This window comes from Tenrec ecaudatus, chromosome 2, assembly GCF_050624435.1.
Source record: "Tenrec ecaudatus isolate mTenEca1 chromosome 2, mTenEca1.hap1, whole genome shotgun sequence".
Classification (NCBI taxonomy): Eukaryota; Metazoa; Chordata; class Mammalia; order Afrosoricida; family Tenrecidae; genus Tenrec; species Tenrec ecaudatus.
The window spans coordinates 168,527,214-168,671,392 of NC_134531.1; the positions used below are offsets into that span (position 1 = coordinate 168,527,214).

At 40.2% G+C, this 144,179-nt stretch overlaps 1 protein-coding gene across 2 annotated transcripts; it reads right to left on the reverse strand.

The window, feature by feature from the left end:
• Positions 1–19,904: 19,904 nt before the first annotated feature.
• CLINT1 (clathrin interactor 1) lies at positions 19,905–98,378 on the reverse strand. Of its 2 annotated transcripts, none has more exons than XM_075541899.1 (12): positions 98,157–98,378; positions 51,563–51,667; positions 50,953–51,049; positions 49,147–49,255; positions 48,055–48,219; positions 44,527–44,704; positions 40,924–41,170; positions 38,607–38,673; positions 31,214–31,288; positions 25,521–25,807; positions 22,488–22,692; positions 19,905–21,615 (listed from the first exon to the last, which is right to left on the reverse strand). In XM_075541899.1, exons 1-12 carry the CDS (start codon positions 98,195–98,197, stop codon positions 21,269–21,271), a joined length of 1,923 nt encoding a protein of 640 aa, XP_075398014.1. In that variant the 5' UTR covers positions 98,198–98,378; the 3' UTR covers positions 19,905–21,268. The 2 variants fall into 2 exon arrangements, with proteins under 2 accessions (XP_075398014.1, XP_075398015.1); XM_075541900.1 differs by having other exon boundaries at positions 22,488–22,638; positions 98,157–98,377.
• Positions 98,379–144,179: the final 45,801 nt, after the last annotated feature.

Sequence of the window (144,179 nt, forward strand, 5' to 3'; positions counted from 1 at the left end):
CTACAGCATACAATATGAGGGAGTGTGGTAGTTATATAATCTGTTATCAATTTGAGGATTCAGAGTGAAGGGGTGGAGTCTAGCCTGTCAATCAGGTAGTAGCTTGATGGCCTCATTTGGAGGCACCATGGAGATAAATAGCTCGCTGGAGGCAGGACACATGCTCACTCCCTCAGACATCCCTGTGGAGAAGACACATGCAAAGAAGCTAATGGAGACAGACCTCTGGAGCCAGAGAAGCCACATGGAGACCCCTGCCAGTGCTGAGATGCTTACATCGCCACCAGATCCACAAGACTTCCCACCCACTGGCCTGTGATCTTCCTGCATCTGGCCTCATTGCATGTGCTTTGTGAGTTTAAAGAGGATTTTATGGATTAGTATTGGACATATGGGCCAATATTGGACTTATGGACTTTATCTCAACTGGGCTGGGATGTTTTCTCAATATTCAATTGCTCTTGTCCATAAAATTCTTTCTTATACACACACACATGAGTGTCCATGAATTTGTTTCACTAGTCTACCTGGACTGACACAGGGGGCTTCAAAAAGGTCATAGAAAAGACTTCTGCCCGCAGGCTATCTCATGCAATCTGAGAACACAGTCTACCTGCCTAGTATCCATGAAGCGGACATCACCCTCTCTATCTGTACATCTGAAAAACCACTTTGCCAGAGGTGGCCTCACCTCAGCTGAGGTCAATTTTTCAAGATGGAGGGAGAGGGAGAATACCATGAAATTGCTGCCATACAAGACTGCTAAGTCACCCCAAATTACTAGATATGCCTACCAAAGTGATAAGCAAACCTTACTGGAAATTTCAGTCCAGATGGTGGGGAAGGGAAGCATGCATGTCTCAGAGAAGGTAAGTACACTTCTATTGGTCATAAAATTTGGAGAAGCAACCTCCCATTAGGAAAAAAATGCTTAACAATACTTATAGAGAACCCAAGGGGCAAGGGAACAACAAGTGATCTAGAATCGAGGGCAAGAAGGGGGTAGGATGCCTGGTAGGATTTGATCAAGGGCAATGTAACCTAGAGGAATTACTGAAACCTAATGAAGGCCAAACATGATGTTGGGACTAGAGGAAAGTAAAAGGAAATACAGGAAAGAGCTAGGAGGCAAATCGCCATTTATAGAGGTCTAAATACAGGCATGTACACATGTAAATATATTTATATATAATGATAGGGAAATAGATCTATGCACATATATTTATATGTAAGGTATCAAGGTATCCGATGGACATTGGGCCTCGACCCAAGTACTCCCTCAATGCACAAACATCTTGTTCTAATAACCTGACATTCCATGATACTCAGCTGCCTGACAAAATCCCTGAAGACAAAATGGGTGTATTAGCAAATGTGGTGAATAAAGCTGATGGTGCCTGGCTAGCAAAAGATAGAGCATCTGGGGTCTTAAAGGCTTGAAGATAAACAAGTGGCCACCTAGCTGACGAGCCACAAAGTCCACATGGAAGAAGCTCACCAGCCTGTGTGATGATGAGGTCTCGATGGGATCAGGCAGGTATCAGGCATCAAAGACCCCAAACAAAAAATTATATCAACGTGAGTGAGGTGGAGTGTGGAGTGGAGACCCAAAGCCCATTTGTGGAAAATTGGACATGCCCTCACAGAAGGGTCACAAGGAAGAGGTGAGCCAGTCAGGGTGCAGTAGAGCAGTGAGGAAACACACAACTTTCCTCTAGTTCTTTAATGCTTCCTCCTCCCTGCCCCTACTATCATGACCCAAATTCTACTTTACGAATCCGGCTAGACCAGAGCATGTACATGGGTACAGATAAGAGCTGGAAACACAGGGAACCGAGGATAGATAAGCCCCCAGGACCATTAACAAGAGTAGCTATACCAGGAGGATAAAGGGAAGGTGGGGAGAGAAAGGGGGAACTGATCATACAGATCTACATAAAACTCCCTCCCAGGGGGTCAGACAACAGAAAAGTGGGTGAAGGGAGACATCAGTCAGTGTAAGACATGAAAAAATAATATTAATTTATAAATTATCAAGGGTTTATGAGGGAGGGAAGGTAGGGGAAAAAATGAGGAGCTGGTACCAAAGTCTCAAGTAAAAAGAATATGTTTTGAAAATGATGATGGCAACAAATGTACAAATGTGCTTGACATGAAGTATATATGGATTGTGATAAGAGCTGTATGAGCCCCCAATAAAATTATTTCAAAAAAAGAATCCAAGGGAGAGAAAATGCCTGCACTATGTTCCTTATTAGACATTTTGACCTAGTTCTATGTAGCCCTTGGTCCCGACCCAGGCCATTTGCTATAGAAAATTTCCATTGTTTTGGTTCTGTTTTTCCACAAGCTTTTTGAAACCCTATCATTCAATATAGTGCAGGCAGCAACCATATAATAGATATGAGTAGAAATATCAGACAAAGTCTGGGTGGTAACTCTGCTTTTGTGGTACATTTCCCAGTGGGGAATGTTTGGGCTTCCTTCACCCGAGAGATCCCATGACTGCTTTGGAATTGCTTTGGCGCTGGATACGTCAAACTATTGTGAAAAAAAAGAAAATAAAAACGATTATGACTATTGGAGCCCAATCCATTACCTATATCTTCACAAAATACAGTTGAATAATGTTGTTGTTGTTAGGTGCCGAGCCAGTTCCAACCCATACTGACCCTAGGTACATCCGAAGGAAACACTGCTCTGTCCTGTGCCAGCCTCACAGCTGCTCGGATTCCGGAGCCACGGGTGCAGCCCCTGGGTCAGTCCATCCACTAGGGTCTGCCTCTCTTTCCCTGCCCCTCCACTTTCCAACCGTGCTGTGACTTCTCCAGGGACCGGTCTCTCCTGACAGCATTCCAAAGTCTGTGAGACCGAGTCTCGCCCCCTGCCTCTAAGGAGGCTCTAGCCATACTTCTTCCAAGACAGATTCGCTTGTCCTTTCATCAGTCCACTGAGCCTACAGGGTGGGGAGAGGGGCTGGCCTGACTCACCCCCATGGGAGCAAACTAAGAAGGAAAACAGAGAGGGAGCGAAGGACTAGACCCCATGATGGCACAGCAAGCCCTGTGGACGATGCCCCTGCACGGCACTGCTAAGGCACAGAGAGGCCTGGACATGATGTCCCCTCACTAGAGCAGACAACCACAGAGGACAAGATGGGGGACAGATGGCGAGAGTGAGCCCACTCTGACTCTACCACAATGGGGTGAACCCAGAAGAGAGCATAACAGATCTGCAATGGGAATAAAGCCACAAAAGCCCCCGAGGAGCCCCCAAAATAGACATCAGGTTAGGAGGGGCTGTTCCTGGAGCTCCCCAGGACTGGTGGTGAGCTAGTCATAAAGGTCAACGGACAGACCTGGAGTTATGTATAGATTTTTTTCCCTCTTTTTTCTTTTTAAAATTTCTCTCCTTTGATCTTTTTGTTTTGTCTTCATTCTTGCTGTTTTGTCTGCCTATATAAGGTAGGCATGAGAAGCAAGCCCAAGGAGAAAACAATGGGACCCAGGGTTCTGGGGGGACTTGAGGGGAGGAGGAGGTGGGGAAAGGGAGTGGTGAGCAAACAACACCATAGACAGGGGAACAACTAGGGAATGAAAATCAATGGCTAGGGGCCCGTAGGGACCCTGGTGGTGTTGGAGCAACAGTAATCTAGTTGAGAGGAATTACTGAGAGGCAACTTTGTGCTTTTGAGTGTGATAGTGGGGCAGGAGGAAGGTAAAAGGAAACAGAGGGGAGATCTAGGAGGCAAAACCATTGCTAGAAGTAGAAACATAGCTGTGTACATATGTAATTATATTAATTCATAAAAATAGTTATTGGCCTATCTACATATATTTATATGGTGATATATTGGAAAGTGGACAGACTTTGGGCCTCTACTCAAGCCCTCCCGCAACGCAAGAACACTGTTCTATTAACCTGGCATTCTGTGATGCTCACCCTCCTGATATGATCACTGACGACAAAATGGGAACATAAGCAAATGCAGTGACGAAAACTGATGGTGCCCGGCTACTAGAAGATATAGTGTCTGGGCTCTGAAAGGCTTGAAGTTAAACAAGCCTTCTAGCTGGGAAGTAACAAAGCCCATATAGAAGAAGCACAGCATCCTGTGCGATCATGAGGTGTGGACAGGACCAGGTATCAGACGTCAGAAGACCCAAAACAAACAATCATATCAATGTGCACGAGGGGGTGTCAGAGTGGGATCCCAAAGCCCATCTGTAGAAAATTGGACATCACCTCACAGAAGAGTCACAAGCCAGTCAGAGTGTAGTATAGCATTGATGAAACATATAACATTCCTCTAGTTTTTTCAATGCTACCCCCTCCCCTGACTATCATGGCCCCAGTTCTACCTTAAAAATCCAGCTAGAACCAGTGTAGCATGTACACTGATACAGATGAAAGTTCTCAGCACACAGAATCCAGGACAGATAAACCCCTCAGGAACAATAATGGGAGTAGCAATACCATAAGAGTAAGGGGCAGGTGGGGGGATAAAGGGAGAACCGATCAAAATGATCGACATATAACACGACCCCCTGAGGGGGATGAATAACAGAAATGTGGGTGAAGGAAGACAGTGGACAGAATAATATATGAAAATAATAATATTTTATAGTTTATCAAGGGTTCATGAGGGTGAGAGGGTAGGAGAGGGAGGGGAGAAAGTGGAGCTGATACCAAGGGCTCAAGTAGAGAGTGTTTTGAAAATGATGATGGCAACATATGTACAAATGTGCTTGACACAATGGATGTATGGATTGCTATAAGGATTCTAAGAACCCCCAGTAAATTATATATATATGATTGCTAAACAGTTGACAGGCAGACAAACATGGTCTTGCTACATCAATGCCCCAAATGTTGTATTACGATATTATTCCGGCAAACCGCTGACGGATGTTCTGTTTCATTTTGGTTCTGTTTGTTCATATTAGGGTGTATCTCAGGTGTTATATGATTGGGGTCACCCTCTTGAAGTTTTGGTGTATGTTTTTCAGTTTGTGAAACCCCTGAAAACCTATGGGGACAGCAAATAGAAGAAGCAGTTCGATGTGTGTATGCGGGGGAGGCACAGGGTTGGGAGGGGCGGTGGATAAAAGGGAGGTGATGTCAAAGAGCCCAGGAAGAAAAAGCATGTTTGAAAACAGATTGTGGAAGCAATTGTACAATTCTGCTTGACATGATTGAACCATGAAATAATATATGCATTAAATCCCAATTAATAATAAATTAAAAAACAAAACATAGATTCAGGAATGGGTTTGGGGCTTGCACTAAATCCTACCTCCAAATTAGGAATTTGTTCTTACATCATGGTGGTGTTTGATACTTGCCCCCAGGAAGGGAACACAGAAGATATGGGTGCTATAGCAAAATGTGGTGAAGAAATTAGATGATGCCCGGCTATCAGATAAAGTAGCCGGTGGAGTCTTAAAGGCTTGCCTCCAAACAAGCAGCCATTGAAGTGAGATAGATGTCAACCAAGTTCACATGGAAGAAGCACGCCATCATCAGTCACTGAAGGACTATAATCTATATAATCCGATATCGAAGGAGGGTATCAGAGGCTAAATTGTGAGAATCTGAGGTGCAGAAGGCTATAGATGACAGTGGGAACCCAAGATTCATTCGTGGGAATTACATAAGAATTACTCCTCCGGTGAACTCCCTCTGTCCACAATTGAGGGATGGAGGAAAGTGGTCACTACGCAGAGGGTCTTGGAGAGATGAGTACAGAGGATCAAAGGCATAAATCTGACTTGAACAGTTAAAACCTTGTCAGTTGATCCCCGCTCTGAGGCATGCTGAACCTGATTTTGTCTTCAACATTTTCTGTATTTCTGTTTTGTTAGTTCATGTTAAGGTGTATCATGTTAAAGTGTCATTATGTCGTTGGAGATCACCCGCTTGAAGTTGTTACATGTTTTTTCTGTGACTTGATATATGAAACCCAGGATTGATGAACTTTCAGGAAAGCAACAGAGATCAAGGGTTGGGTGGTGGGTGGGGGTGGAGGGCATAGGGGTGGGGAGGGGGGTGTAGCAGGGAGATGATGTCAGGAAGAAAAGGAATGTTTGGAAATGGATTGTGGTAGCAGTTGTACAATTCTGCTGGATGTGATTGAACTATGGAATGATTTGATATATATGAATCCCAATGAATAAAAAAATTAAAAATCCCTTTCATGACTGGTATTGTTGTGTGTGCCATTGAGTTGGTTCCACCCCATAGCGACCCTAGACAGCACTGAAATAATTACTGCCTGGTCCTGCACCAGCTTCACAATTCTTTCTATGCTTGAGTGCATTGTAGCAGTCACTGTCAATCCATCTTGGTGAGGGCCTTCCTCTCTTTCACTGTCCCTCCACTTTACCAAGCATAATGTCCTTTCTCCAGGGTCTGGTCTCTCCTGACAACATGTCCAAAGTCTGTAAGACCAACTCCTTCCATCCTTCCCACTACAGAGCACTCTAGCCATACTTCGTCCAAGACAGAGTTGTTTATCTTTTTAGAAGTCCATGGTACTTTCAATATTCTTCTCCAGCACCACCATGTAAACACATCACCTCCTCTTTGGTCTTCCTTATTCAATGCCCAACTTTCACATGTATATGGCGCAACTGAAAATACCATAGGCTGGGTCCAGTGCATCTTAGTCCTCAAAGTGAACATCCTTGCTTTTCAATACTCTAAAGCAGTCTTGTGCAACTAATTTACCCAATGAACTGCATCTTTTGAGCTCCCAACTGCTGCTTCCATGAGCATTGATTGCGAATCCAGGCAAGACAAAATCCTTGACAGCTTCAATCTTTTCTCCATCTATCATGATGGTCCACTTGTGAGGATTTGGGTCTTCTTCACATTTAGTTGTCATCTGAACTGAAAGCTGCAATCATGGATCTTCATCAGGAAGTGCTTCCAATTCTCAATTTCAGCAAGCAAGGTTGTGTCATCTGCGTATCTCAGGTTGTTAGAAAGCCTTCCTCCAACTCTGATGCTGAATTCCTTTTCATATAATCCAGCTTCTCTGATAATTTCCTCAGCATACATATTGAATAAGTATGGTGAGAGAATACAACCGTGATAAACACCTTTCCTTGAACCACACAATATTCCCTGGTTGTTTGCACAATTGCGTCTTGATCCATGTACAGGTTCCACATGAGCACAATGCAATATTCCCATTCTTCTTAGGGCTATCCATAGTTTATTATGATCCTCACAGTTCAATGTGTTGGCATAGCCAATAAAATACAAGTAAACATTCTTGTATTCTCTTCTTTCAGCCAAGATCCATCTGATATCAGCATTGATATCCCGGTTTCACATTCTCTTCTCAATCTGACCTGAACCTTTGGCAGCTCCCTGCCAATGTACTACTGCAACTATTGTTCGATGATCTTCAGCAAAATTTCATTTGTGTGTGATATTAATGATATTGTTCGACAGTCTGGGCATTCTATTGGTTCAACTTCCTTTGGAGTAGGTACAAATATGGATCTCTCCAAGGCATTGGTCAAGTAGCTGTCTTCCACATTTCCTGGCATTAATGAGTGAGTGCTTTCAGTACTCATTAGCTTGTTGAAACATTTCAGTTGGTATTAAGTCAATTCTTGGAATCTTGTTTTTGGCTAATTCTTTCAGTGTAACTTGAACTTCTTGCTTCAGAACCATTGGTTCTTGCTCATATGCTCCTTCATGAAATGGTTCAATGTCGACTGGTTCATTTTGGCCCAGTTCTCTATGTATTCTTTTCTTTACATCTTTTTATGCTTCCTGAATCAATAAATATTTTGCCCATAGAATCTTTCAGTTCTTTCAGTTTAAGGCATGCTGAGCATATTCTTTCCTTTTGGTTTTTCTAAATCTAGATCTTCGTTCATGTCACTGTAATATTACGCTTGGCCTTCTCGAGCTGCCCTTTGAAATTTTCTATTCAGTTCTTTGATTGGGTTACTTCTACTGAGGTATGACGATGAGGAGCATGTTTCAGTCTCCTCTGCCATCCACTTCGATCCTTTCTTTCTTTCCTGTACTTTTAATGACCTCTTGCTTTCTTCAAGAATGATGTTCTTGATGTCCTCCCACAACTCATCAGGTGTACTGTCATTAGTGTTGTGTTAGGGTTCTCTAGAGAGATAAAACCAGATTGATGATAATTATATATATATAAAGATGGGTATATAACACAATAAATGAACAGTTAAATTATAAACAGATAGATATATAATACAAGAAATGAACAGTTAAGTTATAAACAGATTGATATATAATACAAGAAATGAACAGTTAAATTATAAAGCAGTAAAAATGGCTCAGTGCAACTCATTCCTGTGAGAAAGTTGTGAGACACTGGCAGTCCTTCAAGTCTTGAGGGTCGACAGGTAGTCCTCTGTAGAGAGAGAGAGAGCTAGGCTATCACAGCACAGGCAGTAAACAGCAAGGCAGGTCACCAACCGACAGCCAGGTCACCAACTGTCAGTCCTCAGCTCCGGAGATGTAAATTTCAATCATGTAGTCTTAAAGGGACCTCAACTTACAGCAACACAGTCCACAGGCTAGGTGTCCCACAGGTAGCGTGCTCTTTAAATTGAGGCACTGAACAAGCAAGGCAGCTGCACACTGGTCCGATGATTAAAGAGCGAGAGACAAGAAAGGCGAGGCTCACTGAGCCACTTATCTTTCCACCCTTCAGTTAATCCCACATGTGTTTATCAGCCAGGCTGGCACAATAAACTATCTCAAGTGTTCAATGCAGTAAATATGTGCTTGAGATGTTCTTGAAATTCAGGTGGGATAGACTCAAGGTCGTCTTTTGGCTGTCATGGACTTGTTTTAATTTTCTTCAGGCTTAGCCTGAACTTACATGTGAGCAAAGATGTTCCACAGTCGTCCCCTGGTCTGGTTTTAGCTGCTGATATTGAGCTTCTCCATCATGTCTTCACACATGTAGTCCATTTGATTTGTGTATTCCATGTGGAGACATCCATATGCCCTTTTGTGTTGTTGAGAAAAAGGTATTGGCTACGGACAAGTCATTCATCTTGCAAAATTCTGTCATGTGACCTCTGTTCTTATCACCAAGACCATATTTTTCTAACTGCTATTCCTTTCTCTGTTTCCAACTTTTGCATTCCAATCACCAAAAACTATCCATGTCTTGATTATATGTTTGATCAATTTCTGACTGAAGTCATTGGTAGCATTCTTCTATTTCTTCATTACTAGCCTTGGTGGTTGGTGCATAAATTTCAATAATAGTTGTACTGATTGCATGTCCTTGTCTGTCAAAATGGGGCATAACTCAAGGTAAGAAGAAAACGAGGCTTACTGATAATTAAAAGGTCGAATGTATCAAGTGTGAATCTAGTAAAATTGAAAGTAAAAATGAAATGGAACACATAAAGATTAATATCCTTGGTGTTATTGAGTTGGAGCACACTGGTATCAATCATTTTGAATATGAAAACATGGTTTATTATGCTAAGAATGACATGATCAATAGGAATGGTGTTGCATTCATGGCCAGAAAGGACATTTCAAGGTCTATCTTGAAATACAAGATAGGATTATATCTATTTGCCTTCAAGGAAATCCTTTCCTGACTAGATTATGATTTTCAGTATTTAGATAAGATTGCTTATCTGTTTATTAGAATAGCAATAAGATCTTCATCAACAAACTACAAAAAGTTTTATACAGGAAAAAAAAATTTTAATCATTTTAGTGGGGGCTCTTACAGCTCTGATAACATTCCATACATCAATTGTATCAAGCATATTTGTACATATGTTGCCATCAACATTTCCAAATCATTTTCTATTTGAGCCTTGACATAAGTTCCTCTTTTTTTTTTAAACGCATTTTATTGGGGGCTCGTACAACTCTTATCACAATCCATACATCCATCGTGTCAAGCACATTTGTACATTTGTTGTCATCATCCTTCTCAAAGCATTTGCTTTCTACTTGAGCACTTGGTATCAGTTCCTCATTTTCCCCTTCCTCTCCACCCATCCCGCCTTCACGAACCTTTGATAATTTATAAATTATTATTTTTTCATGTCTTACATTGACCGATGTCTCCCTCCATCCACTTTTCTGTTGTCCTTCCTCCAGGGAGGGGGTTATATGTAGATCTTTGTGATTGGTTCTCCCCCTTCCCTTCCTGGTATCGTTATTTTCATTGGTCCTGAGGGGTTTATCTGTCTTGAATTCCCTGTGTTTTCAGCTCTTATCTGTACCAGTGTACATCCTCTGGTCTAGCCGGATTTGTAAGGTGGAATGGGATCATGATAGTGGCGGGGAAGAAGCATTTAAGAACTAGAGGCATTGGCTGCACACCTCCATGATAGGATCGCAGAAGACAAATGGGTGCATAAGCAAATGTGGTGAAGAAAGCTGGTGGTGCCCGGCTATCAAAAGAGATAGTGTCTGGGGTCTTAAAGGCTTGAAGATAAACAAGCGGCCATCTAGCTCAGAAGCAAAAAAGCCCACATGGAAGAAGCACACCAGCCAGTGCGATCACGAGGTGCCCAAGGGACCAGGTATAAGGCATCATGCAAAAAAAAAAAAAAAAAGAATATGTGTGTGTGTGTGTGTATACCATATTGAATGAAGGGGGAAGTGCAGAGTGGAGACCCAAGGCCCAAGTGTCGGCCACTGGAGATCCCCTCATAGAGGGGTTTAGGAGAGGAGATGGGTCAGTCAGGGTGCGAGGTAGTACCGATGAAGAGCACAGCTTTCCCCCAGATCCTGGATGCTTCCTCCCCCCAACTACCATGATCCGAATTCTACCTTGCAGGGCTGGATAGGGCAGAGGTTGTACACTGGTACATATGGGAGCTGGAGGCACAGGGAATCCAGGGTGGATGATACCTTCAGGATCAAGGGTGTGAGGGGCGATGCTGGGAGAGTGTAGGGTGAGTGGTTGGAAAAGGGGAACTGATTACAGGGATCCACATGTGACCTCCTCCCTTGGAGAGGGACAGCAGAGAAGGGGGGGGAAGGGAGACTCCGGATAGAGCAAGATATGACAAAATAACGATGTATAAATTACAAAGGGCACATGAGGGACGGGGGAGCGGGGAGGGAGGGGAAAAAAAAAAGAGGACCTGATGCAAAGGGCTTAAGTGGAGAGCAAATGCTTTGAGAATGATTGGGGCGGGGAATGTATGGATGTGCTTTATACAATTGATGTATGTATATGTATGGACTGTGATAAGAGTTGTATGAGCCCCTAATAAAACGTTTAAAACAAAACAAAACAAAAAAAGGGTTTAGATGTTAAAATAAAATGCAAAGTCAAAAATATTCTAAAATAAAATAATGGACATTGTATTAGTGTTTATGTGTATGCCTGTATGAATGTGAGAATTTTAGATACAAACATAAAACTTTCAATAAAGAAAAACAGTAAGTTCTATAGAATTTGGACCTTTGCCATTGTAAATGTTAATTAAAGGTAAATATTCTTAATAAACTACGTATAACCTTGGGGGGGGAGAAAGAACTAGAGGAAAGTTGTATGTTTCATTGGGGCTACACTGCACCCTGACTGGCTCGTCTCCTGCAACGCTTCTGTAAGGGGGGATGTCCAATTGCCTACAAATGGGCTTTGGGTCTCCACTCCGCACACCCCTCATTCACAATGATATGATTTTTTGTTCTTTGACACCTCGTGATCATAAAGGGTGGCGTGCTTTTTCCATGTGGGCTTTGTTTCTTCTGAGCTAGATGACTGCTTGTTTCAGTTCAAGCCTTTAATACCCCAGGCACTATATTTTTTGATAGCCAGGCACGATCAGCTTTCTTCACATTTGCTTATTCACCCATTTGTCTTCAGCAATCATGTTGGGAAGGTGAGCATCATAGAATGCCAGTTTAATAGAACAGAGTGTTCTTGCATTGAGGGAGTACTTAAATGGAGGCCCAAAATATATACAAGAAAAATTGTAAGATACTACTGCAAGAGTACCATGGTAGTATAGTATTTATGAGTTGGCATGTAATCTGCAAGGTCAGCAGTTTAAAGCCACCAGCCTCTCTGAGACAAGGATTTCTGCTCCTACAGTTACAGTCTCAGAAACATAAAGGGGAAGTTCTATGTCCTATAGGGTTGCTAATGTCAATGTGACAGTTACATAATTTCATGTCAAGTTGAAGATATGGTGTCTCCTTGTGGGCATAGCCTTCCTCTTACTGCTGGCTGACCTTGATTGCTGCCAGAGCCCTACAATGTTACCACTGTCATTGGATCCAAATGACTTTGCACCCACCAACCTGATATTCATGCATTCTGCATCATTCCTTTTGACAGCGTGAGTTTGAAGAGGGACTTATGGACTAATATTGGACTTATAAACTTCAGTTGGACTGGAGTAGAATGCTTTCTTGATATACAATGAGGTAGTTCGTTTATTGTGCCAACCTGACTGATAAACACGTGGGGTTACTTGAAGGGCAGAGGGATAAATGGCTCGGTGAGCTTCGCCGTTCTAGTTCCAGGGTCTCTTGCTTACTGATGGTCAGACAAGGTGTATCTGCCTTCACCGGTTCCTGCTTCAGCTGGCAAGGGTCACTTTCTGCAAGACATTCCTGAGAAGCCACATGGATCTACCTCAGTGCAACCCCGGGTGCTGGAATAGCCATGTGGAGACCCCTGACAGCACTGAGATGCTTACACATTCACTGATTTGGCTTTCCTTCTGCAGCCAGCGTCATAGTGTGTTTTTTTTGAGATGGAGGACATTGTGGGTTTGTGTCAGACATATGGGTTCATAGGTTAATGTTGGACGTGTGGGCTTGGGCAGCACTGGGTTGGGATGTTTTCTTGATGTGCACTTAACCTTTATATAAAACTCTGTCTTATACATGAGTTTCTGTGGATTTGTTTCGCTAAAATACCCAGACTAACACATACAATTACTTCTTGACTTAAAACTCTATTTTACACATGTAGGGGAGTATTCACGGATTTGTTTCTCTAGTCATCCTAGCCTAATACAGTCGGCATCGACCAGATGGTAGTGAGTTGTTTTTGTTTTTTACTGCAAGAGAGCTACATAAATGGAAAAACATTCCTTTGCTATGGATTAAAAAACTTAATTGTGTAAAAATGTCAATACTACCAAAAACAATTGGTACATGTGGTATACTCTCAAGACAAAGTCCAACAACAGACTTTAATGAGTTGGAAAAAATAACCTCCAACTTTAAAGGGGAACTTGAATACCTAAAACATTATTAAAGAACAGAGTGGGAGACCTCACACTTCCTATCTCAAAACTTACCACGGTTGTCGTTGTTCAAGTACCTTCGAGTCAGTTAGGAAGATGTAAAAGAACCCGACACTGCCTGGGCCTGCACCATCCTCACAACTGTTAAGTTTGAGCCCAGTGGTAGAGTCACTGGCGGTCTTTCTCTTCTTTCTCACTCACCTATGTCCTTTTCTAGTTAGTGGCTTCTTCTGATGATACGTGCACAGCACATGAGATGACAGTCTTGCTACCCTCAGTTCTAAGGAGCATTCTGATCGAAACTCTTCCAAGACAGATTAGTTTGACTTCTTGGAAATTCATGGAGCCTTCAATATTCTTTGCCAACTCCATACAAATGCATCAATTCTTTACCAGTCTTCCTTATTCATTAACCAGTTCCCACATGCATAGGAATTGATTAAGAATACTGTGGCTTAGGCAAGTCACATCTTAATCCTCAGAACATGTTTATCCTTCAATGAAATATGTCGTTTGGTTTCTTGACAGCTGCACCATGAGCATGGATTGCAGATCCAAATAAAATGAAATCCTTGACAATTTCATTCTTTTCTATTGATATTTCTAATTGATTCAGTTATGAGTAGTTCCGTTTTCTTTATATTATTATAATCCATATTGAAGGCTGCAGTCTTTAATTTCTTCAAGTCCTAACGTGTGTCATCTGCCTGTTGCAGGTTGTTGAGCATTTCAATCCCGAAGCAGTTTTCTTCACATAGTCCGCTTCTCTGGTGATTTGCTCAGCACACAGACTGAATAAATATGGTGAGAGGACACAACCCTGTCCTCACCTTTCCTGATTTTAAACCCTTTGTTCTAGCAACTTCCTCTTGGTTAATGTACAGATTCCACATGAGCACAGGCAAACGTTCTGGAATTCCCATCGTTCTGAACATTAATTATCCAATTTGTTATGGCCTACACATGCAAATGCCATTGCGTAATCAATAAAACACAAAAGAATCTCTTTCTGGTATCCTCTGCTTTGAGTCAAGACCCATTTGAAATAAGCAAGATATCTTTCATTTTACTTGAATGTAATATTAACATCGTTAGATAATTTTCACTTTCTGCAGATATGGATCTTTTCCAGTTATTTGTCCAGTAGTTGTCTTCCAAATGTCTTGGCATAGATGAGCGAGTGCTTCCAGTGTTTCATGAGCTTGTTGAAACATTTTCATTGATGTTCTGTCAATTCCTGTAGCCTTGTTTGTTATCAGTCCAGCTTAAACTTCAATACCATTGATTTGTGATCATATGCCACACTACTGAAATGCTTGAATGCTCTCCAGTTCTTTATATAGTGACTGCATTTTGTTTGTTTCAATTTCTTTTAATGCCTCCTGCATGATTTAATATTTTCCTCTTAGGATATTTCAGTATTGCAAGGTAGAATTTTTTTCTTCAGTTGTCTCGACTTGAGAAATGTTGAGTCTGTTCTTTTGATTTGATTTTCTAATTTTGGATTCCTGCACATTTGATTAGAATGCATTGTGTTCCTGAGATGCCCTTTGAACTCTTCTGTTCAACTCTTTATTTCCCTGATTTTTATTTTAACAGCTTTATTGGGACATAATTCACATACCATACAATTGAATAGTTCAATCATATCAAGAAGAGTAGTACAATGTTTACTACAATCAATGTCTTTTAAACTCTTGTACTTCCTCACTTGTAGTTGCTTTAGCTACTTACTCTCCATTCCAGAGCAAGTTCCAGAGTCTTTCCTGACATCCATTTAGACCTTTTCTTTCTTGGTTTAATGACCTTTTACTTTTTTCATGCAAGGTGCTCTTGAAGTCATCCCACTCATCTGGTTTTTGGTCATTAAGTATTTAGTATGTCAAATATGCCCTTAAGATGGAAGATATTATGCTGAATGACATAAATCAACCTAAAAGGTTAATACTATATAGTCTTAATATTGTAAAAAAAAAAAAAAGAATATAAACCCAAATATCAAAGTTTTTGATGGTTACCAGGGAAGGGAAGCAGAGGGACAAAGAATCACTTTTTACATTGGATAGTGAGAAGAAAAACAATCAAATATGGGTGGGACCAGGGGAAATAAAGATACTGGGAACATGAGAAAAGGGGGCAATTTTGATAAATACTATGACTGTACACAAAGAACCTAGGTGGCCTAGTGGATTACACACTGGGCTGCTGCAATCACAAGGTCAGTATTTCAAAGTCACCAGCAGCTCCGAGAGAAGATGGGGCATTCTACTCCCTGGAACATTTATCTCAGAAAACCACAGACACAGTCACTACTCATTTGCAACAGCAATGAATCTGCCAATGTTGCCACTTACCCAGGTGTTTCCCTTCTCGTGCCCTGTGCACATGCTGTCAGGACATCCATCCCCGGAGAAGTATGTCATGGTCACCAAAGCGGAAGGGCAGTAAAGAGGAAGCTCCTCAAGGAGATGGGCTGGCCCAGTGGCTGCAAGGGTGGCTTCAAACACGCTTGTGAGGAGGGTGCAGGGCTGGGCAGTGTACCATTGTGCCAGGTATGGTGAGTCAGACCAGCTTGATGGCCCCATACATCAAGGTGTTTACCCAGGCAAACACCAATCCAAGCATGTGTACAGGAAGGCCTAAGAGGGTAAATGCATGGACATGTGTAGGTCTATCTGTGGGCATCTTACACACATTTGTGTGTGCTGCATATACACTTGTTTATCCATCTATGTAGTAAACTAATAAGAGACAGTTACAGAGGTTTCCTAGACATATCCAAGTAACTTACGGGATTGAGTTAGTGGGTCAAAAGGCTTGGGGCCATGATCTCAGGGGCCAATTTATCTATTGGTTCAATTCACAAAATAATATATATCTTAGTTTGGTGAGTAGTGTAGATGCACAGGGGTAGTTCTATCCTGACCTATACGGTTGATGAGTCAGCATTGACTTGGTGGCAGTGGAAGCGATGTCCAGGGGTATGATTGATAATGTTCTCTAACACAATATGACAATGTTGTTTCTAAGATGCACCAGAGACATATGTAAACTACAGATGCAGGAACGGATTTGGAGGCTTGCACTTAATTCTAGCCCCAATCTAAGAACAATGAGTTCTTATGACAGGGCCCTGCTTGCTGCTCAGCTTCATTGAGATTGAACAAAGAAAGAGATAATTGAAGATATGTCTGCTACAGCAGTGTGGTGGTGCCAGGCTATCAGAAAGAATAGCATTTGGGGTCTTAAAAGTTTGTTTACAAACAAGCAGCCATCTAAGTGAGGCATCAACTAAGTCCACATGAATAAGCACACCAGCTTGTGACCTAAGGATTGTAAAAAATGTAATCCAAATCTAAAGGAGGGAATGATATCAGAGTTTAGAGAACACCTGGTTTGCACAATATGATGGTGAAAGCTCAAATTCATTTGCAGCATCCACATATGGATTAAATTTTGGTGACTATGTTCTGATTATAGTTGAGGGATGTGAACAGACATTTATGAGACAGGGAGCATTGTGAAGCCAAGTATGACAGATGTAGTTAGGTTAAACTTTAGCACCGTTTGATCCATTTGTTTGTTCTCCCCTTTGATCCATGTTTGTTCCAGTTTTTAGTATTTTTGCTTAATTTTTGATTGAGATTTTTCCCTTATTATTTAAAAAATATTTTTCTGTATATGAAATCCAGGATAGTGAAATATAGAGACAGAAACTGGATTAATGGTTCCTTGAGGGTATGAAAGGGAACACTGGAGGAAAATGGGGAGCTAAGAACAACGGGTACGATGAAAAAAAAGGTCCTAAACCTGATTGTGGTGGTTAACTGCAAACCCTTCCTGATGTGACTGAACTACAAGGAGTTAAATGCCAACAAAACTGTTGAGAGAATAAAAGCTTGCAAAATGCAATTTAAGATACTATTGATCTCTACTAGTATGGAGCAAGAGAATGAAGGAAATCAAAGGCTCAAAAAGTGGGTCACAGTCTAGTAACAGCCCAGTTGAACCTGACACCAGAACTAGCTGTCTCCTGGCTTTCTGATCAGGGACACACAGGTCAAGGGTGGAATGGGAGAAAACTGTAAACGAAAATTAACTCCCTAAAAAATGCCAGACCTACTGTATCCAGAAAACAAAGGAATCCCCAAGACTACAGTCCTAAGTATCCTTTGAACTGGAAACTGAAGCTATCTATTTCTGCAGGTCCTCTTTCAGTCAAATACCAGGGAACATATATAAACCAACACTGTCCTCCGTGAGGAAGGTGCTCCCTTAAACAACTGACGTATGAGACCAAATGGTCAACCAAGCAGAGATGAGGTGACAGAAGAGGGAGGGCAACCAGATGAATGGAAACGCAGTCACCTCGGAAAACGAGAATGCCGCCACGGTAGTAAACATGGTAACTAAGGACCGGGAACAATTTGTGTACACTGTGAAAAGGGAAGCTAATTTTGTGTTAATAGCCACCTACACAATATAAAGCATTTTTAGAAATAAAAATTCTACCAAAAAAAGGTAACAAATCACACAGAAGAAAATTTACGCTCTCTATAAAAACCCCAAACCAACTGGCATCAAGTCAAATTCTGACTCGTGGCAACTTTATGGCTTCTAGAAGCTGAGAACTAGTGAGGGTGATTTGTGTGATAAATCCGGCATCAAAAGCTCACTTTCATAGTCCGTTCCATCACCACTGCACTAAGGTGCTAAGTACAAGTCAATACATTCACAAACCAGCTCATTTACAACTTCCTTGTTGCTAAAAAAAAAAAAAAAAAAAAAAAAAAGTGGTGTTAAATACAGGCAGATAGTAAAATCCTCGGAAACAAATTTAGAACCTTTTAGGCTGTCTGCTTTCAGGAATGAAACAGCAGTCAGTTGCTTTTGGGTTTACTGTGTAGATTATTATAAGACAAGTGTTTAAAGCAGACTGCAAACCTGAGGGGGCTTCAAAAACCCGTGGAGGCTTTCCAGTGCCGTGTAATTCCACTTTCCTGTAAACTTTTGAAGCCTTCTTAAGTTCTCAAAGTCAGCACACTTACAGAAATAAAAATGGGTGAGATATACTGAACAAATATGGTGTGTGGGGAGTTCTCAATTAAACCAACACTTTAAGACTGTTCACTTAAAGGAGGGGCAGGCGGATAAGGTCTCACGGCACCCTGAGGTCAGATAAATTGATCAGGCTCACCCAGATGAGTGGTAGAAATGGAATTCTATCTGCTCGCTTCCCAGCCCTTGCCCTTTGCACAGAGCGATGCTGGCTCCTTGGAAATTTGAGCCATAGGCTGGTTTATTTCAGAACTCTATTTAGCAGACAGCATGCTGTGTTGACTAGATGTACCATAATTTCCTTATTTCTGAGCTAGAAAACCACACCATAACCAATGTTCCTGGAAGAGAACCCTGAATCCAAAGATGTAAGTTTAACTTACCTGCCAGGGAAGGAGTGCTGTTTCGTAAATATCTAAGAAGACAGTAAGTACTAACTCATCCTTTAAAAAGGAAATCCAGGTCCTAACGGCTTGACTACCCTAAAAAACAGCAGTCTGGATAGCAAGCAGCCATGCGAACAGGAAGCCTCCTGCCTAAGTGCCAGTTAGTAACACTGAGTGTATGTAAGGTTGCAGATGCAGAACCATCCAGAGGGGAAAAGAATCTGTCCGCAAGCAGCACATGTGCGGTTGACTCTTCCTGTCCCCAAGATCAAATGTTTCGAGAATTCATAGAAGAAGAGACGCTCTGGTTGACAAGGGCAACGGGAAGAGGATGAGCTGAACATTACGGAGGAGGCATCTCTTGCCAAGGCCAAACGCTGACAGGGTATTTGTCCCTTTGAAACATCGCTTAGTAACCCTTTCCGAGAGAGATCATTCAGTTAGCTGAAAGCCAACTATGGCGATCCATGTGTTTTCCTTTTCTCAGGAGGGAAAAAAAGTACCAAGAGCAAACTATATGATGAACTTCGATAAAAAAATACACAACCCAAGCTGGGTCTCCCTTGAATCCGTAGAGACCACTGAGGGAGGCAGGATGTGGAAAATACTTTAAATATTATTTTTATTAAAAAATTTTAAAGCACAAATGTTCAGAAACAAAAAATAGCCACAGCCTCTAATCACAAGCACATACATTTGAACAGGTGCATCGATACTTGTCAATTTAAAGGAAAACACAAAAACCACCCCATTGAGAATTAGGAGTGTTCAGTAAGAGCGCAGATATTCCACGCTGCCAACAGAGAGCCCGGCTTGATTGCTCTGAAGTAACAACACTGGAAAGCTCCTATTCCTTGAAACTAATTTAAACACAGTGAATTGTTGAAAGATTAAAAACCACAGCCAGCTAATTACACCCTCTCATCTCTTATTCAGCAAATGAATCACTTTTCATTACCACTTAGCTGAAGTACATGAATTTCTGCCTAATTAGAAATGTTGTAGATGGAACATTAGCAAGAATGGAGCAGGTCAGGATATCTTTGCTGCTTCATTTTTAATTCCTAACAGTAGACTCTGATAGGAAAGAATAGAGAAGTCATTAAATTATTTTAAATTATTTATAAAAATTACTTTGCCCAAATCATAATTATTTTTTCCCCAAATGGTCTCAAATGTCCAAAAGAATGAAAGAAAAAGCAGTTCAACATTGATTTTAATGAACATTTTAATGTTATGAATAACAGAACATTATGAATACATGGAAACAAAGTTTTATCAATTTAATAAAAAAATTTCAACAGAAAGCAGGGAGGTAATAATCTGATACCTGTATTATTTATTTTAAAAAATAGTCCCAGCTTAAGGGTGAAACAACTGATTTTACATTCCAAACTAGAAACATGATTTTCATGTGAGCATAATGCAGAATTACATCAGGAAAAAAATTAATTCATTTCCTTTATTTTTCATTAACTCAATAAAATCTTTGACAGCTCTAGGTCTCCTTTAATAATACATCTTTAGCTCTTTCCACTGGCACCAGCGCTTGCTGCCGCCAGAGTACATACACTCAAAGCCCACACAAAACCAATTCTGTATAAAATCCCAAAATGAACACTGAGTTCTAACTTTTATATTTTACCTAAGTTTTGATTGGATTTCGAGCCTTTCGGTTTTTGTTTTCTAAGATATCCAAAAATAAAAATAAATATTTTTCTTTTTTGACTGTTGCTTGTTCGATGAGGGCGACAGGGATAAGCGCAGAGGGAAGCTTTGCCAAGTCAGTCACCGCAGATTGTGAATCATGACCACCAAACACAAACAGAAACTCCGGAAGGTTTTCTTAAAGGAAACCACACAGCAGTCCTGAAGAAAATATTCTTCCTAGTTCTGCAGAGGATACTTTTATGTGGGGAAAGTCCCAGAAGCGATCACCAATTGCTTAAACAAGTTTTGTCAACAATAAAAATTTGGATAGTAGAACAGCAGTGTTGCTGGAACATTAGCAAAAGTATATACATTCCAGTTACCTCTGATTTAGCCATAATCACATATGTATGCCTTTTTTGGACAAAAATATATATTTTTATAAAAAACCGATTATCCCACTTTAATGAATTTATATATGGACTCCCAAGTGGTAGTAAAAGGAACAGGCCCAATTATGACAAGGGGATCCAGGGACAGAAAGATCAAGTTCCTCAGGAAAAGAAAAGTACAAAATTAGAGATTCAAACACATTTATTCAGCCCTATTCCAGTCTTCCCACAAATTATGATCTTAAAACGGGCTCTTCAATTTATAGAGGCTTCTCATGGTCTCACTAGACCACTTGTGGCCTATTCTCATTGGGAAAAAAAGGATCCCGACTGCCTCATCTGAAGTGCCCTTGACTGTCCACCTGAAACACTAGATACTTCACTTTTATAAAACAGCTTTTTTTTGGTTCTTTATGTAGATTTGCTTTATTTAATTGATAAAAGAAAGGGAAGTTGATTAGCAGTTTTCATCTGAACATTGCCTATCTGCACAGCTAAAAATCCTTCATTCAATCTGCTTCTTTACCAGCTCTTATTTGCTAAAGTTGGTGAAATTTGCAAAGGCATCTTGCTTGGGCTGCACAGTTCCAGAAGTCATGGCTATATTGGGCATGCCCATCCCCATTGTGCCCGAGAGGCCCATCCCAGGAGAGGACACCCCTATGTTCATGTTCATGCCCATCACGCTCTGGTTCATCATTGGAGTATTTCCCAGAGGGGCCATTCCCATGGTGCCAGTCATCACATTGGGCATGCCCACAGGCATGCCACCCCCCATCAAAGGGTTAGTCTGGGGCCGTACAGGAAGCATGTTTGATGGAGAACTGAGGTTCACAGCTCCAAAACTTTGGGTCATCACATTCATAGGCTGTTGCATATCTATGAGAAGAAATGAAAACACGAGAACCTTACCACCTTGAATATTTAGTTTCACAGAGCATAAACATATCTTCCTCACCACTAACAGCTTCTTTCTATACCAATGAAGGGGCTTCGTAGTGATTTTATAAAATGTAAAATTAATTTGCACTGATTACTTTTGAGAAATAGCCAATGGCTGGTTGCTTTCTTTGGTTTCACAAAGAGAGATGAAGGCACATTAAGAAAAAGAAAATCAGAAACAAAGGTTTATATAAAGTTGTGAATCTATTTATAGTAACAAAAATCAAAATTAAACTTAACCAAAACAGAGGAATTATTGGGGGAGGGGGGGAAGGCTTCAAAACAAACATGGAAAAATTCCTCATATGCTGACCATTTCCCCCCTAAGTATCATCAATACAAAAAAAAACCACTCAAAATGTAAATGCTGAATGGGCCCAGCAAGAAACAAAGTGTAAGAGAGACAGAATGAGCCCAACTATTATAAACATTCTGATAAAAAGTGGGAAATTGCATGCATCAACAGTTTTTATTTCTGGCTTATGGAATTCAGGTGGTTTCTGTTTCGTCATCATATTTGCATATGTTTTTAAAAATTCTACAACAAACAAAGCTTCTATTTATTCACCACGTCCCCAAATTCACAATACAATGACTGTTTATCATGCAGAGAACAAAATACAAAATCATGTAACCTTCCATAAGACATGAAGCATTGTGTGAAGAGCATTGTCTCACAGGAATGCAATTAACAGCTCACTGGAATCTATGGCATTTTTGCTTCATGGTTTGCAAGAGTCCTGGCATCAGGGCAAACAACCACACATACAAACATACACTCCAAAGCACGCTGGCCTGCGGGCACTTACTCTGTTGTTGCATCATTGTGTTGAGTGACGGCTGCTGGGGTTTGGAAGGCTGCATACCAGGTAGCAAGTTGTCTAGGCTGATGTTTACACTGGGGTCAGACCAGGTAGAGGGCAGGGTTTTGCCAACTGACTTCTGGACCATATCTGTATTCTGATTATAGAGAGCATTAGGCTTCTGCAGCACTGTGCTAACATTTTGAAAAGGCTGGAAAATAGAAACATGCTCTAAAAAGTAAGCATCTGTTTATGAAATCAGTCTATAAAGATTATCATAAGGCAAATTAATCACAGTCATTTGAAATATAAATTCAACTTTGGAGAGAATTCTGGAAACCAAAAGGAACCACACGTTCTATGTTAGCTTCCTAGGTAGGTTCCTCTGAAGTGTAAGCCATGCTCAGGTGGAAAAAGCCCTGGCATGGCTGCCCTGCCATCCGCTCCCATCACGCAGGCCTAGAAGTCACCATTCCTGCAGTGTTACCCTTTGTTGGTGGCAAATGTTACTCTTTGTGCCACTTCACAGCTTTATAAAATGCGTAGTTCTTCATAACCTCACAATCTGGGTTATGACCCCAAATTACGCAAAGATACAAAGAACACCCAGGGCACCTATCAACCTCAGGTTAGTACAGTTTTAATGCAATGTACAAGTGGAAATTTATTCTTACAAAACGGAATTCAAGATTTCTCGTGCGCTAAAGGCAAAGCAGCAAACAGCATGTTCTGCCTTCCACGTCCCGATTGCCACTGCCGGGCTCTGCGCGAGCGTGTCTCCTGCCAGAGCAGGCACGAGCAGTGGGCCCTGCTACACACAGCCCAATGTGGTTGCAAAAAATGTTTTAGTAAAAAGAAGCAGGGGCGCCTGGGTATAACTGAAAAAGGAAGAAAAAAAAAAGAGCAAGAACTGAAAATCTACCAGGGCAAAGAACCTAAGCATTTAAGACTGCTTTTGCTTAAGTCACGTAAAGGAAACTCAGAATAACTCGGCTTGCTCATGTCACCAGTCTTAGTTTGATGGTGTCTTGTGTGGAAAGCAAGTCTTTTTTTCTCAATGTCGCCTCTAAACAGACTTTCCTGCTTCTTTCTTCATCCTAACCGCCCCCTCTCCAAACAGAAGAATCTACACAGTAAGATGAATAATTGGCATTATGCTGTCAGCAGCTTGAGTCTAAAAGAAGCACATTCTGTGTGTAACTTACATGAGGGGTACCCAAAAAATAACCCAGAAGAAAGCTCCACTGAGCAGAGCTTCACACAAATTGCTCTGAGTCAGTGCACCCAGTGGTATCACCTGGGAAAGTTCTCTCTGGTCACAGTGATTTTTTTTTTTTTTTGTAAAAGACGTTTCACTTGAACCTCATTTCTTGTGATGACAGATTTAAGAGAAGAGCATGTGACTGTGAAATTTTGTTTCCTGCTTGGGAAAAATGCCACACAAACTGTTGAGATGTTGAACACAGCTTACAAGGACAGTGCTATGGACAAATCTCAAGTGTGCGAGTGGTTTTCTCATTTCAAAATAGGTAAAATGTCAATAGATGACAAACTTTGTTCTAGATGTCCATCAACTTCCTGAATGGATGATACTATCAACTCATAGTGCATTTGAAGTTCTTTTGTTCCACCAGGTCAGTCTTTTAATCAAACTTCTTAGTTAGAGGGTCTGAAAATACTGCATAACAGTATGCAACCAAAAAGGCCTGATTTGTGGCAGATGGGGGAACTGGTTTTGCCACCACGACAATGCACCTGCTCACAGTCATCTCAGTGCACCAGTTTTTGGCAAAAAACAGCATGCCTCTCTTGCCCCACGCACCTTACTCACCTATATCACTCCATGTGACTTCTTTTTGTTTCCATAAATGAAGAGGGACATGAAAGGACAGCGATTTGAAGACGTAGAAGAGATGAAGAAAAACATGAGGGAGGTGCTGTCAGCCATCCAAACAAATGAGTTTGAAAAATGCTTCCAAGAATGGAATTGCAGAGTCGACAAATGTATTAAGTGCAATGGAGAGTACTTTGAATGTGATAAGATTGTTTTGTTTAAAAAAAAAAAAGTACATAGCTTTGAAAAATAAAATTCCGGTTTTTGTTGGGTACCCCATTATACATACTCCCATACTACATTTGCTTACATTCTAAGATACCATTGGGTAATTTAGTTTTAACTATAAAAAAAGTGAATTTAAAACCTGTTTCAGCTGATTTCCTTCATGAAATGACAGGTTTGGACACAAAGCTTATGTAACATTTACATAATGTAGAATGGGCCCATAAAAGAAAACAACATTCAGCATGGAGGAGAACATTTTTCTCCTTTAGCAGTGATTGTTTGAAACAAGCGAGACTTCTTTGAAGGCATGGCCAGCATTTGCTGACTGAATGTTTGCCATGGTGAACTAGTAGCTCCATTCTTTTTTCTATAAGCAACCCACCCCACCCCCCGACCCCAAACGACACACACAAGCTTCAAAATGGAGTGGAAATGTGTTGGAATTTCCCCACAAATGGAAAATGGAGTGGAAAGATTTGGAATTTCCCCATAACTACTAAAAGCCCCTCATGTACATGTGTATGTATGTGTACACAAGGGGGTTTCATGAGTTTGTAGGGAAATTCCATTATTCCATATATTTATTAAAGCCCTCTCGTGTGTGCCTATGTACACAAGGAGGCCTATGGAGATCATGGAAAAACAACATTAGAAGAATGGAAAACAAAACAAAAGACAGTAAAATTCTCTCATAAAAGATGTGTACTTATTTTACCATGTACCGCCAATCTGCCTTAATTCAATACATTTTTAGCATGTACCTCCTTTGTGCAAGGCACCATGCTTGCATTTGCCCTCAAGAAGCTAAACGAGTCCTCTATCTAGGGAAGAAGAGTAGGGTACACACCAAGCGGGAAAATGGCATCTAGAGAGAGCAATTGCTTATTTCCCTGTTTTGTGCCAATCTACTATTGCAGTACATAAAGAGTTTCTCAAAGATTATTAAGCACAATTTCTAAGGGATGTGGGCAGCTTACCTGTGATCTTGACATGGGCAAACCAAGTCCTACAGCATTAGTGCTCATCATTGAGAAATTCATACTTTGGGAGGATGTCATGGTTGCCTGCGAGGAGCCCATAAGATCAAACAGGTCGGAAGAATTAGAGGCCGTGGGGGCTGAGCCTAAAGCTGGTTGGGAGCCACTGAAGAGTTCTACAGCTGGCTGTGAGGCACTGCCAAAGAGCTCGCCACTGGAAGCAACGGGACCTGACTGGGCTTGGTTGAAGGCACTCCAGTCACCAAAGTCTCCATTCCCACTTGTTCCTGAGGAAGAAAGAACTACAAGAGTAAGAGACTTTCTGAATCGGACAGAACAAAGCTACGTAACAATCTATGAACCAAAACAAATTAAAGCTGATCTGTGTCCATTCAAATGAACATCTGCAGGTACCATCTTCATCTGGACATTATTATTTCTCATGAATAATCCATGATAGTGAAATAAGGTGGCGGGTGTGGGGGGGGCAGGGGGAAGAGAAAACAAAAACCTCCCACATATAAAGTAAAATCCATCTCTCGGGCAGGTCTGAAGTTGATACTTAAAAATTACAAGTAAAACTTTCACTTCAACCAAATCTACGTAAAAAACAGGAACGGGTTTCAAAAAATTCATAGAAACATTTCATTATCATCTTCATTCTATTTTTCCATGATCTTTTTGAAACCTCCTCACATGTTTCCAGATAAATAATTATGGTCTAGTCTAGGTCGTGAGAAGCATGAAAGAAACTATGAAATGGTGAAACTTTTGCTGGGAATTGTGGAATTCTCAGACAAGGAAAACAGTAAAATCAGGAAGCTTTCACTATTTGGAAAAGTGCAGAGAGAAAGCAGTATGATTTCTACACCTTCGCGTAATAAAAACCAAAATTTAAAAAAGCAAAAGAACTAGAGAAACATGGAGAGAAGATCAATGTCTGTAAGAACTTTTCACTCATTTTACCATGTTTCTATCGACAACAAGGATTTCTGGTGGTGCAGTCTGGTTAAGCACTAGAGTATCAACCATAAGGTTATTGGTTCATACCCACCAGCAGCTCTAGAGGAGAAAGAAGAGAATCTGTTCCCGTGAAGATTTACAGCCCCTGGGCCCCTGTACTGGGCCACTATGAGTCAGAAATGATGCTCGAAGTGGGTAGGTGGTTCGATGACAAGTGCTATAGCTAAGCCATAACCTTACTGTGTACTGCGCTGCCTGCCTAAGTGGAACTGTTCACTCCATTTATTTAAATAAAAAGCTATTATTTAGAGAGGGAATCTCATAGTTAAACATATATTATGTGTTTATGTATAGATATATATACTTATGTATAAACAGAAACAAAACTCCATTAATTATACTTCAAAGTATAATTAAAATACATTTATGATTAAATGCATGCAATAATTAAAAAATAGGTACCTTTTATTACCATGGCTAAATTATCATGGTTTTATTACATGGTTAAAAGCATGTTTTTTTAAAAAACTTATTAGGTATGTAATCCCAGGCAAATTATCTAATCTCTCACACTTTCCCTCTCTCTTTTTAAATCAGAGCCATGAAATATAATAATTTTATAGTAAGAGCAATTTATGTTCAAAGATCTAGAATTAGCATTAGAAAACCAAAAAGGAAGAACACATTCAGCATAAACTTAAAGAATTTATTAAAAAATTCAAGCCTGGAGTTGCAATACTGGAAGATTCTGTGGGCAAAATATCTAATGGTGCAGGAAGCATCGAGAAGATGGAAAGAATACACAGAGTCCCTGTCCCCAAAGAACTAGTCAACATTCAATGATTTCAAGAGGTAGCTGTGATCGACAACCAATGGTACTGAAGCTGCACTGGAAACATTAAACAAACAACGAGGCTCTAGAAATTGATGGAATAATAATGAAAATGTTTCAACAAGCTGATCAAGCACTGAAAGCGCTCACTCATCTGAAAGCACTCATTTCCTATATCAGGAAATTTGGATGACAGCACCTTGGGCAGCTCACTGGAAGAGATCCATATTTCTATCCATTCTAAAGAAAAGTGACCCAACAGAACACATAAATTATAGAGCAATATAATTAATATTACATGCAACTAAAACTGCAGCAGTACACCGATAGGGAGCTGACAGAGTTTCAGGCAAGATTCAGAAAGAGGACATGGTACAAGGGCTATCAATACTCATGTCAGATGGATCTTGGCTGACATTAGAGCACACCAGAAAGAAGATGTGTTTCAATGATTCTGCCAACACACTTAACTGTGTGGATCATAACAAACTATGGGCAGCCTTGTAAAAAGCAGGAATTCCAGAACGCTTCATTGTGCTCAAGTGGAACTTGCAATTGGATCAAGAGGCAGTTGTGGGAACAGAACAAGGGAATACTGCCTGGTTTTAAATCAGGAGAGATGTCTATCAGGGATGTATCCTCTCACTATGGTAGTCAATCTGTATCCTGGGCAAATGATCAGAGCTGGATTATATGAAGAGGAACGGGGCATCAGAACTGCAGGAAGGCTTATTAATAACCTGTAATAGACAGATGACACAACATTGCTTGCTGAAAGTGAGGACTTAAGGCACTTACTGATGAAGATCAAGGATTGTAGCCTTTAGTACAGATTACAACTCAATGTAAACAAGAGCAAAACCTCACAACTGAACCAATTAGTTAACATCATGATAAATGGAAAAAAGATTGAAGTTGTCAAGGATTTCATCTTTCTTGGATCCACAATCAATGCTCATGGAAGTAGCAGTCAAGAGATCAAAGGATGCATTGCATTGGGTCCATCTGCTGCACAAGTTCTCTTTAAAATGTTGAAAAGCAAGAAGGGTACTTTGAGGACTAAGGTCCACCTGACCCATGTAATGTATTTTCAATTGTCCCACGTGCATATGTAAGTTGGACACTGAATCAGGAAGACTGAAGAAGAATTAATGCGTTTGAATTTACGGTGTTAGCCAAGAATACCGCAAGAAGCAGGGTCTGCCAAAAGAAACCGTTTTGTCTTGGATTACGTACAGCCAGAATGCTCCCTAGAAGCAAGGATGACAAAACTTCTCATGCACTTTGGACCTGTCAGGAGAGATTAGCTCCTAGGGATGAACATCATGCTTGGTAAAGCAGAGGGGCAGCACAAAAGAGGAAGGTCTGGTCCTTGACAAGACAGATTGACACGGTAGCTGCAGCAATGGCTCAAACAGAAGAACAATGTGAGGATGACCGGACTGGGCAGTGTTTCATGATGTTGTACATGGGGTCACCATGAGTCAGAACCAACTCAACGGCACCTAACAAACAAAGGATGATTTAAAGTTTGGGACTCTGACCTTAGGAGTTAGCTGGGTGACCCAGCAGTTACAGTGCTCAGCTGCTAACGGAAAAGTTACTGGTTCAAATCATGGCTGTTCCACAGGAGAAAGAAAATGGCAGTTTCCTCCTGTAAAGTTTACACTTTGGAAACCGTATAGGGTCCCAGGATTCAGAATCCACCGATGGCAGTGGGTTTGGAGTTTGGTTATTGGTACTTGAAATTACTTGTGGAAGTACTGATGAAAACTAGGTATGACACATGGAAGTTTAAGTCAAGCTGCTTTAACTATTTGTAACAATGAATACAAAGGCAAGAGACAATTTCAAGTTTATGGCTAGATCATACATGAATCTAATTAAATAAAGGTTTAATATAGATACAACCAAATAGATATGAGTTAATGTAAGTAAAAAAGATAAAGTTGAAGGAACTACATTTGAACTGTTATCTGAAGGCGAATGCCATGTGTTTCCAAGTTAATTAACACCATCTCTTTGCACTCTGCTCACTTACTACTTGGAAATACATTCTGTCTAATAAAAAAGGTAACCATCCACTGCAATACTGTGTTTCATTATGCTAAATATCAAGAGTACAATATGTCCTTAAAAATGATATTACTCTATTACCATATTAAAATGTAAGCATGCTCAAAAGAAAAAAATAATTCATTTAGAAGTTCCAAGCTCTACCAACAATTTAATACCAGAACTGGGCTAATACTCACTCTACCTCAAGATTTTACAAAAACAAGTCCGTTATCTTTTTCACAAGAAGCTACATTAGGAGTGCTTCGATTGGTCCTATGTATTAAGCATTTTAAATTCAATTTAATATAAAGATAAACTTTATACCGATTCCCATTTGCTTGAGCTATATAAAACAACAACAGAAACTGGGGCAAAATGTATTGCCCCACCTGCAAACTGTAGCTGAGACGATTCATCATGGGAGACTAAGCTTCGAGTGGGGCATATGCTGCTCGGAAATGACTAATCACTTTGCAACAGTCTCAGCTCCTCGTGCAGTGGTGATCATGCTATACTGATCACATGCACACAGATGAAGAGACGTATCACTGAGGCAGCATTAACATATTGGAAGTACTTGCCTCGTTGGAAACTTTATATACATAAAAACTGTGAATTATACAGGGAGAAGGTAAAATTAGGGCAATGTTTACTTTCCACTTTGATTTGCCCACAGCAAGGTATTAGCCCTTAGCACAAGCGTAATCACACTTCCAAAATGAAGCAGTTAATTCCTCAGTGTTTCTGGTTCTGGGAAATACTTGAAATTTACACAAGTGGAATGTCAAAATCACCGCAGGTAGCCACGTATCATTCTTTCTGACTGCCTCCGTTTTGGGCTAACAGCAGGAGCTAGTGCTACCTGAAACAGACCCATAAAACTTATCTGGCGAAGATGTGTCTTTCTTCTCTGCTTCCTGTACACATTTCATAGTAAATCCTTTATAGTATTTGACAGATTACAAATAAAAACCCCACAACCTCTTAATCTAGAGCATAAAAATGAAAGACGTGCTTGAGCATATGTATATACATACATAAATTCTATAGATATTATTTTAACCATATAAAAAATCATGCCAAATAGCATTAATTCTAATTTTTAAAAGTTGGAGGCTCCGTCACTTCCTCAAAGATAAATAGCTACTAAAATACAAGGCAGAAATATAACAAAAATACTAACAGAAAAGGGAAAAAAACCACATCAATTGTTAATGTTTAAGCCTATGTTCTGCTTGTTGTTGCTAGGTGCCTCCGAGTCGGGGCCAAACCCAGAGTCCCTACGTTCAAGAGAACACAACACTGCCTGGTCCTGCGCCAGCCTCACAACGGTTCCTATGTCTGAGCCCGCTGATGCATTGTTCCTATCCTAACAGAGAATGGGGTTCAAATACTCATTAGTTTAGTTTTCACAGAAATGCTTACTACATCTAAATTACAAAGGAGCAAATTTTAGTAGAGTCTTCTACACAAGTGAATGTCCCTGAACTTTAGTCATGAAAATTATACAAATGAAACTATAGGATTCTTGCTACTTAATTACTTATCCTTAGTCATACTTGTTTCTCCTCACCCCACAAAAGAAGAGCCATTTATGATTAACTGTAATTGTCTATAGGTGTACCTGAGTAGTTTGGAGCCAGGTTAATACATTTGGCATATTTATGATGTCAGTACACTAAAATACTCCATGAATAAATTCTCTAAGGAATTACAAACAGTATAAGGAAAGAAAAGAAAAAGAAGGTGATTACAGAGAAGAGGACTTGTTTTATTTTGACGGTTTGGCTAGCCTTTTTACCTGCCCCCTAGATTTCTGGCCAATCAAACTGTACTATACCTTGGGAAGGCAAATTGCCTGATGCAGCAGCTGAGCCAAAGTCAGCAAATCCTCCGAATAAATCAACTGATCCTCCTGAAAATTAAGGATGAAGAAAACGTTAAGGTTTCAGAACTTCAGAATAACTTACAGCAACTGCAGGAAGCCATTTTAACAGCCTGCTTAACAAAGCCCCGGGAAGCGAGTGGTACGCTGCCCTGGGTTTTCTTGTTACCACGCGCCTCCCTTGCAGCAAGCACTCGCTGACAGTCCTTTCCCCGAGCTCCATTCCGCTAAGATCAATGAGCAGGAATACAGGGTGAACACATGCTTACTGCCAGTTATGCTGTCAATAACGTTGAGGTTCACACAGAATAAACTAAAAATTTCATTTCATATTGATTTTTAAAAAATTAGTGAGTTGTAAAATTAGGAAATAATACCAATATTTAGGAGGGACAAAATTAGAAAATCACCATCTTGTGCGAATCTTCAGTATATACAAAAACCTAGGCAAAACATTCTTGAGGAATGCAGCACTCACGTACTTTCAAGATATCACCTCGTAGGTAACTAATTACAAAAGAAGAAAGTTTTACAATAAAGAAATCTGATGGCAACTGCCTTAAACAAGTGATCAGTACTAATACTAGTATGAATCAGACAAAATAATGGTAGCCTTATGGAGCCTACTAATGTGAAAGACAGATCAGGGCAACCCCAACCATGTAGAAATTCCTGTCACAAGACTAGTATCATTGAGAGTGAGAGAGAGAGAGCGATCCTGCGCTAGAGGAAAGGCACTAAGTCAATGGCATTTGGATTTTCAGAACTGCGATGCTCAAAGGATACTATCAAGATAATGGAGAAGATTTTAATAAGACAATATTACTTGTTTTAATGCTAATTTCTCTCACGTATGATAGTTATGTGTGAAAACAGTCTTGTTCTAAGAAGTTAAATCCTGAAGAATTTTAGTGGCAAGATATCACATTGGTATTTCCTCTCAAAATGGTATAAAACAAGCAAAATACTTTTAAAATATTTTAATAAATATATACACACACATTTTCATATAATTATTTGTAAACATTATTATTCAGAAATATTTAATTAAAATATTTCCATAATTTGAACTACATTATTTCAAGTTTGAATATTTAGTTCCTATCTAATTCGGTTATCAACTAAATGGCTGAAGGACCTAAAAAGTTAAACAGTTGTTTTTATTTTTGTTAGTCCTTAAAGATTTCACCTCCTTAGAAGTCTAGAACAGCAGTTCAATTATGGTGCTTTTAGTGTTATGTGAACATTATATAGGTTACATCACAGCTGCTTAGCCTGAAGCGCTTAGAAACCAGCCAGGTGGGACTGAAACATCTGGGCTGCACTCAAACACCACCAGGGACAACTTCCAACATCTGGTGCCATTTCTGAATTGTCTTACCGCTGCAAGACATTCTGCCCCATCTGCTACACTCAACTGGGTTAATTAAACTGGAACCATATCCCCTTCTTAATAAATGGCCAACAGTCATATAAGGAACAAATCAGTTTGGGATACATGTGTACTTGGTATTCTTTTTAATGCACATTTGTTGTATTCGCCTGTCAGTAAATGTATCTATCCTTCCTTCTTCACATCATTCCAGATGCAGATGGTCACACACACTCACCAGTGAACTAAGCCCCACCAAGCCCGAGTCCAGCAGTCTATCAACACTACTGCTCCCACACAGACCTAAGTTTTACTTCCCCCAAAGGATAATCTCAGGGGTTTGGTTAGCTTTTCCTTAAAGGTTCATAAAGAGGAGATGGATTTCAAAACTATATAAAACAAGTACATATACAAGCAGGGAAATGAATGTTGCAAACAAATGCTACTTAATATTCAGTGTTTGTTTTCTGTCTTACCTAATCTGGGCTACAGAGAAGATTCATAGTGAGGGTAAAAGCATTAGAATTTTTAAGAGCTTAATTTCAAGCTGGGTGAATTATTTTCTTTTTGCCATATCCTGAATTTAATATTTCAGATAATTACCTACTTTGGCTATTCTACTCTACCACCTAAAGTGAGATTGCACCATGTTCACATAACTTTTTATTGCAAGTAATGTCTTCATTTCATTTAAGAAAAGTTTCTCTCTCCCAGGAGGATGGACTACCAATATCTGCTAAGTATGATGTTATTCATACCAATGCTTTAAATATGACAGACATTTTCTATACTTTAAGTATTTCTGCAGATAACTCCCATCTAATGGAATTTAAATAAAAGTCTACCAAAAATTGCTGTGTGTGAAAGAAATGCTAAATTTCACAACAAGAGCTATACTTCAAGATTCCCACATGAGAGATGCCATTATAAATGAACCATTTCCATCTGCCTTTTCGGGGCAGCAAGAAGGTTATTTACAATCACCAGCTGGTAATATGCATTTTTCAGAGCAATCCTGTGAATAGGAAAAATATAGTTACACTAGAAAATGCTTAAACTACAAAGTGCAATTTCTCATCGACAAAGAGAAATAAACGTTTGCATAAAAAATTCTAATATATACAAAACTAAAAGAGATGAAAATATTTGTAAAAACACTTGCAAATATATGACAGAGTTCACTGTAATAAAGAAAGGTTTCAAAAACGTACTTAAGAAAAGGGTGACTGCTTCTTGGGGAGGACAAGGGGAGACAGGCCATAAACAGACAAGTCAAAGGAAATACATACACCACTTTAAAATATAAAAAAGTTCAACCTCAATTAGTAATTCAAACAAATGCAGAACACTAGAAAATAGCACTTCTCCCCATCAAATTGGAAGATTTTGAAATAAGCTATTTTGTGACTTTATGATTGGGAACAATGGGGATCGAGCCTCACACACAAAACAAAACAGTAAAGGATAAATATGACTGAACTACCGAATGGCATGATGTCTGGATTATGTCCTATAATAATCATTATTTAATAAATAAAATAAGGGAGTAAATGAATTAAGAGTAATGAAGGAGTTTAAAAAGCAGAAATAGGAAATTAAGTCTTTTAATTCTAAATTCCTTGAAGAGGTCTCATATATCAACACAATTTAAGATTATAAAGCAATGAAAAGTGTAACTATCATAAGAAAATAGTTATGAGACCTCAGGTTTTATTGCAAGTAATGTCTTCATTTCTCTTTTTAACATCCTACCCCTCAAAAAAATCTAAATCTGTATCTAAAAGCTTAAAAGACTTGCCTTGCTTAAAAACAATTACATTGAGACTAAATGTATAGAAAACTTAGTTTTTTTAAAATGCCAAAACTACTAATAGATACCTTTACGCAGTGACACTATGGTGAATCATTTGTTGCTTTTTACCAATCTCTAAATGAACAAACATTACTTTTAAATAACTTATGAAGGGGAGAACATGGTCACAACTGTTTAGTGGTAGTAAACGTGCCTTTTAAACTAGAGAAAACCCTTTCCACCAGTTCTAATGTATGAGTTATATTTACAATGTAACAAGGTGGAGTCAAATTTATGTAACTAGCTCCTATTTTTGTTAGCTGTTACTAACAGGTTCAAATGTAAATGTAAGAAGATTTGGTTTACACAGATTTTAAATCATCTTGAAATTTTTCTTAACTAAACAACAACAAATATAATTGAAAACCGATTTTAAATCATGTAAAGTTTTTCAATTTGTACTGATGGTGTATTCTTTCTGAAACAAAATCGATTGCATAAGGAAGAGTTTGAGTAATGCTATTTAACCAGTACCCACATTTCTTAACTGTACGAAGGCAAAGCAGGCAACTTGGATTTCACTTTAAAGAGAGATGTTGATTTCAGAGAAGGAAATGAATAAATGAGTTTGTACTCTATCTCGAATTGGCTTTATTTTCTAATACCTTACACATTTATGCATTAGTTTGTTTAATTAAAATTACGATGTACACATAAAAGCCACCAAGACATTCATTGAGCACATACTTAAAGGAAAATCACCCTAGTGGAACACTGAACAAGACAGGCTCAAGTGAATCTTGACAGCCAGGTTTCATGTGTATTTTTAAACTTGGCAAGCATTCTACAATAATGTGACCACATATACTTTTGAAGACACTAACATGAAGGGATGCAGTAACTCATATCTCCACCCCACCACCCCCTAACCCCCCTCCCCCAATGGGAGCATTTTCTCAGAGGAGAAATCCATCTAGTGAGTGGTACAGATGCCATCTCTGCTTAGCTTTACAGTTCATGCCTATATTACTTGCATGATGGTACTATTATAAATATGGGCACATCTGGTAAATGGCACCCCAATGAACATTCTAAATAGCAATGCTAATATGGTAGCTTCTTACACTTTCTCATGTGTAGGTGCTAAAGATTTAATACCCAATTTTCTTTCACTGCTGAATTCAATTTAAAATATATTATTAAAATATTTAAATGGAGAATCAACAAGCTAAATCTGTGTGTTTATGGATGGAGGGAGGGCAGTCTGAACAAACTGGGAGATACCTATAAAACATAATTCTGGTGTCAAGCACGTTGTTTAAAAAAAGAAGAAGAAGAAATACACTTTCAAGGTTAAAAAAGAAGTCCAGATTTCATTCAGACTTTGTCTCAATCACTTGATTAATATTAACTCTACTTCTATTTAGTCAATCTAGTGTTTGCTGTGAAGAAGGAAAACCACTCAGAGATTTCTTTCCAAGTAAAGAAGGCATGCTGGTATTTAATAATTCTCTCTGTTCAAAGTAATCTTGATATTGCAGACGGAAAAAAAGTTACACTCATCTGACCTTCCTAGTTAATTCTTCTCTGATTGCTCCATTAGAACATTCCACAGATGCATGAAGGGGGCTCTTTAATATTTTATGCCACGTAATCCACAATAGTTGACATTCTATGACACTATACCTGTATTATATGCTTATATGCTTTACCAGTTAACATTATAGTTCAAATCTTAAACATACAAAAGGACAGCACATAAATTGTTCAATGACTAAGAAAGTTGTTTGTAACCTTAGACGTGTCAGTCCAACAAAGTAAATAGAGTAATTTAGGAATAAAAAATTATCGATAAAAGGAATAGTGAATCACAGAAAGAAAGCCAAACAAGATGACTTAAAAGGCTTATTTCCAGTCCAAGAACTTTATGATAGCAGGTTAAGGAGGAGAAAACAATGGGGGCTTTGTATTGATTATATATAGCTCTGAACTATCAATGTAAAAAAGCAATTTCCATCACAGACTTCTACTTAAATACTAATGTGAAGGTTTAAAAACAACGAAGCTTTAAAAATCATTATACAACTAAGACTAATACGTTTCCTTTGTACATAGTTATACCCCATCGTGCTGTCTACAATGCTCATGTGAAATAAAGCAGACACAGGTGGGGAAATATTCTTTAAATAGATTTGTATTTCTTAAAATATTTTGACTTGCAGCACAATAGTCTTCAATACTCTAGAATTATTGAATGAAACTCTAAAATAACATATTACCAAGAATTACTTAAGACAAATCTAGAACACCCTAGAAATCAAACTGAAAAAAGGATCAATTCCCAGCTGAGAAAATCTTAGTAAACTGCTTCTCTGCTGCAGCCCTCAGAAATAGGTCACGTACAAAGTTACACACTTCCACAGAGGGCACCTTTCCCTCAAAGTAGACTTCTTATTTGTCAAGAGGTGACTATGTGAGGCTCTTTGATTAATGACTAGTTCTCCAGTGTTACTCTCTCCTTCCCTCCCTGCCATCAAGTCAACTCTGACTCATTAGGACAGGATAGGGCTGCCCTGTGGGTTTCCAAGACTGGAGCCTGTAACTCTTTATGGGAGTGGAAAGCTACCTTTTTTTCTTCCACCAAGTCTTGCTAGTAGCATTAGTTCAATGTATATTGGTGATTAAAGGACTAAAAAGTTAAACAAGCTCTAGGTAGGTCTAATGCTGAAAACCAGAATTAAGATTTAGGGAAAGACAGTAAAATGGGCAGAGCAGTACATCTTGCTTATGAAAGAAATAACAAGCAAAACTCACTGCCACTGATGATTCCAATTCATAGCAACCCTACAGAACAGGGTAGAACTGCCTGTGTGGGTTTCTGAGACTGTTTAACTCTTTACGGGAGTAGAAAGCTTCATCTTTCTCCCATTAAAGAACATAAAAGACTTCGAGTACTTAGGCAGTATTAATTCACAATAGTAATGTTTCCTGTTTCTCAGGGTTTATTTACCAAAATAAAAAAATGGAAATCAGAATCTTCTAAAACCTTTGTTCATGGAAGATTCCAAAAGGTACACTATACTTTGCAATGCTATTTATTATGAATTTTCAGGAAGATTGTTATCAGATACAGCAAGTCATTAATGTAGGGTAGTGATTATTACTAGCCAATATTTAGTGACTAGCACAGAGCCCTGGTGATGTAGTGGTTACATGTTGGGTTGCTAACCATCAGGTCAGCAGTTCAAAATCACCATGCACTCCTTGGGAGAAAAATGAGGTTTTCTACTCCTGAAAGAGTTATAGTCTTAGAAACCCACAGGGCCAGTTGTACCCTGCCCAAAGGGGTCACCATGAGTCAGAATTGCTCAATGGCAGCGAGGGTTTTTTAAAGCACAAAGTCTTAAGAAGCCTAAAGGTCAAGAAAAGTGTAAAACAGGGTGCACTTCCTTTAAGAGAGATTTTGGGAAATGAATGTACATATCGGAAGGTAAACAATAAGAACATGATAATTCTAATGATGACAAAGAAAACTAGGAAGAGGGAGAGGCTACTGAATAATCAAATATTTAAACCGTTTTCTCTCTTACATTAGGCAATTAAATAATTCCCCCCCCCCACATAATGTCCAAGGTTTACCATTTTCATATTAAAGTTATACTCCGCTGTGGTAGTTTTTTAACTTCATGTCAACTTGAGAAAGTGCAGGGGTGGCAGTTAGCCTGTCAGTGAGGTCACAGCCTGATGGGGCCCGCTCATGGGTGTGCTCTTCTCCTAAGGAGGGCCTGGGAGCCACTCCGCTCTCTTAGCCGTCCCCTTTCTGCTGGCGGGTCACTCTGAGACCTGCCAGAGCCCTGTGATGAACTGCGCCACTGGATCCACACGACCTGCACCCACTGGCCTGTGATCTTCCTGCATTCTGCATCATTGCACGTGGCTGCATGAGTCTGAAGAGGGACTTAGGAACTATTATTGGACTTAGGGACTTGAGTTGGACTGGGCTGGGATGTTTTCTCCACGTACAATCACTTCTTGAAGTAAAGCTCTCTCTTACACACATATGAGTGTCACTGGATTTGTTTCTCTAATCAACCCAGCCTAGCACATCAGTGCAAGTAAATATCATTTTAAATAAATGTGGGAACCAGGTAACAAACAAGAAATAAGCCACGGTGGGAGCTTACCTGATGACTGGCTGGCGCCAAACAGATCAACAAGGTCACCAGATGACTTGCTGCTAGGCACTGAAGTCTGAAAACAAAATGTAACTGATAAGCTTAAAAGACAAGATTTTTTTCCTAAGAGTTTTCAATGGGAACAAACTGACATTCTAATCAGCTCACTCATCTCTATTCCTCAATCTAGATACAAGTAGCTGTTACCTAACTAAGACTAGATCTGGATCTAGTTTTCTGGAAACAGCAATAACCCTGAATCCTTATGGAGAGGTAATTCTATTTTCAGATATAAAAGTCCTTACTGCTCAGACCTTCCCCCCTTTCCTTAACTCATTTACTTTCTTACTACATTTCACTCTGGAAAACACACATTTCAGATCCCACTGAAATATTCGTGCTTTGCATCAGAATCATTTGTGAGGCATTAAGAAATGCATACACCTCAATACCATCCCAATGCACTGCATCCCAAGTGTCTTGGGTGAGGCCTTGGCCTGCACAGTCTTATAGCTCAACGGATAATCCCAATGTTGTATAAAGTTTGAAATTCACTAGATTAGAGGTCAAAGTCTTACCCAGCTCTAAAATTTGATGAACTTTGGCAACACTTAACTGTTTGCACACCACACAGGCCAGCTTAGTTCTAAACAGTCTACATACCTTGATTTCTAACTGCTTCACATTCAGTTCCCCAACAAAACTATGGCAATCACAGGGTTATACTCCTGTCTTCTTCAGAGCACTGAAAACGTGGCTGCACGGGCTCTTTCGGCGTAACACATACACACTAAATCTGAACTAAACTGCGCAACATTTCTCTAAGTTCCTAAGCATTTTAATTTGATCTTTGAAAAGGTTAAGGCATTACAACTGTGTTTTCATAATGACCTTGAGTTGACAACAGCTGGGTTCATTTTCAGGAACTCCAGCATTTTAGATATTTTAAAACTATAAAAAACAAAGCTTATACTGGCAGAGTATCATATACCCAAACAGTAGAGAAAAACTGATGTTTAAACTTCTTTAAGCTTTCAAATGCCAGTGTACAGCTAAAAGTAATTATACATTTGTCATCTTAAATGAATTATTACCACAGTTATCATGTATTTGGGTTTTAATTACTGTGACTATCTATTGATCCTAATGGGCATCAGTAAGGTAGCTATTCACTGGCGGGAACCGTAAGACCACCTGGAAAATGGAGAAACCTTCTTTAACTACAACTATAAACTAACCTCACTGCCGTAGAGTTGGTCCTCACTCATAGGACCTTATAGACAGAGTAGAACGGACCCATGAGTTTCTGAGACAGCAACTCTTTATGGGAGTAGAAAACCCAATCTTTCTCCTAGGGAAAGACTGGTGGTTTCAAACTATTGACCTTGTGCTTAGCAGCTCAATGTGGGTACTATGCCACCAGGGAAGTGGTAACAACTAAAGCATTATAATTTTGAGACTTTCATAAAAACTAATAGTAACACATGGGTGAAATGACATACCAGTCTAGAAGATACCCGGCCAAAGTTGGCAAAGCGCTTGTCCTTCTAACTGAGGAGGCCTAGCTACACTTGGAGAGACACCTGCAGTTTTCAAGACACATTAAGTGTATATATATATATATATATATATATATATATATATATATATATATATATATATAAAATCCTCCCCAGCTTTTAGCTACTTCTGATAAAAACATGACGTTGGATAACCACTAGTTGCATGTGTTGTGTGAAGTGACAAAAATGACAATCTAATTCTTCTGGTGGTAAATCACTCTCTTTGGCTCAAAAAACTCACTGTGCCCAGGAGTCCGTGGTAAATGAAAAACAACCTATGAAGGCACAGGAGGCAGTGCTTGTGATGACACTCAGAAGTGAGTGACCAGCAGGCGCATGCCGCCTACAGGCACCACTGCTCTGTACACTGAGGCCATTTCTTCTACATATTGACCTAGTGCCCCTCTCTCATTTCAAACACTTCCTAATGCTCGCATTTTCCTTAGTGAATCACGCTGTGCTCACTAACCAGTGGAAGTATGGAGATGGAGCAGATGCACTACATTTTGATTCATAGCCTTTCCCAAATGAACCAAGAGTGTCATTTCTACTTTTACAGAAAGTGCATAGGAAATCATTCAACAGCCAGACAGGTTTCTTCCCCCAAAGAGGTTTCTTATTATTAATGACTCTGAGTAATACATGCCAGATGATTTATAATTAATATGATTGCGCAGAACCACACGAGTCTACTAATGCGGGAGTTCTGAAAGTCGTTTACAAGAGTAAACCTGTGTGCAGTGTGCAATTCATGCCCTTCCCACCTTATTTGAAGGCTGAGGTGTGAGGGTTGAAGCACTCTGATCGGGACTTGTCTTGTCCCCTGTGTAATGTGCGGCTGCTCCAAGATCAATGGTTTTGGAAGGGTTTGCTGTGCGCTTGTGTCTGGTTGTGGTGGTCTCCGTGGCCTGTGTGATATGGATATGCTTTGTCGTCACCGTCTCCTCTTCATCTTTGAATTCACCTCTGGGAGATCTGCCTCTTCTCGCTTTCTTTTCCTCATCACTGTCGCTAAAAGATATTAAAAATGAAGGAAAATAATAAGACTTGGGATTATCTTAAAACGTGGTCTTCAGTGATTTGAGCTAAAGAATTTCAAACGCAGTAACTCCAAAATTCTATACTTTGACTATTTGACAGGGATCAACAGAATGTTAGCTTAGCTATCTGAATAATGATCTGTCTGTGGGCTGGGAGGCGAAGTGGGAACTGGAAGAATTCCCTAGGCAAGTCTAAAACAGCGACAAAAAGTATTTACATAAATGTGCGCAAATAAAGAATGTCTGAGATAACTCAAGCGCTTATTTATTGTAGATTTAAGGCTTAATTAAAAATAAAGTAGTTGGATTATCATCATTGGAGAATCAACTAATGAGATCACGGTAGTCCACATATCTGCATTTGATGACCACTTTTTAAAAAAGGGATTATGTGGGAATGGCTACAGCTCCATTTATATGACCCAATTCATTTGCAATCCCATGTACTAATGCACCTTAGAGAAAAAGGGAGGAAAAAAACCTGACTGTGTGGAAAAGTGTTTTTTTTCTAAACTAAAAATTAGAATGTTGGTTCTATTCTATTGTCCAGGGACAAAGTATTGTGGGGGTTTTTTGGTGTCGGTATAAGGGATAGAAAAGAGGAAAGGAGAGCGAGAGAGAGAGAAGAAAGAAAAAGAATAGTTGCAATATGTGCTATTACCTATATTACTTAATTTTAGAGTAGGTGGCTTAATTTATCAATATCTTAGAATAAAAATGCTTAAAATTCTCCATTAAACGATGACTATTACAGATACAATTTCACTTAGACTAATCTGAAGCAATTTCCTACTTATGTGTAAGCCAATTTGGAACTTGTAGAAATCAAAGATCAAGAATGCTTGCTTCTTGTAAAGAACAAAAGGGTTAAATGTATTTTACATACATTGAAGCCAGAAATTCTGGTGTTCACAAGACCTTGCACTTACTAATCTTTCATTAACGCATGACCTAAAGAGTCCTATGTTAAATCTTAGAAGTAAAATAGAAGTTTCTTAATTTTTTTGGTTTGTTTAATGAATTCTAGTGCTGTAGGTCAGCAGTGGAGAGTGGGTCTTGCTGCGGCCACAGCAGGAGGGCACCGTCCTTCTAGAGGTTCGAGGAGGATCCACTGCCTCCCCTCTTCCAGTGCAAGAGGCTGCCTGCACTCCCGGACTCATAGCCCACTCCTCCCATTTTCAAAGCCAACAGCGATGGACTGCGTCTTTCTCACAGTGCTACCTCTCTGGCACACTCTCTCTCTCTTTCTTCCACTTTTTTTCCTTCTTAGTTTTTTCTTGTCAATTGGGTGAGAGTTTACAGAATGGGTTCACAGTCAACAATTCACACATTTTGTTTCATCTCATCCACTGCAATCCCCTCAATGAGCCATCACTTATCCCACTTCTGCCTTGATTCCACCTCCCTGAAACCTTTCTGAATTGTGTCTCTAGGGGCCCTTTGGTTCTCAAAAGGCTGATTATTCTAAGGTGTGTGTATCCCTCAGTAGTGTTATTGTTCCTAAAAACCTCTCATATTTTTGATCATACACAATGGAATGGAAGCTTCATACCTCATCATAAGGCTGAAATCCTGGCACGATGCCAGGCAGGAAGACCATATTCACCTTTTGCCTGAAAGTCTCTATTCTCATGAACACCCCAAAATGTCAACTACGAAGTATTGTCCTTTAATCCATTCTTTTACACTCTAATACTCTAAGGCAAAAATTTAGGAAGTATAACAAACTAGCAGATCCCACCTTAACGACAATACGAAGAAGAAAATCAAAGAATAAATAGGAAGGAAAGAAAAAGACAGAGGGAGAGATAAAGTAAGGAACGAAATGTAAGAGGGGCAGTAAAAGATGACAGTAATAATACAGAAATGTCCACAATCTCTAACCAAGTATCACGAATAAATTCCGGCTTTTCAAAGACCACACTTTAGAAAGTCTTCAAACTCGCAGACATGATCTTGAACAAGAGAGAATTAAAACTATTTCAGAAGCTAAACGGTCTCAGAATCTGGGTCTTCACTTTGAAACCGCCATCACTTACTGGCTCCTTAGGCAAGTCCTTCTTGACTGAGCCTCGGGCTGCGCCTCTGAAGACTAGGGGCTACAGAGCCTCACTCGCCCTAACTGACTGGACAGGACGAGGCACAGAGGACGAAAATTTTATAAAACTTGTTCTGCACATACGTGCTACGCATTCTCCTTTAAACTGGAAAAAATGTTATACAAGAGGCCTTTAAAACGTTCCTGGATAAACAGAATTGAAAGATAGTGGAATTTTCCATGTACTTTTTGTTTGTTTGAGGGTTTTTATTAAAATGTCAGAGTGGGCTGTTTTGTTTTACTCTGTTTCCCCCCCACTTGTTAAGTTTATAAATAATGTCTCAAGCTTCTTCTGAAAGTGCTTACCCCACCCCCTTAGTTCTTTAAAGAGCCTTTATGTTGAAAGGGAGGTACTTATAGAGCAGAAAAAATTTATTGTCCAGAATCCTATTTCATCTCCATTACTGGACGGCTTCCATTGAAGCTATTTCTTTTGCTATTTTTCCTTCTTTTTTTAAGTTGTAATTGTTGCCATTAAAAAAAATCATTGTATTGGGGGCTCTTACAGCTCTTATTAACAATCCATACATCAATTGTGTCAAACACATTTTTACATATGTTGCCATCATCATTTCGTCAACATTTTCTTTCTACTTGAGCCCATTATCAACTCTTTTTTCCTTCTCTCCCCACCCCTCCAACCCACGTGAACCCTTGATAATTTATAATGTTTTAAAATTTTCATATTTTACACTATCTGCTGTCTCTTCACCCATGTTTCTGTTGTTCGTCCCCATGTATTTCTGGAAGCCCCCGAATACAAGCTATATTGTTAATAACAAAAGTGAACGCAAAGGAATCTAGAAATTGTAAAACTAAGTATGTAATGAAGTCCATTTGAGGATTTCCACCCTGGTACTCACTGACAAAGAATCATTGTGAACTGCTAAAGGAGGGTTTAAACTTCACCCCCTTTATACTTCAGTATCCCTCAACAAGACCTTAGATCCCAGGGTCATCTGATGCCCCAACATCAGATAAGCTGTAAAAGTAACTTATCTTTTAAGGAAATGTACCTTGTAAGTTTTACAAGTTGTAAAAAAAAAAAATCTCCAATAAAGTACCCTGAATAAAAAATGTATAGGAAACACGATCAACTTTAAAAATGAATGAAAATGCCCTGGAAAGTCTGTCACTATGGACTACAAATGCACTTACTGTGGCACCTTAATAACAGCTGCACAAGACTAGGCCCACATCAGGAGATGCAGGGAGCGAAGTGTTAATACCTGCATCTTTCTGGAGAGTCTTCTCGATCTTTCCTCCGGAACTTGCTGATGGTGTCATCAATTGTGCTTCCAATTTTATCACTCAGCTCACCCAATTTATCACTGAATGGAAAAGCACTCTTGTTTTTATCCCACTCCTCATCCCATTTTGATTTGGGCTCAGGATCGTACCTTTCACCTATATGAAACATTAAAAAGAAGCATCTCTAAAGACATTAAATTCACAAGATGGCTCAAGCCCTTATTTCTGAAGCTTTTCCTCATAATAAAATAGTTTTCAAAGGAAAACAGAAAGCTCCCACAGTGCTGAATCAACACAATTACAGCACGGCACAGCATGTAATGCCAGTCATTAAGTGGCAGGAATGCAGATTCAAAAGCTTTTGTTTATGAAAACTTACACAACCTTAATGCACAGCACAGCATATCAGGAATTTCTTAAATGGTGTTGAAAGTAGTAGAAAATACGAAAACCAACACAAGGTATGTAAGCAAAAGAGAAATGGAAATCTTTTTATTTTTGATGAAAGTCACTTAAATGCATTCTATTTTATTCCTGTCTCTTAATGGGTTTTCAGTTATTAGAAAAGTATTGGGTAGAAACAGTTCTTAAAAAACACAAACTCTGGGAGATGGACGGCAGAGAAGGTGGGGGAGGGAGACTCCGGATAGGGCAAGATATGACAAAATAACAATCTATAAATTATCAAGGGCTCATGAGGGAGGGGGGAAGCAGGGAGGGAGGGGAAAAAAGAGGACCTGATGCAAAGGGCTTAAATGGAGAGCAAATGCTGATGATTAGGGCAAAGAATATACGTGGGAAAAAAAAGAATGTACGTGTATGGATGTGCTTTATAAAATTGATGTATGTATATGTATGGATTGTGAGATAAGAATTGTATGAGCCCCCAATAAAATGTGAAAAAAAAAATACAAACTACAGGAAAATCCATTCTGAATGCTTCAGGTCCCCATATGCTCAAAGAGCTAATCATCATTCATTAGTATCACCACACTAGAAAACCATGGTGAATTTTCAGGCATGTGAAAACATTTTGTGAAAAAAAAAAAAAGGGAACATTTTGTAATTACTACAAAACCAAAGAATATTTGAATTAATAAAGAATTATGAAGTGTGTGCAAGCAGTTCAGAAGAGTAATGACCAGTCAGTCTCCTCTGGGTTAAATACACCCAGTTGCTAACTACAAGATTCTACCCAGAGATGGCTTGGGAGAAAGATCTGGTGATCTAGCTCTGGGGAAGAAAAAGAAAATCAGCCATCAAAAACTCTGTGGAGACCAGTTCTACTCTGACCTCTGGGTGGACACAAGCTAGAGTTAATTTGATGACATTTGTAATGAAGTTTTTAAACATTAAGTCAAACTAGTGTCTTTAAACACTGTGCTCAAACGTGAGAACCCTAAGGCAACTCCACAGGAATGGAGAAAATGAAATTGTGCATGTGAATAAATCTCACACAACAATGGCAAAATTTGTCTTAGTCCTTGCAATTATGAGCACTAAAGGAGATCCTATGCTTCCGTGTCCATTTCCAATTTAGAAGCCAGAATGGAAAAATACAGGATAATCATGAGATTTTCAAAAAGAAAGAACAGAAAGAAAATTAAGGGGCACTGATGGTGTAGTGGTTACAAGCTGAGCTTTGATCCACATGGTCAGCAGTTTGAAACCACCAGCAGCTCCGCTGGAGAAAAGCTGGGCTTTCTACTCCCATTACAGCGTCGGAAACTGCAAAACGTTGCTATGAGTCAGCCATGGCTTGACAATAGTGAGTTTGGTTGGGGGGAAAATGGAAGGAGCAATGATGAACAACAAAACAATCAAAACGAGAGTAACTAAGGTTTTGGTACCACATTCTGATGGCATGCATGCCCTTCAGAGATTTAATAAAACCAAAGGAAAAAAAGAAGAACCTAAACTCACTGCCAGTGAGTTGATTCTCATAGCGACCCTATAGGACAGAACAGAATTGCCCCTATGGGTTTCCGAGACTATAAATCTTTACAGGAGTGGAGAGCCTCATCCTTTCTCCCAAGCAGCAGCTGGTGGTTTCTGAGCTGCTGACCTTTTGGAGGGCAGCCCAACATGCACCCAGGTCTCTGCTAAATTACTGAATACAACTGCAAGACTGAAAATGTTTGCAATAGTTTAAGGATTTTAATTTAATTCAAAGTGACCAATAACCTGTTAAGACACAGCAAAAATTTTCTAGACAAAATCTGGCCCCAATCAATTGGCATTTCAACAATGTATGCATATCTCAACAATCCTGAAATGAACAAATTTATAGGCAAAATAAGGCAGAAACCAAACTGATGAGGATGGAAGATCCAGTGCTGAATGAAAACTAGGGATATCTGAGACTGGTAAGATGTGTTATTGAATTTTAACACTGAAATTAATGTTAAGATAATTTTTTTAAATCACGCAAATGGATAAGAGCGATTAGATAATTCTCTCAATAATTAAGTGCAATCCCTGCTCCGTCCTCCACCTTTTCAGAGTAGGAAGGCAGAGGAGAAAAGATATTTACATTAATTTATTAGTAAGCACGAGAAGCAAAACTAAAGATTTTTATGTAATTCCAAGTTATGGACAATCCATGTATAAACAAATATAGATGTGGGTGGGGAGTGGGAGAATCCAGCACCCAACTGCGCTGGCCTATGTAGATACACACAAAACAACCAAGCAGAACGCTAGTTCTCCTTATTTTGGGAGTGTTTTCAAGAACCATATGTCCTACATTAAGGAAACTACGTTGCTACATTAAATACAATCAATGCAACAAAGTACTACATTAAGAGTAGACATCTAGAGAGGAATGCTCTAGTCATTCTAACTTTAAGAACAGTCAACAAAGCGAGAGGCATAGAGGACAAACCGCCACCTGTCACCTTCAAGGAAAAGTTAACACTTATGCATTTCTTAAGAGAAGAGCGACTAAGTCTGGACCAATGTATAAGAAAGAAGTTTATCCACTCTTGACCAACTATTTGTTTTGAATTAGAAAGAGGAATTACTAGATGGAACTTCCTGTTTTCAGGTGCTCCTCTGAGCAGCATAGGGACTAGGAGTGTAAGAGGAGCCCTGGAGGTGTTCGAACCCCCAGCCCCCCTGGGAGAGAGCGAGCGTTTCTACTCCGGGAAAGCAGTCCACTCTCGGAAATCCACAGGGGCCCTTGTGCCGTCTGTCCTCTACGGTCACCAGTCGGAATTTTTAGGGGCTCCGAGAAGGGCATCTATCTGATTTACTCTGTGCAACAACTCAACGTTCGCAGTCATGTCATTAACAACAGCTAACATCATATCCATGACCCCGCAAAAGAAAAAAAAATACACACGAAAATGCCCCAAATCCTTCTACTAAGACATGAGAGTGAGTATTGTGCATAATTCTGTGTCAGGCTGAAAAATGACATTTGGGTCCTCAGTACTTTCAGGAAGTTATAATACACATCCAAGCCGCTCACAGATGCAGAGGTGCCAGTGTGCATTGATACTCACTGTATCTGAATCCTCCAACACTGTCTGAGGAAACCCCAACATACTTGTCTTTGTTCTTTTTTGCTTTTTTTCGCTCTTCACGAAGCCTGTCGTCATCCTGGGCAAATTCAACCAATTCTTTCACCTTTTGACGAATATTGATACCCTGATCCTTGCCATGCTCATCTGTGAGGATGGTAAAGGAAAAACAAAGCCATAAGAGTTAATTTAGTATGTATCAAATTCTTTTTAAAAAGACACTAAAATTCTACTAAAATTTGAAGCAGTCAGAGTAGTCTTCAATTGTTTGAAAAATAAAAAGAGGACTTCTCAACTGCAATTCGTCTTCAGCAATTTCTAAATCTTGAAATGCAGTTTGGGCTTGTACGACCATTAACAGGTCAAAGAAAAGGAACCAGCGGTAAAGGCAGAATGGGTAAGATTCATTTAAGATCCACTCAACAAGATAACAGATTTCGATCTTATGCAGTGGTGTCCCAGTCATAAATGTTATTTTCTATGTCTATTGTATTTAGTAACTTTAAAACTACACCCTAATTTAACATTTTAGTGATTGAAAAGCACCAGCATGCCTTGATTTCACCAATGTCAGTTTGGAAACACTAATTACCCAGATTTAGTGCTGCTTTCAACTGGGGCATGCTACAAAATGAAATGTGCTTTATTCTCTAGCCTCTTTCTCATTCAAAACACACTCTGGCCTTGCTGCTTTTGCACAGTAAATACTATTTGGTGGGAGGAGGGAAAACGAGCTTCAAACAGATGTGTGTGTGTTGGAGCTCTAACCTCTTCTTCCCACGTGATTAAAGCTATTCCTTTATGGACCCCACAGGGACCAGTCTCCAGTGCATATTTTAATATCAACCCGAACACTCGTGTTGCGCTGGTTCTGTTGTTATTAGCCAGTCTTTTCTGCAAGTTCTTGTCTTCACTAATTAATACTCTAGGGCCCCACGTCTTGGAGTCTGCACTCGTCACACAACCAGCAACAGTCACATTCCAATTAGAGCAGAGAAGCTTCTAAGCTGGTTCAGGTGACTGACAACTCCAACTACTGTTTTAATTTGCTTATAGGGTTTTTCTATTGCTCACCTACAAAGTGGTAATTTTCCAGAGATCGCAAATCATAAATGTGTTCTCTGGCACTTGTAACAACGCGCTCTGATCCATTCCTTATGAGGTAAGCTAGGAGCAGCAGTGACTGTAAAACACAAAGCACCAACTGATTTAACAGAAGAAATTCCGGTAGAACATTTTAAAGTGATTAAAGAAAATAATTCCGACATTAGCAAGTAAAATCCATTTCAATTGGAGTGTCAAAAGGGGGAGGCTTCTTAAATATATCCTGGAAATTATCAATTTGAAGTTGTTCTTATATCAAACATAAAAATAATAATTAATCATCCACCAGACATCTGGTATTAAAATAGTGAAATTTTTTAAAATTAAAAATTCAATAACTATAACACCTACAAACACATGAATATATGATATAAATGAATAGTAAGCTTATAGAAAAATGGCTTACTTTTCACTTTTCATCTGGGCATATAGAACCATGAATTATCATAATCATTGCGTTAAAAGATTTAAAGATCCAGTTGTTTGCAATAGTAATATTTTCCCCCAGTTAAAATTTAACTTTGAGGTAAATGATGCGGCTTTTGTTTCAAAAAGAAGCAACCAAAATGTACAAGGTAACAATTTTAGCATGTAAGAAAATGTGGTTAAAGCATGCAGTTAAAATGAGTGCTCGTGAGTATGAAGTTTCTTGTTGGGGTGCTGGAAGTGGTCTGGAATTGAGCGGCAGTGCCTGTGTACAACTGTCATACTGACGCCATTAAACTGTACAGTTTAAAATTTCCTACTGATAGAGTAAACAAAACTGGAACTTAATAGAGCTTGGAATAAAGCCCACTTAATGAAAATTTGAGTTATGTTGGTGAAATTGGAAGGTACAAAACCTCATCCTATCAGGTTTATTCCTTTAAAAAGTCATTTACTTAAGGTTGGTTTTTTTTTTTTAATTCTCATTTTTAAGAGCTAATTTAATGTAGTGATTTCCACTATTTGATCACACTCATTGTAGATACAAAGGAAACGTCAGTGACTGTGTTTAGGAAAAAAAAAAAAAGGCAAAACACAAAATCAAAGTATTACAGTACAGGTTTTTCAAACCTGATAGCCATAAACATTACTTTCAAAATTAAGTATGAATGTTTTAGGTTATTTTGGAAAACACAAAAACACTTCTTCTGAATCACAAGGAAATATGGTGGAGGTAGAAGGTCTGACAATCTTCCTTTAGAATTCAGCATATGATTAGCAGAGTTGATATCTAATAAGTTAAAATCTCTATTATATTTTATGTGATATTATTGTCAAAGAGTACATATTTTTTGGTTCAGAATACTGTCATCATACTAAGTTATGAATGTACCTAATTTTTATGTAGAGATGACAAACAAATTTTGATTGTGGTTTTCATCATAGTTGGTCATATGCTCAACATCTATTCTACTATAGATTAACTAATTTTCATTTGTATAGCTATGCAATGGGGGGTGAAGAGGGGCGGCAGCAGGTAGGATTCAAGTAGTCTGTGGAAAAATTCCAGTACTTTTAAATTTTATTTTCCCACAAATGTTTTTAAGCTCCCTCCTATGTACTTAGCAGAAAAATATTTAGACAAATTATTAGTACTATTTTTAAACCCATCACATGGAGAACTGTTTGATCACCACAAAACAGAATGAAAACAACAGATCTGTTTTTAAACTGCTCTAGAAGATGCTTTTCTAGGATTTAATAGCCTTTATGCTAACTTACATAAGCACACCTTACAAATTTATTTGTAAGCATTTATGTCAAATATTAAAAACAGACTCACGGTCATACCTTATACACTCTTCTCCAATTCTTTTTGTTGTCTTTTAACATTCGTGACCAAAGCATGTTCATAAGTTCTGGAAATTGTTCATACATAAATGTAGCCCTGGGGAAAAAAGCGTTAATTGTCCAAGCATTTGCAATATGTTAATTTTGACAGTAGATGGCAGGCTTGTTCTAAGTTACTGTGTTTGCAAAGAGCTTATTTTTAAAATTTTAGATGTAGAGCCCTGAAAATATTTTCCCTCTATTTTACACAATACTTATCCCATTTGTAAGCCCCAATAATTAATACCATGACTATTAGCTCTATTCACCAGCAGAGTGGTCCAGATGTTCATCAGGAAACATTTTTCATCGATTTACTTGTTCTTTTATAAGCATGTCAAAATTCTACATACTACGCTCAACACCAATATAAAACAAATATTTTATTTTACACTTTTGAGCTAAAATTTAAAGATAACAACCCTGCATAAAACTTTCTAAATTACTATCTGAATGGTACGGCAAAATTAGCAGTTGGTATTTAAATAGTTTATAACCAAGAGCAAATTTCCAGTTTTTATGTAAAGATACTTGGATTCTTTTTGCACTGCTGAGTCAAATTATCACTTACTTGGCAATCTCTCCCATGAGTTGCCCAGAAGGTCCCCAAGGATCATCATTCGTTGCTTCTCGAACCTTAGACTCAATCTCTGAATAATTCATAACCACATTGGTGCTGCAGAGAAAAAAAATGCACGCACATACGCACAAAGATTAGCATCAAAACTGAGAAACACATGAAAACTTAATAATGACACTACTGGGTATCCTAATGAGATACCTTTACAGGGTGGGAAAGAAAACATCTTTAGTGCATAGCAACCCTGAGGATACTATAGAACACATTATGGTTATCTTTAAAGAAGATTTTACTCTTCCATTAGTCTTCAAGAATATAGACGAGAGCTGGCACCGGTCAAATTAGAAGGAAAATGAACCAATAGAGTCCATTACGAAAAACAAAGTTGTCAGTTTGGCTTTACAGGCAAGCTTATAGAAATTCTGTAACCAGTAAAGTTACAGATTAGCTTTACATTATATCACATAATACAGCAGTGATAAATCAAAAGTATTTTTTTCAAGAATATTTAACTGTTATCCTTTAGTCTCCCCCAATTCTCCCTCCCCACAAGCCCTAGGAGTGTATTGATTGGGTTGCGCTCTGCAAGGTTAGTTCGGAACCACGGCTCCTCAGAAGAAAGACGGGGTTTTCTACTCCTGTGAACAGTGGCAGTCTCAGAAACTCACAGGAGCAGTTCCCCCCGTCCTATAGGGTCACTGTGCGTCAGTACACACACGAAGGCAGTGAATTGGGGCTTGGGTAAACTATAGTACAGGCTTTCCTCCCACATCATTAGTCACACTAACTGGTTTTACTGGTCACATAATGTTCCACCAAGACTGTATGATCCTGTATGGAAAACATCCCTTGAAAATCCAACAGTGGACAAGAACATGGACTCCAGGTGTCAGACACAACGGAGTCCACTTACTTTGTGAACGCTGCCAAAATTATCTTAATTTCTGGATCTGTTTCTTCAAATGCAAAATGGGAAATAAAAATACTTCAAAATGCTTTCAGCATCATTAAATAGTAATTCCTAGCACAGTGCCTGACATATTAAGTAAAGTGCTCATTAAGGATTAGCTGTTTGTTACATAATGTTACTACATAGAGCATACTATATATTATACAGGGGATACTAAATTGTTTAAAATCAGGAAAGGTACGTATCAGGGTTGTATCCTCTTACCATGCTTATTCAACCTGTATGCTGAGCAAATCATCAGAGAAGTGGGATTATATGAAGAAGAGTGGGGGCATCAGAACTGGAGGAAGGCTTACTAATAACCTGTATGTACAGAGGACATTAACCTTGCTTGCTCATCGTGAGCAGGAACTGAAGCACTTGCTGATGAAGATCAAGGATTACAGCCTTCAGTAAAGATTACAACTCAATGTACAGAAGACCCAAATCCTTACAAGTGGACCAACGGAGAAAAGATTGAAGTTGTCGAAAATTTTGTCTTGCTTGGATCCACAACCACTGTTCATGGAAGCAGCAGTCAAGACATCAAGGGACACAGTGCACTGGGTAAAAATCTGCTGTGTAAGACCTTTTAAAAGTGTTGAAAAGCTTTAAGGACTCAGGTAGATTCGCCTGACCCAAGCCACGTCAATATGCATGAAAAAATTGAACAGCGAATATGGAAAACCAAAGAAGAATCTATGCATTTAAATTATGGTGCTGGTGACAAACAATAAAAATATCATGGACTGCCAAAGGAACAAACAAATCTGTTGTGGAAGAAGTACATCCAGAATGCTCCTTAGAGGCAACGATGGTGAGACTTTGTCTCATGAACTTTGGACATGTTGTCAAGAGAGACCACCCCTTGGAGAAAGACATCGGCTTGGTAAAGGGGCAGCAAAAAAGAGGTAGGGTTCTTGACAAGATGGACTGACACAGAGGCTGCAACCATGGGCTCAAATATAAGAACGATTGCAAGGGCGGTTCAAGACCAGTTGAAGGTCCATTCTGCAGTACACAGACAGGTCACTATGATTTGGAAGCAACTCAGTAACACCTAACAACATATATTGTTGCTAGGTGTTGCAATCGATGTGATAATATGGGTTTTGGTTTCATTACTATCAAATGTAATAATTACCTATTAGAATGCTAAAGAGTAGTATCTTATAAAAATAATGAACTCTGGAAATATCTTAAACTTAAGACATAAAATAGAGAGTTTGGGCTATTAAGCAATCTCTCATGCTTACATGAATTTAAGAATTCAAAGTCACTTTGAGAATAGAGAAATGCAATGAAAATGCGAAACACTATGGCGGCGTTCATCAGACACCCACGGCTCTAACTGTTACTGAACCACTGTTTTAACAAATGTCTCAACATACTAATTTAAATGCTCTACTTATGTCTTAGAAATAAAAATTAGAATTTGATAGGTATTACTTACATATAATAAGTAATAGGAACCTTGTTTCTGTCATGTAGTACTTGATCATAAAATGTTTTTAATTACAAAGGCTTGCTTAAAATTCTTACTCAAATTTCTCAAATATAGGGAAATAAAAATTCCAAATGCATTACAAGTTTCAACTTCTTTTACCTTGAAGGAGGAGACAAATAAACCACACAGGTTCAAATTTTATAAGGACCACTATGCAGAGACGTGATGTGCTAAATTACTGAATAAATCTAGCTTCTAGGTTTATATTCAAGACATTGTTCAAGTAAAGAAAAAAGAAAAGAAACCATTTATTCATTTAAATCCTGGAGAAAGGTGCTTCCCCAAATACCAACGACTTAGATAAAATAAATGTAAATTATTCCCTGGGACTAACATAAACCCCAAATCTCTGCTGCCTCTTTGTAAGATAATCAATGAATGAATTTTCATGAGCATTCAGTAAAGGTTGCACTGACAATAATTTTGGATCTAAATATAGAAGGAAAAAAACAAAATCCACCCCCCCAAGTTTGTCAATAATGGAACCAAAATAGAATCAAAGCAGTCAATGAAAACTTATCAATTTAAGGTGTCACAAAACGATGGATTTCAGAATACTTTTGTTTATCCTAGTGTCTTAAATGCATGGCTTAGGCAGTTAAAAGTGTCAAAATGCAGCTGTGGGAATGAACAATAGCAATTAGGATTCTAATTCACCCAAGCATTTCATTACCAAGAATACACTTGAAATCTGGTTTTATTATTTAATTTGTTGGATAACATGATGAAAGGAGTTAATCTCCAGCCCTTGTATATGAAATATTTTTACTAGAGATTTCATAAATGCTGTCGTTTTTAGAACACTACTTTTCTTGTTCAAACTACAAAAGCCCATGGGTCAAATCAGAAAGGTTCTGTTTCCATAACCCTTCACAAGATTCCCAGTTGAAGGCCCGTGCTTGGGTGCTATGCATTTGGAGAAAGAGATGGCAGAGAGCCAATAACTCAAGGATCTCTTTTGGGTGTTGAAAAGCAATGAGAACCAGGAAGAGTGATAATTTGCCATTACTACAAAGAACACAGTTCTAAAATATATCCACAGAAGGATATAATGACTACAATAACAAAAACTAACAGCTCATGTCCATAAAGAGAGCCGGGTTCTTTTTAAAAGCCATTTTCCAATAAAATTGTTTCCATGAGTAAATGCAATAAATTCCCTTAAGATGAAATTTGATAGCAAAAGAATTCCAAAACTAAGTTTCATTTAATTCAGAAACAAAAGTAAACTACAAGGAAACAAACAAACATTAACACCGTAGAGTTTGGCATTATTCCAGGTCATTTAAAATTAGTTGTAGAAAGGTAAAAATGGCATTTGGATTCTTCCTTTCCCGTGCTTGTCTTGCCCTCATTTCATGCTCTATTATTCATAATCCTGGTGGCCTTAAAAAGGGGAAAACAAGAGAAGCAAAAGAAAAAAAAAGATAAGGATCAGGGAACAAAAACTTGGGCTCAGATGTGCAAAGGGTAGAGCTTCCTGGGACAGATATAACTGTTTTTAAGACAGTATATTTCAGACACTAGAGGGGGTTCTCTCAACAGTTTTTACAACACAAAAAATGCAGACAAAGGTCTTGGATTTGTTAGCAAACAAATTAGGTAGAATCCCCAATCCCATCAATGGCACAATCGGCTTTCGATGCGAAATGCCAAGCGAAATGCATCAGAGCTCAAACAAACCATCGGACTCCAACCCAGCATACGTGATGTTTGTAAGCAAAAGCAGTTTGCTTCTATGGCTCAGTGTGTTGCTAGTACGTGTTGTTTAAACCTTTTGCGGCTGTGTTGCAAGTGTTTTGCTATAATTTTCTTGGTTTGTACTGTTTTTAGATTAAAAAAACATGGGTCCCAAGAAGGAGTTTTTTGAAAAGAATCATCATGATAAGGTACTGGTTATCCGTGTTATCGATATCGTTGATGATAATTTAGTAAACCCTTTTCGAAAACAGCTAAGGAAAACCCCACAGCAGCCTACATCAGACAGATTTTTTTAAAAAGAGAAAGCCAGTCAAGTCCTAGTGAAAAAAGACAAAGGGAAATAAAAAAACCCTTGAAAAGCAGCTACCAGTTCATTTTATGGAAGGTGATTCTGGCCAAACACTGACTCTCCATGCCTCTTCTCCACATCCAGGGCCACAGATCCAAATACTCAAGGTGTGGGCCAGACTGTAGTTGCTAAAAACTTTCTTAATGCTGCATCTCTTATTTAAATGCTATTATTTAAGTCTGAATTTATTTCCTTTGAAATTTCTGTGTAATGTTTTGTATAAAAAGGCAAGATGAGGGTAGAAACTTGGTGGTCGAAAACAGATTAATCCATTTTCAATTATTTCTTATGGGAAAAATTGATTCACATCTAGAATGGATTAGCATCATGGTACGGGGTTCTACTGTATAGGAAAACAGCAATAGGTTCATACCACTTGGACTAAAGAATAGTCTAACACGTGGCTTTTAAACATTTATCGACTGTAAAAACAGAGGTTCTTGAATTGAAAAAGTCCTATATTCTCTTTGTAGTCAATTGTAAGGAAAAGGACGGGTCGATCATTATTAGGATCTTATGCTAAACACCGAAAGTCCTTGGATAATATGTGCTTTTTTATTTACAATCTGTTTCATGATATTATAACATGCAAAAGCACACTCACTGCCACTGAGTCAATTCCAATGCACAGTGATCCTATAGGACAGGGTAGAATGATCCGTCTGGGGTTTCTGCAAACTCTAAATCTACCAGACTAGATAGTCTCACCTTTCTCTTTCAGAACGGCCAGGGGGGCAAACCACTGACCTGTGGCTAGCAGTGCAGTGTGTAGCCCACTATGGCACCAGAGTTCTGCACAATACTTAAAAGGTAACCAAAACACTGGCAACACTGAAAATGCTTTCTGCACACTATTTTAAAACAGCCTGGCAAAGATATCAAAAGAAAACTCCGAACTTGCAAAACTCCTAATGATTGTTACTATTTCTGTCAATCGCCAATAATCTACTTTCAATCTCCCAGGTTTTTGCTTGCATTTAACTTCTTCACATACATACATACCCTCATAAAAAGCCCACAACCAAAGCCCTTGCTCAGAGTCCATTCCAACTCCTGGTCGCTCTCTAGGGCAGAGCGGAGCGACCCTGCTGGGCTTGTTTCTAGGTCTCCCATGGAGACTGAGGGGTTGCTCAGCTGACCTTTGGGGAACAGGCAAGTCCTGTAACCACTGTGCCACCAGGCCTTCTCAGAAGACAAGAATAATAACCGAAAAAGTAAAAGCAGCAAAAAGATATCTAAAAAATACTGCTACATTTTCAGAAGTTTTAAATTTCCTACTTCACCCTGATTACAATTTTGAAAATAACCTTAGCACACATACATATACACAACACGTACTGCTGTTCACTTGATTCCAGCTCACTGTAACACTGTAAGGCCGAGCAGAACGGCTCCTTTCCATTTCCAAAGCTGTGAATCATTATGGAGGAAGGAAGCCTCATTTTTCTCCAAGGACTGGCTGGTGGGTTTGAACCACTGGAACCGGTATGCCACCAGGGCTCCTTTAACAGCCGCAGAAAGTTCTTCTCACACGTGTTTTAGGTTCACTTTGTCTTTGCTTAAGACAAAACAGTATTTCTTGAAAGTGAGTGAGCAGAAGATGAAGCTTCGCTGCCCTGATAAATCTGGATAATGATTTTACATCATGCTGCTTAAATGTAAAGATAATTATAGTACTAGGTACAGTACTAGATAGTTTAGCAGTGCAATTTATATTAACAAAATGTAAGAGAATTAAGTCTAAGATAAAAATTAAATAAAAGAAATGAAGGAAGGAAATGACCAAAGAGTAAAAAAAAATAAATTCCTCATAATTTGAGGTTTCATCTTAAAGTAATTCTCACTTTCTGAAAATACAGACTCTATGAAAGAAAGAATTATTGTTTCTATTTGTACAATTACGGCTTCCAGATGAGTTTGTGCAGTTTCACACTTGCTCCTCACAAGTACAACCCTGTACTGCTCCCTCACTGATCTTTCATGTTGACCGCTAAGTGTTACCACCCTCTCATTCTGCACACGTACTTTCATGCGTCCGTGAGTTTAGCCAATGTTCGGTTAGTCAATGTCAGTTAATTATTTAATTTGTAATTACTAATGCCCACTGTGGAAAAGTTGGATCTGAATCATAGCGTGCCTCTAGGGCAAAGTACAACTGCTCCTTAGGGTTTTCCAAGTCCTACCCTACCCTCCTCTTCTTTAAAATTTATTTTTGTAGCGCAGTGCATGGTGAGTTAGGCTGTTAATTCCAAGGTGTGCAGTTCAAAACCACCAGTTACTCCATGCAAGAAAGATGTACAGTCTTAGAAACTCTGCTGTACTCTGCCCTGTAGGGTTGCTATGAGTCAAAGGTGAATGGGTGGCACTGAGTTTGGGTTATTTTGGATAGAATTTGATGAAAGTAAAAGCTAAACAATGGATGTATGGATTGTTATAAGATCTGTAAGAGCCCCCAATAAAATGATCTTTAAAAAACAAACAAAAAGGTAAAGTACAGTTTTTCTTTATTGTTTGCTTTTAATTAGCAATTGCTTTGTTATTGGTATGAGTTACATCTGTTTCTTTTTATTCTCTTAGAATATTATTTCTTTGCAGCTTTTCTTATAGATGGTCAATGCATCTAAATCTGGAATAACAATTCCAAGTACCATGATTGCCATGTATTTTCACCTTTTCCCCATGAGCTATGTTGAAACCAACAGATAAAAATTAAATGCGATGAAAAATATAAATGTGCTGTATCATAAGCTACATTTATAGGTAAATAAGTATTGTAGTAGACTATGTATATTAATATTTCTAACATCTTGCTTTATTAGGCTTAAATATAGCAAACGTGTGTGTGTGTGTTGTGTGTGTATGAGAGAGAGAGAGAGAGAGAGAGAGAGAGAGAGAGAGAAAATATATGCGGGAGCTCATGGAAAATGGAATTCAAAGATAATGGCATTTTCGGAGGCACTCTCAAAAATGCACGCACACACACACACACGCATGCATGTACACATACTGCTGCTAGTTGCTACTGAATTGATTCCAACTCCTGGAGACCCCGTGTGCAGAGCAGGAAACTCCACGGGGTTTACAAGGCAGGAGAGTGTCAGGTCTTCCTTCGGAGGCGCTGCCAGGCAGATCACAATTACTAACCTCTTGGCTGCCCCATCTTTAACTATCTGTAGCACACATATGTGAGGGAACTTGTGTGTGTGTTTGTGTATACACGAAAACATGTTTTCAATTGTACATGTAAAACCATAGCGAATAATTTGACTATTAATAATAGAATTAATATGCCTTTAAAAGTATAGTATTAGAAGAATGATTCTCAACTTATACTTGTTATTTTGGTCCTCAAGGCTACTGTATTTCTGTAAACCTTGAAAGCACTGCTATCCAGTAAATGAAACTCAGAAGGATCCTGTGTAGCATTTCTAAAGCGGAAATCTTAGCTGCTTCTTTCTCTCTTGGAGCTGAGAGGTTGGAACCTAACCTTAAAGTTAGCAGTCCAATGTTTACCCAAAGATGCCACCCGGGGCCTAACGTTTCTGTAAAGATACTTTTGTAAAACTATTATACTTGGTTGCACTGTTTTACTTGGGTCCATAATCAATGCTCATGAAAGCAGCAGTCATGAAATCAACCAAGTATTAGGCAAATCTGCTGCACAGGACCTCTTTAAAGTGACACAAAATGAAGCTGTCACCGAGGACTAAGGTGCACCTGACTGGCTGCAACAGCAAAGGCAGTAATTGTGAGGGAGCTGCAGTCCACCCTCACCCCCTGCAGTGTTTTGTTTGTACTACAAAGAATCGCTATGCGTTGATACCAACTAAATGGCACCTAGCAACAATCACTTGAGTGAATGTCTACCAGCTGTATGAAAAAACAAAAACTATTGATTTAAAAAATAAAACACAAAGCAGTGAAAAAAATTGTCTTAACACAAATGACCATGTAGTTTATTGAAGAGCTCAAGTTAATAGAGTGTAAGTGTTAACATATTTCATGATATGAGTATAGTGTATTATAAAATAGCCATCGTACAAAACCAAGCAATGATCAATATTGACCAGCACAAAGAGTCCTGGTGGCACTGTGGGATAAGCATTGGACTACCAACTGCAAGCTTGGTAGTTCTAGCCTACCCCAGCCACTCCACTGGAAAAAGATGAGGCTACCAACTCCCATAGATTTTCCGCTGCTGAAGTTCCCTATGGGGTTGCTAGGATTTGGAACTGACTTGGTGGCAGTGGGTTCGGCTTAAGACTCTTTAGTACTGCTACCACCACAAACAGAACCCTCTAAACAAGCAAAGAAGGAAAATATTCTCATTGTTAATTCTTTAGTATGTATGTCAAGGAAATAAACTTACAAAGGATCACATAAATTACAAATGACAACAGACCTTCAAACCATGCTCGGCTTTCCAATTCCAGAGCTCAATTTCTACTGTGCCCCAATATCCTACATCAGGCAATTAGTGCTATTCTGTGACCAAAATGAAAAGCTAGAAATATCACCAGCTAATATGGATGACATCAAATGCACTATTACAAACTGTGTGACTAAAATAACTACTAGGGAATTGATGCGAAAACAGGTATCAACAATAATACAAACAGCGTTTTCTTTCATTTTTATAAATATTAATTACTATTTACCCAACTGAAGGGAGGGGAAAGTTGTACCCAGTAAGCCCTTCCCCACATACTCCTAAAAGGAAGGTCAAGAAAATACCAGTGATGGGGGAATAGGGCACTAATACACCCACGAGGAAGCTATTGTTTGTGTCTCTACAGGAAAGGGACAGAGGGACCAGACCCCAACTCAGAGTGCCAGGGCTTGAGGGCAACATACTGGCATGGAGCAGTGCACTACCAAAGAGGATAATGGGGCCGGGCCCCATTATCAACAAGCTGAGCTATGTTGATCCCCCTCCCCAAAAGCACCTTATACAGAGGACATCATTGAAGATATATGGCCCAGGGAGAGCGGTGGGTCTGTTCAGAGCACATGGGTGTGATCTAAGAGGTGAGAGAGAGAGAGAGAGGACCTCTTCATGGCCCGCCAAGCCCGGTAATGACATCCCTGCTCAAAGTAGCCAGTGTACAGGGAGGGCCGTGGGGCTAAACCCACCCCGAGACATGAAGTCCCTCAAAATTGTTCTCACTCCCAACTTTGCACCAAATTGTTTTTTATTCTAAGGCTGGCCTTCATTACAGACAGTACTAGTGTATCTATACTCACAACTGAACTGTAGGATTTCAAATATCTAAAGAGTTTTCTTTTCCTATTACTGAGCACTGCTGCTTGGTTAGGCGCAATATTCTTGTAAACTCAATGTAGATTTTCAGACTGCACTTTTACCATTTACAAAGAGCACGGAAAGAAATTCTATAAAAATATTACATGTAAAATTATTATTCAGGGCTTGATTTAGGGATAAGGGGAAAAAGTAGATCAAAACGAACACTCTATAGGTGGTAAAGTAAATCTATAAGAGCAAATCCAATTTCCATGCATTCCTGAAAAATTACCTCAAGATTTTTGGGTGTCTTCTATATTATGACATTGAAATTATATAGGCTCCTGATAATCTCCCGCAATCGATGAATAATTAAAGACTCCCATGTAGTTATCTTCTTAAGACAGGTTAAGGCAATATTTAGATTCACCAAGGTTTTATTTCTCAGGTCTGAAATTTCCGTATAGAGTATTTTCATCATTTCTCATAAAACACTGATTCCATATACAAAACTATCACCAAGCCTGATGAGATTATCTTTAATTTACGTGACTTTTAAATTTTCTGTTAATGATCACTTTCTTAAGACTCTGCCACATGTACTGCTAGGACTGGAGGTTGGCTTGTTCAAGTCATTTTTCACAAAGAAATAGTCATCATAGCCCAGAGCTGGAGAATAACAAAGCTCAGCAGCAAGGTCAATGCCAGTGAGTGGCTTAGCCAAGTGCCTTTATCTCATATAAATAAGTTAAATTTGGATAATAAAATTTTATATTATTACTATTACAACTTTCTAAATTAATTTTAAAAATTAAACCTTTGACCAGAAAAATCTAAGACTCTAGCTGGATTTGTCAGGTAGAATTAGGCAGTGGGGAGGAGAGGAAGCATTAAAGAACTAGAGGAAAGTTTTATGTTTAGTTGGTGCTATATTGCACCCTGACTAGCTCGTCCCTTCCATGTGGGCCTTCTGTAAGGAGATGTCCACTGTCTACAGATGGGCTTTGGGTCTCCACTCCCCCTTCCCCTCATTCACATCAATATGATTTTTTGTTTGGGGTCTTTGATGTCTGATACCTGATCCCATTGACATCTCATGGTCACACAGGCTGGTGTGCTTCTTCCATGTGGACTTTGTTGCTTCTCAGCTAGATGGACGCTTGTTTATCTTCAAGCCTTTAAGACCCCAGACGCTATATCTTTTGATAGCTGGACACCATCAGCTTTCTTTACCACACTAGCTAATGTACTGGTAAGAGCTCGAAACACAGGGAATCCAGGACAGATAAACCCCTCAGGACCGATAATGAGAACAGCGATACCAGGAGGGTAAGGGTAAAGTTGGGGGTAGAAAGGGAGAATCAATCACAATGATTGACAATTAACACCCCCCTTCCCGGGAGACGGACAACAGGAAAGTAGGTGAAGGGAGACAGTGGTCAGTCTAAGACATGAAAAAAATAATACTTTATAAAATATCAAGGGATCATTGGGGGAAGGGGGAATGAGCTGATGTCAAGGACTCAAGTAGAAAATGATGATGGCAACATACCATATGTACAAATGTGCTTGACACAATGGATGGATGGATGGATTGTGATAAGAGCTGTAAGAGCCCCCAACAAAATGTTTTTTAAAAACAATAAAATCGAGAACCGATCTCGGAGATCTATGTGTAACCTCCTCTCTGGGAGATTGGCAAGGGGGAGGCGGGTGAGGGGAGACGCCGGGGAGTGTAAGATAAGATATAATAATTATTTATAAACTATCAAGGGACCAGGGGTGGGATCAGGGAGGGAGGGGGATGGGGGGGGGGAAAGGGAAACCGAGCTGATTCCAGGAACCCAAGTGGAAGGTGAATTATGAGAGTGACGAGTGCAACGAATGTATAAGGGTGCTTTGCTCATTTGATGTATGTACAGATTGTGATAAGAGCCTTATGAGCCCCAATAAAAAGATTAAAAAAAACAGCAAGAAAAAAAAATAAAATCATTAAAAAGAAATGGAAAAAAATAGAAGAATCTGCTGCACTTTACACAGGAAATAGTTAGATGGTATGAAATGATGAAAAAATGTTGAGAATTTCTATCAATAAGTAACATCCAAATCACACACTTTCTTCTTCTAATCTCTAAAAATACCTACCGTGGATTATCACTATTCCAAAAAAATAAAAAAATCTTTACCTAAACATTTGAAGCTCACAAACTAGCATTCTAAATGTCCCCAAACTTCAATTTGAGCATTAAAGAAATACCCAGTCCCCTACTTATCATCTATATTAACAAATATTAATCATTTTTCTTAAGGAACCCAGGTAGTATAGGGGTGATATGTTGGGCTGCTAACTACAAAGAGAGCAGTCTGAAATCACCAGCCACTCCTTGGGAGAAAGATGAGTTTCTACATCAAGAGTTACAGTTGGTGCTACCCTGTCCAACTGGGTCACTGTGAGGTCACAGTTTGATGGCAGTGAGTTTGGGGTTTGCTCATAGAAAAATCTAACATCCCATGAAAAGTTCCCGTGTTAATTGCTACCATTGGATGGAGGAAAACAAACAAGACTCACGTCTAAAATTCAGATTCCTAACAACTGATATGATATTCATCATCTAATTATAAAGTGGTCCTACAACAATTCAAAAAAGTAATAAATCTTTTCATAATATTTTTCCAGAAAAATCATTATTTTAGGGTTTGCACAGAATTCAGTTACAATAAATTACATCAAATAATCACTAAACCCTCCAAATTTAGTTCCAAGTGACAATATACTAGAGTAGTATGTATATATAAATTGACAACTGAAAAAAAATTAAACATTATTAGAAACAAATTAAAATATCTCATTTTACAAAAAACTCATTAAATGTTTACAGCCCAACATCAAAAGCCTTCTGGGAAACAGTAAAATCCACATGTAATTATTTTAATGATTCAGAAAATACAGGAATTGATCCAAAGCAACCAAGAAATACTTAAAACCAGGATGGTGGTGAAATTCTTGTCCCTCAAGGTCTGTTGTTTAATTCTGCTTTCCAAAATGCACTAACTTCTTGTTCGCCACGAACTGTGACTTAAATTGGCAACTTTTCAAGAAAATAGTTTTAGTAATTTATGTAACAGATGTACAAGGGGAAATACATGTATGAGATAAGCCAAGAAAAACATCCTGATGTCCACAACTAAATTATGGCTTGTGGGAGGAGGAAACTGTAAAATGATTCCTTACAACTCCAGTGGTTAGCAATCCCGAATAAAACGGCTCATTTGCTAGCAGCCCCATTCAGACACAACCAGAGTCTGACTGCAGGAGCTGCTCCAAACATAGGGCTGCGCTCCAGGAAAAGGTACACATTCATGTGGTCCACAGTGGGCTCCATCTAGTAGGCCTAGTTTGTATAAAAGCAATGTAATGTATGTGATGATTTATTAGAGATTATTAGGGCCTGACATTTTTGTCTGCTATATACATCAAGAGAGCTTCAAAATGTTCATGGGAAAATTCCATTTTCCATAAACTTTTTGAAGCCCCCTCCTCATATGATTGTTGGAGAAATCACTCACTCTTTGCCTCAATTTCCCCATGTGAAATGCAGTTCCTTTATGAGATGGCTTTAAAAAGCTGAATTGAAAGACAAATGGAATTCTTCAATAACCTTTCGAAGCCCCTGGTATAGTGGGGATATGGATATATATACATATATATATATCACTTAGCATAAACTATTAGCCTTCTGCTATTTTATTTTTACCAAACCATCCAATCAGTGTTGGCTCATAGCAACCCCTATGAGTTTCCAAGACTATAACTGTTTATGGGAGTAGAAAGCCTCGTCTTTCTCCCGTGCAGCTGCTGGTGGTTTCTAACAGCTGACTACGTAGATAGTAGCTCAACACATAGCCACTAAACCACAGGAAGACATTCTTTAATGGTCTCTTAATAAGTAGATAGGTACAGATCTTATTATACCTACATCTCATTCACTGTTGCAAGACTTTATAACTAGCAGACAATCTGACAATGCTGAACTCAAAGATTTCAAAGAGAGAATTGTATTCTACAGAAAGAACTACTCCTTAGAAAACATGCCCCAAAGAGGACCTGATGCAAGGGGCTTAAGTGGAGAGCAAATGCCTTGAGAATGATTGGGGCAGGGAATGTATGGATGTGCTTTATACAATTGATGTATGTATATGTATGGATTGTGGTAAGAGTTGTATGAGTCCCTAATAAAATGTAAAAAAAGAAAAGAGAAAAAAATGATTAGGGCAAAGACTGTACAGATGTGCTTTATACAACTGATGTATGTATATGTATGAACTGTGATAAGAATTGTATGAGCCCCAATAAATTGTTTAAAAAAAATAAAAGAAAAGAAAATATAAAAAAAGAAAACATGCCCCCAAAAATTTGAAGAAAAAAAAAGAAAGAAAACATGCCAAAGACCAGGAAATGAAAATCATTAGAAACTGGACACGTATCCATTACAACAGGACTCTCCACAGAAGAACTGTGATCTTATAAATGAAGTATTATTTTGGTGTTGATTCACTTTAATAATCTGTTGTATTCACAAATAACAAGATCGAATTTTCAAATTGCCATTTCTCCTTTAATCTGACATCAGCCAGAATAACAAATGAAAAAAATCTGTTGTAATAATGGAAAAAGCTGAAGACCAGAAATAAAAACATCAGCATAAAGGCAACTGATTTTTGATAAGGGCCAAAAAAATATCAAATGGGAAGATGTCCTCTTTAATAAATGGTGTTGGAAAAAATGGGTATCTACCCGCAGAAAAATGAAGCAAGACCCGTACCTCGCTCCATGCACAAGAATAAACTCAAGGTGGATCACAGACATTGAGGCAAAACCCCAAATAATTAGGGCCATCAATGAGGTAATTGGGACAAACCTGAGAACCCTGGCACAGGGAATACATAAGCTATCAGAAATAGGAAAGCTTACAAATACAGGAGTCACAAATTGACAAGTGGGATATACTGAAGATAAATCACCTGTGTACATCGAAAGAATTCACCAAAAGATTAAGAAGAGAGTCCAAAGACTGGGAAAACATCTTTAGCAATGACACATCAGACAAAGGCCTAATTAATAAAATCTACAATACTTTGCAAGCTTACAGTAACAGAAAAACTACCCACTGTGGGCAAAGGATTTGAACAGAAGTTTCACAGGGGCATAAATCCAAATGGCCAATAAACATATGCGAAAATGTTCCCGATCATTAGCCATAAGAGAAATGCAAATTATAACTACTATGAGATACCACCTAACACTCTCAAAGATGGCCCAATTCAAAATATCAGAAAGTATTAAGTGTTGAAGGGGTGGTGGGGAGATAGGAATTCTCATCCACTGCTGGTGGACCTGTAGGTATGTACAGCCATGAGGGAAATAGATTTGGTGATATTTAAAACAGATGGAGATTGAGCTACCATACAACCCAGCAATCTCCATACTGGGCATATAACTAGAAGAAGCAGGTAACAAACCATGGCCAGACATCTGTGACCCAATGTGCATTGAGGCATAGTTCACAATCACAAGGAGTTGGAAACAACATAAATTTCCAACAGACAATTGGATCAAAAAACTGTGGAACATACATACAATGGAGTACTTACTACGCATCCCTAAAAAGCAGTGATGAAAGCATGAAGCATATCGCCAAATGGGAAGAACTGGAGGAAATCATGCTAAGTGAAGTCAGTCAAGCACAAAAGGGCAAATACAACATGAGTCCACTGAGATAAGCTTAAAAAAAAAAACTGGGGCATAGGCAGAAAGCTTCTGTATACATACATCCCTAGAGTGAAGTCCAGCAACTATGGCAGGGGCCAAATCCAACCCAGGGATACATACATCAGCCAAATAAATAAGAGGGGAAAACAAAGAGAAAAAAAATACATGGGTAGAGGGGGAGCAGGGTACTAATTCACCTAAGGGGAGGGTAATGTTTATATCACCACAGGAGGAGAGAGAGAGACCAGGCTTCAATCTGATGCGCCAAGACGTGAATACAACATAGTGACATGTACCAGGGAACCAAGAGAGGTCTGCGGGGCCGACCCCAATACCGACTATGTGGACAACCACGCCCCCTCAGTAAAATGGACTTCAGTGGACAGCACTGAGGCTATACCTTGGGAGAGGGGTGTGTCAGATTAGAGCACACGGGAGAAACACAAAGGGATAGAGAGGGAGGAGAGGACATCCTAGCCCACCAAGGCCCAAAGGATGATGTTCCTGCTCAGAGCAGACAACACATGGGAAGGACCCTAAGGCTGGCCCCACCATGGGACACGGCATCCCTCACTGAACCATGACGCTGCAGGGGACAGCACTGGAGACACAGTGCAGGAATAGTGCATGGCCTGGCCCCATCACATTGGGGCAAGGCACTGAGGGCATGCAGCTGAGAGGCAGGGGGATAAGAGTGATGAAACCCCTGGGGAATACCAAAAATAGACTTGGGAGACAGAATGTGGCACCCCATCAGACTCGACTGGGAAACACTTGTAAAGGTCAACAAACAGACCCTGAACTATTTGTATAGGCTTTTCCATTTTTTGTCAGTGGCTTTCTTTGTTATTATTATTTTGTTCTTGCTTTCTGCTGTTGTTGTTTTGTTGTTTTTGACTTCCTTTGTTGTTTTATTTGGCTTTGCCTAGTTTTTGTACTTATTGTTATACTTTGTTCTAATACCTCAGTGGAGGCCGGCTGGGGCTTGACCGTGACCCCTGCCACTGTCTCTGTCGGAGCTGGGACCATTTGGAGCCTGTAGGGCGGCTTGGTCTCAACACAGCCACAGTTTGCTACCACCCGCCTCGGGGCAGGGACTAGACCCTTGCGTCTCCTCTCTGTCCCCCACTTGGTCTTGGAGGGGGCTGCGCAGGAGCCTTTTCTCAACACAGCCACAGCTTGCGGCTGCTGCCTTGGAGCTGGCGGGGCTCGGGACTCAGCTACACTGTTGCTTTGTTTCCATCTCTTCACCCCCTCCCCCAAGTTCCCCACAGGCTCATCCGGCTTGCTTTTAAACTTTTTTCTCTCCTCTTTGCCTCTTTCTTGGTCTCTCATACTCTACAGCTAACCTCCAGACCACTCCCCTTAGCCTAGGGCATTTATCCCTGTGCAACACCCAGATAGGTGAGCTCCACCCTGTGTAGCTAGCGAGGCTGGGAGAAGACCTGCTGACCCCCACCAGGGGATACTCTGCTCAACTTCTTACTGGGGAATTCCTGCCTCTGTACCTGGAGGCATAAGGCAGCTTGGCCAACACTCCAAACTGCTGCAGGAACCTCTGCCCAGCCTCCGCAACACCAAAGCAGGCAACTCCTTCTAGTTCAATCCCCTGAGAGGGAAGCCACAGGAGGATAAAATGGTAGGTTACTTCCATAGTGACATAAGCTATAGGCAGTTCAAAGAAGCACTCCTACAAGTCTCCCAGAGAGTGCCAGTGCTCTTCCACTCCCTGGAAAATGGCACCTGGCTCATCTAAAAGAACTTAATGCAAACAGCCATCAGCCCCAATGACCTCAATGAAAAAACAGGAGAAACAAAAGGCAATGGCAGAAGATATCTTGAACATAATGATATGCATAGAGGAAGCAGACATGCTGCCACAGAAAGAAATTTTCAGAATGCTACTTGGAGTCATAGAGGATATGAGGGAAAACAATACAGAAAATGGATGAAATGATACAAGAGGTAAAAGCCATAAATCAAAGAGAAATACAGGAGCTTAGGGAGGAGATAACAAAACCCAGTAGACTCACGGACCTTGAAAAACAACTGGAGGAATCAGAGAACTGCATCAATGACTTGGAGGACAGCCAAGCAGACTTTTAACAAATGCAAACAAAAATCTAATCAAATCATCAGAGAAGCTGATATTCCCAATTCGAGCAGCCAGTTGACAGAGAGGACCACATGGTCGGCCCCACTATGAGATATGATGCCCCTCACTGACCCATAGCCCTACAGGGGACAACACCAAAGACACAGTGAGGGAATTGCACCTGATAGAATCCCGCCACACAGAGGCAAAACATTAAGGGGGGTGCAACAGAACACAAGGGAATGGAGTGGTGAGGTCCCCAGGGAATGCTGAAGGTGGAGTTTGGGGCCAGGGTGTGGTGCCCCAACATACTGGACTGGAAAACACTCCTAAAGGCCAACAAAAATCCTTAAACTAGCTACAAGCTTTTCTTTCTTGTTGGGTTTTGTTTTTGTCATTGGTTTGTTGTTGTTTTGTTGTATATTGTTGCTTGGTTGTGCTGTCTTGTTTTTGTGTGTTATTATCTTCGCGGATCTGTCTAAATAAGATAGGCTGGATGAACAATTAGAGGAGAAAACAACAGGACTGATAGTTCCATGGGAACATGGGAGACAGGGAGATGGGGGAAAAGGTATTGGTGTTAATAAACTCAGAGACAAGGGAACAACAAGCAATCCAAATCGGTGGTGAGAAGGGTGTTGGAGGCCTGGTTGGACATGATCAAGGGTAATGTAACTAAGAGGAATTGCTGAAACCCTGGTGGGGATGAAGCATGACAGTGGGACAGGAGGAAAGTCAAAGGAAATAGAGGAAAGGGCTGGGAGGCAGAGGGCATTTATAGAGGTCTAAAGACATGTATGTATGCAAATATATTTATGCATGAGAATGGGGAAATAGATCTATGTTAATATATTTATAAAGTTAGTATTAAGGTAGCAAAGGGATATTGGACATCCACTGAAGTACTCCCTCAATGCAAGAATACTTTCATCTATTAAATTGGCATTCTATGATGCTCACCTTCCCAACACAACTGCTGAAGACAAAATGGGTGAACAAATAAATGTGGTAAAGAAGGCTGATGGTGGCCAGCTATCAAGAGATAGCATCTGGGGTCTTAAAGGCTTGAAGGTAAACAAGTGGCCATCTAGCTCAGAAGCAATAAAGCCCACATGGTAGAAGCACACCAGCCTGTGTGACCACGAGGTGCTGAAGGGATCAGTTATCAGGCATCAAAGAACAAAAAAATCATATCATTTTGTGCTCACCTCCCTGATACAACCGCTGAAGACAAATGGGTGCATAAGCAAATGTGACGAAGAAAGCAGATGGTGCCCGGCTATCCAAAGATATATCGTCTGGGGTCTTAAAGGCTTGAAAGTAAACAAGTGGCCACCTAGCTCAGAAGCAACAAAGTCCACATGGAAGAAGCACACCAGCCTGTGCAATCACAAGGTGTCAAGGGATTAAAAAATCAGGCATCATCAGAACAAAAAATCTTACCATAGTGAATGAGCGGGGGAGTGCGGAGTGGAGACCCAAAGCCATTAGTAGGCCACTGGACATCGCCTTACAGAAGGGTCTTGGGGAGGAGACTAGCCAGTCAGGGTGCGATGTAGCAACGATGAAAAATACAACTTTCCTCTAGTTCCTAAATGCTTACCCCGCCCCACCCACTGTCATGATCCGATTCCTACCTTGCAATTCTGACTAGACCAGAAGATGTACACTGGTATAGATGGGAACTGGAAACACAGGGAAGCCAGGGTGAATGATCCCCTCAGGACCAGTCGTGTGAGTGGTGATACTGTGAGGGCATAGGGAGGGTGGGTTGGAAAGGGGGCACCTATTTCAAGGATCTACATGTGACCTCCTCCCCTGGGGAGAGACAACAGAAAAGTGGGGGAAGGGAGACTTGGGACAGAGCAAGATATGACAAAATAATAATTTATAAATTATCAAGGGTTCATGAGGGAGGGCGGAGTGGGGAGGGAGGGGAAAAATGAGGGCCTTGTGCCAGGGGCTTGAGTGGAGAGCAAATGTTTAGAGAATGATGAGGGCAATGAATGTACAAATGTGCTTTATACAATTCATGTATGTATGGATTGTGATAGGAGCTGTAAGAGCCCCTAATAAAATGATTTTTAAGAAAATGAGGAGCTGATACCATGGGCTCAAGTAAAAAGCAAATGTTTTGAAAATGATGTCAACAAATGTACAAATGTGCTTGATACATGGATGTATATATATATTGTGATAAGAGTTGTATGAGCCCCCAATAAAATGATTGGGGGGGGGGGGAAGACATGAAAAAAATACTAATAATTTATAAATTATCAAGGGTTCATGGGGGAGGGAGGGAAAAAGAGGAGCTGATACCAAGGGCTCAAGTAGAAAGAGGATGCTTTGAAAACGATGGCAACAAGTGTACAAATGTGCTTGACACAATGGATGGATATATGGATTGTGATAAGAGCTGTATGGGCCCCCAATAAAATGATTTTTTTTTAAAAAGCTATAGATCTGGGTTGTAAAGGCTTGAAGATAAACAAACAGCCATTTAGCTGAGAAGCAAACAAAGCCCACATAGAAGCACACCAGCCTGTGTGATCAGGAGGTGTCAAGGGGATCAGGTATCAGGCATCTAAGACCCAAAGTAAAACCATACCCAAGGTGAATGGGGGGAGGGGCATGGAGTGAAGACCCAATGCCCATCTGTAGACAACTGGACACCCCTCACAGAGGGGTCACAGGGAATAGATGAGCCACTCAGGGTGCAGTATAGTACCGATGAAACACACATCTTTCCTCTAGTTCTTTGGTGATTCCTTCCCCCAACCCCCCACTATCATGACCTCAATTCTACCTTACAAAGCAAATTGAACCAGAGCATGTACACTGCTACAGAGCAGAGTCCGAAACACAGGGAATCCCTCAGGGCCAACAAGGGGAGTAGAGATACCAGGAGGATTAGGGAAGGGTGAGGGGCTAATGGGGGACTCAATCACAACGATCCATTAGAACCCCCTCCCAGGGGGATGAAAAACAGAAAAGTCGGTGAGGGGTGATGGAGGACGATGTAAGGTATGGAAAAAAAGGGAGGGAGGTGGGAAGAAAAGGGCAGCTGCTATCAGGGGCTCAAGTGGGAAGAGAATGCTTAGAAAATTATGATGGCGGTATATGTGCAAATGTGCTTGACACATTGGAGGAATGTATGGATTGCAATGAGATGTAAGAGGTCCCAATAAATATTTTTTCAAATCGGTTTTTTTTTCATTTGCGAAACTAATTCATTCATACCAACTACTGAAGTCATGTATCCCAAAGCCAACTATATCAAAAATAAAGATGCTTAGGCTACTATAAAAATAAGGGAACACATATTAGTACAGATAAGACCTCCTCGAAATCAAGACAGATAGACCCCTCTGGAACAGTTGTGGGAGTAGTGGTATCATGAGGGGAGAAAGGGGGGGGGAATGGGGAACCCATCACAAGGTTGGATATATAGCGCCCCCACACACACACCAAAGGGGCCGAATAATAGAAATGTGGGTGAAGGGAGAAGACAGACAGTGTTAAGATACGAAATAATAATAATAATATATAATTGATCAAGGATTCACAAGGGTGGGAGGATGGGGGAGAGAGGCGTAAAAAGAGGAGCTTATACCAAGAGCTCAAGTACAAAATGTTCTGGAAATGATGAAGGCAACATATGTACAAATATGCTTGATACAATTGATATATGGAATGTTGTAAGAACTGTAAGAGCCCCCAATAAAATGAGTTTTAAAAATAATAAAATAAGGGGAGCTGGGATGTTGAATGCGAAATTGATTACGTGATATGTAAACTTACCTAATTCACAATAAAAGGTTTTGGGGTTTTTTTTTTAAGGGAAAGTCATTTAAATCAAGTATTTACAACTTAGATATATCAAAAGTAGAATCTAAACTCTCAGAGTGCCAGAAGTCAGGCCCAGCTCTTCTTGAGGCATCTAGCTGAACAACGGTCTTTCTTTACAAGGCTCACCAGTCTCTGTACTGTTTCCTCTTCAAGAACATTGTTTTAGTAAGCAGTACCTCAAGGATGACCTGTGGGAGACTGGCCTAAGAGAAGCAGCCCCAGGACACTAAGGAGCTACTGTTTTGCAGAAGCATTTGGTTCTGCAATACTATCTGGTGGTGAGGTGCTTACTGATGACAAAAGGGAAGAGTAATCTATATGGTTCAAGGAAGCAGTTGAAAAGCTGCTTTCAAAAGGTGGCAGCAACAGTACTCGGAACAATGGCAGCAGTGCAAACAAGCAAAATTTCGACACATAAGGCTCTCTCACAACACTAAATTGCATGAGCAGGCTAAGAACTCCATTACCCTCTGTTTCCCTTCAGCAGTGCATGTGTGCACCGGACCCGGTCTATAGAGATGAAAGGCAGGAGGGTCGGAAGCTGTAAAGCTGTAAGAGGGCCGAGTTGCTGTCCATGGCTATCTGCAGACCACTTCTGAATCACCTGGAGACTCGAACACCTTCTCCTTTCCCCCCAAGTGTTGCTGTATAACTTTTATGATTTTCATTTCTATTCCAAACAGATATTTTTTACAGTTTAGGGAATAATCATCAGGCTGCAGATGAAAAATGGACACAAGACAAATCGGCACAGGGGCTGCAACAATGGGCTCAAACATGATCATTCTGATGGTGCAGGGCTGGGCGGAGTTTCGTTCTGTTGTACACAGGGTCACTGAATCGGAACTGACTAGACAGCACTAACAACAACATGTGAGAAAAGAATTAAAATAAAAAAGTAAATATGTGAGAAAAGGGTTCCAATGTAAGGCTTGGGAAATTTTAAGTTGAGCATAACTGTTACAACTTAATGTTGCAGCGCTTCATTATTAATCCTAAAGTGCATTTGACTCTTCAAGAAGGGGCACTATTATATAGTTAACCAATTGTGATCCCAAATACTCATTTTCCCTGTATCTCCCACTTTGCTATAAGCTAGTCTCAAAATCAAAACCACAAACTTTTTCGCATCTCTAAAAATGTCTTCAGTTTATATTTTTACCATACTTGATTCTAGTATCTCTTATTTTACAGGTAGCTTTCCCTTTATTGATTTTTATGCTTTAAGCACCTTGTAGACTGTCCCTCAGCTTTTATCTTGTTTTAAATCTAATCTTTATTGTCTAAAAAAACTGATCTTTGCTGTCTATCTTGCTTATTTTAAAAACTCATCTGAGTCTGTTTTTGAATCTTTTGAATACATTGAGTTTTTAAAACTTTTAATTTTTATTCTATTCCCTTCAAATTTCTCTTATATTTAGCTTTTAAATTCTAATTTCTTAACACTTAATGACTTTATGTTAAACATCATGTTTTCACCTGTGCATTCTATACATTTCATAATATATAACTGAACCAAGAGATTATAGAGAGCTCAGGAAACAAACTAAAAGAGATGAATGGCCTCTCTCCATGGCCCCTACCCTCAGACTAGCAGCTGCTATCTGCACTCCCTCCTGCAGAGGTAACATTTGCACGAGGGCCAATTAAAGATGCATATGAGATACTAAAAAAGAAATTCATTTATCAAGTTCCCAAGGGTGGAAAATGATTATCCTGACAAATAATTGGAGCTACTTTTAACAGTGTTAGTTTCTATGTATTATTTGAGAAGTAGGAAGCGTAAGATAACATCATTATTTTGCATTATGAAAAACATATCTTAAGGTCTATCATAAAGCTGGATAGGTTACATACAGTTCTTGGATGTCATTTTTGGAAGGTCTTTTCCCTCTGCTGACTCCCCATAATTTTCTAAACCTCTTAATTCTACAGTAAGAATACAGAAACTTGTTTTTGTTGTATTGTAATCGCTGTCAGCTTTGCTCCAAATCAGAACAACCCATGGACAACAGAACAAAATACTGCCTGGCCCAGTGCCACCCCCAAGATCACAGGAATACTAGAGTCCACAGTTAAGACTACTTTTCATTCCATTACTGGGAGGACAGTTACTCACTCACCAGACCACCACCATACGAAACATGGGGTCTTTCTTCAGCAACTGACTCCCCAGACCATGCTGTGTCAACAGTACATGAGCTGGACAATATGTGTGACGCACAGCATTTTCACCAGTTAATTTTCAGAAGGGGTCACCAGGTCTTTCTTCCTAGACTGTCTTAGTATGGTCTCCTACAAAAACCAGTTAATGATCTCCCCACTTCTGGTCTATCTTGCTCTCCATCACCCCCAAACTATGACCACACTCATTTTCCAGTTGTTAGTTTTGGACATAGTAGCTCACCACAAATCCATCAACACTTTCCTCTAAACATGCTCCTCCCTCCTCCTGTTTTCAATGAATTAACCAGAGGGTTGGCAGTTCAACCCCATCATTCTGAGGGACAAAGATGAGGCTGTTCCTGTACAGTTTTCAATCTTGAACACCTTCTATGGACGATGAGTCAAAGTCGATTCGATGGCAGTACACTCAGGGCTACATAACTAGCGCGCTGCTGCGGGCTTCTCTCCCTTCTCCCGCCCACTCAGCATCCAGCTCAAGCTAGGTCTTTCCAACCCCACTTCTCATGTGTCTCTCAAAGATGTCCACCTACCTGATAGGAATGACTTTTGATTTATTACTTCTTCCTACCCACACTGCCACCACCTTAGTCCAAAACACCACCATTCCTTTCCTGGATTATTGCTAGCAGCCTTGTAATTTAGCCTTTTTCCAATCCATGCCTCACCAAGAAAAAGGTAAACATTTGCTAAAATACAATCTTATTTAACTGAGCTCCTACTTTAAATCTAGTAAGAGCTCCTTTATATCCTTTAAGATAAAGTCCTAATTTCTTACCATCACAAACTAGGTCATATAAAATGTTACTTGACGTCTTTAGCTCCTTTGGTGTCATCCTTGCTTCCACCTCTGCCCTTCTATATATATTTGGTCCCATGCCCCCATTTCTGAGTCCTTGCCCACCATCCCTGTCCCCTCCACCCACCTAATCCCACCTCACCATGAGGTTTTAGCTTAGATGCCACTTTCTCTGAGAAACTTAACTCCCCAAAAAGGTTTGTGGCTTCCCAATATACTTGTCACAAGCTGCGTACTTTTCTCTCACACACAAAAAAAATCCATTTTTGTCTTCCCCTCTAGACTAAGACCCCTAGAAGAAATGAAATGTCTGGCTCACGTACAAATACCCAGCGTCTGACACAGGTGTGGTCAAGCAGCTGTTCAACAGTTATTCACTGAGTAACTGTTCAAAAGTAGTAAATTCCTTAATACGTTCTTTCCGCTGACTGGAAAGTCCTAATAGAGCTATCTATCAATTGGTCTACATGGTCTGGTCTCAGCCTACCTACGTAACCTTTTCTCCCACTATTTCTACTTCCTTTCATTTATATAAGTACAATATATTATTTGCTGAGATTCCAAAACACCCTTTAATGGCTTAGTGGCTTACAGGTTGGGATGCTAACTACAAAATCAGTAGTAAGGTGAAGCCACTAGCCAGCCACTCCTCGGAAAAAAGATAAAGTTCTCTATTCGCATAAAGAATTACAGTCTCAGAAACTCATAGGGGCAGTTCTACCTTGTACACAGCAGCGAGTTTGCTTGTTTTTATTTTTACTTTTACTTGTTTTTATTTTTACTTTCTTACTTCCGTGACTGTTCATTCCTGAAATCCCACCTCTCTTTTCAGTTAAAATCCCAGCTTTAAACCAAGATGCAAAAATGAACATCCCCGATCTTGTTTAGCCCATAATCTTTCTTGTGATCAAATGCACTTACATAACTTGTGGGTATTGATTTAGTCATTAGATTTGTAACTCTTATGCATAATATTCTTCTACTTTACACAATGGCTTTGTGTGAATTTATCTTTCTTCCTTTAATAATATATTGTAAGTTTTTCAAAGTAAGCATTATCTCTTAAGCATTTGTGTTTCCCTCTCACTCACTCACAATGAACGCCCCACATAAGAGGGGTACTGAATAACTGGCTAGTGAATCAGGACCCGAACTCTGCTCGTGGGAGGAGAACAATGGAAGAGAAAATAGGGAGCTGAGACTAAGACAGGAAAGGGGCAAGGACTAAAACTCCAACAAATGGGCACCTGGAACAACATAATCACCACCACACTCACAAAACCTCAAGTGTTAAGCAGTTAGTGAGCAGCTCCGTAAATAAAGCATTGTGTTGCTTCAGCATAATGGGAGTGCTACCTTACAACCTGGCTTGTTTGAAGGGGCTCCAAGAAGCTCCTGAAAACTTCCAGTATTTTTAGTTCCATTAACCTTTGAAACTCCTTTGTCTATCTTCCAAAGCAAACTCTGTGACCACAAAGGTTTAAAAACCATGATAACTTGGCATAAAACTTCTATATGTCACAGGAAATGTTGAGAACTAAATAGGAAAATTAGGTTCAGAAAAATGTTTGAATACCTTTAACGTTCCTTCTGCCTCTACTCCCTGACCCTATTGGTTTGGAATCTAATGTGATTTCCTTTCCATAGTGATATGTTTAGCCGCCATGGAGAAAAATCTGATGCATTGCGATCCCATGTGACAGAAAAAAACTACCCATAGGATTTTCTCGGCTATGAGAAGCACATTGTCAGGGCTGTCTTCCCTGAGGTCTATAAGTAGACCAACCTCCCAGCTAGCAGTTGAGTGCTTCACCAGGCCACCAGGACAATTCTTAGAAACCATTAGCCCTTGCTTTGCATGGGACCATGTTAGCTGTAACTTGCAATATCGGAGCTGTGTCTTCACTATGCATAATCTGTTACCACAGAAGCAGCATGCTAAGCAAGGAATACCAGCTCAACAATTCTTGTGTATACCTCTCCAAAATGACAAAAAATAACGGAGTGGGGTGAACATATCATTCTATATTGAAAGTACCACGGACTGCCAAGAGAATCAACAAAGCTGTCATGGAATACAGCCAGAATGGTCAGTAAGAGGCAAGGATGGCGAAAACTTTAACATACTTTGGATAAGTTGTCAAGAAAGACGAGTTCCTGGACAAGGATATCATGCTTGATAGAGAAGAGGGGGAGCAAAAATGAAGAAGGCTCTCGACAAAATAGCTTGACACAATGGGCTGAAACATACAAACAAATGTGAGGATGGTACAGGACCGGGTGGTTTCTTTCTGCTGTATTATCAGGTCGCTCTCTGTGAATGGGAACTCACTAAATGGCACATAACAACAGTGAACTCTGTTTCTTGCATCTATGCAATAAAGATTTCTTTCTTTTTTTTAAGTTCTACTCTCTGAGCCAAACAGGTTACAGTTCATCTACTCTCATATAGAAACTTAAGGTAAGTCTAGAAAGGGGACATAACTTAGCTAAAGACACTTGGCTAGATGCTGATATAATCAGGACTAGCTTTGGTTTCCAAACATTCAAAAGCAGCATTTTCCCACAAAATATATTCTGAGTAAATATATATACCTTAACCCTTGATACTCTGTGGACACATCTTCAACACTCTGACACACAGATCTCAATTTAACAAGGGTAGAGTTTTAAAAGTTCAATACAAAACCTTTAGGCTGCTATTTGGATATTTACTTTAGCATTTGAATATAACTTAAAATATTTGAAATCTCTAAGTTATACCATAAAAGTTTTGTCTTGTATGATTGTGGTTCTCAAAATAAACCCTGTGGAACCCTGGGGACTCCTGAGACCCTTTCAGAGGGTCCTTTGACTTAAAACTTCCTTCCTGATACTACTGACATGCTGCTTTGCTGCTGTGTAACACCATGGTGAGTCAAACCCAGGGCACCTTAACTGAAATAACCTACGATGTAGTTACTGTGTTCTTTACCGTCCTGCACTCCACTGTCCTTACTCCTTACACTTAAGACTCTCTTTTCAAAGGAGACAGTTATTATTAAACATCTCCCATTCAGTACATGCATTTTTAAATACTCTGTATGACAAAATAGAAAATATCCTAAACACCTCTACTGCATATTAAAGTGCAATGGTTATTTTCAAACTTGTTAAGTTGTAAACTAAATTAGCCACCTTTTCCACAAAATACTGTATTCATACTTGAAAGAACTGACAAATCATCATGGTTACAGAGATTTGAAAACTTGTTTCACCCAACATGAGCTTCATAAATTCCTAATATTTAGATTTTCTGATAAGATAGATGCTGATTGTGATAGTTATGTTTATTGTGCCGACCTAAGAGATAAATGGCTCTGCAAGTCCCACCCCGTCTCTCTTGTTCTCTGGTGATCTGACCAATGTGATGCTGCTTTAGCTAGTTCTCTACCTCAAATGTGCGATACACCACCTGTGGATTACATGCTAGAGCTCTGAGGCTCCTTCTAGACCTGTTTTGCCACACTGCTGGTGTGGACATTGCTTGGGTGTGAGGCTGCTGGACACTGTTGCCTGGCATTGCCTGAGTTTGATATCCCATCCTGGCCTGCTTCACTAAGCTCCTGTGCTACAGACAGTTGCCTACCCACCCTGCCGTCTGTCTGCTGCCTGCAGGCAGACTCTGCCTGCCTTGCCTGAGAGAAGATTCCACCTTCTGCTCCCTTGACCTTGGACCTGGCAACCCACATGATTCCAAGGACTTGTAGTGTATTAAAGGTTCCATGGAAGTGAGTTGAACTGAACCCTCTGTACTACTGTAATGGACTAATTAGCTGTTGTAATCCTTCTCACTGTATAAACCTATCCTCTTAATCATAAGCGTTCTGGTTGTGTTTCTCTAGAGAACCTTACCTAATATGCTGATATCAGTAAATTGATTTTTATATTATATAATAAAATATTTCATTATCTAGAAAAGCTATACAATTCAATGAACCAGTATTTCCCAATGCATACATAATGTTACAAAATCAGGTAAAGGTTAAAAGATCCAAAGTACAAGATAAATCAACCAAGTTTAACGTAATTGTGCATAAAAACTTCATTGATATGTTTTCTGATCACATATTGCAACTGACTTAAGAAAATATCACTTGCCAAGTTTGGGTGCACTATAAATGAACATCCACAATTACCTCAAAAGACTATTATAAACTACTCTTTTCCTACTATGGATCTCTGTGAAGCTGAATTTATTCTTATCATTTAACTCAAAATACCATGTTGCTGTTGACTGAACACAGAAACAAATATAAGTATCTTGTTGTCATCTATTAGACATAAAAGGAGTTTATATAAAAATGTAAAACACTGCCTTTCTGCTCTGTAAATATCGTTTTGGAAGATGGGAAATGTAGTTTGCTTGCTTTTCCACATAAAATGTGATTCCAACAATAAGTGTTGAGACCACTGTTATTATAAAAGAGAAGAAAAACAACATAAAGAATTTCCATATAGAAGAAACAGACTTTACTTGTTAGAAGGGGAAGGGAGGCAATAGGTTAGTCCTAAGCTAAAGTAAAAAGGCAGGGCATAGGGGGTGGGACATACACAGAACAAACTACTGGGAGGTTTGATAAGTTGTTTCAATTGTTGAATACAATGATGACCTGAAATGCAAACTCTCAGTGAATTCACAATAAAATGTTTAAAAAAATAATAATCATTATTTATCTTTTCAAAAAGTATGTCATGGTAACAGATGGAGACCTGGTTACTCTTGGGTAGCTACTGGGACATTCATCACAGCGAGAAGTCCCAAACCACTAGTCACTCTGCAGGAGCAAGATGAGGCGATCAGTCCTGCAAAGGTTTCCTGCCTTGGAAACCCCACATGGAGCTGCTATGAGACGGAATAGACTCTACGACAGTGTGTTTTTAAACATGTAACAGATTTGTAATTTTTAAATGAATTAGTAAGCATTAACCTTGTAATATATTTAAAACTTAAATGACTTAGTAGGCATTAAAATATTACCCATAATTTTTAAAAAGGAAAAATATTAAGTTCTAATTCTTAAAGCAGTGAAGCATCAATATGCATAATTCATGTAAACATAGCTCTTTACTCCATGTTTAAGAGCTTTTTCCTCAGAGGTTCCTGCAGCCAAAGATTAGGAATTTCTTATTCTATAAAGCAGGTTGGTATTGCTATTTACATTTTATCTAAAATTAAAGAAGAAAACTAAAGAGATGCATTTAAAATTTGGTATCATATCAGAAAAGTATTAGCTCACAGTCCGGTTTTTTCAATAGCATGGTTCGCTGAGGGAACCATGCTGGGTCCTAAGCTTGCTTTCGGAATGCTGCAGAGCTCAACGTATGGAGGATGGAAGGGGAACTCCCAAAACACAGGCAGCAAAACTGAAGCTTTCCCACCCCCACGGGCCAGGCCCCAGTCTAAAAACTGAAGCTTTTATACATTATTTTAACTTTATTTCTTTCAATTTTGAACAACAATAATTATTCACATATTTACTCAAGGAGAAAAAAACACATCTATGCTATAAACCTTTCAATAAAGTTCTCAAGTAATGCCACACATTTAGTAACTGAAATAACTACTGTACTTGAAAATATGCTTGTAAAAGTCAGCACTGTGATAAAAAACAAGTTGTTGCATTCCTTTCATTTATTATAAAGAATCCTAGGATTATACAAGGAGTTAAACCATAGCAATCTTGAAAACTATTTTGAAGATGTATCTCACCATTAAAATGAGCCAAAGCTAATAAGGTTCTTGAAGAAACAGCAGAATAGGATGAATTTGAAATAAATGTCTGCTACCCAAAAGAGAATACTCGAAACAAATAAAAGTTCCAGTCACCATCAAGTCAATCCCAACTTACTGGTAGCCCCGATGAACCAGAGCAGAACTGTGCTCCATAGGGTTTTGTTGTTTTCAACAATTTTATTGGTACTTAATCCACATATCACACAATTCAATGGTTCGATCATATCAAATAGAACCGTAGAATCATTACCACAATCAATTAAAGAACACTTGCTCCCCACCCATGATTAAATTGCCTTTAAAATGAATTGTATAGGCACCTTTGTTTCTAGTACTCACTTCCTCTCCCATTTTCATTTACTCCTGAACTCCCCTCCCCCGACCCTCATTTCTGTCCTCCACCCCACATGCCCCTACAAACCCTTGCATCAGTTATTATCTCTATGCCTTACAGAGTTTTCAATGGCAAACTTTTTGGAAGTAGGTCACTAGACCTTTCTTCTGAGGCACTTTCTGGATGGGACTGAATCACTAGCCTTTCAGTTAGTAGATGAGCATGCACATTAAAAAGGCACAGAATAATTTGAAGAAGCTATCACTGGTGAAGTCTGTGACAATGTGAGCTTCAAAATAAATAAGGATACTGTGGTAGTTACATAATCTGGTGTCATTTTGAGGATTCAGAGTGAAGGGGTGGAGTCTAGCCTGTCAATCAAATCACAGCCAATGAGGCCCTCTGTTTGGGCATGGCCTTCTCCTACAGATTCTGGGAACTCCTATATTCTTCCTTAAGAGGCAGACATTCTCTCTTTCTGCTCACTCCCTGCAAGACATTCCTGTGGAGAAGACACATGGAGAGAGGCTGATGTAGCCAGACTTTAGGAATCAAAGAGAAGCCACACTGAGATGCTTACAACACCACACCACACCACACCACTGGATCCACAAGACTTTCCACCTACTGGCCTGTGAGCTTCCTGCATTCAGTATCATTCCATGTGTTTCTTGAGTCTGAAGAAGACTTTATAGATTGGTATCAGACATATGGGTCGATATTGGATTTATGGACTTAGTCTGGACTGGGCTAGGATGTTTTCTCAATATTCAATTGTTCTTATCCATAAAGCTCTTTCCTATACACATATAAGTGTCTATGAATTTGTTTCTCTAGTCTACCTGGACTAACAGATAATAGATTGGAGCCCATTAAATAAAAATCCATGAATCTTCTATAAAAAATATAGATGGGAAGGCAGAATGGTGGGTTCTTACTGTAAGCTGATAAATATGGAGAGAGCAGTGGTGGGTGGGGTTAGGGTGTGAATCACCACTTTACAACTACCTATCTTGGTAAAGAAATAAGTACCAAAAGATGCTAAATGAGGGTGGGCAGCAAATGGATTGAGATATCTCAAAAGTGTCTCCCTATTTTTGTAGTAAGATGACATTAGCTATAATAAGGAGTGAAAAAACAGAATACTGGGAAGGAACCAAATTAACGTCGTGACTGAAACAAAAAAATCCCCCAAATTGTTGCTAGCCAGCCAATTCTGGATGAGCCAGAGTAGAACAACTCCACCGAGTTTCCTAGGCTATAATTTTCATGGCGCCAGGCTGTCACACTGCTCTCCCTCAGAGCCGCTGGTGGATTCACACCACTGGTTTCAGTTACCAGCCTAGCATTTCACCACACCACCACCACCACCAGAGATCCTGAGTACACTGACTTAAGTGATCAAAAGTAACATCATTACAGACCTTGTGTTGCTACTGAAAATGACAGTCATGCAATGTAATATTCCAGCTTGAAATATATACCAGAGAAAAACCAAATTTGAAACATTTTATAAAATGACTGCTTTATAGTCTTCAAGAGTGTTTAATGTCATGACAGAAAGAGAAAAATAAAGGAGACTAAATAGCCATGAAAATTAAATGCACTATGATTCCAGATGGGCTACTGTACTAAAATTTGAGTATGGCTGTGATCACATCTATAAATGATAGAAAATATAGTTTCAATGTTAAAATTCTTGACTTTTAGAACATTACTACTGCTTGTTCTCAGGAAACACAGACTGAAGTAATAAGAGGTAAGACTAATGTGATGAATGGGACCTATTTTCAGGTGTATCAGAAAATAAGTATGTGCATAGACAGAAAAAGACAGAAAAAGAAGGCAGAGAACAAGCAATATGGCAAAATCCTAAATATTGGTAAATCTTGAGAAAGGATATACAGCCATTTTCTTACTTATTCTTAAGATTTTAATACTTGTAATCTAAGTTAAAATTCTTTTAAAAGTTTACTTAATTGAAGGTCATAGTAAATATACTAAATGCTACTGTAAAATGGTATACTTTAACAAAGCGGGTGCATAAGCAAATGTGGTGAAGAAAGCTGACGGTACCTGGCTATCAAAAGAAATAGCGTATGAGGTGTATAGGCTTGAAGATAACCAAGCAGCCATCTAGCTCAGAAGCAACAAAGCCCACATGGAAGAAGCACACCAGCCTGTGTGATCACAAGGTGTTGATGGGATCAGGTATCAGGTATCAAAGAACAAAAAATCAGATCATTGTGAATGAGAGAGAGTGCGGAGTGGGGATCCAAAGCCCATCTATAGGCAACTGGACATCCCCTTACAGAAGGGTGGTGGGGAGGAGACAAGCCAGTCTGGGTGCAGTGTAGCAATGATGAAATATACAACTTTCCTCTAGTTCTTTAATGCTTCCTCTCCCCACTATCATGATCCCAATTCTACCTTACAAATTCGGTTAGACCAGAGGATGTACACTGGTACAGATAGGAACTGAAAAAAAAAACAGGGAATCCAGGAGAGATGATTCCTTCAGGACTAGTGGTGATACCGGGAGGGTGGAAGGAAGGTGGGGTATAAAGGGAGAACCAATTACAAGAATCTACATATAACCCCCTCCCTGGGGGACAAACAACAAAAAAGTGGGTGAAGGGAGACATCAGACAGTATAAGATATGACAATAATAATAATTTATAAATTATCAAGGGTTTGTGAGGGAGGGGAATGGGGAGAGAGGAGGGGGGAAATAAGGAGTTGATACCAAGGGATCAAGTAGAAAACAAATGTTTTGAGAATGATGAGGGAAACAAATGTACAAATGTGCTTGACACAATGGATATTTGTATGGATTGTGATAAGAATTGCACAAGCCCCCAATAAAATGATTTTTGTAAAAACCGGTGTTCTTTATATTGTACATATTTTATCTCAAAATACAGTATTATTATTATTGTTTTTCAATTTGCTAAATGAAGTAACATACGATTTTGAACTAAGTCAAACTTCATGAAAAGGATTGCTTGGTTTCACAGGATGGTCATCTTCTTGATTCTACAGTTTGGGAAGCTTCATTTTAGTGGTCGTTTAGGAATACTCACCTCTCTTTAGTGTACCAATTCTCTCATTAGAGCATCAAGAGTTTTAAGATGCAGAGTTAACAAACCTTTAGATACAAAACACATAGGTTCTAGTGTCAAGAAGTTTACTAGAGTTAAAACACATGACATTTGGGCTTAACTTCTATAATGAAAGTCCTTTCATTTTACTGAAATGAAAGAAACAATTAGCATGTTGATGTTAGTCATGCAAATCTTAATTCTTTTGGGATGCCCACTCCCCAAATCTCTCAATCCCTATCAAGTAAGTAGTCTTAGTATTGAGAAGACTTAGCGTTCTATTCAACCAATAATTGGGTGAAGAACACCTCCCTAAAAGTATAGAAATATTATTTCTATTAAATAACCCAAACAACTCCTGTTCTGCACTTGAAGCTACTTCAGACATACTGTGTATAAATCTAACTGAAATAATCTTTTCTATGGTTGACAGTTACTGAAAGCCACTTGTGTAGGCTATTTGTCTTCTGCTAAACTAACTTTTTATTCAAACATAGGATAATGTGACTCTTTCTTGCCATGTGTTATTCACCAACAGATCAACTATCTACGGTATTAAAGAGAATACAGTAGAAGAGTTTTATTTGTATTATTGAACCCAATTATAAATTTTATAGACAAAATAACCACTCAAAGAATTTTAATAGTAAAAATGTTACTATTAAAGAGGTTTAAAAGTTTATGAAAATATGCTTGCCTAACTTTTTTATTTCTATTAATTAGAAGTAACCCAAGGAATAACAGTCCTTGTTCATCAATAACTTTTAACTGTGGTTTATAAATCTTAAAGATGTTTCAAAGTAATAAAACCTGAGATAGCAAATCTAGAGAACAAAAACTTATTGCGAACACAAAGGTAAATACGTCAGCATTTAACCCTCTAACAGTTCTGGCAGGTACACTTTATCTCTATTTCATACAGCAGGAAACAGATGAAGTCTCTGACTTGTGACCTCTCTCTCCAATTACCCCCTTCCCCACCAATTAAAAATTTTCATTTCAATCTATATAAACCTGATTAAATATAGCATACTCACAGCAGCTATATTTTAAATAGGTCTTACACCAAACAGTCTAAGATAATTTTATTAAATATACTGCCTAATTCCTATAAGAGAAAAATCCAGAGGAATATATTGAAATTAGCAATCCTTTAAAAAAAAAGACTATTATTCTTCTAAGAGAAAAATAGATGGAGATACATTGGGACAGTATGAAATTTATATCTTTGATATTATAGTTTGATTGTGTCATATATTGGCTTATTTCACTGCTTCTTGATTGAATTAAAATGCATTGCCAAGTATAAAACACAAAAACCAATCAACTCTAAGCAAAACATAAAAAATTCTATCAACAGAATGGTAACACAAGAAATTTGATTAACACTGATCAACTCAAACACTGCCATCGAGTGCATTTCAACTCAGAGCCCGCCTGTAAGAGTCAACTGCTCCAGCAGGTTTCTGAGGTTGTAAATGTTCACATCATTCTCTCATGACTTATCTAGTGGTTTCAAATTGTTAACCTTGTGGTTAACTAGTCCAATTCATAACCACTACACCATAAAATTTGTACAATTATTTATTTGTGAGATATATTTAATAGTCAACATTTAAACTGAGTTGGTTTTACTTTTCATTTTCAATTGTGATGAAACTTAGATATATTACAAAATTCACCAAGCTACAAAGTTTCTCTTGACATGAAATAAACTGTTTCCATAACCTCACTACTTAATATATAACTTTGAAAATCTTTAGAACTCAATTTCCATCAAGCTCTTGAAAACAACCCTATATCACGAATTATTTAATTTGAACTATTTGAAGGAAGGGAGATGGGGGTGTTACACAGAATGCTTTATTTTTGCACGAGAATAACTTCTTGGTATTCTGTGAGTAAGCCGAAATCACATGACCTGTGCTTGAATTTTCACTCTATACTTGATACTCAAGACTCACTTTCCCTTTGGCAAATTTCGATTTAAAAAACAAAAGATCAGGATTTATCTCCTTCCCTAACCTTTTGCCTAGTCGTAAGTTTTTTCTCCTTTCTCCAAATTGCCACAGTGTTTACATTCCAGACCCCAATGTCAGTTACGCAATTTTGTGTCATTCTTTCCTTCCTTTTTGGGGAAATATTTTTCCTTGTAATTTGAGTGAAAGTTTACAGAGCAAATTGTTTTTTTATCCAACAATTCATATACACTTCTGTATCATGACATTGTTTCTTTCTCAATAATAAAATAATAAATTAAAATAATTTTAAAATAATAAAAATTGTTTGAATTGTTACTGATTTTTTTATTAACAGAATCATAACCTACCCACTGAAACCTTAAAAACCAAAGTTGCTGCCATCAAGTCAATTCCAACTCATTGTGATCCTAAATAAGATTTCCAAGGCTGTAAATATTTATGGGGACAGAGAGCCTCATCTTTCTCCTGTGAAGTGGCTGGTGGATTTGAACACCAAACTCTGCAATTTGCGGCCCAACACATACCCAACAATGCCACCAGGACTCCTTAAGATTTGTCAAAAATTCTGTAGGGCTTGTGGAAGGTCCTTGATAAATACTCACTGAAAGAGTCTTATAGAATATAGTCAAGATTAATAAGGATATCAGTAATGTACTTTGATCTATTATATAGCATTCGAATATTTATAAACTATGCCAAAAGTATAGTACCTGGAGAGGTACATAATGACATATGAAATATTATTTCTAAATTATTCATTTTTCATAATTTAAAAATGGAAAAAGTTGCATATAAATAACATAGGTAAAAAGGCACTACAACACCAGAAGCTTATCAAACTGATCACAATATAAAAATCAAAGGATTATATGAAGCTTATTAAATGTATTTAGAGAAGACCACTGATTCTAAACTGTATACTGACAGTTTCCATTGAATAGACTCCAGGTCACGGAGCCCTCGTGCATCTCCGTGCAATCTAGACAGAGCCCCTAGGGCAGTGGGTCTCAACCTGTGGGTCATGATCCCTTTGGGGGTCAAAAGACCCTTTCACAGGGGTCGCCCGATTCATAACAGTAGCAAAATGACAGTTATGAAGTAGCAACAAAATAATTTTATGGTTGGGGGTCCACCATAACAAGAGGAACTGTATTAAAGGGTCATGGCATTAGGAAGGCTGAGAACCACTGCCCTAGGGCAGGGGTCCTCAAACTTTTTTAACAGGGGGCCAGTTCACAGTCCCTCAGACTGTTGGCCTCAGACTGTAGGAGAGTCAGACTATAGTTTTAAAAAAAACTATGAACAAATTCCTATGCACACTGCACATATCTCATTTTGAAGTAAAAAAACAAATGGGCAAAAACACCTGGTGGGCTGGATAAATGTTCTCGGGGAGCTGCACGTGGCCCGCTGGCCATAGTTTATGCTAGGGCTTTCAAGGCTGTGTGACCTTTTGGATTGCCAAGCTTGTCTTCCAACTTGGCTCTGGGTGGTTTTGAACTGTCAGCTTTTCAGCTGGCAGTCCTGAGTAACCACTCAGCCACCCAGGAATTCCTCTGAATTTGATGTACAGGTGGTCCCCATCTTACAATGTATTTTAGCTACTAAGAGCCGCACTTATGAGCATCTGTTTTGTTGGGGTTTTCTCCTACAATTTAGTAATACGTACTACGTACCATGTTGCAGTGTATCATTTGCTCATGTTATTCTCAGAGGTTCCCTTCTGATGTTCAACAGTTACTTACTAATCAGAGCATTGCCATAGAGCAGCGTGTGGGAGGCCTTTAAGTCTGTCAGCATAACACAGAGTTCAGCAATGGTCAACCTCAGCAACCTATGGCGATGAGCTATGCACGCCTGACAGCCACTGTAAGTTGGACTTCATTTCCCTGTCACAACACTGATGCCAACAAATCAAGATTGGATTTATAAATATACTGAAAATAAAAGGCAGCAATAATGGAGAAAAAACACAAAGTATTTAACTTACATCAGAACCAACTACAACAGAATCATTGAAATGGAACTCCATCACAAGTTGGGACTACATTATTTTAATATAATCAACTCATAAATGTCACACTTTTAACTAATGTGAATGCCTTCATAGCTAAAATGGCCTTTTTCACCTATGAAAACATCTGCTTGTGTGAAGGGCACCTAGTTTACATACAGAATTCAAAATATTGCAATAGGCCAGAAATAGTATTTTTACAGATATACAGAGGAATGCATAATGAACACTCTCACTGAATTTAGTTTAGAAACTTAAGTACTGTAGGTATTTTCAAAGTAATTTTAACTTGATTTAAGTAGATGCGATTAATTTACCTGTATGATAGTGAAATGTTACAAGGCACCTAGAAAAAATGGTGTTAAATTAGTAAAAAACTATTAAATATCATATATGCTCTGAAAGCAAATCATCTAGATTTAAATGAAGGTTCTTCTAATCTAGTTGCGCTACCTTGAGCAAGTCTGAGCCATTCTCAAGCCTATTTCCTCATTAGTAAACGGAGGATACAAATAGTGCTGCCATCACGGTTGTTGGCCCGTGTGAAATGTTCAATAACTATTAGCTTTTATTATTAGAAATACCTGGACTTAGCAAATTTCTACTATTAACAAACAGAAACTTACCAAATCTAACTTATTCATCCACAAATACTTGCTGAGCAACTGTGTACTGTACGCTATTCCGGTAAAAAAGCAAAGTGCCCTGCCCTCAAGGAGCTTGCATCCTAGACAGGGGACACACGTCGAGAAGAGAAGGAGCCAGGCAGGCAGGCATGCAGGCAGAGGCGAACGGATAACGGGTGGAAGGGAGGGAGGCCAACTGAACGGGCACACAGTAAGCAAGGGAGAGTAGCAGGAGAAGAGGTCAGAAGGGCAGCACAGAGCCAGATCACATAGACGCTTGTACAGGGAGGGTCCCTGGAGTCTTTGCTCAAATCTGGATAAATATTGCAAAAGAATCACTCTTGCTGCTAAATTGAGGGTAGTTTATTGGGTTAAACAGATACACAGTGTTTAACAGAACGTGAAAAAATCAGCCACACACTTTAAACACCCATCAGTCCCTAACTTTTAACTACAAGTCCAACATAAAAAAACAAAAATTTCTAACCATGATGACTTAACCACAATAAAAATAAGGTTGTTTTTTAAAATATATATACAGTTTCATCCATAACCTTAGTTCACTTAAAAAAAAGTGAAAACTGAAAATTAAATGTGGGCAGAAGTAATTGTTGTAAAAAATGTGTTTATTTGCATTGCTTTGTAATAATTTGCTAAAAATGCATTGAAATAAATAGCAAGAAAAACAAAATGAATTTTTAATGTATGTTTTTTTTCTACTATAAAAACATACAGGTAATTTTGAGTGAAACATGTTAGAAGCATGCATATTTCCACATAACTGAAAATTCTTTAATTATAAAAATTATCTGAATCATTCAGAATTGTAAAATAATTTGGAATTAGACACTAAACAAGAGTCACACTTCAAAATAAGTCATTCTAAAATAAGTACAGCTAAGACCCAGCTTGGGGATGTATCGTATTGCTTCGCCTGTAGTTTCATTTTCTGGGTTGCTTGATAAAGCAGAGGGCAGTGAAGAAGAGGAAAGGCCTCAACGAGATGGATTGATGAGTGGCTGCAAAGATAGGCTCCAGCTTAACAACGATGTGAGGATGGCCCAGGACCAGGCAGAGTTTCATTCTGATGTACATACAGTTGCTGAGATGGGGCTATGTGATGGCACCTAATAGCAATTTTCAAGCTAAGCAGAATTCTAGAAGGCCAAGCATGCTTCTTGCCCGTGGGGAAAATAGAGTGAATCAATGATAAGCCCTTTCAGGACAGTGAGCCTTTTGTACACTGCCCACCTGTTACCTGAGACCATAAATTTGGTTACTGGACATTCATTTTAGAGGACTTTTTATCCTTGATTCTGTTCAATTCCTCTAAGGACAAACTATCAGTTTACATTCATAAAATAATCTTTTCATATTTTAGAAGAAATGTGTTATACAGGAGAAGCACTCTTTAAAATCTTGACAGAATACAAGCTGAACAAAATATTGCAAGGATGGGCAGATGGCAATTGCAATATGTCTTTCCAAACACCTAATTCCGCAACATGTATAAGGAGTATTTCTGTAACATGCTTTACAATATTAAGGGCAAAGCACTTATGATTTGGTGAAAACACAAAGCACACACAACAAACATATTAAAATGAGCTTTCTTCAGCTGAGTGGCAAGATTGAGTGTCCGCTGAAAAGAACAATGCAATGGGTTAAAACACCATTCTTAAATGCTTGGAAATAATTTAGCCTGTAATACATCACTACTTTCAAATACTACACTCATTTGGATTTTCTTGCCACTATTAATTATTTTATGCATAACAGCAATGTTAATAATGTTTGTTATGTGACAGGTACTCTGGTTGGTGTTTTATAGGAATTTAATCATTGCAATCCAAGCAACCAACACATAACCATCAAGTCGATTCGGACTCATGGTGTCCCTGTGTATCAGTGGTTCTCAACCTTCCTCATGCCGCAACCCTTTAATACAGTTCCTCATGTTGTGGTGACCCCCAAAAATTATTTTGTTGCTACTTCATAACTGTCATTTTGCTACTGTTACGAATCGGGTGACACCTGTGAAAGGGTCGTTCGACACCCCCAAAGGGGTTACAACCCACAGGTTGAGAAGCACTGATCTATAGTTTCTAAGGCTGTAAATCTTTACAGGAGCAAACAGCCTCATCTTTCTCCAGCAGAGTGGCTGGTGGTTTCAAACTGTTGACCTTGGAGTTAACAGTCCAATGTGTAACCACTATGCTCCAGGGTGTATGAACCACATCCTTCTCTAATATGAAACCAGAAGAACTAGATGATGTCCAGCTACACTACTAACCACTCTGACCAAGACCACATTAGAAAATCTTGGTTAGATGGGGTTTGGGGGAAAAAAAATGTGGAATAAAATTCAAAGCCAAAAATAATAAAGATCAGACTTACTGGTTGGAAAGAGATCCGAATGAGTCCAGAAACTACTTCCCTGAAGAAACCCTCTAACTTGAAACAAGCCACTCCTCGGGCCACCTTCCAGTCAAATAGGACTATAAAACAAACATTGCCCATGAAGAAAGTGCTCCCTAGAACAATCAACTGTAGAAGGTCAAAAGAACCACTGCTGCCCAAAACCAGAGATGAGAAGACAGGGAGAGTGAAAAGAACCCAGTGAATGGAGACAGGGAACCAAGGGAGGAAATAAGAGTGCTGACACATTGTAGAAATTGTAACCAATGTCAAAGAACAATCTGCTTATGAACTGACTGGAAAACTAATTTACTATTATATATTATATGTAAAAGTTCCCCTACGGCAACACACACACACACACACACACACACACACACACACACACTATTGCCAACAAATCTATTTCAACTTAGTATGATGCTCTATGGGATTTTTGAGAGTAGAATCTTCCAAAAGTAGGCAGCCTCATCTTTCTTCTATGGGACCGAAGGTGGGTTTGAATTGCTAGCCTTGCAATTAGCATTCTAATGCTTACCTCACACATAGCACTAACAGGGCTCCTCCCATATATTTATCCAAGGGGCTTCCGAAAGTTCATGGAATATTCCATTATCTTTTCATTTGATTATTTCATAAACTTTTTTAAAGTTCCCGTGTGTATGTGATCTGAGTGGCATCCATACACACACACACACACACATATATATGGAGCCCTAGAGGCATAGTGGTCATGCATTAGGCTGTAAGTCGACAGCTCAAAATCATCACCAGTTTCTCCAGGGGAGAAAGGGTTTTCTATTCTGGTAAAGTCATGGAAAACCACAGGGGCAACGCTGCCCTGTCCTTTAGGGTCATATGACTCCGCACTGACTTGATAGCAGTGAATTTAGTTGTTCTTTTTTGAATCTATATGAAGAGCCCTGGTAACATAGTGGTTACGTGTTGAGCTGCTAACCTCAAGGTCTGAAGTTCAAAACCACCAGTTTCTCCAGAAGAGATGAGGCTTTCTATTCCCATAGTTACCAGTCTCAGAACCCACAGGAGCAGTTCTATCCTATCCTACAGGGTCACTAGATGTCAGAATTATTTGACGGCAGTGAGTGACTGAGTAAATATAGAGATGAATGGCATCAAAAGTCTCATGAAAAAAAAGGTAATTTAATTTTTCTATAAACTTTTTAAAACCGTGTGTGCGTGTGTGTGTGTGTGTGAGTAGTAGTAGTAGTGGTGGTGGTGGTGATTGGAAGTAGTAGTGATTGATATAGATCAGTGGTTCTCAACCTGAGATCATGATCCCTTTGAAGGTCGAAAGACCCTTTCACTTGATTCATAACAGTAGGAAAATTACAGTGATGAAGTAGCAACAAAAATAATTTTATGGTTGGGGGGGGTCACCACAACATGAGGAACTGTATTAAAGGGTCGCAGCATTAGGAAGGTTGAGAACCACCAGTATAGATGAAGCAAGAGGCGTCATAAGTTAATATCTGGGCTATGTGTACTCAAGAATCTATAGTAATAGCCTCTCTATTTTGGATATATTTGAAATTTTCCACAACAAAAGATAAGATGCCTGGTAGATAATATATCCAAGTAAGAAAGGTGAAATAATATAACTTCCAGAAGATTTTTTTAAAGCTATTTAAATTGCTTCCATGCTTTTTTTCTTGAAGTATTAAACATTAGAAATAGAAAAATAATACAAGAATACAGAAAAAGAGAAAATTCACATGAAGAGATGTGCTGTTAAAAACTGATAAGTAACACTTAAAATGAAAAAGGCCTAGTACTTTTAGTGGACAAATCAGTAAATAGAAGGGAAAAAAAATCAACCAACCTACTTGTACACTAACCCTGAGGAAACATTCAGAGGCCGCTAAGTGCTCCTGAAGAGCACCCTAACCATTGGGATAAGCTCCCCTACGAAGGGGCGGCAGGAGATAAATCCAACTCATCTTTCTTCGGAATTATTTCTTAATATCAACTTGTGTCCAGTTACTACAAGAGAGGAAAAGTAGTTCATTGTTTCAGCAATAACAATTACCTACATCTGCTTCAAAGACCAGCTGATACGAGAAGACTAGAGAGCGCTATCTCATCTTTGCTTTCAGGTTCTAAGCAACAAACTGAAGAGAGATTTACCGGTAAGGTAGGGAAAAATAAGGGGGAGATGGTTGAAGACTAAACAGAAAGCAAAAAATACGGCTAAGTTCCAGCATGGCTTTCTTACATAGGTGTGATGACAAGCTGCAAGGAAGCGGGTTTTGTACTTTTCAAATCTAGAGAACACAGCACTTCACCAGTAAATAATGAATGTATCTGCTGAAATAACAGAATGAACTATTTAAAAGCAAAATGTTTTTTCCCTGTGGTCAATTGGATTAAAACATACCTTTCTAAAGCTTTAATACATTATTAAATGATTTAGGGGCATAAACGCAAGAAGACGTACACCAACAAAATCAGCCTCTGGGGGTAAATGCAAACTATGCTAAGAGAAGAACTCAGCATGGGCCACCTGTACCAGCTGTCTTAAGGCCATGGCCAGGACTGTCTGGATCAGGGCCACTGATGAAACCCTTTTGCCATTAATAATACTCCTAGCAACGAGAGAGAGAATAACTGAATACTAAATAGTTTGGGTCTCTATGTCATCACCTTTGCACTTTCCAAATTTAGAGGAGACCTCATTTAACAAAACTCAAGCAACTTTCAGTTGATACCATCTATAGAAGGGCTGGGCAGATAGATATTCTCCTGTGGAACAGCCTGACCTAAAGGGAGGGAGGTCATAAGGTGGCAGCGGTCCAGCTTAGTCCTAACTGGTAGGAGCAGGTAGTCCAAACAGACTTATCCCCTCTCACCAGTCACCTCTTCCGCCACTAGAGGAAACTGACACGCTAGGCTCCAACTGGCCTGCAGTTTTATCTACTTTCCTTCAGTTCCACAATGTTCTGCAAAACAGACTCACTTAATACCAAGAGGAATAATGGCTGGATAATTTCTTCCCTGCCACCAGAGAACTCTTCAGGTCTCAAAACCAGTGTTTTAAGCATACCACCAGATTTGAGAACTTTAACGAATGCCATAAAACAATGCATCTTAATCATGGAGTATCCAATTTGTTGTATAAACCTCCACAGGAAAGACTTTAAGAAAGAAAAAAGAGCTGTCTTCACAGTGGATCTAACAGTAAGCAGCACCCTCGGGGACAGCTCACAGCAGAGTATATTTTTCTTTCTCAGATAAACCTCACGGGGAAGACAGGAACTTCAAGTTGTAGTTGTCCTCAGTCATAGGTTGCACTTACTTACTGTGCCAAGCATTTAATAAACATTTATTGACAACTATACCAATAACATTTTCTTCTGGCCTGCATTATCTCTGGATGGTAGTGACGCGCCAAATTAAAACATTTGTTTTCCCTCAATGAAAAACGTCTTAGTCCAGCTCAAACTTTTTACTTTACAGTAAAGAAACACAGGCCTAGGAACTCATGATTCTGCCACAAACCGTGCAAAGCTGTCTGAAACAGCTGTCAGAATCTGAACCCACGTCTCCAAAGTCCCTAACCAGTGCTCTTTCTATCACATAACCCGCATTTAATAACCCCCATTCACATGCACCCTCCGAGCAGTCCTTGGTCCACTGTGTTCCCGCCTAGCTAGTCCCTGCCTCTTCTGATCCCCTGACAATCAGAGCAGCCATTCTGGAGACCATTCATGCCCGTCATGGCATTCTGAAATGCGCAGTGCAACTGGATGTAGTGCCAAAGGCACAGGGATCTGAAGGATGCTACATATTTTTAGGAAGCATTTCCTTTCTTCCTATCAATAAAAGATGAAAATTAAATCCTGAGTATTCATCAGTAATATAACCTCATGTTCTAACTTTAATATCATGTGTCAGATAACCATGCGTGAAAGCTTAAGTCTTTGGTGGCAACATTCTTACAAGTTCTTGAATAAAGTGATTCAAGTCTCCAATCTAAACTGGGCAACAGAAAGGGAGAGATTATTTTTCAACAATAGCTCTTTCAAAATTAACCAGAAGAGCTTGATAACTAATCATCGAAGGCAATAAAGACAGTCAACTGTGAGAGCACAGTAAAAGCTGGAATGTTGCCTTGATTTCTGTCTCCTAAAAAGGTATAGCCCCTGGATATTATAAATTTAGACGCAAGGTTTTCTTAGTGGGTCCTGTTATCACCTTAGCCCTGAAGTTTGGCTTAAAACAGAAGGGGAAGTTTTGTAGAGACTCCTTTCGGACTTCTGAAAATCATTCTAGCTGATAACCTCATCTTTATACAATGTATAAACCTAGATATGGAAAAAGCCATTCTCTTAGTTTATCTTTGGTAAGCAAAAGAAAATTAAATAGCAAATAAATAGGAAAATAAACCCCCAAAACTATCTGCAGACTTATGGCCAAACAAATGGTTAAGAAAAAATATTAAAGCAAATTACTTTTCAAACAGTCTTTTTTTAAAGACATTTATCTAACTCTCAATGCCAGAACACCTGCTATGGTTCTAGAAAGTGTTTCTGATCCTCAGCATGTGCCCTCTAAACCCCACTTCCTTAGCCCTCACAGCACTCCAGGGTATGTACCGCATCTATCATCATTTCCTGCACCTGAAGAAACTAGGGCGCTTCCTGCATGTAAACGGATTTACCCAAGGGTATGGCGCAGGAACCCAGTTTTGCAGGTTCTGAAACCTGTAGGCACTACCCGCTTCCTTGTGACATAAACATTCAAAAACAAAGTTGTACGGTTAGGTTCTATATGATACATTACTTTAGCTTCTGTGAATGATTTCATTTTCTGGTGTCAAGAAAAGTTCTAATTTGCCAATGTTTCTGGATTTTAGGTTAGATGGCACAAGTGAACCATTTTTCTCACTATCCCTGTTGCCCTGTCAGTCTCTAAAATCCAAAAGGAAGAAGCCCAGTGAAATTCTTAAACTTTATTTCCTGCTGACTTACACTACCTTACTCAATCAAGGCGCTATCTGATCTCATTTTTGGTGTTAAAATTGTCCTAGTGCACTGACACCAGAGTTACGGTTTACATCATTAAGGACACCAACTCTGGTTTTAGTGTTTAGGTTTTTTGGGGGGTGGGGGTGGGGTTGTAGCCATTTCACCTGTCAGGAGAGCTTTTTAAAAAAAAAAAAAGAGATCAATAGTTTTGGAACCTGGGTTTTTTTCTTCTTTAGTTAGCATATCGTGTGACCCAACCGAAAGTGAGCTACAGATGGTCTATCAGGAATGAAAAGGAAACAGAAAAGAAGTATCACTGGAAGTTCAATGGCGAGCTGCTTGCACTACTGTTAGAAAAGCAAAGGATGAACCTCTTGTCTTGAGTAACCAACTTCAGCCTGACCACAATGGCCACTTGTTACACCTACCACCCACTCCAACACTTCCAGGTTCACCGGGAATCAAAAGTAACTCGGCAGGGTACAGGACAGACCGCAACCAAGCCACACCCCAAGAGGCAGAGGTCCACGGCAAAGTTTCCCCAAACCCAAGCCTCCCCTGCTGCTCAGGAGGCAAAGCCCAGTCTGGGGGGCCGGAGGGTCCCCGGGCTAGGGCAGTCACCCCGCTCTCCACAGCCCCCCTGAGATCGGGGGCGAGGGGAGCCAGGGGGGAGGTCTGGACAGCAGAGAAGAGGCAAGGGGTGTTTGGAACCGAGGAAGGTGCGTCCCTTCCCAGCCGCGCCGCTCAGGACGAGGCCCGGGCCGGGCACTAGCCGGCCGCCGCCATGATGGGGCTGCCCGACCTGGGGGGCGTGACGCCAGCGGCTCGGCTCGCAGGGCCGGCTTGCCACCCCCGGCCCCGCTCCCCGGCGTGGGCCTCGCCGCAACTCCCCCCGATACTCACGCTTTGTCCACCAGCTCCCGCACCTTCCACATGTTCAACATCGTGTCCCGAGCGCGCCGGGCCGCCGCCTCCCTCCCCTGCTTCCACGGACCCCGGAGCACTTCCGTGCCGGGGCAGGTCCAGGCCGGGGTCGCCGCCCGCCGTCGCAAACTCCCCGAGCCGAGCCTTTCCTTGCCACTGCCGCGGCGCCGCCAGTGACACGTCGGGACGCGGCCGCAGAAGTGCTGCGTGGAGCGGAAATGCCCGAGTTTCCGCCCGCTGCGCGGAGCACGTCGGAACTTGTAGTCTTCTGAGCCAGCGGCCAGCGCTCCTTGCAGTTGGGAGGGGATAGGAAAATGCGCTTGCAGGAGGGTTTCTCGTCTACTCCCCTTCGCTTCATCCAGACAATCAGAAATCCTCGGAGTAGAGGAAAAGACGCAACTTTCGTTTATTCATGAGTGGAAAACATTTCTTAGTTATCATGTTTGAAGCAGTGGTTCTCCACCTTCCTAATGTCTCAATCTTTCAATACAGTTCCCCATGTTGTGGTGCCCCCCCCCACCATATTATTATTTTCATTGCTACTACATAACTGTTATTTTGCTACTGTTATGACTCAGGCGACCCCCGTGAAAGGAGTGTTCGACCCCTCAAAGGGGTCGCGACCCACAGATTGAGAACCACTGTGCTAGGGTCTATGGCAGGTATTTGGGATGCAGCAGACCAGGTGAAACCCACTGCCATGAGTAGATTCTAATTCATAGGGACCCTATAGAAAGGAGGACTCCCAGGATGTAATGTCATCATTCTCCCAAGGAGCAGCTAGTGGGTTTGAACGGCCCACTTTTTGATTAGCAGCCAACACAAGAAAATCCTTGCCATAGTGAAGCTGAGATTCTAGACAAGAAAACAGCCCCCCACTGTCCCATCCTCACAAAATACTGAACCTCAAGTATATATTAGAAGGCGCAAAGTGCCATGAGAAAACAAAAATCAAGCAATAACTCCATACAATTCTGGAGCGCTACAGTCCACACAGAAACAGCTAACACACTTGTCCTAGAGGACATGCACTTTGCTAAATTTTTGTGGTAGTTTGTCAATTTGAGAGGATTAATAATGAAGGGGTGGAGTCTAGCGTGTCAATCAGGTGTTAGCCAATGAGGTCTCTGTGTGGGCATGGCCTTCTCCTTAGAATTCTGGGAACTCCTGTACTTGCTTCTTGGAGGCAGGAGACACACTCTATCTAGGCTCACTCCTTGTGAGACTCTCTGCTCACTCCCTGCGAGATATGTCTGTGGAGAAGACTCATGGAGAGAGGCTGATAGAGCCAGACCTCTGGAGCCAGAGATGCCACGTGGAGACCCCTGCCAGCGCTGCTCTACAGGACTTCCCACCCATTGGCCTTCCTGCATTGTCCCGCATTGAGCATCATTGTGATCTTCCTGCATTGAGCATCATTGTATGTTTTTCGTGCATCTGAAGAGGACTTTATGGATTGGTATCAGCATATGGGTTAATATTGAACTTATGGAGTTGATCTGGACTGGTATGTTTTCTCAATATTCAACTAACTGCTCTTATATATAAAGCTCTTTCTTATACACATATGAGTCTCCCTGGATTTGTTTCTCTAGTCCACTCAGACTAACACAGATAATCTTATTTTATCTGCACAACTTACACTGGGCCACAGAGAGACCTCTGCTTTCCCCAGTTGAGTGTATTTTATCTCTTTCAAAATAAAGGAAAAACAGAAAAGTGGGTAAAGGGAGACGTCGGACAGGGCAAGATATGACAAAAGCATAATTTATAAATTATCAAAGGCTCATGATGGAGGGGGGAGAAGGGAGGGAGGGGAAAAATGAGGACCTGATGCAAGGGGCTTAAGTGGAGAGCAAATGTTTTGAGAACGATGAGGGCAGTGAATGTACAGATGTGCTTTACACAATTGATGTATGTATGGATTGTGATAAGAGTTGTATGAGCCCCTAATAAAACTATTTTTTAAAAAAAGAAAGGAAAAACCTTAAAAGCTTGCACAGAGACACTCGGTTTATTAAAAGAAAGAGGTGGTGATCAAGCCCAGGTGACAGACCAGTCTCAGCTTCTAACTCCTCTGCGTGTGTCAGCCTGGATGGTATGAGCTGTTGTCAGTGTTTGACTCTTCCCAGATACCATATGCTATAAACAGGCAGCAGTGGCAACTTTCTCAACAGAAAGATAGCTTTTCATGATAAAACGGGAGAAACCACCTAACCATTAGAACTACCCAATATCAGAAGGCGTCTTTGAAAATGAGTGAGCTCCTTCTCATCAGAGTCAGTTTGGACAATCCCTCCTGGAGCAATCTTCTATGGAACGACACAGAATTTAGACAAAATGGCTCACAAACTCCGGACTCTGTATCACATTCCCTTTTGACAAAACTACCCAGGCAGGTCCAATGCCAGCAGGAAGGCAAGCAGAGAAAACTTCTCAGATAGAGCTTCCCTGGGCCTTTTGCCTGAGGAAAACTCTAGTCAGGTGAAAGTGGGTGAAGTTTCTGGCTTCCAAAGGCAATGACTTCCCAAGTAGATGAGTGGGTAGAATGAGTCATGCCTTTTACCTGGAGGAGTGCTCAAATGGAGGAGATGAGAGCAAATCTGGGTCCCAGTCCTAATGTTGCCTCTCAGGAGTCACTGGACCGAGGAAACAAGTTACTTAAAGTCTGGGTTACTCAAACTCAAATTAGCTTCCACCCAGGCCATTCCAACTCATAGTGGCCCTATGGGGCCAAGGAGACCTGCCCTGTAGGATTCCAAAATTGCAAATATTTACTGAGCAAAATGCCTCATCTTTTGCCCTCAGAACAACTCGTGGTTTTGACTTGCTGACCTCACAGTTAGCAGTCTAGCACACAACCCCCTACACTACCAGTGTTCCTTTCTTGGTGATTAAATGTCCTCATTTGTGAAGCAATGATAATCATCTCTGCCTTGGTTATGCAAGATGTAGTTCTCAATGAGAGTCAAATAAGGTAGTGGATTAGTGTAGGGCCTACCCACTGCCATCGAGCCAATTCCATAAATCTTTACAGGAATCTATAGACTTTATCTTTCTCCCAAAGAATGGCTCCTGGGTTTTTGAACTACCCACCTGGCAATCCATAGCCCAGTGCTTAACATACTGTGCTGCCAGGAGATAATGTAGCACAGATCTCAAAGCCTGAACTAGGACTAGCAACTTCAACAACTCTTGAGCCCTTATTTAGAAATGCAAATTCTTGGGGCCTAACCCCAGGCCGACTAACTCAGAAACTCTGGAGGTGGAGCTAAGCGGCAGTCTCTGCTAAACAAGTCTATTGCAGAATTCTGAGGTTCATTCAGATCTCAGGATCACTGGTGTAGGATCATGCTTACCAAATGTAAAGTACTCTTGTATTAGAAATAACAATTACAACAAAGTATGCTTGGTACATATATTCCTCTTTAACAGAGAGGGCTTGAAAAAGTTTGTGGAAAATGAAGTTAAAGGCTAATATAATTTTCCCACAATTTTTTTCAAGCCTCTTTGTACTTAACTCTCTGTCCTTCACTTTCCTTCCCTGATACAAATTGAAGAGATACTATTCTAAAATATCTTCCACTCTAACTCTGTGGTAGGGCAATATTATAATTAGGTAGCCTCTTGATGTCCTTGTTAGATTCTTTATTACAGAACTCAGAAACGCCTGTTCACTCTTCACGGGAAATAGCTACTGAAAAGGCAGCATTCTGTAAAATGACACACCCAAGAACTTGGCAAATTCGCATGCTTACATCGTAATTACGTACACATAATGCTTTCAGAGTTTTGTTGCAATGGCGCTGTCTCTTCATTTTTTACTTCGCCATCTTGCTCAATGCCGCAACCTTCAATCCATTTGGCTCAGTGGTCCAGTCTTTTCAGTCTTGAAATAGTCCCAGACATGGGAAAGACAGACAAGGCCCCAACTTTCTTAGAGTTTAAGGCTGTTGGAGAAAACAGATGATAATCAAAGACACGTTTAAGATACTTGCACGGTGTAAGGGCTTGGAGAGAAGAGAAGAATGTGTCAGGGAATAATGTTGGAAGACATTAACATTAGGGAATGCTCAGACCTCCGTGTGGACGTAATATTAAAGTGGCGCTTGAATGATCAAAAGGAGCTGGCCTCGAAAATATCCCCAAGAAAGAGTTTTTGATGGAAGGAATAGATAAAGCATCTGATTCACAAAGGAGACTCAAATGAATTATGGCACTGTCGGGTAAGCATTGGACTGCCAAGTGCAAGGTTGGCAGTTCAAATCCACCAGACTCTGAGCAAAACAATGAGGCCACTATGATTTGGAATGGACACAACAGGCAGTGGGTTTGGTTGGTTTTAAAAGGAACACTCGTGGCGTCAGACAGCTAACCACAAATTCACCAGTTGATCCCCCTCCCCCCAAGATGCTCCTATAGAAAAAGATGGGGCTTTCTACTCCCTTGAAGATTGACACCCTTGGGAACCTACAGGGGCAGTTCTGCTGTCTTGCAGGGTTGCTGTGAGTTGAAATGGACAATGGCAGTGAGTTATTTTCGGAGTCCTGGAGCTGAGCCTCTGGGTGGTAAAAATGGTTATAAAAGTGCTTTGTTTCTAACCAAAATGTTTTCATTTGACCTCACCCAGAAGTGCCCTAAACAAATGAATAAGGAGCACTCTTCTACTCTATACACATGGGGTCAGGTTGCTATGAGTTGCAATTAACTGAATGGCAATCCATTGCTTTCTTTTTGTCGTGCAGCTAGGAGTCCCTGGGCGGTTCAGCGTTGTATGCTTGGCTGGTCACTGAAAGGCTGGCTGTTCCACTCTGTGTTGCCTACACTAATTATTAGAACCACTTCTGAAAGGCGTTTCTGTAAAGCTTTGGGATTAAGGTCCAAGAAAAGCAAGTTGCCGGAATTGCCAGTTTAAAAAAAAAAGGTCAAAATCAGAGCTTTGTCACGATAGCAGTCCTTGGGCAGGAGTCAATGGCGTTGCGGAGGTGGGTAGGAAGAGGCAAGGGAGGATGAGCAGGGATAGGTAGAGAAATGGGGCTTTCAAAAAAGAAGTTTGTGTTTCATCCTAAAAGGACTTCCTAGTCTAACATTCAAAGGAAGGAATGTGACCAGGGGAGATAAGAAAGGGAAATGTTTTTGCATTTGTAAGAGATTTAGTGAGTTAACTTTCAAACCAGTGGGTCCAGGGTACACCTTCAGAGTGAACATGGGGCAAAAATCACCACCTGACCCCTCCAGAGGCCCTGCTGACGTGTTCAGGGCAGTTCACAGTCAGACTCAGTTCACAGCTACGCAGAGCCTACAATGGTGTTGTCTGGCTTACTGACTCCTGGACTACGTGTCAGTGGGTTCAGACGTGTTCTAGAGTTGTCACCCGTGGTATTTTGCAGTTGACCTGGGCCGTCCAGAAAGTGCCACATATGCACAGATCCCATCTGTCCACCTTTGGGTCCAGACAGCTCACAAAGGACCCAGAAGAAACACACAAGGAGAGTTTATTAAAATGTGGCCCCCAGAGACGAATCATTTGCATGCCAACAAAATGTTCCATTTTTATCTTTTTATCTTGCAACTTTGGGGAGCAGTTTCCATAGTAACTTCTTTGTGGGAATTTAAGTGTGTCCATGATGGAAGAATAAACAAGAAAATGCCCCACCCACCCCTTTTCAGGAAAACACGCATCAGTCACTGTTTTGGAAAGAAAATGTATCCCGCAGCGTTATTTACATGTGCCCAGTCGTTGGGGACAGCGGACACTGACTGCTTACCTCACGTGATTGATTCCCTGGTGTTTCCTTTGAAGGGGTTTAATTTGTGGTGTAAAAAAGACAACTCCCAGATCTCATTTCAGCCATAGGAGTGTGCTTGGCTGATAACTTCCAACAGCCACTAGTCTGGGATCTCTCTCCCTATTTATGTCAAGGTCATCCTCTCCTTGGCTACTCCAAGTCCATGGTCATTTCTGCCCAATGCAGGACTCTAATCATTGCCTTGCATGCCCCACAGATCAGGCCCAGTTTTCCTCAGAACTTCCTGTAATCTGGGGCTTTCCCCACCCAACTCTCCTGCCATCCCTCTCTCCCTCGACAAGTCCCAGAACTTAATCGGAGTCTCTTCTCACCTGTTCTTTGTCCCTCTTCTCCTTATCCTTCATTGATGTTTCCTCCACTAAGTCTCCTACTTCTAATTCCATCTTGGCTTCTGCTTTCTGGAGGGCTCAATAGCCCAGGCAAATTTTTGCACTTTGGTTTTGGGACATAGGCCCCGAGCCTAGAACTTGCAATAGTACCTAACACAAAATAAGCACTCAGGAACTGTCAACAATACTACTAATATACCATTAAGAGTATTTGTACTAATCTTTAAAATGTCATCAATATTCTACAAGTATTGTAGTAAACACCTATTATGTTCCAGGCACTGTGCTGAGTATCTAGTTGGGGCTAAAAGAGATACAATAAATATGTAAAAGGCATTGTAAACATAGTAAATTCAAAATGATATGCGAGGATCAAAGGGAATAATTTACATAACTCACTTCATATTGGGCCCTGCATGTTTGAAAGGGCTTCAAAAAGTCCATTAAAAAATGGAATTAAAAAAATAATGGAATTTACCCATGAACACTTTGGAGGCCCTTGTATTAAAATACTAATTCCCACCTTATTATGACTACCACATTCCTTAACATCACTAGCTCTCAGAAAAATGTTAGTAGAAACTGAAGGAGTGAGCTCTCGAAACATCCTAATCCTGCATCAGAAAATCCCTAGATTTTTTTTTTAAATGCTAGGTTCCGGCCCTACCCCTTGTATTTCTAATTCAGTATAAGGCAGCTTCAAAAACTTTGTGGAAAAAGAGAATGAAAAGATATGGAGTTTTTCCATGACCTTTTGTCCATCCATCCCCCCACCCCCATCCCCGAAGCTGGCATAGGACTGGGTTGTGTTTCTGTTGTGCATAGGGTCTCTCTGAGTGACACCTAACAACAATGAACCCACAAGGTGTAGGGAAGAGTTCTCTGAAGTGGTGCCCTGGCCACGTGACTGATTAGTACTGTGCACCTACAAGCGTCTGTTGTTGGTGGCTGTGAAGTCCTCGGCTACTCCTAGCAATTGTGGGTGCTGCACAGGGTGTTCTCAGCTAGCCTCACAGCAGAATCCAATCAGCAGGTCTCTTTTTCCCATGGTGCCACTGGGTGGGTTAGAATTGCCAATCGCCAGGCTAGTACTGGAGCACAATACTAGTTGTATAGTGACTTTGGTGGCACTCTTGGGTAAACACTGGACTGCCAACTGCAAGGCCAGTGGTTCAAAACTACCAGCAGTTCCAAGGGAGAAACATGAGGCAGATTTACCTGCTCCCAGAAAGGTTTATAGATTTCAGCCTCATAAATCCTACATAGGATCACTATGAATCGGAATTGATTCTAGAGCAGTGAAGCTGTTGTTTTTTCAGGTTTTTTTTTTTAACGGCCTTTAGCTGGAGTGTCACTCACTGACTGACATGGAGTCAGTTGTGACTCATACTGACCCAATAGAACAGAGTAGACTGCCCCTGTGGGTTTCGGACAATGTAACTCCCCCCCACCCCAATGCTTCATTTTTAGAAACTACCACATAGTGACTTTGATACTACTTATAACATCTCCTTTTTATTGTGTGGTATGAGAGGTCGCTCCCAGAGCAGTGACCTCTCCTGGAAGTTAGAGCCGAAACAAGAGATGAAGAGACTTGGCCAGCAGCAAGGTAGCAGTCTGGCGTTAGAGTGCTACCTCAGGGCTGAATGCTTCGGTCCGCTTTATAAAGAAGAGGATGAGGATGTCTCCCGAGACCCTAGTCCTTCACTGCACTATTGCCACCACCCCGGGCAGGCCAGCCAAAGAGCCAGCTTTCAGGGAACCGCATGCCACAGGCGGCTGCCACTGGAGACGGGCTTGAGACAATTTCAGAAGGTAGCTCAAGTGTATACACAGGGGTGGCCGGGGTCGGGACTCACTGTTCACCTCCAGTTGACAGTCAGCCAGCCAGCCACCCATGTACCGAGTGTGTGATGGCCACGTGGGCTCCCTCAGTGAGCCCCCAATGTGCTGGCAGGAAGAGGGAAAGCAGGCCCCAAGCCTTAGCCGCAAGGTCACAGTTGGTTGCCATCAAGCCAATCCGGACCGGTGGTGAGCCCACACGTGCATAGTAGAACTGCTCCTAGGGGCTGGCAGGGCCACGGCCTTCGCAGGCAGATAGCCAGACCTTTCTTCTGAGGCACTGGAGTGGGCTTGCACCACCCACCTTTCGGCCGGTCACTCAGCCATTGGCACCACCTGTGGGCAGCTGCCCATGATGGCGAGCGGACAGCAGCACGTTTCAACCCGGTGGTTCTGGAAAGGAAGGCGTGGGCACTGTGGGGTGGCACAGCCCAGAACTCGGTTCCACGTGGAGGTTGTGCAGTGGCGGGAGGCGGGGCGTCTGTGATGACGTTGGGCCGCTGGGGTCTCTAAGAGGCAGGAGAGCGGACAGAGTTATTGGGATGGTTTGTTTTTACCAAGAAAAGCTCTCCCTCCGGGAGCAGATGAAGGGAGAGGAGGAGAGAGTGGAGCACATCCTGGCCCACCAAAGGGCTAGACCAGAGGATGTATACTGGTGCAGATAGGAGCTGGAGGCACAGGGAATCCAGGGCAGATGATACCTTCAGGACCAGGGATATGATGGGCGATACTGGGAGGGTAGAGGGAGAGTGGGTTGGAAAGAGGGAACCGATTACAAGGATCTACACGTGACCTCCTCTCTGGGGGATGGACAACAGAAAAGGGGGTGAAGGGAGACGCCAGACAGGGCAAGATATGACAAAATAATAATTTATAAATTATCAAGGGCTCATGAGGGAGGGGAAAGCGGGGAGGGAGGGGAAAAAAGAGGACCTGATGCAAAGGGCTTAAGTGAAGAGCAAACACTTTGAAAATGATGAGGGCAAAAATGTACAGATGTGCTTTATACAATTGATGTATGTATGGATTGTGATAAGAGTTGTATGAGTCCCTAATAAAAAAATTAAAAAAAAAAAGAAAGAAAGAAAAGCTCTCCCTCTAGGGCCAATGTAACTTTTAACTGGAGGGGAAAGCCTCATTTTTCTCCCCCAGAGCAGCCGATGGTTTCAAACTGCTGACCTTGCAGCTGGTAGCCCAACATGTAACCACTACACTACCAGGGCTCCTCAGCTGAGGTCTAGGAGTTTGTATTTAAATGAATACATAGTGAAATTTCCAGGAATAGAGATGTTTTGAGATACCGCCTTTTTTCCGCTCCTAACTCTTGTCACCTTTTTTTTTTTTTTAGATCTGAATTTCACACAAGTAGCTGGACTGTGGAGAGCAAAAGGAGGAAAGAATCCCACAGGGATTCACAGAAAAGAAAAAGAAGCAATGAAGAAGAAAGGAGCTAAGCGGTCTGAGGCTGCCGGGAGCCTTCGGCATTGTGCAGCAGGTAAACTGATAGCGGGCATGCCCTTACTAATTCTCTCTTCGCCAAGAGGTGGGTTCTTCTTGGCGGAAATTCAATCCCCTTGCAGGGTGTCAGCAGGGCTTAGTTGGGGCACTGAAGAAAACCTTGTCGCTCCAAAGCGCTAGCACATCTGAAGTCCCCCTGCAAGAATGTGCAGGCAGTGGCAGAAGCGGAGTGGGTGCAGGGTGCTATTGCAATCATTTCTTGCATACCTTTCTGCATCCTCTCCTTCTGTCTCCTGACCATAGGTGAGTCCAGAAGGAAGGGGCTGCTGCTAATGCTTTGCTGTTGTGAAGCGCCTTTGAGTCGGGTCCAGCTCATAGCGACTCGATGTACAACAGAGCCAAACAGTGCCGGGTCCTCTGCTGTCCTCCTCACAGCCATTCTGTTTGAGCCATTGTTGCAGCCACTGTATCAAGCCATCTCAGTGAAGGTCTTCCTCTTCGTCTCTGACCTGTCACTCTATCAAGCTTGATGTGCTTCTCCTTCCGCCAGGACTGGTCCCTCCTGGTAACATATCCAAAGTACCTGAGACAAAGTCCCTCCATCCTTGCTTCTAAGCGCATTCTGTACAGCTGCTAGTGCTAAGCCCTAAAAAATCTGTTACAGGAAGCCAACGTGCTGACAGTGGAGCAATGGGAAGCTTATGGCTGTGGGGATTGACCTGCTTACACGAGTTGAATTCCTGTGGGAGAGGTGGATGTCAGGAAGCTGGCTGGCTTTAGAGGCGGTGTCTTTCAGATAAGGCTACATGGTCCAAGAAAGCCTATGTGTCCAGAGTTCACCCTAAAACTCTGCATGTCCTGGCTTCCCCCAAAAATTTTACTTTGGAAGAAGAGCTCATTGCAATAAAGCTCAAAAGAGTTTGATGGGCAGACCACTGCTCTTTAAGAAACACTGATTATGGTATGGCTAAAAACTTGGGGGAGCAATTAGTTCAGGGCATACCTTCTTGGTGAGAGTCAATATTCCGCATATATTGAGTACCTTTAACGTGCAATGTGATTAAATAGATAAATAACACCTTGACCTAAGGAGTTTATATTCTAATATGGAAGATACACATGTAGGCAAACAAAACCACAGTCAGGGCAAGTGTGCAAGAGTGGTTAGGGTTAGGCCGTGCTGTCAACAGGGCCTTGGTACTCACCTGGACTCCAGCACACGTATTAAGTATGTGACCTTGACTAAATTCCTTGGTTTCTCAGGTCTCAGCCACCTCTCTGGTAACATGGGGCTGATAAGAGTTCCTGTCTCATTTGTGAGGAGTGAATGAGATAATATATGTTAAACATCTAGCACAGTGCTTGGCATGGAACAAGAGCTCATTAAACAGGATCTATTATAATTGCTAAACTGTTAATATCTAGAGGTCACAGCAGGATGTGAAAGAGGGTTCAGGGAAGGTTCATTTGTCAGTCAATAAAAAGGAATTGGACACTTGCCCCTTGCTAATGTTCAGTTCGTTGAAGGACACCACAAATCCAAACAAACTCACTGAAACTGAGTCGATTCTGACTCATAACAACCCAGCAGAGCAGAGGCGAACTGACCCTGTGGGCTTCTGAGAGTAACTTTTTAAAAACAGTTTTATTGGTATATAGTTCATATATGATACAACTCAATAGTTTAATCTCATCAATAAGAGTTATACAATCACCATCACAATCAGTTTTAGAACATTTTCTTCATTCTTGTGCTAATTGCTATTAGCTCCCTACTTCCCTCCATCCTCCCCTGCCATACTCCAAAGGGTATGAAAGTAACCCCAGTTTCTGCCTGAATAGATTTACCTTCCCTGAATTTCATTTACAGAAAACCCCTTCAAAACTAACACCAATAAGAAAGTAAAACAGATAAAAACCTCAATGGAGAAGAAAACAGAAAATATTTTAAAATAGAACAAATTTAAACTAAAACAAAAGGGAGATCAAAGGATGATGTGTTGTTTAAATCTACCATATGTGCTCTGCGTGATAGCCAGGCTATGCACATCCCTGGTCTATGGGGAGAGGGAATTCCCTAGAGCCGTGGTTCTCAACCTTCCTAATGCCGTGACCCTTCATACACTTCCTCATGTGGTGGGTGGTGCCTCCCAACCCCCAACCATAACATGATTTTCATTGCTACTTCATAACTGTCATTTTGCTACTGTTCTGAATCAGGTGACCCCTGTGAAAGGGCCGTTTGATCCCCAAAGGGGTCGCGACCCACAGGTTGAGTGAGAACCGCTGCACTGGAGGCTTAATCTATGTGTATTTCCCCTTCGCTTTTTTTTTTTTTTAACTGAAACAACTTTAAAGTTGTTTCAAAAGGGAGATCAAATGATATCATATTTTAACCTAACTATTCCACTCATATTCAACTTTACAATACTTTCTGTCTGATAACAAAGCTATCCATATTCCTCCACTATGATCAGAGGGGAATCATTTGAGACTTAACCCATGTGTGGACCCTGTCAATGGATTTTGGGCTTCTACTGTTATCCATAGAAAACCAGATGTTCACAATTTAAGCTCTGATACCATTCCCTCCTTCAGATTTAGATTTTATTGTGGGAAACAGAAGGATTTCTCCCACGTTGTCTCCCCCAAATGTGTGCCAAACTTAGCTGCTTGCCACACATGGCAAATGACTATACACTTGGAGGTCAACAGAAGTAGGTCGGGGGTTATTCTCCCTAAGGGTTATCAGCCATCCAGAGCAAGCAGACACCACTGCTTATCCCACAAGGAGGGCCCACTTCCTTCTGACAAGGATACTAGGAAACTGTTTCCCTGAAGGAGAGCCCTGGAGGTCAAGCTCACTCAAGGGTGACCAAGGTTAGGCCACCATCATGAATCTAGGATCCGCTCTTCTTGTCACATGTACATCATGTGCACACCTCTAGCTCGTCCCCTTCCTGTTACGCCTATGCCCATTGTATATCTCTTTCCTATTGCATGTGTATGCCTATTGTACTGCCCCTTCCTGTGATGTGGTTACCTGTAATCACGCCCCCCTTAAGTAGTTATAATCCTTGGTTAGCAATAAATGTCCCTTGCCCCTGTTCTTTCTTCTGCCCTCTCAGCCCACGCTGTTGAGATCATGGCCATCCAGAAGGTGAGCATGCTACCATGAAATGTGTCTGACTTCTTTATTTGACTTTCTCTCCTATCTCTCTCATTCTCTATGGCTTCATTATAATCTTTATATATCTTAACCGTATAACTGCACCTAGTGAACCCACGATTAGTTGTGGGGAGCTGGCCTTTCCCCCATATTTTATTTTCAATTCTTGGATCGCACAAGCTGATGTGTTCTTCCATGTGGATTCAGGTGACACCCCAGTTAGCTGACTGCTTGTTTAAAGAGAAACCTTTAAGACCCAAATGCTGTTCCTTCTGACAGCTGGACACCATCTAGTTTGCTCGCCACACTGTTATTGCTCCCGTAATCTTCAGTGATCTCTTCATGAGGGTGAGCATCAAGCAAGACCATGCTGAGATGAACTGGATGGGAGTGGAGAGCTTAGCCTTTCTCTGGTGGATCCAGGAGACAGCATTAAATAATTCTGCAATCAATCTCTCATTGCATTCACTGAAGAGGATGTTCAAATGTCCACCAAATACATACAAGGCGGTTCACTCATAGTCATCAGAGAGATGCAAATCAAAACCACAATGATATCCATATTATTCAGGAAAATGTGTGCCTAAGGAGGGCCCTGATGGTGCAATGGTTAAATGCTCAGGGTTGAACTACAATGACAGCAGTTTGAAACCACTAATCACTTCATGGGAGAAAGATATGACAGTCTGCTTCCAGAAATATTTACAACCTGAGACGCTCACGAGGCAGTTTTACTCTGACTGATAGTGTCCCTATGAGCCGGAATCAGCAGCAATAGGGTTTGACTTAGGACAGCTCAGCACTTTGACACCAGCAGCAGCTCCGAGGGAGAAAGATGACATTTTCCGCTCCTATGAAGAGTTACAGGCTGGACACCCACAGGGTAGGTCTACCCTGTTCTATAAGGTCACAGTGAGCTAGACTCAAACTCAATGAGTGTGAGAAGATTAAAGATAAAAATAAAATAAATAAGAAGGGTTAGCAAGGATATGGGGAACTTGGAAACCATTGCTGATGGGAATGTGAAATGTTATAACTTATGAAAAACAGCGTGGCTGTGCCTCCACAAATTAAGAAGAGAACTACCACACGACCCGGCAATCCCACTCCTAGAAGACTTGGAAGCAGAGACTCAAAGACAGAACACCAATGTCCACTTCAATTGGACACAACTTAACCATCAACAGATGCATTTTGTACATACATTCAATATTCATGTGGTACATAGATAAGATGGAATGCTACTCAACCTGGAGAAGAAGTGAAATCTTTTTCTGATATGTGTCCTTGATCTAATATGTTTCTTCTTTTTTTACAATGAGCTGTTTTTAAAAAGGAGGAAAGCATGCTATTGTGACCCTACCGTGGGTTCCCGATCAAGGTCAGTCCTCAGAAAAAGGGAGAGAAGTTAGCAATGGTCTGAGCAAGTACTCCTAAAATCTATCACCGTGTGGCAGGACATTGTTTTATCACATCCTACTATGTTTAGCCAAATCTTTCCTAAGACTAGGTCGTCATGTCTTGGCGAGGGCTTGTAGCACCTTAGTACACTATTTCTAACCCTTCTCTGAGGTCAGGTTTGTTCTGCTACTCTTTCCTGATGTGCTGGTCTGACCGGTTTCAAAATGTTCTCTTCTTTCAATGTTAAGTCTTAATTTTGGTGACACCTTGTTATGATAGAATGCAAGGTCATGAATTTTGTTTTGTTTTCTTAGCAAGTGGTTTTCAGCTGATAGTATCTGCTTCTCCTTGGAGCTGGCTGTTTTCTTAATTTAGCTCTTTTCTTTAGGTTTATGGCTTCTGGTTTGTAGTATCTAAGCCTAGTTCCTGGTAATCAGGTTTAGCGCTGGAATTCCCCTTTCTTTGATCACACTGAAATGTGATAGGGCTGACCTGACCTGGGAGGCCTCAGATCTGACTCAAAAGCTTACCAAGAAGAGAGGGGGAGAGAAAAGCAAAGTAGCTGTCACTGTAATGATTTAAATGACAAGCTTCCCTTTCTTTAAAATTAAAACTCATCTGTATGATACTCAGCTTTAAATTACTAAGTGATACAAATTCATCCACCTCCATACATCTACCCTTCGATCCAACAATTCAATTTCTAGATATTTGTCTAAGAGAAAGGAAGCTCTTTGAACACAAGTACTTATGCATGAATATTCATAGCAACTTTATTCACAAGAGCCCCAAACTGGAAGCAATGTAAATGTCCATCAACAGAGAATAGAAAAACAAATTGAAGTACACGATTACAATTGAATACTACTGAGTGATGAGAGGAACAAATTACTCATACATGCAACAATATAGATTAACCTCGCAGACATAAAAATGAGCAGACGAAACTAGACACAAAACCTACAAACCTTAGGATTCCATTTATAATAAATTATAGAACCAGCAAAACAAATCCAATGTGAAAAATTAGAATCATGGTCGCCTGGGATTGAGGAAGGGGTGGGGGCAGGAAGCTTAAGAGTAAAAATGATATGCATTCACTTTAAACAAGTGAAATAACTCACAAATGCATAGTGAAAAAGTTAATCTCCCACTTATTGTTGTCCCTCTTTGATTAAAGGTTGATGTGTTATCTTTTGTATTCTTTCTTTTTTTAAAAAAAAATTTTTTTTTATTTTAACAATTTATTGGGGCTGATACAATTCTTTTCACAGTTCATACATATACATACATCAATTGTATAAAGCACATCTGTACAGTCTTTGCCCTAATCATTTTTTTCTCTTTTCTTCTTTTACATTTTATTAGGGACTCAAACAACTCTTACCACAATCCATACATATACATACATCAATTGTATAAAGCACATCCATACATTCCCTGCCCCAATCATTCTCAAGGCATTTGCTCTCCACTTTTGTATTCTTTCTCTGCCCATATCATTATAAACAAATATATGGCATAGATGCAGTCTTTGCCTTAGGATCCTGCTACAGATTACTCTGTCGCTTACTTTTAGAAATAATTATTTAATATTATGTCATAGAGAGTCTTTCAGGTAAATACACAAGATATAATTCATTCTTTTGAATAATTCCTTACTTTGGACTTACCATAGTCTATAGAAGAATGACCAGTGATATAGTTGGGGTTGTGTCCATTTGAATGGGCCAAGGCTTTCAGTGGTTTGGCAGTTAAGATGTAGCCATCACCAGTGGACGGTGTAAGATATGAAAATAACAATACTTTATAATTTATCAGGGGTCCATGAGGGTGGGAGAGTGGGGGAGGGAGGGGACAAAAAGGAGTTTATACCAAAGGGTGAAGCAGAAAGAAAATGTTTTGAAAATGATGACAGCAACATATGTACAAATGTGTTTGATACAACTGGTACATGGATTGTTATAAGAACTTTAAGGGCCCCCAATAAAATGATTTATTAATTTTTAAAGGGTAAAAAATATGTGGTCATTCCACTTGATGAGATCTAACATAATGTAATCACTTCTATGAGCAGTCAGTCAGTTGAAAGGGATTTTTTCCAAGGGTACAAGTTGCTTCCAATATATATAGAGGCTCTGGCAAAGCTAACCTGCTTTTTTTTTTCTTTTTAAAATTATACCTGCTTTTTAATAAATCTAAATTTTGCATTTGCCTCATGATCTGATCTCTGGTTCTTGAGACTTGAGCTGAGCTAGTGGCTGCCATGTTGCCTGCCAATCCTGGGAGTCATCAGCAGCTTAACATTTTGCCTGCTGACTTTGGGTTAATTTGACTCTGCAGAAGGAATATACAGGTAGACAGAGCGATGGGAAAGAAAGAGAGAGAAAGAGAGAATTGACCTGTGGTTAGCAGTCCAATAGCCTAAGACAATTGGATTATTTCCAGTTTTTGTTTTTGCCACTATAAACAATGCTGTAAAAATATAGACCTTTTTGATAAATCTATAGAGATAGTAACTGAGGTGATGGTTCCTTTGGGGTATGGCAGGGAATATGTCAAGGGGACAGAGGCGGGGAGCAGTAAACCTAATGAGCACAAAAATGGAGAAAATGTTCTAAAACTGTTTGTGACGAAGATTGTACAATTCTTCATGTGATTGAAAATTGAATTGTATGGTATGTGAATTATATGCCAATAAAACTGGTGGGAATTTTAAAAAGTAAATTAAAAAAAAAATCTGGACCTTCATGCATATAGGTTCCCAAAAATGAGTACAGGGAAGGATATGCTGGTTGCTTTTCTAAAAATGTGTACTAGCCGATAGTATACCAAAGAAAACATAGTAGGTTTCATTTCCCCAAGCAATGCAATATATAATAAAGTCAGCCAAAACTAGAACCTGTCCAAGGCAAAACTTGTGAAAGAGGGAAGACTTTCAAATATTTTCTACTAACAGAGTGATAGAAAAGCAGTAAGACAGCAGCATCCCGTCTAAGGGGGACAACTTGTGAGACCTGAAAAGACAAGGCAATCTCTTTGAGTTCTGGCTCTGACAGGGTTCACTACATTTTGTTACATCCTTTTGCTTTTTAGATTTGTTTGCCATTGAGTGGATGAAAATATGTTGCCTTCATTGCAAACTACTTCTGTGTGAATAATATCTATGCTTTTGTATAAAAGGCCGTTTTAACATCTCTCTCATTTTCAACCTGTTTCTTTTCAATCTGTAGGGTTCAGATGTCTCACAGCTCTACCTGCAAGTGGATTGTGAGAGAAAGGTCAGGCACTGGGAGGAAAGGGGCTACTTCAAATGTGCTTGTTTTTCTTCACCTTCAAGTACCAACCTAATTGAAAGAATGAAATGAGCAACACACCAAGATATTAAAGCAATGAAAGAATTGGCTATGTGACTGCCTCAGCTCAGTTTGCCACCACCTGACTTTCACTAGCATTGTGTTTTCATCCTGCACTTTGCTGCAGATATTAGCTGGCTTAGGTAGTCTGAAAGGCCTCCCCTAACCACCTTGCTTCAAGCTGGTTCTCTGTCATTCCCCTATCACAACAGCCTGTGTATTTGCATCATGATGCCAATGAGAATTTGCCATTGGACCCCAGGCGCTATATCTTTTGATAGCCGGGTACCATCAGCTTTCTTCACCACATTTGCTTATGCACTCATTTTGTCTACAGTGGTTGTGTCAGGAAGAAGAGCATCACAAAATGCCAGGTTTTTATAACAAAGTGTTCTTGAATTGAGGGAGTACTTGAGTGGAGGCCCAATGTCTGTCTGCTACCTTGATACTTCACATGTAAATATATGTACATAGATTTATTTCCCTATCATTATATATAAATATATTTATACATGCACATGCCTGTATTTAGACCTCTTTAAATTCCCTTTGCCTCCTAGTTCTTTCCTCTATTTCCTTTTACTTTATTCTTGTCCCACTGTCATGCTTGTCCTTCATTCGGGTTCCAATAATTTCTCTCAGTTGCATTGCCCTTGATCATGCCCTATCAGGCACCCTACACCTTCCTTGCCATTAATTTTAGATCACTTATCATTCTTTGGTACCTTTGTTAACACCCACTTCCCTACCCCCACCCCACCCACTCCTGTGTCCACCCCCCCCAGAACCATTGATCCCATTGTTTATTCCCCTGGATTGTTTATCCCACCTATCTTATCCAGACAGGCATGCAAAGACAATAATAAGCACAAAAACAAGACAGAGCAAAACAAAACAAAAAGAGAAAACAAAAAAAACCCCCAAAAAAACCTATGACAAAAAAAAAAGAGGAAAAGTCTATAAATAGTTCCAGGTCTGCTTGAAGACAAACAAGTGGCCATCTAACTGAGAAGCAACACGATCCACAGGAGGAAGCACACCAGCCTGTGTGATCATGAGGTGTCGATGGGATAAGGTGTCAGGCATCAAAGACCCAGAACCAAAAAATCATATCAATGTGAATGAGGGGGAGTGCACAGTGGAGACCCAAAGCCTATCTGTAGATAATTGGACATCCCTTACAGAACAGTCATAAAGAAGAGATGAACCAGTCAAGATGCAGTATAGCACCAATGAAACATACAGCTTTCCTCTAGTTCTTTAATGCTTCCTCCCCCACACTATCGTTATCCCAATTCTACCTTATAAATCCAGCTAGACCAGAGCATATACACAGGTACAGATAAGAGCTGGAAACACAGGGAATCCAGGATAGATGAACCCCTCAAGATCAATAATAAGAGTAGTGAAACCAGGAGGGGAAGGGGAAGGTGGTGGTAGAAAGGGGGAACAAATCACAATGATCTACATGTAACCCCCTCCCTGGGGGACAGACAACAAAAAGTGGGTAAAGGGAGATAGTGGTTAGTGTAAGACATGAAAAAATAACGATTTATAAATTATTAGGGGATGGAGGGAGGGGAGAATGAGGACTGTTACCAAGGACTGAAGTAGTAAGAAAATGTTTTGAAAATGATGATGGCAACAAATGTACAAATGTACTTGTCACAATGGATGCATGTATGTATTGTGATAAGAGTTGTATGAGCCCCCAATAAATGATTAAACATTTTTTTAAACTTAATAAATCAGAAAGGATTTCTTCGATTGAGTGCTTAAATTTAGTGGGTGCAAATTGTTGAACTGGTATCACTAAAATTGCTAATAAAAATTCAAATATAACTGCATATGTTCCAAATTCTGTATCTGTTACTTATTGTTGTAAGAAACAAATGTAATGAGGGTATAGAAAGTCAAAATGTTTTAGAATCTGAAATTGTCCCACCTGAAGATCCCATAAATAAAAGAAATACAAATTCTGCTGTGATGAATAGTTTTACTATAATTTATGAATTGGGGGATCTAAAGAGGGCCAGGTGATTGTTAACATTACTGTTGCCTATTTGAAAAATTGTGACAAAAATCTCTGGATGACAGGCAAACAAGTTGTATAGCCAGAATATATTTTTTAGGGTACAAAGATGATGGTGACAGTGATGAGAAAAGAGCTACAGTATTCTCTGTCAGTTGCCTCGGGATATTGTGTGGTTTGTGAAATATTCAGGCCTGAATCATTTAATCCTCCATTTGTTGTGAATGACTCTAGCAATTGGCACAACTCATTTCTGATCAACAAACATGGAAATCATTCAATTAAGAAAAAAAGAACTTGCCATTGACTTGTTTATTCCAAGAAGCCCTGATCACATCGTGGTTTACACGTTGGGCTGCTACCTGCAATGTCAGCAGTTATCACCATCAGGCATTCCTTGGGAGAAAGATGAGGCTTTCTACTCCTGCGGAGTAGAAACTCTGGGAAACTCACAGGGCAGGTCTTCCTTGTCCTAGGGTTACTATATGCTGAAATCAATGCAATGGCAGTGATGACTTCTATCTTTTTAGTCTCTTATTTGTAATGTTCGGCAAAGCATCAGCAGGAAACAGAAGGTCAACAGAACTGAAGAGAGATCATTAAGGAAGAGATTACTTATGGAGGTTAGGGATGTTAAAGGGATGGTAAGGTATCCAGGGTGGAAGCGGCAGCCTGAAGCCGTTACCTGATTCCGTCTGTTCCCTGTGCTGCAGAACAAATTGCCCCAGAGCTAAAAGCACTGCTCAGTGGCCTTTGACTTGACTCTGGCTTACGGTATCTCCATGTGTGCCCCAGGAGCATATAGGATTGTCAATGGCTGGCCTTTCAGATGTAGATGCTAGGCCTTTTCCCATAGTACCTCTGGGTGGACTCAAACCTCCAACCTTTTCAACAATAGCTGAGTGTCTTTGCACCCCCCCTTCACCCCCCCAACCTGCACCCCGGGACTCCAGGGTCAATAATCATGGATAGAATTACTTTGGGCCCCTGGTTTATATCAAGAATTCATTCTTGGGCACGCTGGTTTAAGAGATCATTGTAGGATCTCAAAAGTGTATTTTTGATGGATGCAACCCAGAGCCCACACAGAGGGCACCCTACACATGGTTGTATAAGGACAGGAGAGTGAAGAACTTTGCAAACACTCATCGTCCGTAAGATGAGGATCATGAGAGCCCTTTCAGATAAGGTGGATTAGGAGATTGGACAAGCTCAGAAAGATGCCTACAGACCACGATGTCCGGAGGACGCCCTTGATCTGTTTTACACACATCGAAGGCGGCAACCTGCAAGGCGTTGGCAAGAGATGGACTAGGTAGTCAGGGAGCAAGCTTTGCTCTGTGATTAATTAGCTCAGGGACCTTGCCCAACCACTTAAACTCTCTGAGTCTATATTTCCTGGTTTACTGAATGCAGGTTATCATGCCAAGTCTAATGACCTTTCTGGGTTATTATGAGATTGAAACAATAAAGTAAGGGTAAAAGTGCTTTGGAAAGTTGTTATTCTGGGCATTGTTAACAATCCATAGATAAATGCTGGCTTTCATTCTAAAAATTGCCCTGGAATGTTTATGGTGCCCGATTTAGCCCTCTGCTTGGAGCTCACCTCCAGCAGTATTTGCTACAATAAAACATTAACATGAGATTTCTCACCACAGAGGTGGGTCAAGGCCAACACCTGGCACTTGACTCAAAGAAAGTAGTCATGCAGTGTTTAGTAACAACCAGGCCCTCGGGGAATTCTCAATAAATACTTTTGGTGCTACGGTAGAATGTGACCATAGAACGCCAAACGGAGTATGTTATTGATCCGTAGAGCTTTCTAATGGTTCTCAACCTTCCTAATGCCATGACCCTTTAATACAGTTCCTCATGTGGTGAGCCCCCAACCATAAAATTATTTTTGTAGCTACTTCATAACTGTAATTTTGCTACTGTTATGAATCAGGGTAACCCCTGGGTCATTCAACCCCCAAAGGGGTCGCGACCCACAGGTTGAGAACCACTTCCTTAGAGCATCGAGGAAGGGTGTCTGCACTGTGGTGGACCTTGAAGACGGGCCTCCATACCCTCACCACCCCAACACAGTCCCCAGGCCATTTGTTAGCAAGATGGTCACCCAAGGAAGCCCAATGTAGGTAGGATAACAGACCAAAGAAGCAAAGTGTTGTAATCCAAAGTACTAATTTGCAACTTGTGGGACTCTAGGGATGTTTCTCTAAATCCTTGGAAGGCACAAATGGTTAGGCAGCTTACTAACAAAGAGGTTGGCTTTTGAACTTACTCACCCAGCGCTGCCTTGGAAGAAAGGCCTGGAGGTGGCCTCTTAAAGGGCACAGCTGGAGGGAAATTTTACTCTCTGACAGCAAGAGTGGCCATGGGTGGGATGGGGACCCAGGGAGCACTTTCCCCTCTACATCATGTGGGTTGGTTTAGACTCAGACAATTCATTCTAATCTTTGACAGATCCAGTTATGAAGCAACAGTGTCCACAGGCCCTGGGATAGAATGAAGAGCATTTACCATGCTATCAGACAGCCGTGGAAAGGATCAGACATTCAGGGTCGTCACCACAACCCCATCACCCATCATCAATCTTCTGGGTGATTTTTTTCTAGTTTAGCTCATACTTTGAGATTTTCTACTTCTGGGAAATGCCGAAGACATGCAGAGAGAGAAAGAAGCACAGACCTTGTGGAAAAGGATGAAATTTTCCAAAGAATGGTGGAGAGGCGGCTGTTGTTATCGAAAGAACAAGAACAGTCAGTTAAGAAAGAGGGAAGGACCTGGAGGCTTCAAGAAGATAAGGGTTTCAACTCTTAGGTGTTTTTTTTTCTAACTATGAAAAATTATATATCGTGTTGGGCTTAAAATGATTTCCCTCATAAGCTACAATTTCCTTTTGTTTCTTTCAGTCGTTGAGCAAAGTGTGAAACATTGCTACTTACAGGCTTCATCTCGGTTTACTAATCTGTGAAACGAAAATAATATCTACTCACAGAAGGAAAGAATGCCCGCTCACGGGTTTGTTGTGAGGATTAGTTGGCTGAATCCACCTGAAATATGCTGAGTAATGTGAGCCAAGTTAGGACAGGCACCAGTCGCTGACACAGAACTGAGGCCTGTGTGTTGTTACTTCTATTACCACACAGCTCCTCTCCTTCCCCTTCAAGACCGCTCAGACATGGAGAGAGGCCGGGGACACTTCCATATTTTGAGGCCTCCAGTCTATTAATAAATGAGGAAATTACAAAAGAAATTTGCAAACTATTGTGATATGCTTGAAATACTTAACACATCGGTTCTTTGCAATCCAAGCCCGTTGCCATCACATCGGTTCCAGCTTACAGAGACCGTGTTTGCAACACACATGTACAGAAAGAAAGAAAAGGAAGAGGGCGTACAACTGTGCTGTTAGGAAAGTAATCACACCGTAGGCTAATGGTGTACAACATTCCCTGCAGCCCAGGGACTGGGTACAGTCCGAAGTCTGAAAGATGAACATCACAATCTTCCAGTCCTGCTAACCTTTTCTTCTGCTTCCAATGGCTATCTTTTATGCATTGCTTCCTTTCATTGCATTGTACTGGAACCGCAGGTTGGTGACTTAAACCCACAGGCCACTCTGAGGAGGAAAGATAAACACATCTGCTCCTGCCAAGATACACAGCCCACCCCCCACCCCCCTCAGGATCGCAAGGAAGCAGAATTGGGTCAGGGCAATCACTGCTGTTAGGTGCCAGCTCTGCCTCAGAGTGACCCCACATGTACTGCAGAACCCAGCACTGCCCAGTCCTCTGCCATCTTCACATTTGTTACTCTCGAGCCCAGCGATCGATACAGTCATTGTTAATCCATCGTGTTGAAGATCCTCCTCTGTTTCACTGTCCTGCCTGCTGCTCTGGCCAGCACGGTGGCCTTCTTCAGGGACTGGTCTCGGTAGCGGTGGGCTCAGGGTTTTCCTTTGAAAACAATTTAAAGGCAAATTTTAGCCTTTTCAGGAATGTGAGGCCAGACCCTTTTGCACATGCACCCCAAAGCTGGGAGTCCCTGTGAAGGATAGACATTTCAGAGGCTTAGCAGCCAACTCAAATGTTGGAGAGTACAGTCCACGTAGACATCTTAGAGGTGATCTACTTCTGAAAGACCAGCCATTGGAAGCTACTGTATAGAGACATCCAAGGTCGTCGAAGGGAGCTGCTACTGGCTCCTCTGCCTGGGAACCGCACACTGAGCCTGATTTATAGGGAAAGTAGGGGGCCCTAAGGGCAGCAGCTCCGTGGTAGAGAGATGGGGTTTTCTACTCTCATGAGGAGTTCCAGTGTCAGAAACCCACAACGGCACTTCTACCCCATTCTTACAGGGTCACTATGATTCAGCATCGACTCCGTGGCAGTGAATTTGGGAGGGGGGGGTTTGGAGGGAAGGTTTACCTCAGGATCCACTCTCCCTTTGCAGAGGGCGAGTGACAAAAGAATTAACAGCTTCATGTAGTTAAGAAATGAGTCTGCAAAAGAGATAGCATCGATGTTCACCCACGGCACCAATCCTTCTCTTGACATTCTTGAGGGAGGAGACAGTGGCTGCAGGCAGAGAGATGCTGAGGCCCCACAGCTGGAGTGGTGTGCACTGACTGGTGTGGCTTCCCAGGCCTGTCAAGCAGCAGCCTTTATGGGCTGAAACTTCATTTTCTTCTGTTTTGATTAAGTCTTTCTAAAACGGAGTCTACTCCCTCCCTTATTAAAAAAAGAGTATAGTGAAAATCAGAAACAGACCATCAGCGTACTCTGCAAATGTAAAAGATGGATGTTCTTTTGTTTGAGATGCCATTTCACATCTGGGGTTCAGGCCTGTGGACTTTCCTTTGTCCCGGAGAGAGAACTTGGAAACCCTAACAGAAGACAAAGAATGCGCATCTTTTTCTGCGCTCTCTCTGCTTCCCTCACGTTTTCTGGTTGGTGCATAACCAGCACATGCCATCCCAGGGATAAAGAGAGTCTGGTATTCATTATGGTCAGTAACAGGGAGTCTGAAAAATAAATTGACCTGTAAGCGTTCTTGTTGGATAAAGACCATTTTTAACTGCTCCCCTGAACCCCCACCCTGCCACACTTAAAAAATAGTATCGTTATTATTATTTCAATACAGAGCACTAACAGAAGGCTCAAGCAACAGTGAGCTCAAACATTACAAATAGAAGGATGGAGCAGGACCAGGTAGTGTTTTGTTCGTTGTATACAGTTGCTAAGAGCTGGAACTTAACACCAACTGGAAGCAAGGTAATCTCTCAAAATAAGTTTTGTCAAAAAGCAAATGTGCAAGTGAAGAGAACTGATTGAGGCCATTCTCTCTGGACTAAAGGTTACAGCTTTAGGCCATTCCCGGCTGAACCCCTGAGGCAGGTGGGTAATGCAAAGATACAAAGAAGCTCATCTGTCTCAGGGCCCTACTAGCTTGTAGTCAGGCATCGCTGAGGCTTGGTTCCTGTACTAGTAAAATGCGATGACCACCATCCACCCCTAGGAGTGCTGTAAAGATAAAAATCAGTAGAGACCTGTGGAGTCACAGGTCTGTCTGAATAGGACAGGCTGGATGAACTATCTGGAGGAAAAACAACGGGACCGACAGTTCCGGGGGAACTTGAGGTGGGGGGGTAGGGGGAGTAAGGAAGTGGTGTTAACAAACCCAGGGACAAAGGAAAAACATGGGACCCCAAATGGTAGAGAAGGGGGAGTGGCAGGCATGGTGGGAAATGATCAAGGGTAAGGTTGCTTAGAGAAGAGGTATACTCTAGCCCAGGTGGCAATGAAGCATGGTAGTAGGGCAGGAGGAAAGTCAAGGGAGATGGAGGAAAGAGCTAGGAGTCAAAGGGCATTCATGGAGGTCTAGACAAAGACATGTACATGCAAATATATATAGGAAGATGGGGAAATAGATCTATGTGTCTATATTTATAGGTCAAGTATTAAGGTGGCGGAAGGACCTTGGGCCTCTACTCAAACACTCCCTCAATGCATGAATACCTTCTTTTATTAAATTGGAACTCTATGATGCTCATTCTCCCGACACAACGGCTGGAGCCAAAGTGTGTGAACAAGTAAATGTGGTGAAGAAAGCTGATGGTGCCCGGCTATCAAAAGAGATAGTGACTGGGGTCTTAAAGGCTTGAAGATAAACAAGCGGCCATCTAGCTCAGAAGCAACAAAGTCCACATGGAAGAACACACCAGCCTGTGTGATCGAGTGGTCCCAAAGGGATCAGTTACCAGGCATCAAAGAACAAAAAATCATATCATTGACTGCACACCTCCATGATAGGATCGCTGAAGACAAATGGGTGCATAAGCAAATGTGGTGAAGAAAGCTGATGGTGCCCGGCTATCAAAAGAGATAGTGTCTGGGGTCTTAAAGGCTTGAAGGTGAACAAGCGGCCTTCTAGCTCAAAAGCAAAAAAGCCCACATGGAAGAAGCACACCGGCCAGTGCAATCACGAGGTGCCAAGGGACCAGGTATAAGGCATCATGCAAAAAAAACAACAACGATATAAGTGTGTGTACATATGTGTATATGTATATGTATATATATACCATATTAAATGAAGGGGGAAGTGCAGAGTGGAGATCCAAGGCCCAAGTGTCGGCCAATGGAGATCCCCTCATAGAGGGGTTTAGGAGAGGAGATGGGTTAATTAGGGTGTGAGGTAGTACCGATGAAGAACACAGCTTTCCCCCAGATCTTCCTCCCCCCAACTACCATGATCCGAATTCTACCTTGCAGGACTGGATAGGGCAGAGGCTGTACACTGGTACATATGAGGGCTGGAGGTACAGGGAATCCAGGGTGGATGATACCTTCAGGACCAAGGGTGTGTGGGGCGATGCTGGGAGAGTGGAGGGTGAGTGGGTTGGAAGGGGGGGAACTGATTACAAGGATCCACATGTGACCTCTTCCCTGGGAGAGGGACAGCAGAGAAGGGGGGAAGGGAGACTCCGGATAGGGCAAGATATGACAAAATAACGAGGTATAAATTACCAAGGGCACATGAGGGAGGGGGGAAAGGGGAGGGAGGGGAAAAAAAAAAGAGGACCTGATGCAAGGGGCTTAAGTGGAGAGCAAATGCTTTGAGAATGATTGGGGCAGGGAATGTATGGATGTGCTTTATACAACTGATGTATGTATATGTATGGATGGTGATAAGAGTTGTATGGGTCCCTAATAAAATGTAAAAAAAGAAAAGAAGAGAAAAAAATGATTAGGGCAGGGACTGTACAGATGTGCTTTATACAATTGATGTATGTAGATGTATGAACTGTGATAAGAATTGTATGAGCCCCTAATAAATTGTTAAAATTAAAAAAAAATCAGTAGAGACTGATATAAATATAGAGAGATAATGTTGCCTACCATCTGCCCTGGTGTTCTACAAAGGCACCCTTCCTTTTCTTGGCTTGGAACTTGTGCCACGCCTTAGTGTGCTGCCTGCCATGACCACTCTCACTTTCTTCTCTTTCTCTCCCTCTCTCTCCCACGACCTTTTCTTTGTCCCCACCACCACCCCCCCTCAACGCTCTTCTCTCCTTCTTTATTCCTTAACCTTTAAAAGCAAAACAAACAAAAAAAGGCTTTGTTGTGAGATTGATAAAGATTTGCAGAGCAAGCAAAGTCTCCATTTAAGCATACATATTTTGTTTCATGTCATTGATTGCGATCTCAGTATGTAACATTGCTTAAACTATTTCCGGGGAGTGTTCACATGATGTTCTTTCCTAGCTCTTCTGAACTCTGTCCTGGGTAATGGTGCCTTTTGATCTTAGATGGTTGACTCTTTGAAGGTCTTTGAACCCACTTGGTGCTATTTGTTTCCCTTCTTGACCTTGATGTTATTTGGGTGAAATTGAGTTTGGCTATATCGACCTGAAGGTGGCACATGGCCATAGTCCTGGGAGTTTCACCCATCTCTATCCATCCAGTAGCATTCTGTTCCCTTTTATTTAATTTCAATTAAAAAAAGCTTATTGAGTTTTGCTTCACATATTTTCTCCCACTCCATGCAGGACCTTCTAATTATGATCTCTTTCAGAGCATCTGGTAGTGGGAGCTTGGGGATCGTGTAGTTCTTCTGATCTCAGGGTTATGAAGACTGAGATGGTCCAGGTCCACAGTCAATTCACTAATAATCCTCAAGGCACCTTCCATTAACATCACTCCTCTTGCTTCTAGACGTAGGGACACCAATAGCTGCACCTTGGCCACTCACATGTTTATAAGACCTAATCACTACTCACCAAAGTATAATGTAAAACAGTGCTCGCAACCTTCCTAATGCTGCGACCCTTTCATACAGTTCCTCATGTAGTGGTGACCCCCAGCCATAACATTATTTACGTTGCTACTTCATAACTGTAATTTTGCTACTGTTATGAATCGTAATGTAAATATCTGGTATGTAGGACGTATTTTCATTGTTACAAATGGAACATAATTAAATGTAATTAAAACATAGTGATTAATCACAAGGCAATATGTAATTATATATTGGGAAATATTTACATGTTTTCCAGTGCTCTTATGCAACCCCTGTAAAAGGGTCGTTCGACCCCCAAAGGGGTCACAACCCACAGGTTGAGAACCGCTGAGTAGAACGTTGTCTTTGTGGACTATATGATGCCAATTACCCTTGATGTCTTTCATTATAGAAAACTGCCCAAATGAAAGTAGGGAGAATGGTGTGAGGGCTTATACCGCGGTCACTGCCTCCATCACAAAACTATAATTATCAACTCTTTGCACTCTTATTTCATCTCTTCTTTTAACTTCGTCCCCCTGCAATATTCTAAGTTAATAGTATTATCCATCTGAAAATATTCATGTTTCAAGATGTATCTCTCTCTAAAAGACAGAAAACTCATCACCATCTAGTCGATGCTGACTCCTAGGGACTCTAGCAATAACAGTAATTCCTAAATACCATAAAAATTCCAACACCAGTTCAAATTTCCCAATTATGTCTTAAATATGTCTTTCAGGTTGTTTATTTTTGTTTATTGATTCATACAAGAAAGACAAGTAGCATCTGGTTTGTATATTTATTCAGGCTCTTGTAATCTGCAGCTTCCCTCCCTTCCTCCTTTTTTGTCCTGGCAATTTATTTGTTTCAGAAACAAATGAATAGTTATCTGGAAGAACTTTCCTAATTGTGAATTTTGCTGATAAGATCCCCTTTGTGTTGTGTAGCATATTTCTTCCCCCACTTTACCCACTATAAACTCATATTTAGATTTGGAGTTTCGATATGATTCAGATTCTATCTTTTCAAAAAATATTTTGGGAATGGTACTAAAGATTTCCATGTGAAGGCACATTGTGTCAGCTTGTCTTTATGGTAATATTATCAGTCATTGATAATTATTCCCTGCATCCATTATTCTACTCAGGGTCTGAAAAGTGATCGTTTTCTAATTCTACACTCTTTAATTTCTTTTATCTGGAATTCTTTTCATAGAGAATTTTCCCCCCTTAAAGTGGTTTGCGTACTCTGAGAACAAGGATAAATATTTTATATACTCTAATTTACCAGTATTAAAAATGAGTTGACCTTCTGTATCTTTCAAAGGTGATCACTTAAAAAATCAATTTAATATATTTGACTAGTTTGAACCAATTGCTGCTTTTGATGTTCAAATTATCCAAACTTTAGTCCAGTGGAAGACTTTCCACCCTGATTCCTGGGTTCTTTTGAGTAAAACCTGCCTTTTTTGTTGTTGCTGTTGGCTTTTTTTTAATTATAAGATATCCAGGCTCATCTTTCACACTTTCTGCCTCAATGTAGAGTGAACCATTTCTTTAAGGAAATAGTGTGCATAGATATAGATATATTTATAATTAAAAATTAATCATAGGATCTACATATAAGCCCTTCCCCAGGGATGGACAACAGAAAAGTGGGTGATGAGAGACTTTGCACAGTGTATGACATGACAAAATAATAATTATTGATAAATTATCAAGGGTTCATGAGGGAGAGGGGACAGGGAGGGAGGGGAAAATGAGGAGCTGATACCAAGGGCTCAAGTAGAATGAAAATGTTTTGAGAATGATGATGGCAATAAATGTATAAATGTGCTTGACACAATGGATGTATATATGCATTGTGATAAGAGTTGTATGAGCCCCCAATAAAATGATTAAAAAAATAAAATGAATAAAAATGAATCATTTCACTTGGAGCTTTTACAGATATTGAACAATCCATAACCCAATTAGATCAAGCATAATTGTGCAATTGCTGCCACCATCAGTTTCAAAATATTTTCTTTTATTTTGAACTCTTTGATATCAGCTCTCTTTTATTTTGTCCCTGCCTCATCCTACCCCCAAGAACCTTTATTATTATGTTATATATTTATATTTATTTATTAGCCATATTTTACACCATTCACTCTATCCATTCACCTACAATTCTGTGATTCGCTCCCCCTGGAGTGGGGTTGTACAGTCAATAATGCTTTCAGCTTCCTCTGCCCCTCCTTCCCCCACCCTCTTCCCATACCCTCAGGAAACCATTACTCCCATTACTGTTTCTGAAGGGTTATCTTGGCTTTCATGAATATAATTATCTTAATTATATAAATGAACACATACAGGTCTAACAAGATTAATTAGGTAAAATCAAGCCTGTAATCATAAGGGGAAGAAATATTAAAGAATTAGAAGATAGTTATGTGTTTTATCAGTGCTATATCACACCCTGGATATGTCATCCTGTTAGGTAGGCTAGCGTAGGACTAGAGAATGTCCATTAACGCATGCCCAGAGAGCCAAGTACAGAAACAAAGGAGTGGCACTGCACATGATCAGAGGTTCAGGTTTCCCACCACTAGGCATGGGTGGGCGCTGAACCTGGATTGGCCCACCTAAGCCACCTGGATTGGCCCACCTAGGCCAGGTGAATTTAATTCAGCCAATGGGGTCAATCGGGGGTCATCCACCATGGCTCCCTGTGGAATCCTTGAAAAGGCAGGAGCCCAGAGTTGGCACACTTTGCTTTTCTGCATGATGCTGAGCAGCCTCCGCCAGGCTGCATGTTCGGGTGGAGTCCTATAGGTGTCGTGTAAACCTGAAACTTCTTCTAACTGTCATAAAACTCACTTGTATCACGAACCAGGCTTCGGTGTGAATTCTTTCTCATGCGGAGCCAAGGACCAAGGTATTACTCTAGCTCCAGAGAGATCTAACAATCCCTTCCCTGTGGCCCTTCTGTGAGTGACTGTCCAATTACCTTACAGGTGGGTTTGGGGTCTCTGCTTTGTCCACGGTCATTCACATCAATTTGATTGCTTGTTTTGGAATTTCTGATACCTATTCCTGTCTCCACCTCATGATCACACAGGCTGGTGTGCTTCTTCCATAGGGACTTTGTTGCTTCCCTGCTAGATGGACGCTTGTTTAACTTCAAGCCTTTAAGACTCTATATCTTTTGATAGCCAAGCACCATCAGCTTTCTTCACCACATTTGCTTATGCACCCAGTTTGTCTTCAGTGATCATGTCGGAAAGTGAGTATCATTCAGTGCCACATTATTAGAACAAATCGTTTTTGTACTGAGGTAAGATTTAAGTAGAGGCCCAAAGTCCATCTGCTTCCCTGTTTTATATATATATATATATATATATATATATATATATATATATATATATATATATATATATATATATAATTTTTACTTTCTTCTTCTTTTCTATTTTCTTTCCTCCTGCCCCACTCTCATGTTTACCCATTATTCACCTTTCAGCAATTTCTTTTTTTTTAATTCTCTCTATTTTTTCTTTTTAGAGAGTAAGTGAAAGAGTGAGTGAGAGAGTGAGTGAGTAAGTGAGTGAGAGAGTGAGTGAGTCAGTGAGAGAGTGAGTCAGTGAGAGAGTGAGTCAGTGAGTGAGTGAGAGAGTGAGTCAGTGAGAGAGTGAGTCAGTGGGAGAGTGAGTCAGTGAGTCAGTGAGTGTCTCAGTAATTTCTTGGATCCATTTCAATGGATCAAACACAATTATTACTATGGCTGGGCTCATTGTTATAGTCCCTGCATCAAACCAACTCATTGAGGGCCTTCCTCTTTTGTGCTGCCCCTCCACTTTACCAAGCATGCTCTCCTTCTCAAAGGACTGGTCTCTCCTGACAACATGTATGTCAGATGCAGTCTTGTCATCCCTGCCTCTTGGAGACCCCTGGCGGGATTTCTTCCTAAGCAGATTGGTTTGCCCTTTTAGCAGTTCATGGTACTTCCAATATTCTTCTCCAGCCTCAAAATTCAAACGCATTAAAGCTCTTTTGGTTTTCCTTATTCAATATCTAACTTTCACATGCATTGTTAGAGTAAACCAGACTAACACTATCATGGTTTCTGTGGGCGCAATTGTATGGTTATAATGTATAGAGATCATAGTAAAGTCACAGAGAGTAGGAGAGATAGGAGAAAGAGTGAAATAAAGGAGTCAGACACACTTTATGGTAGCATGTTTATATCTGGGACAGCCATAATCTCAGCAGCCAGGTCCACGCAGAGAGCAGGAGGGTGGGGAAGGAGGAGAGAGCACCTCTCTATTTCCAACCAAGACCTGTATATATACTTAGGGGCATGGTTACAGGTAACCACACATGTCACAGGAAGAGCCTGTACAATAGGCATATGTATGACAGGAAGGGCCTGTACAATCGGCATATATGTGACAGAAAGGGGTTGAGATAAGGGTGTACACGCAATAGGAAGGGCAGGGATTAAAGGTACACATGTGACAAGATGGGCGGACCCTAGACTCAATATGGCATCCTAACCTTGGTCATTCTTGAGTGGGCTTGGCCTCCCTGGGTGCTCCTTCAGGGAACCAATCTACTATCCTGATTAGAAGGGAGTGGGCCCTACTTAGGGTAGGACAGACTGTACAGCCTGATTGCTCTAGATGGCTGATAACCCTTATGGAGACTAACCTCTGACCTGCTTGCAATGACCTCCAAGTGTAGTCATTTACCATGTGTAGGAAGCAGTGTCTTAGGTTTGGCATATATTTGGGGGAGACAACCTGCAGAAAAGCCTCTTTATATCCCACAATGCATATGAGAAAATTGAAAATACCATGGCTTGGGTTAGGTTCACCATAGTCCTCAAAGTAACGTCCTTGCTTTTCAACACTCTAAAGAGGTCTCGTGCAGCAGATTTACCCAGTGCAACTCATCTTTTGATATCTTGACTGCTGCTTCCATGGACATTGATTATGGACCCAAATAAAACAAAATCCTTGACAGCTTCGACCTTGTCTCCCTTTATCATGATGTTGCCTATGGGTCCAGGATTTTGGTCTTTTCTTTCAGTCTTAATCCATCCTGAAGGTTGCAATCCTTGATCTTAATCAACAAGAGCTTGAAGTCCTCCTCATTTCAGCACACAAAGTTGTGTCATCTGTGTATCTCAGGTTGTTAATAAGCTTTCCTCCAAGCCTGCTGCAACATTCTTCTTTATATCAGTCAGCTTCTCTGGTGATTTGCTCACAATACAGATTGAATAGGTATGGTGAGAGGATGCAGCCCTGATGCACACTTTTCCTGATTTTAAACTATGAGGCATTCCCTTTTGTTTTCACAACTGCCTCTTGATCCATATACAAGTTCCACATGAGCACAATGAAGGTTATCCATAGTTTATTATAATCCACACAGCCAAATGCCTTAGCATAGTCAATAAAACACAAGTAAACATATTTCTCTTATTCTCTGTTTTTAGCCCAGAGTCATATGACATCAGCAATATTCCTGGTTCCACATCTTGTTCTGAATCCATCCTGAATTTCTAGAAGTTTCCTGTCAATGTACTACTGCAACCATTGTTGAGCAATCTTCAGCAAAATTTTACATGTGTGGGATATCAATGATATCGTTCTAAGGTTTGAGAATTCTGTTGGGTCACCTTTCTTTGCAGTGGGCACAAATATGGATCTCTTTCAGTTAGTTGACAAAGTAGCTGTTTTCCAAATTTCCTGGCAGGGACAAGCGAGTCCTTGTAGTGCTTCATCAGCTTGTTGAAACATTATAATGGGTGTTCTATCAATTTCTAGAACCTTGTTTTTGGCTAATGCATTCAGTGCAGTTGGAACTTCTTCTGTGAGCACCATTGGTTCTTGCTTATATGCTACCTCCTGAAATTGTGGGCTGTCAACTGGTTCTTTTTGACACAGTGATTCTGCGTATTCTTTCCATATTCTCCTGATGTTTCCTGCATCCTTCAGTATTTTTCCCATAGAATTTTTCAAGATTGTAACTCAAAACTTGAATTTTTCCTTAAGTTCTTTCGGCTTCAAATATGCTAAACATATTCTTCCATTTTACTTTTCTAATTCTAGGTCTTTGCACATTTCATTATAATATTTTATTTGTTTTCTCATGCTGGCCTTTGAAATTTTCTATTCAGCTCTTGGACTTCCATCTGCTTTAGTAACTCTATAATTAAGAGTAAGTTTCAGCGTCTCTTGCGACATCCACTTTGATCTCTCCTGTCTTTTTAATGACTTTTGCTTTCTTCATGAATGATGGTCTTGATGTCCTCCCACAGCTCAGCAGGAATCAGCAAAAGAAGATGGAAAGAATACACCGAGAAACTTTGCCAGAAAGACTTGGTCAACATACAGCCACTTCAGGAGATGGCGCGTGAGCAAACACAACGGTCTGAAGGAAGAAATGTGAGCTGCACTGAAAGCATTGGTGAAAACAAGGCTACAAGACCTGACCAAACATCAACAGAAATGGGTCAACATGCTGATGAAGGCCTATTCCAAGAGGACAGGTATCTAGCCAACTAGCTACAAGAGATCCGTATTTATGCCATTCCAAAGAAGGGGGCCCAACAGAATGTGGAGATTATCATACATCGTCATGAATAACACATGCAAGTAAAATGTTGATGAAGATAAAAACATCATTGCAGCAGTACAATGACAGGGGGCTGCCAGGAATTCGAGTCCGATTCAGAAGAGGGCATGGCACCGGGATATCATTGCTGATGTCAGATGCATCTTGGCTGAAAGCAGAGAATACCCGAAAGATGTTACTTATGTGTTAATGACTATGCAAAGTCATTTGACGGTGTGGGCCGCAATGAACTGTGGGGTGGCAACGAGAAGAAAGAGAATTCCAGAACATTTCATTGTGCGCATAAGGAACTTGTGCATGGGCCAAGAGAGGCGTTTGTTTGAACAGAACAAGGAAATACGGCATAGTTTAAAATAATGAAAGTTATGTGCCGGAGCTGTGCACATGGCCTAAGCTATGGTATTTTCAACCACCTCATATGCAGGTGAAAGTTGGACTATGAATAAGGAAAACTGATGAATTAAGGCATTTGAATTGTGTTGGTGAAGAATATTTGAAGTACTGTGAGCTTCCAGAAGACAGAAAGAAATCTGTCTTGGAATAAGTACAGCCAGAATATTCCTTAGAAGCTTATTTGAAGGATAATTTTGCTGTATATAGAATTCTTGATGGACAGATTTTTCTTTCAGAATTTGATAAATTTCATTCCATTGCCTTCTGACCTACATGGTTTCTGCTGAGTAGCTAGAACTTACCTTTATTGGTTTTCCTTTGTAGGTGACCTTCTTTATTCCTTAGCTGCCCTCAGGATTCTCTCCTTGTCCTTGAAATTGGAGAGTTGACTCTCATATGTCATGATGCTTTCCAGTGGGGATTTACTCTATTTGTGGCTGTCTCAGCTTCTTGAATAGTTGTTTTCTCCTACTTTATGGTGCCGGAGAATTTTCTTCCTTGATTTCTGATACTATTTTCTCTCTAGATATTTTCCCCCTTCATGCTCCAGGATCCTAGTGAGATGCAGGTTGTTTCTCTTGATAGCATCACATGTCACTCTCTGGCTTGGTTTGGGTCCCTTTGCTTTTCGGTTCTAGTCTGAGGAATTACCTTCGAGCACACTTACTCAGTTTCCCTTTCCTTTCTATTACCTGGGCCTGTTACCCTGTTGTCTCGTTCCGTTGCCTATTGTTTCTCTTCTGGTATTCCTTTCAAGGTAGGGTTCCCAGTGTTTCAATTCCTTCCATTGTTCTCAGAAGTATGTTTCACATCTCTTGAAGGCACCTAAAGATCATTCTGCTTATTTCTATTTTCTGGTAATTCCAGAGCCGCTTTTGCAGAATACTCCATCGGGTTTGGGTGATTGTTGATGTTTGTGTTTCCTAAGGTTTCAAGTGTCCTGTTGCTGGCTGCTGTACCTGAAGCATTGTGGGGCAGTTATTAGTAGTGAGTTGACTGTGGGTCTTGGGGTAATTGACTCTGTCCAGTGGAGCAGGAAAAGACTAATCGGAGATGAGTAACATACCACAGGGAAATGGAGAAAAAGGGAAAGAGTCAGTAGGTGGGGGAAGGTGTGGAGAAAGAAGAGAGAGAATAAAGTAATAATAATAGCGATAAGGGACTATCTAAATGAACCAGGAGATTTGTAAAAATATTGGGAAAATGTATTTTAAGAAGAGTAGCAAGAAATCATATGGATCATGAAAATATATTTCAGGAGGAAAAGGAGAGCGAGGACATAAAGATATTATGGTTGGGACAGGAGAAAAGTACAAGTAATCAGACAAGAAGAAAAGAATTTATGTTTGGAAGAAGCTAGAGATTGAAAAAGAAAAAGAAAGAAAAGAGAGAAGGTCAGAGAAAGAGAAGGGGAAGAGAAAAAAAGAGAGAAAATGAAAAAAGTGTAAGGCTGACAGAGAAGGAAAGAGATAAAGAGAGGAGGCATGGCTCTGGTCTGGATTTGAAGTTCAGTTGGCAGGACAACAGGAATGTGGGCAGGTCTGTGCCCTCAGGGGTGTGCATGCAGAAGAAGGAGGTGGGGGTGGAGGCGCCAAGAAACGAACAGCAGGCTGGCTTGAGTGGTTGTGCCCCACCTGTGGTGATGGGGGTGTGCACCCTGTGTCTGCCCACCTTGCTTTGAAGTGGCTTTTCTTTTCCAGGGCGGGCAGGGGTTCTCTCTCTGATCATTGTTTGTTGAGATTGTACTGTGCTTGTTACCTGGTGGCTATGTTCCCAGCAACTCCCCTTTTTTGGATATTTTTGTTGAATAATGTTTGAACGGTTTTATAGTGATACTTTTAAAATTTACTTTCAAATATATAAAGGGATTTCAAAGAGCATGTGAACATATAGATTTAAAAGAGAATGAACCAACAAAACTATTTTCAGAAAGGTAATTATTTTTTTTCTACAAAATTCTTTAAGACTGGATAGAGACATAGATATAAATATAGATTTGGCACTCCCCTTTCCCATCACAAGAAACAAAAAGTGACTGGTACCTAAGGGAAAATTCCATCCTTCCTTTCCCCCTTTCTGTAACCAACAGTGAACATTGGTCTCTGTGAATATATCTCTTCTTGTCAATTCATGAACGTGAGACTGTACTTTGTCCTTTTGTGTAATCAACTCAGCACAATGTCCCCAGGTTCATCCATGTTGCAAGTTGTTTCGGGAACATATCTTTCCTGGATTTCCAAGTAATATTCTATTGTATATATGTGTATGTTCCACATTGCGCTTGTCCATGCATCTGATGATGGACAGTTGGGTTGTTTCTGTGTCCTTGCCAATGCGACTAGTGCTACAACACACATGGGTGTCTACATGCCTGTCCGTGTCACCACTATTAGATCCTTAGGATGTATACGTAGGAGTGGAAGTGCTGAGCCATAAGATTGTTTCATTTTAATTTTTTGAGAAATCAACATACTGTTTGCCACAGACAACATTTGTACCATTTTATATCCATATCTGTAGTAAATAAGGGTTTGAATCTTCCCATCACTCCCTGACATTTGGTATTTTCTGTTTTTAAAATAAATGACACTTTAACAGACTTTTGAGGACATTTGAATTCCATTGTGAACATGACTAATAATTACACAGCCACTGTGCTATTCATAAAACATTTAGGTTTCCTCCAGTCTTCTGTTACCCTAAATAATGCCAAGTCATACCCTTCTACAGATATATTTTGCAAGCATATCTTTGGGTTAAGTATTTAAGAGTGGGGTTTCTAGATCAAAGAGAAAAAGAAAAATGTCCCATGAACACAATGAAATATTCTAAAATTCCTATTATTCTCAGAACTCTCCATAATTTTCTGTGACCCAAGTAGTCGATGAAACACAAGTAAATGAAACACACAGTCAATGAAACACAAGTAAACATCTTTCTGGTGTCTCTGCTTTGAGCCAAGAGCCATCTGACAGCAGCAATGATATTCCCAGCAGTGGGATTCAAATAATCTAACAACCAGTTTGCTGCATTCCTGGCCATTTTAAATATAAAACAATAATATACTGAAGGGTAGTTTATTATTTCATGTCATTAATACTTAAATAAGAACAATAAAAGAGGTACACATAAAAGATTATGCTATAAGAGTTTTAAAATATGAGTGGGAAAATATTAAATAATAGCTGGCAAAAACCAGTAAAATTGTATTATAAGATTTTCCATGTTGCCTCTTGATTGGTGTCCTCACTTGCAACACTCTCCACTTTCATCTCAGCATCAGCGGCTGTGTGATTTGTCTTTAACCATCAAGAGCGAGATCCCATTCCTTTAGTGGTGGACCAATTAGACAATAGTCACAGTGTCTGAATGACTATTAGAAAGAGTTAGGTATCTTCTCTTCTTTGAACATATTATGTCCATCTTTGAAACATCCCTTTCTGGGGCAACCGATCACAATGTGTGGGGAGATGGCCAGACCTTGCCCTGCCCCAACTAATCACGGGTTTGATAGGAGCAACTGTACAGTCAAGAAATAGAAAGGTTATAGTATAGGCCCCAGTGAATCAGAATCAGCACCATGGAATCTAAAACCGTACTAGATTGGTTTTGTTTATTGCTATGAGCACATAGAAACCCTGGATGCACAGTGGGTAGGGCACTGACCGCCTGAATCTAGCTTCTGGGAAGAATGATTAAAGGGTCTGCTTCCAAAAAATGTACAATCCAGAGCCTACAATGCCCCTGAGATAGAATTGACTCGGTGACTGTGTTTATGGCCCAATTGCATGATTTGAGTCATAGAGAATGTTTTCTTCAATTTTGTGGAGCTGGTTTAACAACCCCAAACTGAAACCATTTCCCCGGAAATGAAAGCTTTTTTTCACAAAGCTTTAACCCATAAGTGAATAAAAAAGGGGATGGTGGGTGGGGAACAGCAAACAAATTGTCAAAGTCATTCCCTCTGTCCTGGGTGTCTGCCATTTCCAGGATGTGAGTTTTCACTGTTTCTTGCGTAGTCATAGGTGACAGCGACAACAGACTGCAGTCTGATAATCTAAAGATACGCTGTGTTGACTGAAATGACCATGGAGGAGACATTTCCTTCTGTAAAGTCCTCAAGGAGGTGCATTGCTAAAGTGCCTGCAATACTAGTCTCAAACATAGCAGATAATGTGGAAATGATGGTAGAAAATATGATTCCAAGGAAAATACAATCTAATTTGCTGCAGTTGTCTTCTGTTAATTGGTAAACAAGAATACAAGTTTGCAGGTTAAAAATTCTAAAATAAAATAAAGATTATAGTGAAGTCATAGGGAAATGTGAGAGATGGGGAGAAAGAGAAAAATAAAGAAGTCAGACACATTTCATGGTAACATGTTCACCTCCTGGATGACCATGAGCTTACCAACCAGGTCCGCACACAGCATGGGCTGAGAGGGCAGGGCAGAGAGACTGAAGGACCTGTTTATTGCTAACCAAGGCTTATATCTCTTTTGGGGCGTGATTACAGGTAACCACACACAATACAGGAAGGGGCTGGTCAATAGGCATACATGTCATAGAAAGGGGATTACAATAGGCATCAGCATGAGAGGAAGGGCATGAGCTGGGGTTGTACACATGATAGGAAGGGGAGGGACTAGAGGTATACATGTGATAAGAAGGGCGGACCCTATCCTTGAGTGGGCTTAACCTCCCTGGGTTCTTCTTCAGGGAAACAATCTACTACTATCCTTATCAGAAGGGAGTGGGCCATACTTATTGTGGGATAAACAGTAGTGACTGCTTGCTCTGGATGGATGGCTGATAACCCTTAGGGAGAATAACCCCTGACCTACTTCTGTTGACCTCCAAGTATATAGTCATTTGCCACATGTAGCAAGAAGCTAAGTTTGGGATATTTTTGGGGGAGACAACTTGAGAGAAATCTTTGTTTTCCACAACAATGATCTACATATAACCCCCTCCATGGGGGACAGAAAACAGAAAAGTGGGTGAAGGGAGACATAGGTCAGTGTAAGACATGAAAAATAATAATTTATAAATTATCAAGGGTTCATGAGCGGGGAGAGTGGGGAGGAGGAGGAAAAATGAGGAGCTGATACCAAGAGCTCAAGTAGAATGAAAATGTTTTGAGAATGATGATGGCAGCAAATGTAAAAATGTGCTTGACACATGGGTGTATGTATGGATTGTGATAAGAGTTGTATGAGCCCCTGTATTAGTCTGGGTAGACTAGAGAAACAAATCACATAAGTGTATAAGAAAGAGGTTTATATACAAGAGCAATTGAATATTGAGATCACATCCCAGCCCAGTCCAGATCAAGTCCATAAGTCCAATATTAGCCCATATGTCCGATACCAATCTATAATATCTTCAGACTCACAAAACACAGGCAATGATGCCGAATGTAGATGATCACAGGCCAGTGGGTAGAAAGTCTTTGGATCCAGTGTCATTGGAAACATCTCAGTGCTGGCAGGGGTCAGCATCAGATGGGTCCATGTGTCTTGTCAGCTGCTATGTTTCCCAGGGTATGAGCAGAGAGTCTCCCACTTGCAAGGAGGAAATACCAGATTTCCCAAAATTCTCAGAGAAGGCCATGCCCACACAGAAGCCTCATGAGCTATGATCCGTTTGACAGACTAGACTCCACCCCTTCACTCATAATCCTCTCAAATGGACAATTATATAACTACAACAGCCCCCAGTAAAATGATTTTAAAAAGAAAAGAAAAATCCCTTTCTGCTTCTGTTGACCTTGCAGCAATTTTTCTAACAATATTTTTAGCTCTTGAACACTTTTAGAAATTGTGTAATTTACTTCTAATATCTCTTGGGAATCTGGTGCATGACACAAAGCTGAAACAAATGATGGCATGTCACTCTCTGTTCGTTTGGCCTTTACATTATGTTTGTTTACTGAAGTATCGAATGCAAGGGAATAAAACTGTAGTATTTCATAAAAAACATGACAAGTTTTATTAAATGAAACAATAAATATTATAAACATAGTTCTAATTTTTTATAGCTATGGACAGAATGAACATTACTACAGGCTCTTGCAGATGAATGTTAAAAATAGGGCAAGAAATGTAAATTTGTGATTTCTACATCTGGTGGCTACCCACCTCCCCACCTTGGAGAGAGAGACCTGTGTTAGGCTAGGTTTACTGGAGAAACAAATCCAGTGACACTCATATACATGTAAGAGAGAGCTTTGTATCAAGAAGTAATTATATATCAAGAAAACATCCGTGCACAGCCTAACTCAAGGCCAAAGTCTGACACTAGTCTGTAAGTCTCTCTTCAGAATCATGCAGCCACATGCAATGATGCAGAATGCAGGAAGATCATAGGCTGGTGTGTGCAAAGTCGCATGCATCTGCGGTTGTTGGAAAATCCTGCAGAGCTCCAGCAGCTCTCAGGGTCACCAGCAAGCAGGAAAGTGAAGGCAGAGAGAGAGGCCAGCCTCCTGAGAACTATATATCTTGATTACACCTCCAAGTGAGGTCATCAGGCTGTGACCTGATTGACAGGCTAAACTCCACTCCTACAGTTTTATATATCTTCAAGTTGACATAAAATAATATAACTACCATCATAACCCTGTTACAAGTGCCATCTTAGCAACTGGTTTACCAAACTCAAGCAAAAATTAGATATTGGTTCTGCCAAACCAATGCGAACTGGCTGGATCCCACTACTGGTTACCACATATTCCATGTTCTCTTCTGTATACAGTCTAAACCTGTAGCAGCTCCTTATCAAAGTACTGCTGCAATGTTGTTGGTTGATCTTCCAAAAATATTGTTCTATAATTTGAGCATTTTATTGGGTCACCTTTCTTTGGATTCGGTACTAATATGGATGGAACTCTTCCAGACACGTGGCCAAGAAACTATTTTCCAAATTCCCTGGAATAGATGAGTGAGTTCTTCCAGTCCTTCATCAACTTGTTGAAACATTTTAATTGGTATTCCATCAAGTCCTAGACCCTTGGTTTTGGCTGATACTTTCATTGCCTCTTGGATTTCTTCCTTGAGTACCATTGTTTCTTAAACATCTGCTATCTCTTGAAATGGTTCAATGTCAACTAGTCCTTTCTGTACAATGACTCTGTGTATTCCTTACATCTTCTTTGGACGCTTCCTGTATCACTAAACATTTTGCCCATAGAATCTTTCAATATGACAATTCAAGTCTCTCATTTTTTTCTTGAGTTCTTTCAGTTTTAAGATATGGCGAAGGTATTGTTCCTTTTTGGTTTTCTAACTCTAGTTCTTTGCCCATTTCATTATATTTTACTTTGTCTTCTGGAGCTATGCATACTTATTCAATCTGTATGCTGAACAAATAATTAGAGAAGCTGGATTATATGAAGAAGAAGGTGGCATCAGGATTGGAGGAAGGCTTGTTAACCACCTGACATATGCAGGTGAGACACCATGCTGGCTGAGAGTGAGGAGGACCGGAAGCACTTGCTGATGAAGATCAAGGATTGCAGCCTTTGGTGTGGATCACACTCCTTGTAAAGAAGACCAGAACCCTCACGACTGGACCAATACGTAACAATATGCCAAATGGAGACAAGGCTGCAGCTGTCAAGGGTTTTGTTTGCTTGGCTCCACAATCAATGCTCATTGAAGCAGCAGCTAAGAGATCAAAGGATGAGGCCCATTAGGTAAGCTGCTGAACAAGAGCTCTTTAAAGTGTTGAAAACTAAGGATATTACTTGACCCAACCCGTGGTATTTTTAATCACCTCATATGCTTGTGAAAGTTGGACATAGAATAAGGAAGATGGGAAAAGAATTGATGCATTTTAATTATGGCTCTGGTAAAGAATATTAAAAGTACTGTGGACTACCAAAAAGTAAACATATCTGTTCTGGAAGAAGTATATACAGCCAGAATGTTCCTTAGAAGCAGGGCTGGTGAGACTTCATTTTACCTGCTTTGCACATGTTGTCAGGAGAAACCAGCCCCTGGACAAGGATGTGCTTGTTAAAGCGGAAGGAGGGTGACAAACAGGAAGGGCCTTAATGAGATGGATTGACACAGTGGCTGCAGCAATGGGCTCAAACATAGAAAAACTGTGAGGGTGTGCTGGGTTGGCTAGTGTTTTGTTCTGTTGTACAGAACAGGGTCCCTTTGATTCCCAACCACCCTTCGGCTAGTATTTTGTTCTGTTGTACAGATGGTCCCTTTGATTCCCAAACCACCTCGATGGCACCTAACACCAGCAATGTCTGAGCGACTGCTCCATGCTCCTGTCCAAGCGTGACCTCTGCATCCAGCGGGAGAGACAAGGAGGCATGTGCCGCTCCTCTACATGGATCTGGGGCTTTCCTTCCTCTCTGCTTGAGATGTTGTCATTGTGATGCTTGAGATGCTATCTCCCAAATGACAATGAGCCAATTCCAACTCATAGTTGAACCTTGACTCCAGATTTCACATTCTTAGAGAACCCTCCCTGATCCCCCTCTCCCACTTCTAGCAGCCTGGCCCACCTGCAGGCGTTGTCTGCCACGTGACTTTGCTACATTATCCTCAGAGCATGTATCACGATCTGCAGTCATCTTGTTTAAAGGTTTCTTTCTTTTTTTCTTGTGTTTCTCTTCTCTCTGCAACTCAATCAGTGTCATGACGAAAGTCAATAATTGTTTAATTAAAGAAGGTCGGGAATTAAGCAATCTCGGAGTAAAGTGATATTTGTTGGCTCAATAACCCGAAGGCCAGAATATCGTGACAAATGTCACAGAGATGAGGCGTCGGATGATGGATGATAGTGGTGCCGTGCACTGAGACAAACGGAGATATGGCCACGTGGTGTGTAAGGAGAATCAAGGCTGTGATCCTCTTCTTGGCTCTGCCACGCATATACTCAGTGACTCTATAAATGTTGCTTCATCATTTTGAGCCTTATTTTTCTCATCTGAGTAACACTAGAGGGAGAGTCATTGAGCTCCTAAAACCTTCCAGCTTTAACATCTTAGGATTCTTAAACAATTAAGTTAATAGTTGGCCCGTTTTTCCAGTTCAGATGCAGGATCTGAAAGGATCAGCCATATGAAATGAACTTGTCTCTGCAATGCAGTGTCTTGCTTAGGCAAGAGAGTGAGTGAGATAATTATGGGGAAAGAGGTTTCCTTCAACACCAGCATTAAAAATACGTGTTTACTTCCTGCAGTATAAATCAATTTTTTAATTAAATATTTTTATTTGGGTTCTTACAGCTCTTATCACATTCCATACATTCATCTATTGTGTCAAGCACACTTGCACATATGCAGCCATGATCATTTTCAAGCGCTTTCTTTTTATTTGCGCTCTTAATATCAGCTCCTCATTTTTTCCCTCCCTCCTTCATTGAACCCTTGATAAATTATAAATGATCATTTTCATATCTTGCATCGTCTGCAGTCTACCCTCACCCACTTTTATATTGTAGTATAAATCAATTTTAACCAGTGTTTTTCTTCTTCTCTAATGTCCAGAAGTCCTGGTGTTGCAGGGGCTAAAGCAGCCTGTGGGAGAAAGATGTGACATTCTGCTTCTAGAAAGCTCAACAACATTAGAAACTCTGTAAGAATGCTATGAGTTGGAATCAATGCAAAGGCAACACGTTTAATGCCATGTATATAATATACCCCCAGGTTCTAGCTACCTGCTGGTGAAGTCTTGCTTGTAGAGCCCTGCCTCCCCTGTGAAAAGTGTGGATGTACTGGTCCTCTCACTTTTACTTCCTGCAGACATGATGGGTCCCCCCCAATTGGCCTTAAATATTTCAGTTTCCCTCAGGTTTCTCAGGAGATTGGATTTTGGAGGCCTCAAGGGTCAACTCAAAACCAAACGTGCTCAGCCCTTCGCTGTCTCCACCAAGACTGCGGTGGTGTGTAAATGAATTCCTTTGCTATTTATATTTCTCTCCACTCTTGGTATGTGAATCATTTTCAACTTACATTCCATGATTTTAATAAATAGTCCTTTTCAGAGAAGATAGGAAAGAGAACCATTTTCCTTGCTTTCTCTAGTTTCCCTGATGTTTTATCTATTTACTGAAAGTTAAGTTTCATTCATTCATTCATAAAGCATTTGCTGTGTTCTAATCACTGCCTGGTCCTTGGGGATGAATTAATATATAAAGAGAGCTTTAATTTTCCTTCATAACTATTTTGGCTTTTTATTGATACTCACCTTTACTTACTGCATCTGTGAATCTCTGAAGATATAATGTTGATGATTTCCTTACTATAAAGCTAAACAAATTTTTGTTGTCACTAAAGTATCAGGTATCATAATTTAGTTACTGGACCGGGGTGGGGGGGGTATACTTTAATTTTGCTATCATAGTATTGAAGTCAGAAAGTTTTTGGAATAAATGGAGGGTATTGTGGACTCTTTGAGAGCATAATTTTTCATTACTTATGTGAATCTATGTTAATTAATGATTCTGTCATTCAAAACTGAAGTATGTAATCATATGCTTTAAGTTCAAAGATGTTCAATTCTGTGTCATTTGTCATAGAAAAATAATGGACATGATCTGATTGTCCAATAAAAGGGGGCTTGATTAAATAAATTAGAGTGATAGATTTAAGTCATTATAGTTGTATGAGAATTATACTAATATTAGATTGTGCTTATAAATTATATTAAGTTAAATAATTAGGTTTTAGTAGCATGTGACCTAACTTAATTGTGCATGCTCACATGTGTGTATACATGTACATATTAGGGGGTTTCAAAATGTTTGTGGAAATTCCATTCTCTTTTAATTCCATTTCCACAAAATATTTAAAGTTCCCTCACCACTGAGTAGTGATTCCTGGCAAATTCAGGGCTCTAATCATTCCCATCTGCTCCATACTAGCCTGGCCTACCTTTCCTCAGAGCTTCCCTGTAATCTGGGTATATGTGTACTAAATTCTCCATAAGATTTATTGTCAGTAAATTAAGGTTGATTTCTAGAATAATGTAGAGATTCCTCCCATGGATTCTGGAGCTTGACTTCATGAACACAAATTCTAACTCAACCATTTGCTGGCCATCTGCTCTTATGCAAGATACATATCTTACATGCTTTGGTTTCAAATCTGTAAAAGGGAGATGACTGAAATTGTCCCTGTTCCATGGGTTTTGTTAAATGAATGAGTTAAGATAGCAAAAGTGTTTAGAATAGTTCTTGATAGATAGTAAATACTGTAGAAGAATTATTATTTTTAGAATTATCTATATTATAAGGAATAAACATGTAGTCTTTTATACTTTAGAAGCAATTCAGTAAATGTTAT

What these genes read in the sequence shown, in the direction of transcription:
- CLINT1 (XM_075541899.1), bottom strand. Translation starts at nt 98,197, where the DNA reads ATGTTGAACATGTGGAAGGTGCGGGAGCTGGTGGACAAAGC. An exon ending in ATTGGAGAAGAGTGTATAAG is followed by an intron (nt 49,256 to 50,952) that starts GTATGACCGTGA and finishes TGTGTTTTACAG; the next exon opens with TCACTGCTGCTCCTAGCTTA. An exon ending in GACTCTCCAGAAAGATGCAG is followed by an intron (nt 41,171 to 44,526) that starts GTATTAACACTT and finishes AATATCTTTTAG; the next exon opens with CGACAGTGATGAGGAAAAGA.